General features: G+C 37.7%; 7 protein-coding genes and 1 long non-coding RNA gene across 11 annotated transcripts; 3 read left to right on the top strand and 5 right to left on the bottom strand.

Annotated features, from left to right (window-relative positions):
- Positions 1 to 3,019: 3,019 nt before the first annotated feature.
- hopx (HOP homeobox) lies at positions 3,020 to 11,648 on the top strand. The gene is made up of 2 exons (XM_038308366.1): positions 3,020 to 3,316; positions 11,306 to 11,648. Exons 1-2 carry the CDS (start codon positions 3,173 to 3,175, stop codon positions 11,381 to 11,383), a joined length of 222 nt encoding a protein of 73 aa, XP_038164294.1. The 5' UTR covers positions 3,020 to 3,172; the 3' UTR covers positions 11,384 to 11,648.
- A 10,679-nt stretch (positions 11,649 to 22,327) lies between these two features.
- LOC119798893 (testicular haploid expressed gene protein-like) lies at positions 22,328 to 30,930 on the bottom strand. The gene is made up of 7 exons (XM_038308559.1): positions 30,831 to 30,930; positions 30,726 to 30,756; positions 30,518 to 30,574; positions 30,120 to 30,254; positions 23,346 to 23,487; positions 23,002 to 23,136; positions 22,328 to 22,786 (listed from the first exon to the last, which is right to left on the bottom strand). Exons 1-7 carry the CDS (start codon positions 30,928 to 30,930, stop codon positions 22,655 to 22,657), a joined length of 732 nt encoding a protein of 243 aa, XP_038164487.1. The 3' UTR covers positions 22,328 to 22,654.
- Positions 30,931 to 34,162: 3,232 nt separating this feature from the next.
- arl9 (ADP-ribosylation factor-like 9) lies at positions 34,163 to 41,171 on the bottom strand. Of its 2 annotated transcripts, none has more exons than XM_038308386.1 (4): positions 40,606 to 41,171; positions 37,839 to 38,016; positions 34,835 to 35,010; positions 34,163 to 34,702 (listed from the first exon to the last, which is right to left on the bottom strand). In XM_038308386.1, the coding sequence occupies exons 2-4, from the start codon at positions 37,858 to 37,860 to the stop codon at positions 34,514 to 34,516; spliced, it is 387 nt and encodes a 128-aa protein (XP_038164314.1). In that variant the 5' UTR covers positions 37,861 to 38,016; positions 40,606 to 41,171; the 3' UTR covers positions 34,163 to 34,513. The 2 variants fall into 2 exon arrangements, with proteins under 2 accessions (XP_038164314.1, XP_038164305.1); XM_038308377.1 differs by lacking the exon at positions 40,606 to 41,171 and adding an exon at positions 39,499 to 39,994.
- A 5,415-nt stretch (positions 41,172 to 46,586) lies between these two features.
- Positions 46,587 to 48,619, bottom strand: LOC119798778 (snRNA-activating protein complex subunit 1-like). Its single transcript, XM_038308392.1, has one exon. It carries the CDS (start codon positions 47,719 to 47,721, stop codon positions 46,645 to 46,647), a length of 1,077 nt encoding a protein of 358 aa, XP_038164320.1. The 5' UTR covers positions 47,722 to 48,619; the 3' UTR covers positions 46,587 to 46,644.
- Positions 48,620 to 49,068: 449 nt separating this feature from the next.
- Positions 49,069 to 66,563, bottom strand: srp72 (signal recognition particle 72). The gene is given in 19 exon segments (XM_038308402.1): positions 49,069 to 49,656; positions 50,105 to 50,264; positions 50,349 to 50,386; positions 50,468 to 50,605; positions 51,076 to 51,153; positions 51,327 to 51,430; positions 52,703 to 52,798; positions 52,891 to 52,955; positions 53,089 to 53,161; positions 55,768 to 55,896; positions 55,975 to 56,106; positions 56,185 to 56,242; positions 56,355 to 56,479; positions 57,160 to 57,191; positions 57,275 to 57,386; positions 60,576 to 60,719; positions 63,304 to 63,424; positions 63,598 to 63,745; positions 66,444 to 66,563. Coding segments are annotated over 19 exon segments (2,037 nt in total). The 5' UTR covers positions 66,544 to 66,563; the 3' UTR covers positions 49,069 to 49,472.
- A 7,664-nt stretch (positions 66,564 to 74,227) lies between these two features.
- On the top strand, positions 74,228 to 82,325 carry leprotl1 (leptin receptor overlapping transcript like 1). The gene is made up of 4 exons (XM_038308411.1): positions 74,228 to 74,364; positions 74,809 to 74,887; positions 78,546 to 78,732; positions 78,850 to 82,325. Exons 1-4 carry the CDS (start codon positions 74,349 to 74,351, stop codon positions 78,964 to 78,966), a joined length of 399 nt encoding a protein of 132 aa, XP_038164339.1. The 5' UTR covers positions 74,228 to 74,348; the 3' UTR covers positions 78,967 to 82,325.
- A 4,011-nt stretch (positions 82,326 to 86,336) lies between these two features.
- On the top strand, positions 86,337 to 106,049 carry LOC119798803. Of its 3 annotated transcripts, none has more exons than XM_038308432.1 (9): positions 86,337 to 86,554; positions 86,626 to 86,768; positions 88,165 to 88,319; positions 90,160 to 90,362; positions 92,111 to 92,198; positions 93,065 to 93,177; positions 95,932 to 96,114; positions 96,220 to 96,301; positions 104,792 to 106,049. In XM_038308432.1, exons 2-9 carry the CDS (start codon positions 86,678 to 86,680, stop codon positions 104,828 to 104,830), a joined length of 954 nt encoding a protein of 317 aa, XP_038164360.1. In that variant the 5' UTR covers positions 86,337 to 86,554; positions 86,626 to 86,677; the 3' UTR covers positions 104,831 to 106,049. The 3 variants fall into 3 exon arrangements, with proteins under 3 accessions (XP_038164360.1, XP_038164351.1, XP_038164367.1); XM_038308423.1 differs by having other exon boundaries at positions 86,338 to 86,554; positions 88,162 to 88,319; XM_038308439.1 differs by having other exon boundaries at positions 86,342 to 86,554; positions 88,162 to 88,319; positions 95,962 to 96,114.
- Positions 106,050 to 120,689: 14,640 nt separating this feature from the next.
- Positions 120,690 to 121,893, bottom strand: LOC119798457. Its single transcript, XR_005282723.1, has 3 exons — positions 121,783 to 121,893; positions 121,033 to 121,071; positions 120,690 to 120,945 (listed from the first exon to the last, which is right to left on the bottom strand). It is a non-coding gene; the product is annotated as an uncharacterized LOC119798457 (long non-coding RNA).
- Between the last annotated feature and the right edge of the window lie 22,286 nt (positions 121,894 to 144,179).

Here is a 144,179-nt window from a genome sequence, read left to right on the forward strand (position 1 = left end):
ATGTGAATGGAAGCAAAAGAAACTTGGGTGCTTAACACAGTTCTTGCTGTTTTGAATGTTTTGATCCATACTGTGCCTGTAGATTTGAGATCAAATCCCCCAACAGCGATGTTTGCTTGTTAAAAAAACAACAACTAAGACAAAAATAGAAATAACTGAACTATATAAATAAGGACAAATATAAAAACTATATAAATTCGCTTTTTAAAACGTATTATCTTTCTGTGTTTCTTTTGCTAATGGTCTTACATATGAGGAGCCGCAGAACATCTGTGTTTTAGTGTGTTTTTATGCCATTGCTTGGTCTGCCATTCAGTTTAAAAACTGTGACTATGCAACATGCGGTAGAAAAATGGACCTGTGTGGTGGAAAAAGCACTGGAGATATTTTTTTTGGATTTCTCATCAGGCATTTACTGCAATTAATTAAACCTAGAGGCAAAAATATATCTTTATCTGCATTAGTAACAAACAACACTCCAAATATGACCATTTAGAAGCAGTCAGACTCAGTTTTCTCTCTTATCACCAATGGGGCCTGGATGCTCAGCAGCAGCCAAGCAACAGCAAAATTATCATGTAAGCTGCCGTTTCCAGAGAACTTTATACTTTATTTACAGACTATAAACCAGCAGCTTGTTATCTGCTCTCCTGAGCTTGAGCAGGATGTTATCCTGCATTGGGTTTTTCACTACAAAGTCATGCATTGAACATGTGATCGACATAAATCACATTTTATTTCTTTTCCTTTATTCCTTTATTCTTATTATGTTTTTTTTAGTTGCTTGTATCTTTCAGCCATTTCCTATTTAATTTCTCATCATGATTACTTTCAAGGTTTCCAAATTCTTTGCTGGCAGCTGTTTGACTTGGATAGAAGGAGGCTTCAATAATGAAGAAACAAATGTTTGTTAATTCTACAGAGAAGAAGACTTTTTAGCCATATACACACATTTTTAATAATGTTTGTACATTAAAAATTCTTGCAGCTTAATGTGTTCAGACCTGTTTTGGTTTGCAGTTTGAATCCAAATAAAGACAGCAATATGCATTAGGGTTGTTTTAAGTAGGAAATCAGACAGCATGGCTTTGCAGTTGCTTAAAGTCAACCCTGCAGTGAGGATACCCATAATTACAGGTCTAATCAAAATCCAAAGATAGTATGAGGAGAAGCAACACATGCATGGGCATTCATGGCTGTATTTACAGGGTTTATATTGTGAAACCTTGCACGCTCGCTGAACATGTTTCTGTAGCTGCGGAGATGTGATAGCATCCCATGTTTTTCTAATCGGCCTAAGACATATTTGAGCTGCATTACTGAAGTGCAAAAAATATAAAATCAGGAAAAAGCTTTTATTTTGTATATGGATGTAAAAATCCTCCTGTTTTTGTTGTCATGCTTCAACAGTATGACTATGTTTTTAAAAACTTGATTAGTTACTGCGCATCTATTATAAATATTCTGAATGTCTTAAAAATCCACATACATTGATGTGTAAATCAGTCTTTAAGCAGACCAAACTATACAGTTGTTCGAACATTAATAGAAGTTTGTCATACCTTGTGTCACCATGTGTTATAACATACAAAGCTGGGGTCTATTTTAAGTCTCTTGGCTTTTTTAATGAGCCTTATGACAAATTCATTTTGATCTGGAAGCATTTTATCAGCAGCACAAAGCCAGTAGTTTATTGGGAATTATTGGGAAGCCTAGTCGGTAGGTTCCTTTAAATTCCAGCTATAATCACTGATGCAAGGACCGCAATCATTACAAAGCACTATGGGCTAACAAGAAATAAGAAAACTTTATGTCTTCTATTTCTTGCCAAGGGTTTGCCACTCCAAATTGAAGAGTTGGATGATATTAAAATATATATATATTTATTTAATACAATCCTATTTTTGATTGTTGATTAATACAGAAATTAGCTATTTGTCAAATCATGTTCAATTATTTCAGAATTCAAAAATTATCTTTTTTTGAAGGTACAGTCACTTACTGTACTGTATAGTAATACTGGTGGAAAAAATACTTTTATTATATGAGGCAGCACATGGTACAGAAGAGGATTAGGGTAACTTAAAATCATAAAAAAAACGGCAAATAAAAAAAAAATATATTGATTTCTTATTCTCGGAATTCAGACTTTATTCTCAGAATTCTGACTTTAATCTCATATTTCTAACTTTGATCTCAGAATTCTGACTTTAATTTCAGAATTCTATTTCTGATTTTGATCTCAGACATATCTGACATTAATCTCAGAATTCTGACTAAGAATTACATTATCTCATTTATTTTCAGAATTCTGACTTTAAACTCAGACTTTTGACTTTGATCTCAAAATTCTAACTTTATTATTAAATTCTAAGTTTATTCTCAGTCATCTGACTTTAATCTCAGATTTCTAACTTTGATTTCAGAATTCTGACTTTAATTTCAGAATTCTATTTCTGATTTTGATCTCAGACATATCTGACATTGATCTCAGAATTTTAACTCAGAATTATTACATTATCTTATTTATTTTCAGACTTTTGACTTTAATCTCAGACTTTTGACTTTAATCTAATAATTTTGGCTTTCATTTCAGAATTTTGACTTTAATCTCAGAATTCTATTTCTGTTTTTGATCTCAGACATATTTGACGTTGATCTCAGAATTATTATATTATCTTATTTAGTTTCAGAATTCTGACTTAATATCAAAATTCTAACTTTAATCTCAGAATAAGATTTAATCTATGTTTTCTTTTTTCACTATGAAATTCATTTTTAATTTACATTTCCATAAATGAAATAGTGTATTTGATAAATTACTGAGATATTAAGATATTTATATTCTCTTTAGTGCTGATTCATCATATATAAATATTTTTCCATCTCCATCTCTCGGTTTTAAATCGCAGTGCCCTCCATAGTAGTGTAGCTGCATCCTCCTCCTCCCTCCAGTCCAGTGGGCGTATAGCTTGGTGGGTTTGGCTTCATAACTCTCCTCTGTTGTAAAAGCCTCCTCACATCATCCACTCCCTCATACACGCGCTGCTTCCCGCCTGGCTGTCACTGGAATCAGCGCTCCACGCCGCGCCATCCAGCTGTGCGCACATCTGATCCTTCAAAGCCGGCAGGACTGACCGGAAAGCAAGGACTGAGGAAATAAAAGACAAAGATGGCTTCTACTGTCAACGGGAAACTGTCCGAGGAGCAAATCAAAACGCTGGAGGAAAATTTCAACAAAGTCACCAAACATCCAGACAGCACAACGCTCATGCTGATCGCTGCAGAGTGCGGACTGTCAGAGGAGGAAACGATGGTGAGAAATGACCTGCTGCTGCTTTCCAATCCCACTACAGATCATTAACTATGTATTTACAATATGATTAGTTTATAAAACCAGTAAATGTTGATACTGCTTACATCCATTGATGAAAGGAAAGAGATTATGATTCTTATTCTTCATTTAAACATCTTTGACATGTTCATTGCGCTTAGAGTTTCCTGCTTGTTCGCGTAAAGTTGAAGTTTCCACTGAAGCAACAAGTCTGTGTAAATGGCTCTAACTTTATGCAAAAAACCTTTGAAAAAAAGCAAAGCAAATCTTTATATATATATATATATATATATATATATATATATATATATATATATATATATATATATATATATATATATATATATGTATATATGTATATGTATATATGTATATATTTGCTTTGCTTTTTTCAGAATTCTGAATTATTCTGATTTTGATCTCAAAAATCCGACGTTGATCTCAGAATCTTAACTAATTCTGACTGTAATCTCAGAATTCTAACTTTATTATCAAAATGCTAACTTTATTTTTACAAAAATAAATATATGAAATGTTTACATTGTTGGTGTGGACATCTTAGGCATTTGAGAAGTTGGTTTAAATACTTAAGGGAACAGAAACCAAATCCTGCCTCACATGGTCCAGAGAAAACAGAGATCTCTGATCATCTTCTACATGGTTCACACTTGCGGAACTGCTCTAAATTTCATTTCCTAAGATGGTTTGGTCTTTTTTAAATCAGTAGGAACATTTTCAAAGCTAATCTTTTACAGAGCCAGTGCAATAGTTTATGAATCGGTTCAATGCCTTCCTATTTTCTGCTGGTTTGTACAATGTTAGATGAGGTGAATTATTTCACAGTAGTAAGTACTTAATAGTTAGTAAATGTACTATTACAGTAATCAAATCTACTAAAAATATTATTTATTATTACTGAAAAATATTTTTCTCTGTTTTGAAAGAAAGTTATGGAAATCATGTACATTTGGGTTAGTCCAAAAATGATTCCCTGATGGGTTTATTTTAGACCAAAAACAATTAAGTCTGTCTTAGTTTTTTAGGCATTAAGCCACTGATAGTATTAACCATTAAGGGTAAAAATACATTCAGTTTGGCTTAACATCCAAGAACAGAATATACTAAAGACTAAAAATTTATGACATGTCATTTTACACTACTTTTGAAGGATGTTTTTTTGGTAAATTTATAGTAACTCGAAGCAATTTGAGACTAAAATAAAAACAACTTGGTATAAATCCTTCATAGAAGCAGACTACACTTATTGCTTAAGCATCAACCTGTGTCTTTCTTACACAAAATACAGCCACGAATGCGTACATTTAACTAGACCCAACCCATAAAAGTCCAGTTGAGCAAGGTCATGGTTATTATGTTGTCATTGGGTAACAGCAGAGATGAATTTCCGATATAGCTTATTAATTTTCAGCGCAGATTCATGTAAAAAAGAGCTTTTGGTGAGGGTGTGACTGTGTTGCATGCTTTAGATGACTTTGTCAGGACTTTCTGTCATAGGTTTCTGCTGTGCGAACATTAAGCAAACAACCAGGAATGTGAATGCGGCACATTACTTAATGCTCCCAGCCAGAAGATTCCATTCATGCTGGTATTTTTTCTGGCACTTCTTTAAAGGAGATTTCAAACAATAAGAATATGACAGAATATTTAATATTTTAGTAACTTGTAAGACACAAAGTAAAAAAAAAACACAAATACACATTTTATCTGCAGAACACTTACGTTATTGCAGCAGTATTTGGTCCCTATCACCTCTTTCTCTGACATGCAGACACTCCCACCAGACGTCTATCTGAAAAATGTGTATGTGGTTTCTGCATCTGTCACATCGACTGCCAGATGTGAAGCTTCAGACCTTCAATTAGAGCACTAAGAGAAGATAGAAACAAACCTAAAGGTTTTTTTTGTGTGATGGATTAATCATTGTGAATCTTACAATTAAGGCTGCTGACGCTGCTATTAGGGGATTCTCTAGTGGGAATATATACCAGCATCAGCATCAGATATCTTTTAGGCAAATGTACGCCTGTAGTTGATGAGGTGGGTGGATACCTGATGATTGTTGAACAGATACAACTCTCACATGACAACCAAACAAATGTCTCAGCAAACAATCCCTCGCATACGCCGGGCGTGCTGTTTCTCTACATCAGCCCAACAGACCAGTTACACCAGATTTCCCCAAGGTGAAGTTACATAAGCAGGAAGAACAGGAAACATATTTACAGACATATTTAGGCATGTCGTCTTTCTAATTATCTAAAAGTACAGAAAAGACTATAGATACTGCCTTTTTTTTCTTTCTTTTTCCACTCCTGGCTTGATTCACCACAGATCATATATAAGTTGTAAGTTTAGCCATCAGGTTAAAGGTGCATAGCCATTTTATCTGACCTGTTTTTATTCTATACGTCATTGCCAAAATCTGGTTCCATATAAAGTTTTTCTGAAATATTACCTCATCCTACTGGCGTATTATTGGTTATTGTGTTTTACTCTTTGTTTTTGCTTAGTTTCATATTAGATAAACCTTTTATGCATATTTACAATGACAATGTAGGTACATTGATGCACATGTTAGTAGAGGGTAAACAAGGAAGATCCAGTGTGAAAAAAATGCAACAAATATTTAATTCAAACATAGATAAGACTTGAAAAAGGCTTGGAATACAGTACATTCACTGAAGTGGAAGTTAAAGCTGCCCAGGTTTTCAGAGAAGTTAATGGATGTATGAGTAAATGTCTTTATTAATATGGATATTAATGATAGCAAGGCTTTTCTTAGTCCCTCTAGGTTCTAAATACAAACCCATAGATGGATGGATGAATGCTGTGTCCCCTGTTTGTGTTTGTTAGGAGGGGAAACATTTTCTTTCTCCTTGATATTTTGACAGGAGGCTCTGGGGAGGATTGACTAGGACTTAGAGTTGTTGTCAGTTTATTTAGTATTTAGAGGACAGTCAGGCTCTATTTAGTAGCATCCGTTTTTCTGATAATTTCTCTAGTACTGCCAGCAGATGGTGCCCCACCTGTTTATAACATGCTGGGTGCTGAAATTCTATTTAGGCTCAACAAAGTCTATCTAGACTCTATAGGAAAGGATGCTTGGTGTTTTTAACATTATTTTCCATCCATACTTCTTCTGCCGGTTATTAGGTCAGTTGGGCAGGTGTCTATCTCCAGCAGTCTATCGGCGAGCATTGCATAGCTTCAACTTGATGTATTTAGTCATCTGGACATTATGAAAATCACTTGTTGATGACTTCTCTTAAGGAGACCTAAAGTCAGAACTAAGCAGTAGGGAATGAGTGACTATTTCCTCCCTCAATAAGAATCATTTCTGAGAAATGAGCGTCATATAAAAGAAGCACTTCCTACCTGAATATCGTTACTTTCAATGTCCACCTCCTTAATGACCATCATTCTATTACTCCTATACAGTTATGTTAAGTATGAGGGAATTGCTGCAAAGTTAGCAACATCATGCAATTCACTGTTACTACAGGTTCATCTACGAGGAGTGAATATTGCAAGTAAACCACTTGATGCAAACAGCTGTGTGTGCTTTCTTAGGAAACTTTTAACCAATCTGACTGCATTGAATGTGTCAATTACAATTCTGCAGCAATGGAAATTAGGCCTGTTGTTATAAATAATTGATCAGTTAATCACATGATAAATTAAAATGAACTTTTTTTGTTCAGGGGAGTGGCGGCCTAGTGGTTAGGCATAGAGCTTGGAATCCTGAGGTTCTGAGTTTGAGCCGCACTCCCACGGACTGCCACTCTGGGTCTCTGAGAAAGACCCTTAACCCCTGATTGCTCCCAAGGCGCCACACGATGGCAGCCCACCGGTCTCCAATGAGAAGGGTTACATGCAGAGGTAGATTTCTCCAATGTGAGATCAATAAAGATCAATAATTATTATTTTTATCACCCACGAAAAAATGTTTTATGGAGACAGGCCAACTACAATTATAAACAAAATATGGGTGATAATCTCTAGGGAATGTTTCCACCTCATCAATGAATCTATGCCATAGAAAATCCACACACTCCTGACAAGGTTTATGTAATTTGGCTTTCAGTTTTTTTTTCTTATATTCAAATATGACAGGATAGAAAATGATAATGATGGACAGTAATTTGTTCTTTGCTCTGGTCTGTCCACAGGAAAGCCAAAGTTTTGGGTTAAATTGTTCTTTCTCTTTAATAAATACCTTTGGTTATAACATATATAGATTTAAAAAAAACAAGCTAGCGGTTAAAAATAATTAAATCACTACAAACACATTGCGAAGTTCTATTTATGAACCAGAAAAATAAACTATTATGAGATTTGAAAGTTTGCACAAAAAAGCCCATCTAATGCACCTTCGCTTAGTCTGTTTTTTGCATATTTCTCTTTTCTTTAATTCACTACTATGTTTTGGCAGAGAAGGGTATTTCTGTTGTTTACTGCCTGTAAAGGTTAGCAGGTACTTAGGGATATTAGAACTGCCATACTGTACAGATCCATGCAAACATATTTATGTTCTCTATATCTCCAATGCATTGAATACTAAAGTTTGGGCTCTAACAGCAGTTAAACCTAATAATAAAATTAAAACAATGAATATGTATACATTTGAATATATAAAAGCATAGTAAAAAACGGAAATAGGAAAAAAAATAATTGGTACTATTACTATTGTACCTATTGTTATTAGATAAAAATAAATATTTATATACTAACCAATTTTTTTGGTGTGGTTCTATTTTCTGAGTCGGAAACAAAAATGTTTTGGAATAGTTGCTTTCAAGGACTATGTATTGATGTAATAAAAGTGTTGCATTTCCATGACACATTACTCATTGAAGCCCATGGTTGTGTGTCTCGCTTCATTCTTCTAAAAAAGAACAGATATAGAGAAAGAAAGCTAAGACAATAAAGAAAGAAGAAAAAAACACTGAAAACTGCATAAATTCTAAAACCACCAATACTACGAGACCTAATCTTCAGCCGATTACATCAGAAACATTTAATTATGTGGCCACAGAGGCTTGTAATCCAACCCATTCTGTGTTTCCATTCACTCTACACAATGTGGGAGGGAGACATGACGGGGAAGCCCGACCCAGGCGGGATGAGGTAAAGGTCTGGCCCCTCATCAAAAGACCTGACTTAACTCCCCTTTTCCTCCTGTAGAAGGTTTTGTGTTTGCTAACAAGGCATACATTTGGGGAAGGTTTGACTAAAAGAACCCCACCCACTGCCACTCCCATTTCACAAGAAGGACATTTACGTGTACTTGCTTTTGTGGTGCATGTTTAAACTCTGGAACAAATTGTTTTGTTTTCAGTACAGCAGCTTTAGAGGCAAGATGAATGACCTACTTAGGTAATTCAGTGCAACACATATAGGAAAAAATATAAAAAGCAGTGCTATGAGGCTTATTATGGCTTTAGATTTGTTGAAAATGATAATACAAAGCTTCTGCAAAAGTCTGTGAAGTGTAAATACAACAATTTGCAGTTGCACGAATTAGATTGCAGCATGAACGTTTGGAGACGTTTCATGAATTGCTTCAGGGCTTGCATTAGTGTGGTCCCAACTGACTTCAGAAGAGAATCTCATGTGTTTTCTATGTAAAATGTGGAAAATATCCCGCCTGTGAGACACACAGCTCAAACAACCAGTCCTCTGTCAGAGTGTCGAATCCCTCCCTTTCCTCTTGGCGTTATCAGGATTGCGTCAGCGGTGTTGCAAATCGCTTGACAACGTGAACAGTGAAACAGCAATGTAGGAGGTCAAGTGTGTATGTCAAGGCTCTGCACAGTCATCTTGTGGTCAGAGTTTAATGGGGTACTTACTGGCTGAGTGGTCAGAGGGCAACATGAACCGATGGAGTAAAACTTACAATCTACTATAAATGTTACTGCATATTTAAAGCTGATGCATGGATCCCCATTTTTATGAGTTTATTGCAGTTGTACAGCAAATGTTTCTAATAAAACTATTATGTTGACTTAATGTACTCACTTTTCAAACTATTTAGGCCTAGGACTAAGTGTAAATGAAGTCAGAGGTCAAGTTACCAGGGATCGGTATATACAGAGTTATATACAGACATACAGAAATTTTCCTGCTAAAAAACAAATAAAAATGTAGGAAAAATTAACATATTCCATGTGAACATAAGATTAAATGTGTTAAAAATTCTACAAAAAATAAATACTAAAGCTACATTATTTTAACTATTGTGATAAAGCTGTGGCAATTGCTAAAGTTAGGAATTCTATAATGTTTTCCTATAAATACTAATGTTATACAGTGGCGGTGTCCGAACTTCTGCCCTAACGCTTAGATCCCTCAATCACTATGTAGAGCAGGGACTATATAGGGAACTTTATAGTAAACTCAGGTAACTAATGGTTGGGACAGATGATCGCTACTTTTTGCTCCCCGTTAGTCACGTAACTCTTTCTACACTGCCTGGTTTTTTCGCCATTTTGTTATTGGTCGCTGCTGTTGGCTAGTGAGAGCCTATGATGACAGCGGGCCACAATGACAGCAAATCCCATGATGCTTTGCGAGGAGAGCTTTCCACGCAAAGCATTTCGGGATAAATCTGCTGGTTTTGTGACCATGAATGATCACTACTTTTCAAGGTGCATTGTGGGAAATTTTGAGTCCACTACTTTTTGATCCACTAGATGTTCAGACACTCATTTAAAATGGCGTAACAAATATATAATGCCCTATATAGTGATTAGGGCGGACATTCAGACACAGCCACAGCCTTATAACTCTAATGTGTAATGGCTAATCCTGCTCCCCATAAACATGGCTGTTTCCAAATTCCTAGCATTTGAAAATGTAAATGTTAAAACAAATCACTGTGTTAATGATAACATTATAATGTCTGAGTTTCCCATTAATGTAGGATGCTAAAAGATGAATGCTACATATGAAGCAAACAGTATGCTAAGTAGCATTTTGCTACCTGTCATGTGAGCTATACTGTGCTAACATTAGGATGCTGGAATCTAGACATGTGACATTTTATGTAAATTTTCAACACATATTTTAAACCTAAGTTTAAAACAAATCACTGTGTTGATAATATTATAATGACTCAGTTTCCCATAAATGTAGGATGCTAAAAGATGAATGCTACATATAAACCTAACAGTATGCTATGTAGCATTTTGCTACCTGTCATGTAAGGTGTACTGAGCTAACATTAGCATGCTGAAATCTACACACTTGACATTTTATGTACATTTTCAAAGCATATTTTAAACCTAAGGTTAAACCTAAGTTTTAAACAAATCGCTGTGTTAATGATAACATTAGAATGTCTGTTTCCCATAAATGTAGGATGCTAAATGATGAATGCTACATATGAACCTAACAGTATGCTAAGTAGCATTATGCTACCTGTCATGTAAGGTGTACTGTGCTAACATTAGCATGCTGGAATTTTACATTTTATGTACATTTTCTTTGCACATTTTAAACCTAAGTTTAAACTTAAGTTTAAAATATATTGACTAAAATGTTGATAGGCAGTTTTTCCACCATGCTAACAAGATGAGTTCATTGTCAATATGAACTACGTTTTATGTCACATAAAGTCAGTTAAGCAAGGGTAATCATGATCAAACTTTTTTTCTTGATAATAGATAACATATTACCTTCCTCGGATAATTTGAACAAATGTTACGTTACGTTTCCTGTAGGTATCAGATTGTTTACGTTCATAAGAGGCCTTTGGATTAATCTCAATTTAGAAAAGCCTAATTTTATTTCCTGTCTAACTTCTCTGGAACAGTCATGTTGTTACTATACATTAGTGTGACAAGAGGCAGTTACATCACAGTTCTTGTGTTACAGAATTTGAAGCCTCGAAAAAAACAACTGCAACCTGTTTCAACGGTTTCCTCATTATGTTTTTTTCTCTCTACACAGAACTGGTTCAAGGAGCGTAATGCCAAGTGGAGGAAGGCAGAGGGTCTACCAGCAGAACTGGGATCAGTGTTGGACTAAGATTTCCTGACCTTTTGCACAAAGCCCTTTCCCAGCCTTATTCCTCAATTATGGACTTGATTTATCCTTTTTCTCCCCACTATATGTCCATGCCTCCTATTTTGTTTATGAAGCTCTTTTGTCTTGCAGAATATTATGTTTGTGTACCATTGTAACTGCCTTGTTTACATATAAATACATAATGTAACTGCAAATTTGTTTGTCTATTTGTGATTCAAATATGAAATGCAGGATGCAGCAGGATAATAAAACAGGGAGGAGCTTATTTTCTTTTGTATGTCTCTCAGTGGTATCCAGCAGAGCAGTGCTTCTGGTTGTTTCCAGCACCCATAGAAATAAAAGGGAAGCACTGTTTTGCAGAATGATGCTGCTGTAGGAAACAGAAATGATTTTATAATTAAAACAACTTAGAGAGAAAATAAAACTGCAGAATAATAAACACAGAGAGAAATTCTAAACACTAGTGATAAATTACATTATACACTTTCCTCCCTATAGACTGAACACACACACAAAAAATGTATGAATAATGAGGACCTACAAATACATACAAATGAAAATACACTTTTTTAGCTTTTGAATACTTTTATTGTGTACTTGGAGTCTAGAAGTCCAGTAACGTTAAATTGAGTCTCTCCAGATGCTGCATAAACATCTTACATACTGTCTGGGTCATATTTTTCTGTGTTTTTATTAGGTTTTTTTTTTTTTTTTAAAAAGTGTAACTCATTTGATATGGAAATGATTGAAGAGAATGAATGAATAAATTATATTTTAGAAGATTACCACCACAAAAAAGTGAACAACAAAAAAATTCCTACAAAAACCCCATCCATCCATCCATCCATCCATTTCCATCAGGTTCTCACTGGGACCAGCGCAGCGCCTATCTCCAGCTGTGTAAATGGGCAAAAGGCCGGGTACACCCTGGACAGATCGCCAGTCTGTCACAAGCAAAAAAACACAATACATACATATTAATTATAATTGAACATAAATAATCTAATTAATGTTATGATAATAATATATTCAATTAAAAACCCAGCTGAATAAAGTTATAGGTATTAATTAATGGTTAACATCTGAAAAGGGGTATGAAGAAGTAAAACTTATTATTCATACTCCCTCTCCCTCTTATTGTCCATTATGTAAATTGTAACTTCCTATTTCCTGTTTAATTTCTAAACCACTGATCCAAAATTACCAAAACAAACCAAGTTCCCATTCATATTTATACAGTATATGCATACATACACACACATTAATACAAAAAAAAAATTCTACATACACATCAGTTATATAGAGACACACTCATAAACAGATGCACATATATAACTGCTGTATCAGAGAGCGGCAACAGGATCAGTAGAAATAAACAGGACCAGGAGGAATTGCTAAAGAAAGTCATGACCTTTCACCTTACAGCATTTAAACAAGTAGCTGTCAGATTTAACTCCGGACAGAAATAAATGGATGCCTGAGTGATGGGAAATGGAAGGATTTAAAATCACAATCTAAAGGTCAATGTTTCATAACACAACTGATCTACTTTAAAAGTTTGGGTTGTTGTCTAGGAGGCCTGAAGCTAATATAATAAATGAGATGATGATGTTTCCAGCCAACAAGCCTGGAGTAAAACTACACACACTGATCGTGGGAAACTATTGAGCTTACATAAAACAGCCAACAAACAGGTAACTGAACTGCACTCAAAGCTGCTTTTTTAGATGTTATGAGCTTATTGGCAACAAGCCTTATTCATATGATTCCAACTTTTCACTCTGACTGAAGCCCCTCACTGCACATGCAGAACCCACACAGTGTGCTGTGTTTTCGGAGCCTGGGGGATTTTTCCTCTATTCGACCAAGTGTGAAAAAAGTCACACCCACTACAGAACAACAAGCACATTTTTATATTCCCTGATGTAAACACACATTATATCTTATAGAGGATTTATTGTTACAGTTTGGATTGCTTAACATCACTAAATGTTTCCAGAGTTAAATGAAGCATTTATTTAGGTTAACAGTTGCATCTGAAAAAGTTTGAAAATACTTGCTTTGCATTCAAAAGCCATTTCTTAACTGTTTGGTTTTAAACGTTCTTTCTGATGCAAATATTCAACTTTACTTTTTAAACTGTGAAGCACATAAATCTGCGTATCGAAAGGTAAACCAGGTAATTTAGTACTGCAATATATGATGTAATAAAAGCACTGAACACACATGGTTCTCTGCAGAAACCCTGCAGATCAAGAACTGCAGCTTCATTTTGCATTCTTAGCTAATGTCACTGCACTTCTGCACTTTTATGTATTTTGCTTGCTCTGTTACAGAATTAATTGCATTAATTTCATCCATACGGGATTCTGCTCTGTCAACCTAATTCTCATATCATTTTAGTTTCAACTTTCCATCCTCTCCACATGTACATCTGTCCAAACCATCTCAGCATTGCCTCTCTGTCCATTCAATCTAGGTGTCTGTCTGCCGTACTCATTTCTAATTCTGTATTTTATCATAGCAGGCCTCACTGGCTATTTTTTTTTTCACCTTTCCCCTTCACTCCTCCAGCTGCTCCTGTCAGGAAACACCTCCAATATGTCTCACCCACTTTACCTAGTCTACCTCTCTCATCTTCTCCATTGCCTCATTGCGTTTTTGGCTGTCTTTTAATCTTATTGAGATTTTATTCCACCAACGCAAAGTAGCAGAGGTATCAGGGTAACAGGGCTTTAAAACAAAAATCCAAAATCAGAAGTGCTGTGCATTCAGCCCCGTTTAATTGGACACTGCTGCATAAAATCCAGGACAACCAGAGGGCTTCAGGATTCATCTAATTGGCAACTGGAGTGCAGCAATGTTTAAATGAATCTCAGGATAATGCAGCTGAAGGCCTCAGAGATTTATTAGAAAATAATTAGTAAACAAACAGCCTCATCCAGACAAAATATCACAGAAGACAGGTGAAAGCTACAAAGCTCTATATTTTGAAGCTATATTCAGAGCCCTGAACATCATAAAGATCTCTGTTCAGATTATCATCTAAAGCTGATCAAGACATGACCCTCCAATTAAGGTGACAAGCTGTCAAAAGAGAGCATTTAGGAGAGAAGAGCCTGGTGGGAGACCACAGAGCAACTGTTACATAAATATGGCCCTCCAAGGACAAGTCACCAGGAAAAAGACTTTTTTGTGGACAAAAAAGGCATAAACCAGCAGAAAAGGTGTCTAACTTGCCTCTTAATACTTTTAATTTAGAAAGCAGGGATGTGCATATATATGTAAGCAGAAAATTCTAACTTTTTTCCTTTTTTTTTGGCCTTTAGTGGTTTTAGTCTTTAATCCTCCTTCAGAGGTGGAGTAATACAACAAAGTCATGAAATGACAGGCATTCCAGATGGGGAGAGACGGCTTCACTTTGTAGGCCACATTTTTTTCATTAACTTTATTAACTTTTTGTTAACTTGGAATACTTTGAATTGCTTAAGGTATTATGTTATGGTATATATGCAAATAGCTGACCTTGAAAGGCTGGAAAAACAAGAAAACTGTGGTGCTACATGGTTCTTTTGAAGGTTGTTGTACATAGATTATTCATTCAGTCAGCAAATGTCCCTACAGGAAGTTTATAATTCTGTTAGCAAACTGGATACAACATGAATCTAATTTCCTGGTTTACTCTAAAAGTTAAAGTTTTCTGAACTTGCCCTGATATTTGCTCCTTTCTGTTATGAAAGAAACCAAATCAAGCATCAGCAAACATAAGAGTTGGACCTAAGGGGTTGTTTTAAGAATTATTAGTCCTACATTATAATTAAATGTGTTATGAATACATAAAATTTAATGAAGTCATAAAGCTGTGATAGACTGAGAGATCTAGTCTGACACTTTTTTCAAAATGTCGTAACTTTGTGGGATTAAGATCTGACGAGATAAGCATGTGTACAGAATGTGAATGGAGATGGTTTCTATGTCTGCTGCTAAGAGACCTCTGCAGAGCAATGAGGAATCTACCAAATTCAGTCTGCATCACCCTCCTTCCGCTTGTCTTCATGCTTCACCGATGCAACTGTTTTACCCACACAAACTAAATTTGATCTGTGAATTTCCTGATTTCTCATTGAGTCATCTCCTGCAGCTGCTCAACTTTCAGCTCTTCACACATCTACTTTCCTCTGCAACTTCTGCTTTAACTAAGTGTTGATTATGACAGAGTAATCACTAACTCCACAAAGCCAAACATTAAACTCTGACATGATTAGGACATTTCTGTATATCTACATGTTCTAGATATTAATGCAAACATATTAGATCAGTACCTGTTTTTTATTTGTCATTCATCCCAGAATATCTTTGAACAACACGATTGACTACTTTGCTTTAACGGTAGCAAAACTTAGATAGATGAGCTATTAATAACAGTCCCTAGTTAGTGAGAAAAACCCACTCCTTTATTTTAGGAGCAGAACATTCAGGAATGTCACTATAATGATAGGAAACTTATATAATTCAAATCCTTCCTTCCTTCCTTCCTTCCTTCCTTCCTTCCTTCCTTCCTTCCTTCCTTCCTTCCTTCCTTCCTTCCTTCCTTCCTTCCTTCCTTCCTTCCTTCCTTCCTTCCTTCCTTCCTTCCTTCCTTCCTTCCTTCCTTCCTTCCTTCCTTCCTTCCTTCCTTCAATCCATTAATTTCAATGTGTCTTCTTTTCCTTTGAGCGAACTAATGAAAGTATGACCTCTCTCCAATTTCTCCTCCTTTTACAACACAAACAGTGTTTGATTTTAAAAAACAACGCTGAGTTTAGAAACTTAAGTCCAGCAGATGTATTATGCCAAACCCACAACATCATCATCAGTAGCAGCTGATGCCAGTTTCTCAGCACTCTGAGAAACTGAAGGCCTTTTGTTAAGAGAAACTTCCTGTTTCTCCACCCTGACAGGGCTGCCTTTAGAGTTATAATCCTTATAAGAAACATGCAAAGGCTTGCTCTCTACCCTACATCATTTAATTTTATATTAAACATAATCTTTCAATACAGAAACTTTGAAATAATTCAATATTAAGCTTTATACTAAAAGATGAGATTCACATAAAGAATGATAGGATGGTGAGAAAAGGTTCGTTTAACGGCTTCCTGTTTTTAGCCAAAGGTGTGAAATGGCTGCACACTTTCATCTTGTTTGATTTAGATTCATCTTGTTTGCCACTGCAACCTAGAAATGTTGTACAAAACAGCCAAAAACATATCTCAGACTAGAAATAATCTACTTCAGAAAAAAAAGCCTCAAATTAGGCTAAAAAAAAAAACAGCAACCAATGTGAGCCAGTGAACAGAACTGACAAAGACTCCTACATCGCTGTCGAAACACCTTCAGGAAAGAAAAAGTCAGGTTGCTGACCAAGTTAAGCCTGATATAAAGACACCATGACTCAGAGGTCTGAGAATTTACAGAGTTCCTGAAAATCCCCTTTCCATTTGAAAAGGCTGTTTTTTGCATTCTTCTAAAATTCTTAGTTGACATTCCAGAATCAAATTTCTCATTTAAACTTATTTTAGATGCATTTTACTGAAGTTTAAAACTTTCATGATCCTGGCACTTATGACTGGCTTAATTAATAATACCATTCACCTGTCCAACTCTTCCAGGTTTTTAATCACTGCTTATTTAATCCACCTGCTCCTGCCTTATTTAAGGTGCTTGCATCCAGTTATCAGAGCCAGATTATCGCCGTTCTCTCGTGCCAGTGGTGAGAGTGTTTTTAGAGTTTTTAGTGTTTTAGTGTTTCTGATTTCCTGATCCTGACCTGTTCTGCCTCTCAACCACTGAGCCTGTCTGTTTCTGTCTGAACAGTTTGCCTTAACTGTCTTTGGACTCCTGTACCACTAAGTCTGCCTGTTCTGATTTGTTTGCCTGACCTGGCTTCACACTCCTGCTTGTTCTCCAGGGCCGCAGCTTCAGGGACACTCTCGGCGGTGTCCACCGCATCATGTTGGCAGCCTACTGGCTGGATCCTACGTCTTCTGAGGACACGGGCTGAGCTGTTAATCCAGTGACTCTTGCGTTTGTATCACCCACTGTTAGATTTACGTTGTCACTAACCTGTAACCTTCTACAGAGTTTCCTGTTATAGACGCCCTAGCTGCTGCCACTCCAATCATCGATTGTTTTAATAAACGCTTTTGTGAATTATCCCACTGTCTCTCTTACCTTGAATACTGGGTCCTCTCTTCTGAATCATGACAAATACATTTATTTTGGTGAGTTTTGGTGTGGCCAGGGGCTGATTTTTACCTTATTGGATTGGTGGTGGAGCCTTTTGTTTGAGCTTTCTGTCCCCGTTTTTTGACTGTATTCTGTGGCAATGGGTTTTTGGTAAACATTTATGGATTTAACCTTCAAACCTGTTTTTCATCCTCAATCATATCAAATTCAACAATAACCTGCCATGTAAATCTGTACATTCCATAATTTTACCACTTCTGGACACACATCAAGCTAAAACTAAGAGAGTGAGTCGCATTTATTCATATTTGCCATCATACCATTTAAACACATTTCCTATATCTTGCTGAACATTGAATTTAAGGACTTTTCAGGATCAGTTTTCTCAAATTCATGACCCACAAGCTAAATCTTTTACCTTCTTCTATAAATGGATACATAATTTCCAAACTACTTTAATGCGAAGCACATTTAATAGAAACTGGCATAAAAATTGTTTGATCAGATTCAATAACGAAGGTGTATTGACTATATGCAGAGGTGTCAAAAGTATTAATGTTTATTACTCAAGTAGAAGAAGAAATCCCTTTCATAGAAGGTAAGAGTATCAACTTAAGCTTTTTACTCAAGTAAAAGTGTAAAAGTAATAGTTTTAAAACTACTTAAAGAGTAAAAGTAATGCAGAAGAAATTGTTAAGGACAAATACTTAACTGTACTATCCTATAAAAGGAAGAGTTTTCTAGAATTCTGGATGATAACTTCTTATACTTAACTTTTTTACGTTTTATAAACTGGAACAGTGTCAAATTTAACTTTGCAGCATATTAAAAACAATTTATTTTGCTATGTGGTGAAGAACAAGTGCAGCACCACAAAAAATAGTTTGGATAAAACAAATTATTTAGATGTTTTCTTATTATTTTAAATACAAACAAGCCATAACGAAAACGAGCTTAAAATCAAAAAGTCTATTTGTAAAATATAAGGAAATGAATGTAGACGAGAACGAGGTTGATTCCAGGCGGTCAGCTGTCAACAAGATACGGTGGGTGCCGCCTATAGAGTCCCAGACGCTCTAGTCCCAGAGGATGGAGAACAATTAGGCGACCAGATCCGAAGGAAGGCAGGATAATCCAGAGGGCAAAGCCAAAGCTGGCGTCGAGGACATGTTCAGGGATCAGAAACAAGAGATCAGAAGTCTGAAAAGGTTCCAGAGGGAAATCCAGGTTAGTGACAGGAAGCAGCTCCAAGTTAATTAAACAGACAAAATCCAGCAAGAGTCCAAAAACAGGTCAGGATCAGATTATCAGAAACACTAAGGTAACCCAGGCACACTCTGACTGCTGGCTCGAGAATAATCTACCGCTGATGACTGGTTAGATCTGGTTAAATAGAGGCATGACAGGTGGAGCAGATGAACGGTAATGAGAAAACAGGTGGAGCTAAGCAGGTGAATGTAATGAGTAATCTAGTCATTATTAATTTGTATTTTGTTACTTGACACCTCTGACTATATAACCTACCTTCAGATCCACAAGTCATGGACATGTGTAGTGATGGCCAGAAGACTCTTTGTTGAAAAAAATGTAAAAGCCTTATACAGGTGCTGGTCATAAAATTAGAATATCATGAAAAAGTAGATTAATTTCAGTAATTCCATTTAAAAAGTGAAACTTGTATATTATATTCATACATTACATACAAACTCATATATTTCAGATGTTTATTTTGTTTAATTTTGATGATTACAAATGACAACAAATGAAAATCTCAAATTCATCATATCAGAAAATTAGAATATTGTGAAAAGGTTCAAAATTGATGGCCCCTGGTGCCACACTCTAATCAGCTAATTAACTCAAACCACCTGCAAAAGCCTTTAAATGGTCTTTCAGTCTAGTTCTATAGGCTACACAATCATGGGGAAGACTGCTGACTTGACAGTTGTCCAAAAGACGACCATCGACACCTTGCACAAGGAGGGCAAGACACAAAAGGTCATCGCTAAAGAGGCTGGCTGTTCACAGAGCTCAGTGTCCAAGCACATTAATAGAGAGGCGAAGGGAAGGAAAAGATGTGGTCGAAAAAAGTGTACAAGCAAGAGAGATAACCGCACCCTGGAGAGGATTGTGAAACAAAACCCATTCAAAAATGTGGGGGAGATTCACAAAGAGTGGACTGCAGCTGGAGTGAGTGCTTCAAGAACCACCACACACAGACGTATGAAAGACATGGGTTTCTGCTGTCGCATTCCTTGTGTCAAGCCACTCTTGAACCACAGACAGCGTCAGAAGCGTCTTGCCTGGGCTAAAGAGAAACAGGACTGGACTGCTGGTGAGTGGTCCAAAGTCATGTTCTCTGATGAAAGTAAATTTTGCATTTCCTTTGGAAATCAAGGTCCCAGAGTCTGGAGGAAAAGAAGAGAGGCACTTCATCCACGTTGCTTGAAGTCCAGTGTAAAGTTTCCACAGTCAGTGATGGTTTGGGGTGCCATGTCATCTGCTGGTGTTGGTCCATTGTGTTTTCTGAGGTCCAGGGTCAACGCAGCCACATACCAGGAAGTTTTAGAGCACTTCATGCTTCCTGCAGCTGACCAACTTTTTGGAGATGCAGATTTCATTTTCCAACAGGACTTGGCACCTGCACACAGTGCCAAAGCTACCAGTACCTGGTTGAAGGACCATGGTATCCCTGTTCTTAATTGGCCAGCAAACTCTCCTGACCTTAACCCCATAGAAAATCTATGGGGTATTGTGAAGAAGAAGATGCAATACACCAGACCCAACAATTCAGAAGAGCTAAAAGCCACTATTAGAGCAACCTGGGCTATCATAACACCTGAGCAGTGCCACAGACTGATCGACTCCATGCCACGCCGCATTGCTGCAGTAATACAGGCCAAAGGAGGCCCAACTAAATACTGAGTGCTGTACATGCTCATACTTTTCATGTTCATACTTTTCAGTTGGCCAACATTTCTATAAATCCTTTGTTTTTATTGGTCTTCAGTAATATTCTAATTTTCTGATATGATGAATTTGAGATTTTCATTTGTTGTCATTTGTAATCATCAAAATTAAACAAAATAAACATCTGAAATATATGAGTTTGTATGTAATGTATGAATATAATATACAAGTTTCACTTTTTAAATGGAATTACTGAAATCAATCTACTTTTTCATGATATTCTAATTTTATGACCAGCACCTGTATAAGTTTAAATGCTCGCCGGGGCCACAAAGTAGTGCATAAAAATCTGCCAAGTATATAGCTACATCTTAATTTTATGAAATAATGGACTTTCATAGAATGATATCCTAAAATGCTTTAGTACACCTTTAAACACCTTAATCTGAACAAATTGCTCCGGAACAGGAGAAAACTTCCTCTTCTTGCTCCAGTTCATAGATAAATTCTCTACTTAAAAAAGACCACATTTATTTCTAGTGGGACAAAGTTAGATTTAGAATTATATGACACAAAAGTCCCCAACACAATCTGGTCATCACGATAAATGTCGTTGCTACATATAATAAGGATGTAATCTACATTTCTATTCATTGTGATTTTAGGTGAAATAATGTACATTCACAATAATATGTTAATTTCTTAATTCTTTACCAATTCATGAATTGTTAATTTGGTTAATAGATCAGGATGTAGATATCGGGCTAACTGAGCTATGTTCCATTCTTTAAGAATATTTCAACACCATTCAATTTCTATTGTAGGAAACAGTCAATAATACCTATTTCAAATTTAGGCAAAGGATAGAAACTATCATTACGGTAATAGAAGGTAAACATCTTTTTATAACTCTATTCTAAGCTACACAGTGACCCAATGACGTAAGAACCCCACATTGAGAATTTATTCATCATTTTAGAAAGTCATATTTAAATGTTAGGTTGTAAAATTCAGACCCACTTTCACTTTCAAAACCGTATTTTTGTGATGAACTCATGTAGCATGGTTCGACAATGTAGCTTTGCCCCTGCTCTGGAATTTGATCGATTTGCACCAAATGTAACGACTTTCATGGCAAGTTTCTTTTTATGTCTGTTTTTCACTTTCCAGGGCCTTGAATTTATTTCAAATTCACAAAGTTTCAAGGCTTCCAAGGACCAGTGGGAATCCTGTATATAAGAGTCTGTTTTCTGTCTGGACTGCACTTAATTTATGTTCTAAATTAAAACCCAAATAACCAGCCTACACAAAGCTTTAAGGAGTGAATAGCCAATGTCAAGTTTTTATGTTTTGTGGAGTTTAGAGAATAAAAATCTGGTTCCGTCTTTATTTAATTTTCTCATTTTTAATCATACCATTAAGGCTTGGGAGAACAAAACAAATGTTTTCAAATAAAGAAACGGGGAATAAGCTGCAATGTAAAAATGGCAGCCATTTCATTCATGTGCTAACTGGAGTGGGCCCTGATTCCTCTTAGAATAGTTTTTGTGTTTGAATATGTTTCTCCTGTCTGCCTGCTGGTCAGGTCAGGCTAAAACCTCATTTGCTGGATGAAGTTGTGTCTCTGTTAAGTCAGGCTAACGTCATGTTCAAGTCTAACAAATAAACAATGTCTGCAGAACCTAGTGAGCTCCATCTATTTAAAAAATCATTTCCTGAAAAAAGAATTAATTATCTGTATGAATTATTTTTATAAGTTTTATTTAGTAAATAATTCACCTTTTTTTCCCATTTTTAATGAACAGTAACACAGTCCATCCATGCACTGAAGTTAAAAATACTCAGGGAGAACCACATTTACATTGTGCAAAGTCTGAAACATGTGGTTGTGATAAAAAAAAATAATAATTTAGAATCCAGTTTAGCAGTGGAGGAAAAACCACATGTATTGATGTTTCCAGCTCGAGGAAACCAGGGTTTTAGAGGTTAAAAGCAGCAATATTTTCAGTATGACATAACAATTTAAAGATTCAACCACAGAACAAAAACAAATGGATGACAGGAGATATAGGGTCACCTTCAAGTTCAAGTTCAAAGTAGAAAAATAGTAAGTTTCTGAATTATTTCAGCAGAAGCTCAGTTGTTCTTTGCATTTTTCCGGCTCCACACTGGGTCTCGTGGAGGAATATAGTCCTTGTGAAGCTGCTTTGGAGCTGCCAGCTGCTGAACACGAACACTTGCTGAAGCCTTTCTTGCTGCTCTGGTGACCTGATTGAAATTAAAAGTGAGAAAAACAGAGAAAAGGTTGGATTTAATAAAAAAGCCAACTCTGCTGAGGAGTTATAAAACAAAAAATAAATTCATGACAGATCTGAAATAATGTCTGTTAAAGATGGTCAATAGTGAAGAGTTTGTATTTCATGTTTTATAAAATGCAATTCAATAAGTAACAGGTTGATTATTGTGGTAGGAGGTGTTCTTACGGTCCAGATTGTGTCCTCAAGGTGTCCCAGCTGGTAGCAGATGTTGCTCTGTTTCAGTTTAGGTAGCGACAGCTGGGCGACTCTCTGAGATATCTGAGCTGCTCTGGAAGCAAAGGAGACAACAGAAGCTGCGCTCTGTGGAAAAAGATGGAAATGCCTCATTCAAACAGTAAGAAATTAGTTTAAATTGCTTTTCCCTTTAGTTTCCATCCATCCATCCATCCATCCATCCATCCATCCATTGAAAGTATTTAAGCAAAAAAAACATGATAAAGCAGTTTTGTTTTTTAATGGAATGTAAAGTTTCTCTACAGGAACAACCAGGTAAAGCGGAAGTAACTTACCTCCCTATTGCTGCTGTAGTCTGGATGTGTCTGTTTGGGTTGTGAGAGCTGCAGCAATCGAGCAGTGATGACAACATTTCTCATTCTGGGATAAACGTGCCAAATAGGACAGTTATTTTCACACTGAGGTGTGTGCAGAGGCCTGAGGGACAAGCAGGAACACGTTCAATATCTTGCCTGGAAAAAAACCTGTATGTATATATATATATATATATATATATATATATATATATATATATATATATATATATATATATATATATATATATATATATATACGTATATATATATATATATATATATATATATATATATATATACCGTCCTTGTAGCTTTATTTGTTTCATAATCTTCACTCTAACAAAGTATAAAAATGTCAAAGTGAACTGAAATGAAAGGTCATGGCTACAACTTTTTAATCAAAATTCATTTTTCATAAATACTAAATATTCAGAAAATCCAGAATTGTGCAGATTAGTATTAGTTGTGCTATATACAGATACTGTATTTACTTAATGCCAACCTTTACACGACCTGCTAATCTGGAGAGCAATCATTAGACATTACATGCTGACTGTTTGGGATAAATGCCAGTAAAATGTATCACTATACCTACTATAAAAAAAATTTAGGCATGCAGTTTAATCTTTATTTTGATAAAACGAGATTAAAAGTAAGCACTTAGCTAACAAACATTTAAGGTGGATCTGGCTGAAAACAAGGTTTGAAGACGTCGAAGAAATATGTCACTTTAAAGCATGGTGGAGAATGAATGATGCTTTGGGGCTGATTCTAATTCAATGCTTAGGAGAGCTTTTTAAAGTGGTATCTGTTATAAATGCCAATCTAAATCTGAGCCAGGGGAATGAAACTGGGTCATTATTGGGTCTTTCAGTAGGATACTTACCCAAACATCAAATTAATCCAGAAATTATTCATCAGACATGAAGTCAAGTCTATGGATGTAAATCCAATAGAAATCATTGTAATTACTTCCTATTTACTTGTACATCCCAAGTAAATAGGAAGACTTCACAAACTGATATCAGTGGCACGTATCCCAGAAATATGTGGCCTTGGACTGTGGGAGGAAACCGGAGTACCCAGAGAGAAGCCAGGCATGCTCAGGGAGAACATGCAAACCCCCTGCATGGGTTCAAGGCATATTTCTGTACATAATAAAGCTTGTTGCTGTTCTTTACAGATCATTATTATGTTCAAACTTGAATGCGAACCTGTCTTCTAATTCAGAGAGTTTTACAGCATGGGTGGAAAGTAAAACATTTTTGGTAAGACTCTAAAGAAAATATCTTTGATATTATGGATTTCTCTTGCTGTTGGCTGTTTACTAAAACTCCACCTCTGATTGGTTGATCAGGCCCTCTGGATGGCTGCTGTTCTACTAACAGCTGATGTTATACTCAAAACGAATGATTAGCCTTTGAGACTTTGCTGCCAACAGTGTTTTGTTTGCTCTGCTATATTTGACTGTTACTGATTTTTTTGTTGTTGTTTTTTGGTATTTTCAATCTATGCTGCTCGCTAGGGTTAGGCTCCATCTGCTTAAACCAATTACTGGATCCTTTTACTCTAATATTATCTTGTTTGTTGTGAGGATCCAAATTGAGGAATCTTGTTTTAAAACATATTTACAACAGTTAATATGTTTTATAATATGTTTATATATATATATATATATATATATATATATAGACTTGACTATATATATAGACTTGACTATTTATATATATATATATATATATATATATATATATATATATATATATATATATATATATATATATATATATATATATATAAATATGCATTTTTCTGGTGATTAACTTTGTTGGGTGAAATTAAACACTGCTGTAAATAATCTGTGCAACAGTTAAACAGATTCTCTAAAATTAGTAATTCCTGTTAAGGAAATCTTACAGCTAAATAATTTGAAGGCTGTTAAAATTCTGATTTGTTTAAATAAAATTTCTGGTTTCAAGATTAAAGATTTTTTTATTACTCTTCTAATGTTTAGAGCTCTTTAAGTTGCTTCATGTGAGCTGGATCAGTGACAGTGATTCCTTTGACGTCTTTACCCCGGTTCCTGAGGACCACGGCTCCTGATTCTGGGCGCTGACAAGCGCAGAGTGTTTTCATATTGAGACGCCTTGGAGGAAGGATGCTTGGTTTTCCTGAAGGAACATGCCGCTTCCTCGTCCACCTGTTTCCTACAGGAAATTGAAAGTTTTTTTTAAATGTTGTGTGTCTCAAACAAAAAGGCCCTGAAGGAGGAAGATGGAAGCAGACAGAACAATGAACTGTAACTCCTCATTTAATGCTGGAGGTATAAGTGAGAAACCATCTGAGCCCATCAGGGAGGATTATATAAGGATACATTATATAGAAATACTAACCTATTGTTTTACTGAACATGAAAACCAAAGATTAATATAAATCCAAATAAAATGAATGGGCAGTCTATTTTACCTGTCACCAAACAAGACAAGCGCAAATGGGGAAAATTAATCTGCTAATAATTTAACAGATGGTTGATTCTCACTGACTCTTAAATATTTGTGACATTTTCTCCAAAAAAACAAGAAGAGCAAATTTTTTACCTGCCATTTACCAGACTAAAAGCTATAGAGCAAACATCTTATTTTCACTCAAATTCTTTTACCTTAACTTATTGGTATTTTTCTTATTTTATTACTATAATTATAGGGAAAAACTTTTTTCTTTAAACCTTTTTCACTTGATGGTCTGGTATTATTTTATTATTTGGTATTATCTTGGTAAATATGTTTTTTGTATTTTATCAGTGTAAATAAATGCAGTTTCTTATTTCTCTATAAACAACTTTAACATTAACGTTATTTTATTTTTCAATTATTTAAATTAGAAGAAAAAAATGCTTTTCACCAGGTCTCTTTTAAATCTCCCATCATTTCCGAAGGCCAAATTTATAGAAGCACTAGTTTCTGAAGATGTTAAGGTGTCTAATTTGGTCAAAAAAATCAGACCACAGACATGACAGTCTTTCTAAGTGGCAGCTTTTTGGCTTTTAGAAAAACTCAAATAAATTTAGAACAACATTGTGCTATTCTATAACGGTCACCTTTTAGCTCAAGCAGAGGGGAAAAATAAAATCAGAAAACAAAAACAACAACACACGACTAGTGCTTTGTTGCATCACCTCTGGCTTTTCTAACAGCTTGCCTTCTCAGAGGCATGGAGTTAATGAGTAACTAAGTCTTCAACAGTTTGACTCCAACTTTGTCTGATTGCTTTTGCCAGATCAGCTTTGCAGGTTGGAACTTTAAAGGAACCATTATCTTCAACTTTCATCCCAAATTATCAACTGAATTGAAATCCAAACTATTTACAGGGTGCATCCTTCTTCAAGGAATGTTCTCACAGTTGTCCCTCTATGAAAGGGTTCTTTGAATCCAGTCCTCCAGGTCCAGTGTCCTGCACCCTTTAGATGTGTCTCAGCTTGACCACAACTGAGTCAAATAATTTCTGCAGTCATCTTAATAAATCTGATTGAAATGGCCCCAAACAGAGGTTCCAGCATCCTCCAATACAGATTCATGATTCACAGCTCCTTATGGCTTTCATCCAGTTATCCACAGTCCATGATTGTTTTTCCTTAGCCTGACCCAAATAAGGTAAGGAAATCTGTGAATAAGGGAAGCTGTGAATCTCTGTCGCTCCTCCAGAGTTACTCTCAGCCTATTGGCTTTTTGTCAGATTGTTTTCTTCTGTTCTGGTGTTAATAACAGCTTACATTTAGCTTTTCTAGGTGCAAAATCTATTTCCTTTAGGCAGTTTCTAACAGGTCAGTCATAAACGTTTTCTCGAATTTGTTGTGCATGTTCTGTTTTTAAGGCATTTTACTCTGTTTTGCTGTTTTGATGTCTTCCATTGTCTATATTACCCATAAGCTTTTTTCTAACAACCTTCCCATGTTGTTTGTAATTGGTCCAAATTTCTGACGCAACCGAATGTACAGTCACGGCCAAAAGTATTGAGAATGACACAAATATTATATTTTCACATGATCTGCTGCCCTCTGGTTTTCATGTGTGTATGTCAGATGATCACATACAGAAATACAATTGCAACCATATTATGAATAACAAAAGCTTTTAATGACAGAAGGAGTTAATGCAGCAAGTCAGTATTTGCAGTGTTGACCCCTCTTCTTCGGGACCTCTGCAGTTCTCCCTGGCATTCTCTCAATCAACTTCTGGACCAAATCCTGACTGATAGCAGTCCATTCTTGCACAATCAATGCTTTCATTTTGTTAGAATTCCTATGTTTTCGTTTGTCCACCCGCCTCTTGATGATTGACTACAAGTTTTCAATGGGATTAAGATCAGGGGAGTTTCCAGGTAGCCCGATCCTGCGGCAGAAACACTTTTAAGATATGGTCCTGGCACTTGCTGGTCGTTTTTGGGCGCCCTGGAGCCTTTTTGGACACAATGGAACCTCTCTCCTTGAAGTTCTTGATGATGCGATAGATTGTTGACTGAGGTGCAATCTTTCTAGCTATGATTTTCTTTCCTGTTAGACCATTTTTGTGCAGTGCAATGATGACTGCACTTGTTCCTTTAGAGATAACCGTGGTTCACAGAAGAGAAACAATGATGCCAAGCACCAGCCTCTTTTTAAAGTGTCCAGTGGTGTCATTCTTACTTAATCATGACAGATTGATCTCCAGCCCTGTTCTCATCACCACCCACACCTGTGTTAATGGAGCAATCACTGAAACAATGTTAGCTGGTCATTTTAAGGCAGGGCTGCAATGACGTTAAAATGTGTTTTGGGGGATAAAGTTAATTTTCTAGGCAAATATTGACTTTGCAATTAATTGCTGTTACACTGATCACTCTTTATAACATTCTGGAGTATATGCATATTGCTGTTATAAAAACTGAAACAGCAGACTTTGTAAATATTAACATTTGAATGATTCTCAAAACTTTTGGCTATGACTGTACAAAAAACCCCCACAATCTTTTGGAACATTGTGTGATGATTTACTTTCTGCTATGTTGGTACAAACCGCTCTCCAAGGTTTGATCCCTTTGTTTTAATTGCAGAATAGCCAGCAGATCTAATCTGATGCAGATTCAGGGTGATTCCATATTTGTTTCTCTCTACATGAGCTGATAAAGTGGTTGTTACTCACAACCACAATATTTGTTTTGCTTGATTTCTTTAAGTGTTTCTTAAGACTGTTTTTTTTTTTTTTACATTGGGCTACTCACCTATATTAGTTTTGTGTCATCTGCAGCTGTTCCTAAGATATTTGGTTTTGTTATATCCAGTAACGTCTTCCTATGGGCAACGAGTTGAAGGCACAAACTAAACTGTTCATAATTTATCATTTATGGTACGCCAGCAGCATTCATAATATGTAGGCAAATCACTGTCGCATTTATATTTTTATATTTATATAAGAGTTTGGTGATTCCATGACTGTTTTTCCCAAAGGGTTGTAGAATGAGAGATATTAGTAAAAACTATTTATATTCCATTGGAGCTCCAAAGTATGACAATAATTTTGACCTTTTTAGCTGTAGGGGATACTAGCATTAAGAGTTTATTGTTTATTTTGTGGGTAATACTGGTTCATGGCACAAGATGGATTGAGGAATGAAGAAGGAAAACTATCATGATATTCTTCAGCTTTTACTTGCACTGCAAAAAACTAAGTAAGTTTACTTTTCTTAAAATAAGACCATTTTTTTTCTTGAATTAAGCAGCTAAGTGAAATTTAGAGAAAGTTAAAATAAGAAAAAACAAATGCAGCCTCTTATTTCAAGTGCATAATATCTAATTATCTTATTTTATACTTATTTTAAAAGTAAAAAGGGTCATTCCACTATTATTTACCTGCTCAAATTAAGGGTAAATACACTTAATTTAAGACATTTTTACAAATTTATAGATCGTTTTTGCAGTGTAAAGGTATAGTGGAGGATGTTCTTTTTCCGGGTAGATTATCAAAACAGGTGGTCCTCCTAATTGTTTCTCACATGCTTTTAATAGTCGTTCCCTTTAGGGAACAGAGTGGTGCAGGTGGATCTTTTCACTATACGTTTAAAAAAAAGCCTACAAAGAGATAAATACATCAAGCCTTTTTGAAAGACTGGTTTAGGAAAACATCTATTGGAAAAATAAATTTGGTAAAAAAAACATTTCAACAAATAATGGCAAGAGCTCATATGTGTATTTGAACTATATGAAGTTTTCTGAACCTGTGTGGATCAGAAAAAAATTCATTATAAATCTAGTCGAGTGGGTGTAAAACTATGTGCACTGTAGACCAGGCATAATTTCTAACATCCGTCTTTGAAACACAACCTTGAAAATAATTCTCATAAAATGAACAGAGGAGGAAAAAAACTGTCTGTTGGCTCCTTTTATCTCATGCTACAGTATAATTATGATTATCAGGGACCCTTCCTGTGAGGGCCGCTGATTGAATTACACTAAATACTGCTGAGGCGGACGGCTAACAACAAACTCTACCTACAATCCTCCTTTATCACCATCTGATTGATCCTGAGAGCTCTCAGGGGAGATCCCCTCAGATCTGGCGTCTGTCCTAAACAACACTTTGCAGCCTCTTATATCCACTTTATGAAAACTCCCACACAAATATGTTGATTCATCACTGCATTGAAAGCAAAACACAATCATTCTTCCCTCTCAAAGCCTTTTCAGCCACTCATCAATAATGTTGCAGGTGCTGCTCTTGCCTCCGGGGGTCCTCCCTTGCTGAGAAGTCTCTTTTGTGCTGGGCCAGGTATTGGATTCTTGAACTGGGAGTAGCTCTGAGTGCAGAAAAGGAGATAGGCCGTATCGGCTCCTGGTTGCCCCAGCTCAGCTTCTCACTGATCGAAAAGGGAAGAAAAAGTTTCCTAAGTAAAACAAAATACACCACAGAGGGAAGAGCACTGCCATTTAAGATGTAAAATTGTGGTTAGATAGTTTGCAGAAAACGTATTTTAGAGAGTATGTATCAAAAACCACAGTGACTTTAGCTTTTTCTTGGATGTGTTTTAAGGTTAGAACATTTTTAAGCTGTAAAGCAGATCAGCAGAAGTAACTGTGGGGCTTTCCACAGTCTCCAGAAAGAAAAGCCTCAGATGCTCACCAAGGAGTCGTCGCCCAGATTGTTTTTGAGGTTTTATGCTGTGCCAGCTCCAAGATTCTGCCAAATCACACAACATCCACAAGACATGAATCAACATTAATACGAGGCTCTATAGGTGACTTTAGGGTGAAGTTTAGCATCCAGTTACAACCTTAACCACATAAGTCATTAAAAACTTATAGATGCATGAACAATAACATAACAGCACCTCTTGGAGGGACCAAATCTTGGCCGGACACCTGCTGGTTCAAATACATTAGAGTTATTAAAATGCAAAAAATTTGAAGATGTAGGAGAGAAACCATAAACTCACCTTGTTTTCCAGACACCATCCTCATCGCCTTGGCTGGATGAGTCAGCCTGATGCCCGTTAAGGGTGTAACAGTAATCTGCTGCTGTTGCTGTGGAGTCATGAGTCCATAGCAACCATCTGATGAGTCCATGAAACAGGAGTCAGCTCAGTTAACACAACTACCTTATCGTCTCAAGGATGTTGAAAGTGATACAAACGGGTCAGCACAGAGGAGTGGTTTATTACCCGTTACTTTACGAAGATTTTCTTAAACATGAGTAAATATCTGGATCTACTGCACATTTTCTGACATTTATTTGACCAATAAACGATGAAACTCAATGGAAAACCAAAAAGTGATCCACCACTGAGGCTACATTAGTATGAACAACCTTGTCATGTTCTTCCGTCGATACGACGAGGGCCATCTATTCATCCTATGGTTGGGGAAGTTGGGGTCAAAGGGGATGGGATGGAAGGATGATATATGACTTGCCCCATGACTTTGTTTAAAGTGAGGAAGAGTTTCGCAAGTCGACATCACTCTCTCGTCTGAGACCATCTAGATCAAGTGGCAAGACAGGTCAAGATGACTGGAGACAGGAATGGATGCAGTGTCCTGTCACGCGTCTGGTCCTGCCACACCCTATGCGCTCCACGACGCATTGCTGGCAATCGCCTTTCACAAGAAGTACTTCCTGGGCGCTGTCCGCCAAATTCAGACTTCACAACAGTTGGAGGTCAAGGATGAGCAACTACCACATATCATTAGGTATGCTCACAGGGTGAAACAGGAGTCACACCTAGAAGCCAATTAACCTAACAGTCATGTTTTAGGACTGTGGGAGGAAGCCAGAACACCCGGAGAGAACTCCATGCAGAAAGACCCCAGGCCAGGAATCAAACCCAGAATCTTTTTGCTGCAAGGCAGCAGTGCTAACCACTGCAGCACTGAGCAGCCAAGTACAACTTTGTACAGCATAGGTACCTACAGAGAAGAAGTGTTTGCCTGTATGGACATTTTTTTCTTAGCTTTTAGTCAGACCTAAGTGGGTTTAAACAGTAGTTACAAAGGATTGCTCCTCCTTGGTTTACACAAAGGTTTTAATGCCACCACCAACCAACTGAATAATGAAAATGAATGTGCACAACAACCGTATTTTCCTAAAAAAAATCACTGCAGACATACTGGAGTTTCCTAAAGCCCTTACTCATAAACATACGCACACTTACACATACATCACGTTTTAATTAAAGGTATGTTTGATCTTTTGGCTTCAAGTTCTACATTGTTTGTCTCACATGCCAATCTTTGTGACACGCTTATCTTATGCCAATGCGAATGCTCTCGCTGTGTGTGTTTACTTCTAATATTTATGCATTCAGTTGGTTTCAGTTTCAGCCATCATTGTAGCCCCACTGCTTCTATTTATTCTTTGAAAATTGCACAGAATTGCAAGAAGTAGTAGTAAAGTTAGCTAGCGTAAATGATCTACATTTGGAAATAAAATAATTCATTATACTTTTAATCAATTATACTTTTATAAACAGATACATTAAGCAGGTTCAATTCAATTAAGTTTTTTTTATATAGTACCAGTTCACAACACGTCATCTCAAGGCACTTTACAAAGACAAAACAACCAGATCATACAGCCAAATTGATTTCAAGTTTTCTATCTAAGGAAAGCCAGCTAATTGCTTTGGCTCATTGACTCTTCAGCAATCCCTCACACCGAGCATGCTTGTAGTGACAGTGGGGAGGAAAACTCCCTTTTAACAGGAAGAAACCTCCAGCAGAACCAGGCTCAGTGTGAGCGGTCATCTGAAGGGGGTCGACTTGGGTTCAAGGTGACAGAAGCAAACATAGAAAAAGAAGCAGATATACAAAAGGCAACTGTCACCAAGCTCCAAAGGCGGTCCCATCCAGGAAATGCACAGCCGGACAGATGAGCTCCGAACCAGCTCCCATTTGAAAGGATGAAAGAGAGCACATCCAGACAGTCACAGAGAAACAGGACTGAAAAAAACAGGCCGAGCTCCAACATCTATAAACAAAAAGCATTGATGGCAGCAGCAGACAAGATGAAGCTACTTTGAGAAAAAGCAGAGAGAGGATAAAGTTAGAGATTGAACTAACAGATTTTGCAGAGTGGGAGAATAGAGATAGAATGATCAAAAGGTGTCCCTATGTCCTCCAGCAGTCTAAGCCTATAGCAGCATAACTAAAGAGATAGCTCTGGATAACCTGAGACACTATAAGCTTTATCAATAAGGATTCTTTTTTCCCCCAGCATTTTATTGTCATTACACCCGCACAAGTACAGAGCAACGGAATCTCTGTATTTAAGCCGTCCCCTTGGGGAGCGGTGGGCTGCCATGGTGCGGTGCCCGGGGAGCAGTTTGGGGTTAAGCTGATAAAGGTTCTCAGTCATCCAGGTCATAGTCATTCCGTAAAAATTCAAAAAATATCCACTGGACTTGGTTTTCAAGATTTGAAGACGTTTCGCCACCTCTCCAGGAAGCTTTCTCAATTCAAATGTTTGGATCCGCAGTGAGTTTGCCATATAAGACTCAAACTCACTGCGGATCCAGACATTTGAATTGAGAAAGCTTCCTGGAGAGGTGGCGAAACGTCTTCAAATCTTGAAAACCAAGTCCAGTGGATATTTTTTGAATTTTTACGGAGTGTGGGGTTAAGGGACCCAGAGTGGCAATCCATGAACGCAGAACCTCTGGATTCAAAGCATAATGCCCTAACCACTAGGCCTGCCTCACAGACTATAACTGGGTTTAGTTATTTATCACTAATTACTAAAGACTCACTTCACTATTCTAAAAAGAGCAGGAATGCATTGTCATTTTTAATGTTAGCATATTAATGTGGAAAAACTAATTACTGCTATTATTACATTTTAGTCAATAGTCAGACCACATTGGAGATTCCACTAGTATCACTGCTGCCACCCTCCGGTTTAGAAGGGAACTGCTTGTTCCAGAGCTGGTGAGGTATATCTGGCTACTCCTCACCACTTTTCAAAGCGACCGCTGACACACTTCCTCTTTGGCTCAAGAATCCAAATACAACACATCGGTATATTTAGACTTAGCCTCACTGTTGACAATTCTATGAATTCAAATGGAGCCCCAGGTACGCTGTGTTGAAGCCCTTTAATATAAGCTGGCCCTGTTTTACCACTGAGCCAACATTTTGAGGTCATTCTTTAAATGAGAAAAGAATTTCTAAATCCATAACATCATCTAAAGGAGTAAAGTCCAAAAACACACAAAAAGGTTTGTAGAAACAGTTAATTTTCAAGAGTAAAAAAAGATGCCTTTCACACATTTTTTTCCCTTTAGTGTAGCTCAGATTTTGAAACAGTAAATCACATGGGTAAATTACAAACAACATCCACCTTTCTCAAAATTTTAAAAACAAACTCCCTTAAAGCTTTGGTGAAAATAAACATTTCAACAGTATTTTTTACAATTTAGTCCCCTAGTAAAAAAAAAAAAACTCTTAAAGTATGTAACAATGATGCCATGAATAGATGAGATAAAGCAAAACCTTTTAATGTCCTCCCCGAACTATAAATAAGAAAGCTAACAGAGTCAACAGTTAAGACAAACAGTAAAACAGAAGGTTGGAGCTGTTTTACTCTGTAACGGATTTATTACAAGTGAGGATAAACGCTGGATGATTTCTAAACCGCCCTAAACCTGCTGCCAGAAACCATCTGAATGATCAGGTCCCGAGCATCCTGGACCCCTGAGCTGAGCTCTGAGTCTCCCTTTTTCACATGGGTACCGATGAGGAACAAAGCGCGCTCTCCTGCGTCAGACAGGGACAGTGCGTCATGCAGGTCAGTGATGGTGCAGGAACTTGGAAGATCCTGGAACCAAAAGTAAACCAGGAGGTCCAAATGAACTTCAACAAGACCATGAAGCAACTTTAACACTTTCTAACTTTAACAGTTAGTTAACTGAAGAAAAAAAAGTCTGGAGTGTCTCTGGTTATCTCTCACCTGTTTGTTGGCCAGTACCATTAAAGGCAGGATGGGGTCAAGCCTCAGCACCTCATGTAAATGTTCCTTGGCGACCGGAAACCGCTCAGGGTCTGAGGAGTCGACGGCGAACACCAGCAGCAGAGCTTTGGACAGATACTTCTGCCAATATGGCCGCAGATTCTCTTTACCTCCGACTGAAATACAAACAGATATTTAACTTCTAACTAATGTCTGGAGAGCAGCTTTATCTCCTAGTCACTTTCAGTTATTGTGCCACCTACAGGACACAAAAGGCAAAATATACAATTTAATGTAATTAAGAGGTCAGACATGAATGAGATTATTGCTGAAACAATCGAGTTAATTGATTATTGAAATAACCTTCAACTAATTAGTAATCGATTAATCGTTAAATGGAGAATAGAGACTCTTAAACATGCCTTTAGCTGACAGAGCGACCCACTTAGAGTAGTAATTATATTAAAATTGCAACAAAAAAAAAAAAAAATATATATATATATATATATATATATATATATATATATATATATATATATATATAAACATTTTAGATTTAAGATAAAAAAAAAAAATTCATCCGTCAATATGCTTTATCCAGAACTCCTCAAGTGGAAGAGTTAGATTGTGTGAAAAATCTTCTTTAAAGAACCTTTGGCAATCTGATTATTATTTATCAAAAAAATAATAAACAGATTAATCATGTGCACAAAAAGCAAGGATGTAGCAAGTGTGCAAATAAGCAAAACTAATTCTAATGGTGCTTTAATTATCCTTAGAACTGCAATTTAAGTTGTTGGTGGAACATCAGAGGTAAATGTGTCCAGTTTTCAGCTTGTGGACCCTGGTATTCCACTGTGACAATCATAACAATGATAAAGACACTGTTCCACATGATATTCTGAACAAACTGCAATAAAACATCCAAGTAGAGACATTTTACTACTGTTGAGAAGAGTAGTATCCATCTTGAATTGTACCATTCTGATGCACCAGCATTCTGACTTTTAGGGGCATTCTGGTTAAAATGTACAACTTGGAAGGTGAAGATTTCAACTGCCGATAATCAATGAATAGACCATTACATCTCTGGGATAACCTAATAGATGTCAGCAGCCATATTTCTGCAGTGATAAACTGTTGTGTTCTTCCTCCCAACATCGGTTTCTGAATTAGCATCATGCAAAGCATTAATGTCTGTGTCTTTTTTTTCAGCATCTATTAATGTCAATCTAAAGTTTAATTCAAATAAAAATAACAACTTTAATGTAATAATTGATATAAAAGTAATGTTGTATTTTTGATATGTATGCAAAAAGTGCGTTTTACTTGCTTTGCTAGGTGAGAGGCGGCACCTGCCGAGTTTGTAAAACAGCTTGTTTTCTAGATCGAACCATTTACTTATTGCCCCAAAATTTCTGGATTTCTTTACAATTTTTTGCAGGAATTCAACTATTTCTAAATGCAATAGGGACCCAAATGGATGTGAAAAAACTTGCAAAAAGTGAATGTTGTACATTGGTCCCCTGTAGTTATAGTTTAGCCACTGTGGGACCTGTTAGTGTGCTATAAATCATTGTCCTGCTGCGTTACTCCATGATGTCTGAGATTACGGTCATAAACCGGTGCCTGTTGCTCTTTCGAGAGTCCTCAGGCAGAATTCATGGTTCAATCTGAGCCATCCAGGTCCTGAAGGCACACTAACACCATCATTAATCACTGTTGACATGATCGTCTCTTTCAGAAATACATTAAGATTAAAAAAGCTTTTTTTCTTTTATCTTATAATTCCACAGAACATTTTCCAAAAAGTCGTACAGGTGAATATGACATTGGCCTTTTGGTTCAGTAGTTCTGGCGTTTGCTCTCTCCCATGGATCCTGTTTAGCCTCTCTAGTATTCTTACCTAAATTGCAGCCAGAGAGGTAATTTCTGAGGAATTGGTTTTATTTGGTATCTTCCTGAAAAAGTTCCCCACTCCTGAATGTAGGACTGAAACAATTAACCGGATTAATTGTCTGTTAATCAATTATTAAAATAATCGTAAACTGGAGTATAGAGACTTGAAAACATTGATTTAGCTGACAGAGCAACCCACTTAGAGCAGAAACTATAACAACATTGCGAAAAATTATACAAATATTTTTTTTATTTATGATTTAAAACACTTTTAATCTGCCAGTATGCCCTATTGAGGAAAAAGTTTTAGTTTTACTTGGTTTTGATTCTGTAAAAAAATCTTAAGGAACCTTTTGCTATCTGATTATTATTTGATTAATTGAGAAAATAATGGACAGATTAACTGAATAGTAAAATATCATAATTTGCAGCACTAGCTGCACGCTGTCTCCATCTGTGTGGACGGGTATCTCTCACAGTAGAGCGTTAGAGTACCAGTGCCAGTGTTTCTTTGAACCCATTCTGGATTGATAGATGTCAATGGATTTTATTTCTCATGTGTTCTTAGATTTCCTTATAATGATGTGTTTCTGTCTAAGATTTAACAATGCTCGTCTGGCTGTAATCAGGCCGTGGTGTGGCTTGTAAAAATGAAGTCAGCAATCCAAAGTATGTAACTAAACAGAGTTTACGATTTAGAAAGTGAGGCAGCTACTACACAGGACCAGTTTGGAAAGTATTTTCCCATCATGAATTATATTTGTTTTTAGCTTAGGTTTTAAAAGATAATTTCTACGATTTAAAAATAATTACATTTGAAAGGAAGCAGAAATGCTAAAAGGAAAAACTACTTTTTACAGTACTGCAAAATGTAATGACAGCCTCCAGTCTAGGCACCAATGTTATTATATTTGTTCCCAAAACACTAAACTAATAACACCAATAATAACTTCCACACTAAACGGATCAAACCTCCTCGCTTTCCTCTACAATCATAGAAACCCTCAATAGAGCCAAAGAAAGAGAAAAAAAATCCTGTGAGAACATCTTAGTACTATTTTAAATCTTTGCTGCGAGGCAGAGGAGGGAACAAGTTCAGACTTACTTTCTAAAAACTCGATATGCATGTCATCTCTGTTGACGGAGACGGCGTTAAAGCCCTGGGTTGGCTCCACCTCCTGCCCTAGACTGCTGCCAGAAAAACAGTGCAGCAGGCTAGTTTTCCCCGCTCCATCCAGACCCAGAACCAGAACCAGGGTTTTCTCTGACTCCAGAGGACTGGGCTGGAAAACACAACACAGCTGTAAGAAACACTTAGAATGGAAAATATTAACCATAAATTACACGTGACTGAGTAAACTGTGATCTTGTAAAAGTGGGGAGAGAAACAGGAATAAAAACTGAGCTGAATAATGCAAATTTTTTAGCACTGTGGTTTAATTTTTGGATATTGAACAAAAAAATGAAAAAAAAAACAACAACTGATCAATCAAAAGACTTTTAGACGACTGGTATGTCATACAGCCACCTCAGTCTGGGTATAATTTTGGATTTTCATCCTAATCCTCTCTCCAATATACCCACCATCATATCAAATAGTTACTCTCCACCAAGGAAGTTATGTTTTAGGAGAGTTATTGTGTTTGTCTGTCTGTGTACAGGATAACTTGAAAAGTTAGGAACGAGTTTTAATGACATTTTTACCAAAATGTCATCCACACCTTGCACCTCAGTCCAAGGAACAATCCATTCATTTTTTGTGATGATCCAGATCCACATCTGGATCCACATTCTTTGAAAACCGTTTTTAAGCTAAGGTGCAAATCACAATATGTTGGGGGAAATGAGCAACTAGGAGGAGGCCTGCACCCTCTCAGTTCTTTTATCAGTTTGGTAATATTAGTATGAAGCTTAATCCGCAGTTTTCAGCTCCAGCCAACATGAATTATGATCACAGGCATCAGATGGAAAAAAATAATATTTACAATTGCTATTAAAATATATAGCATGTCTATAGCTGTTAATGAGACTGATTCATTTGCACCCCTGGTGCTATGTTATTAAAAAGGTTGCATTTAATTAACTCAAATAGACAAAGAACTTTACAGTGTGTTTTAGTAATTAATCACAAACTAAACAAAGAAAGCAGAAAAGGGGAATGAGGGAAAGAAAAGAGATGGTTTTATACAATAAGATCAAAAAGACAGAAGAGATGTTAACTGGAGGAAGGAGAAACAAGTTAAAAAGATGAATTTTAAGACTTGGATTTAGAGATGAAGGGCTTAAATCCATACTATTCATATAATATGAATAGTATAGATTTAATATATAGACTTTATATACATATATAGACTTTATATACATATGTTAAAATGGTAAATACTTTGTGTAGAACTTTCCTATGCTTTGTTTTATTCATTCAACTACACAAGGACATTTATACATTTATAATACATTATGAGATCACACATTACCAAATTCAAAACAGTGGCATCTTAGCTTCTTTTTAAGAGGCGGAACTGGGTTTAAACAAGCCAAATTAATCTTAAACTGAGCAGTTATCCCTAGTTTGATCATTTCCTACATTTCCCAGAATGCAACGCACATTATCTGCCAAAGGACGTGCCACAACGAGTTAAATGTTGTTACAAATGTTTAAATAAAAAGTAATTTGAGATTATTAGGAGCGTTTTTGCACAATTGATATATCACTAGGTGATCTAATGTGAATATCTGCTACTTTTCACAGCAATAATCACTTTTACCGTTTCTGTTTTCGGAGCCGCGGTGGGAACAACAGCTTCTTCTACCGGAGCGTTTCTTTCCCTCTCCACCTCCTCCTCCTCCTTCGTGCTGCTTTTATCATCCTCTCCGTGTTGTGTTTCTGTTTTCTTCTGCTTGGAGGATGAAGCGCGGTTCCAGAGGAGATAAGCGACTCCGCCGCCAATAACTGCCGACGCACTCAGGACCGCTGCCCTCAAACCGACCATGGTGCTCAGACTGCGGGCTTAGCTGCTACATGCGCACCGGTTACACTGTGATTCAGACATAATCAGAGTTTTAACGAAACACGACGCTCTTCTATGCTACTCAATGCGACATTTCCCTCAACAAGTGGATTAAGTCACAGGAAGCTCCGGAGGAACTTCTCCATGCTACATATCCGGATGAAGTTCGCTTCTGGGGGGGTTCGGCAAGATGGCGGATTGAGCAGTCGCTTGCTTCGGAGCTCATTTAATTTAGTCCCAAATTTGAGTTTTGAAGTTGCTGAAAGTCCACTGTGAAACGACGTTATGGATGCACAAAGGCTAATTAAACCAGCCAAACTCATAAAGGGCCCTAAACAGAAGGATACTCCTTGGGAAGTTGGAAAGAAAGACGAAGTCCATGTTATGGAGCACGACTATGCTGGGGACACCGCTAATCTAACTAAGAGGGACCGCGCGGTCGACTCCGTACCAACCACGCCAGTTAAAAACCCTGCTGGGAAAAAGCCCAAGTCTGCGGATGGAGGTGAGAGTGCAGAAGTCTCCAACAACGCTATATTACAAGCAATACTGGGCCTTGAAAAACGTGTGGATAGTCAGCTAGCCGAGTTGAAGGAGCAGACCAAACAAAGTAGCGTCATGATTGCCAGCCTAGCTAAAGCCGTCCAGTTCAACGCGGAGGAGGTAAAAGACTGCAAAAAGAAAGTTGAAGATTTAGAGAAACAAAATGAACAGCTCTGTAAAGATATCAGTGAGCTCAAAGTCAGAGTGAGGGATCATGAGAGAGACAGGATGAGATGGTGTTTGCAGATTAAAGGTTTAGAAGAAAAAAAAAAGATGAAAATATCCGAGAGCAAGTCATTGAAATCCTACGGGAAATCGCACCTGATGTGGAGTCGAAGGTGGAGGATGCAGTCGACATTGTTCATAGGATGGGGAGAAAGATGGATAACAAGACCAGGCATGTCATCATTTTGTTTGCTAAGAGATGGATGAAAGAAGAAATCTGGCGCCGGACCCCGCGGCGGGAACAACAGCTTCTTCTACCGGAGCGTTTCTTTCCCTCTCCACCTCTTCCTCCTCCTTCGTGCTGCTTTTATCATCATCTCCGTGTTGTGTTTCTGTTTTCTTCTGCTTGGAGGATGAAGCGCGGTTCCAGAGGAGATAAGCGACTCCGCCGCCAATAACTGCCGACGCACTCAGGACCGCTGCCCTCAAACCGACCATGGTGCTCAGACTGCGGGCTTAGCTGCTACATGCGCACCGGTTACACTGTGATTCAGACATAATCAGAGTTTTAACGAAACACGACGCTCTTCTATGCTACTCAATGCGACATTTCCCTCAACAAGTGGATTAAGTCACAGGAAGCTCCGGAGGAACTACTCCATGCTACATATCCGGATGAAGTTCGCTTCTTCAGGCATGTCATAATTTTGTTTGCTAAGAGATGGATGAAAGAAGAAATCTGGCGCCGGACCAAGAGCTCACAAGTCTGCAAGGATAAAGGTATTCGGTTTGCTGAGATGCTGCCACGGGAGGACTGGGAGGAGAGAAGACGCATGTGGCCACAAATTGAACAAGCGAGGCGTGCTGGAAAACTGGCTTTCTTTCGAGGTCCACATGGATACATTGAAGGGCGTCGGATTGGAAATGAAAGGTGATGGAGTTAAACATGACTGTGATGCAGTGGAAACCTTTGTAAAGGGACATTATAACCCTATTAAGGCTTAGCTTTCAATCACTTTCTAAGTGAGCAGAGTTAACTTGGGTTACATTTACCGTTTGGTTTGCATTTGTTGTGTGTTTTTGTTTAGTGTTCATGGAAAATGTTGACATTTCTTTTGGTTCATTGAATGTTCGGGGCCTGGAAAATATTGTGAAAAGGAAAGCACTTTTTTTATTTTGTAAAGGGCAAAGATCTCAGTGTCTATTTCTGCAAGAGACTCATTCTGTTGAGGTGGATGAAGCCTTTTGGTCTAATCAATGGGGAGATAAAATTTTATTTAGTCATGGCTCCTACCGATCGGGAGGCGTAGCAATATGTTTTAACAAATGCCCTGGTGAAATCATAACTCATAGAGCTGATGGTGAAGGTCACTGGCTGAGTGTGGTACTGAAATTTGAAAGTTTGTTTCTAATTATAACCAATATTTATGGGTATAATAATGAGGGACAAAATAAAAAACTGTTGGAAAAAATAGCAAATGTGATATCAGAACTTAAAATGTTGTACCCCACAAACCATGTTTTAGTTGGAGGAGATTGGAACATGGCCCCGAATGAATGGGTGGATAGGATGCCTCCAAGATTAAGTAAACCACAATATAATGACATTGTTGAAAGTTTTTTGACAAATAATAATTTAATGGATGTATGGAGATGTCTCAACCCAGATGCTGAAAACTATTCATGGTTTAAGCCCAACGGGAGCAACAAATCCAGAATTGATTATTGGGTGGTGAGTGATGACATCTTAAATATTACCTTGCATACTAGAATCTCTAAAGCACCCCTATCGGACCATTGTTTCATAGATTTAGTTTTAGGACCCACAAACAGGGAAATTAGAAATAAAGGATATTGGAAATTTAATGCCAGTCTGCTACAAAAAGAAGATTTTTGTAAGAAGATTAGAGATTTGATTAAAGAAAATGAAAATAATGACACATTCAGGAACAATATGAGCAGATGGGAATTTACTAAATACAAGATAAGACAGTCCACTATTAAATTTAGTAAAGAACTTGGCAGAAAAAGTAAGGAATATGAAAGTAACCTACTTCGAGAAATTAATATGTGCGGTAGTAAAGCAGAACCAAACTCTCAAGAGAAGAATAAAATAATGGAGTTACAGACTAAACTAGACGATATTTATCTTGGGAAGGCTCAGGGAGCCTTCCCAAGATAAAGAGCTAAATGGATGGAAGCGGGTGAAAAACATTCCTCATATTTTAGCAATTTGGGAAAAAACAGACAACAGAAAAACTCAATCACAAGTTTAATAATTGATGGAATGGAAAACAAAGATGTTAGAATCTTAGAAAAAGAGTTTTCATTCTTTCAACTTTTCATTCTATTCTAAATTGTATTCTTCTAATTATTCTGCTGTTGATGCCGACATCTTGATTAATAAGATTGAAAATATACCTTGTATTGAAGACTCCTTTAAAGATTAATGCGAGTCTGATTTTACAATTGAAGAATTTGACTTGGTTATCTCTAAAATGGCCCTAAACAAATCCCCAGGCACAGATGGGCTTACTACAAATTTTTATAAATTTTTCTGGAAAGAAGTAAGAGGTTTGCTATTTAAAGCTTTAATGGAATGTATAGAAGAAAAGGAATTAATGTCAACCATGAAACAGGGATTAATTACATTGATTCCTAAACCTGGGAAAGACAAAAGGATACTGGATAACCTTAGACCAATCACTCTACTTAATACAGATTATAACATTCTTTCAGGAGCGATCGCTGCTAGACTGAAAGAAGGCATCTCTTCTATAATTAGTGAGACACAATCTGGCTTTCTGAAAGGAAGGTCAATTCATAATAATATTAGACTTGTATTAGATCTGCTTGATTATAGTGACATGGTTCAAGAATATGGGTTTATTTTATTTCTTGATTTTTATAAAGCATTTGATTCTGTTGAACACCCTTTCATTTTAAAAACTTTAGATCATTTTGGTTTTGGAAGAAAATGTATAGATATAATTGGAATGTTATATAATGGGATTAATAGCTCAGTAGCTTTAGGTCATGGCACCTGCTCTAGATTTGAGATTAGGAGGGGAATTCGTCAGGGCTGCAGCACATCACCATTATTGTTTATAATGGTTGCTGAAATTTTATCTATCCTAATCAAAACCAGCAACATTGAAGGGTTGAAAGTTATGGACAGACAAATTATAATAAGTCAGCTAGCAGATGACACAACTTTATTCCTAAAAAATGAAGATCAAATTCCCTTAGCATTACATTATATTAATCAATTCTCAAAAGCTTCTGGTCTGCAGATAAATTTGAATAAATGTGAAATCTTGACATTACATGATTATCATCTACATTCCCTATATAACATAAAGGTAAAAAAAGAAGTAAAATATTTGGGGATTATTATCTCTAAAGATAAAAATGCAATTGAAAATATGAATGTTTGCAACAATGTGGACAATTGTAAATCAATCTTAAATAGATGGCTCCAGAGAGATATCTCAATATTTGGAAGAATTCTGTTATCAAAAATGGATAGTCTGTCTAGACTAATTTACCCTGCCTTTTCCCTACCCATTTCAGCTAGGACAATTAAAAAGATAAATACTGTTAATTTCAAGTTCATATGGAGGAACAGATGTCAATATATAAGAAAGATAGATATGATAAAAAGTTATGAAGATGGTGGGTTGAATGCGATTGATTTTGATATTATGAATGGCGTTTTGAAACTGAAGTGGTTAAAATCTTACCTTGCAGATAGAAATTCTTTTTGGTTCATTGTCCCCAATATGATTTTAAAAAAAATGGGTGGTGTAGACTTTCTTTTGCGATGTGACTTTGAATGTAGCTCATTACCTGTCAAACTGTCTGCCTTCCATCAGCAAGTCCTCCTCTATTGGAAGTTACTTTTTTGTCATAACTTCACACCACACAATACACCAGTTTGGAATAACAGGTACATATTGCTCAATAAAAAATCTGTTTATTTAGAGGAATGGAGATCCAAAGGTGTATGGGCTGTTGCACATTTTATGGATGACTCTGGAAACTTGTTACAACATGAGGACTTCTGTGAAAAATTCCAACTTCACTTTAATGTTAAATATTATAAGAGAGTTTTAAAAGCCATACCAATTTCTGTGATATCGATGGTTAGAGAAGATACTCGATACTCTGCAGTCTCCCCTGAACTGAGACAGCTTTACATTGATGGATCAAACTTCTGTGATTTCAAATGCACCAATAAGGTTATTAGGAATGCTTTAATAAAAGAATATTATCCTAACCCAGTTAAAAGAATGTACATACTGAAGGAGTTTGAAATAGAAAACATTAAGAAAAAAAACTGTTACATTTCCTCTCCCACCTAAAGTGAAAGAGGTCAACTTCAAAATTTTGAATGAAATCTACCCAGTGAACGAATATCTGAGATTAAGATTTAATATTGATCGGAATAACTGCGTTTTTTGTGAAGAGAATGTGGAAACTTCAGAACATCTCTTTTTTTTTATTGTAATGCTGTACAGCTCTTTTGGAAAGAGATGCAAAGTTGGCTACTATCCAAAGAAATTATATTGCCTTTGTCTGTGAAGTCTATTTTGTTTGGTGTTTTTGTTGAAAATAAGAATGTAGACTTCATACTCAACACCGTTTTGTTATTTGGAAAGTTCTTCATTCACAAGTGCAGATATTTTAAGACCAAACCTTGTATGACTCATTGGAGAAATGAGCTGAATCTTTTCAGTAAATCTCTTAGACTTGTTGAAGAAAAGAAAGCCCTTAAATTATTTTCTTTACTCGAAGCATTTAATTTAATTTGAGATGGCCCCTGAAATTTATGTTTTTATTTTCATCTTATTTTAGTTTACAATCCTGTTGGATTAGTTTCATACTGTTGTTTATGTTGAACATGCTCAATCCATGTAAAAACAAAAAAAAATCATAAGTGTGAATTTATTGTATGCCTTGTATGTTTATATTTACATTCATAAAAAAAAAAAAAGTTCGCTTCTGTATCGATGCAGTTTGAGTAAATGGCCGCTAGGTGGAGTCAGTGCGATAGAAAGCAGTGTACAGATGAACGACGCTGTTAAAAAAGAAACCAGTAGGGGGAGCTGTTTATGTAAAGTATAAATGTAGCTAGAAAGCTGAAGCAGTGCTTTACTTTGGTCCTCAAAACTCACCTGAATACGCTGCTGACCTTTATGGAGATCCATTCCTGCTATAATTAAAAAGAAATAAATGCTCCAAAAATAAGCATACAATTGACATTTAAAAATTAATTACAAAGGCGAACAAATAATGAAACTAAAGATATATACATTTTCTCACTGTATAATCTACATGTGTTTATTGTATTTTTGGGCAATTAAGTGTGCTTATTTTTGGAGAATTTATTTCTGTATTTTTAATTATGCAGGATTGGTCCTCTGTAGGATTTAAACTAAAGGGAATATTCACATTTAATATGGCATTTCTTACAGGTTACATTTCACTGCGAGCAAATGTTCCTAAATTATAAGTGCTATGCATTATAATTTGGAGCCATATTACTTTAAGTTCCCTTTAAATTGATCTGATAAATTAATGTTCTACATGCATTAAAAGCATAGAGCCAAATTAGAAAACTGAATCTGTAAATAAGGATATTTACAACTTTACTCTTTCGTTTTACACAGATTCTCACCATCTTGACATATCAGGTTTTTTTTTTTTTTTTTTTTTTTTTTTTTATCTCCTTTTCAAATATCCCTGGGTCTTTGTCAGATTTTTCCCCAATTCAGTTCATGTCTTCACGGGAGTTCAAAAATTACTCTAGAAAGGTGCATATAAAAATAAATAAGTGACAGAGTGATCAAAATTCCCATGGACAGATTGAGTTGGGTTCTAATACATATATTCTGGAAATACTGTTTTCCCCCAGACTTGGACTGTGGTCTAAACAATCTCAGCTGCCTAGAAATTGGAAAAAAATACAAAATACACAAAGGATAAGTTTAACCCTGAAATATATATTTTAATTTTTTGGTTTTTAAAAACCACTTTCTACTCAGAGGAAGAAAAAAAAAACCCAGAGACAGACTGCATTCAGATTTTAATCAACTCTTATATTACTGACAAAAAAAAGAAAAAAAGTACTTCAACTTCAAACATCCAAGTGAAAATCATTAGGACACTTTATAACAAAAGCACAGTTCAGGTTTACCCTGCCTCCTTCTTCACTTTGTATTCCGCATATTGATGCTGGCTATGCCGCCGCAGTTGAGTTTCATCCAGGAACTCGGGGGTGCTCAACAGCCAGGCCAGAGTTTTTCTGCCATCCTTCTTTCCCAGGTTTTTCCATGTCCTGGCTCGCAAAGAGTCTTGCTTCTTGGTGCTGGAAGGCTGCTGGGACTGCTCCCCACCAGAGCTGGAGTGCTCCACCTTCTCCACCTCTCTGTGCCTCCTGGACTTAGAGGCCTTCTTGACATTACTGTAGCTCTTCTGCTTGATGGAAGACAGGAGCCTGGCTCTGCTGCTGCAGGCATCTCCAGGAGACTCCTTGATTTCATCTCTGGCATTTTCCTCTTTGGGTAAATCTTTCTGCTGCCATGCGATGAACTCAGACATGCATTTGTTTAAGCGGGAAGTGAAGTCTGAGTGAATTGTGTTGACTTCAACGGTGACCTCCATGGTGGCCATCTTAAGTTTCTCATATTGGCTCTGGATTTCCACCATCTCTTCCAGGAATTCTGTGGATTGAAGCTCCTGCAGGGCGGCCGGCTTGCTCAGGAACTCAATTAACAGACTCTGCTTTGGTTTCTGCTGCTTCTGGAAGAGGAGGAAATGAGGCATGGCCGTGTAGTGGAAAGCTTGGCTGACAGCAAGCTTGTGATAGATGTAAACCACATCATGGTGCAGCGCCTCTTTAGACTCATGGAGGAAGCTCTGAACATGAGCCCAGTCCTTCAGAGCCACTCTGATCTTCAGGGGCGTGCAGGCGCGCTGGGTGTGGTAGAAAGCGAACATCAGATACAAACCTCCCACTCTGATCTGGTAGCTGAACGGAGGTAAGAAGTACTTCACCGCTGTGGCCAGAGCCACATGGCAGAGTCGCTTCATTTCACAGCCACTGGTGATGCCGTTGAAGATGTCCGGAAACTTCATGTCCCTCCAGATGGCAGAGAAGACCTCATACCTGACGGAGTCTGTTCGCTGGAAGCGAGACAACAGTTCCTCCACGTCTTCAGTCAGAGGCTCAAAGAAGAAATCCGTGTAAAAAGAATCTTGGTACGGCATTGTGTCTACAGAAACCCCAAGGAGACACAAAGCTCTTCTCCTCTCCTGCTGTCGGCCTTAATAAGCTGAGAACAGGTGTGTCTTGTTAGTGACCAATTAGCACAGGCATGTCACATGCCTCAATTATCGAGTAACATCGCCACCTGCGGTCGGATTATGTGCATTCCATTTCAGACTCTATGGCAGGCCGTATTGATATTTATTAGCTTTGTGTATTTCTGTCATCTCAAACTTTCTATTTAAATATTTCATATATCTTTAATTCTCACGACCACAAATGACTTAATTTCCCCCATTCATGTTTATTGGGCTTTTACCGACTTTGTCTGAAATAAACATCCCGAATGTCTAAAACTGAATTCAGACGAGGATGAAGTTTAAAGTGTAATTGTCCTTTATTTAAGCAGGTAAATGAAATGATCTACCAATCGAATTAGTAATTTTGTTCTTAAAATAAGATTATGCCCTTGAAATAACAGTTTTAAAAAAACATATAAATCATATTCTAAGCGGACATCGTTTTAACTGCTCAAGCAGAAAACTATTAAGGGAAAATTTTAATAAAATTTAACATCATACAAATTTAGTAAATGAAAAGACTACACTGCTCCAGTCATATCAAGATAAAATACTGTTTTTAGATTAAGAACAATCCAAATGCACTCTGACAGCTCTCTGTTTGCTTCCATTTAATTAAAAAATATTTTTTACATACATAAGATGATTACTTTCTATTCTGACAGAATTGTCCTAATTGGAAAAAAAAAAAAACTGCTCAGGAAAACACAACTTATATTTCAATTTTTAAACTGTGGAAATATCTTAGTCTGCATCTTTGTGTTTGAGCGTATTAAAAAAAAAAAAATAAATAAATTACCTGGGTTTAAAAATCACTGAGGAAGCAAAGCCTGGCTTGACCAAAGTTACCTGATGGCGTTGGATTTTAAAGTTGTAGGATGCTTGTTTGCCAACAGAATAGAAAAAAAAAAAGTTAAATCCAACAAAAAAAGTAAAAAAAAAAAAAACTATATATCTGACAGGAAACAGGGCAGATTCATCTTTGAGATTTATTTATACTTAAAATGGGTAACCTGTGGCCAAAATAGTTTTGACAATTTTTATCCAGAATGACACTTCTTTTAAAACCAAAGCATGCTTCCCTGCAGCAGATTGATATGAAGATACATTAAGAAGAACCGAGGCGAGTGTTGATGATCAATTACCCTGGAATAAAAACTGCAGCTTATTGAGGGAAAATAAAGCAAGATTCTCTGAGTACCTGGACTGTGTCGGTCTGAAAAGGGATGTTATGAAGAGCCATAAAAAAACAGGTTCTAAACAGGTAACATGAGTAAAAAAACTTGATTTTAATGTGATTGATGGTTAAAGCCCATTTTAATTTATTTTCCTCAAGCTGTAAAATACAGAACAACTCTCATACAGGGTTAGAAAAATACACCTTTCACCATTTATTGCACATTTAATGCAAATATATAGTTCAGCTGTGTTTGACGTACTCTGGTTCTGAGATAAATGAAAACATAAACACTGTTTCCAAAAAAATAAAAATAAAAAGAAATAAATCCGACTGAGCGTCCTTCAGTTGTTGAATGTGATTTCATTAAAATAAGAGACAGCTGCAGGACAGCAGACAGTAGGCTTTTGTTCATCTGGATACACGACCAGAAGAGGGGAAATAATACAAACATTGAAATGAACCCTCCTGTCATCTCCGCTGCTTCAAAGCTGGTCTACCAGCTTCCTTTGCCTCCCTTCTTCTTCTTCTGTGGTGCCTTTTTGCGTGTAGCCCCTGATGATGAAGGTTTCTGCTGTCGTGGAGGGACCACGCCGCTGCCGCTGGGGGCCGCCGATGAGCCGGACGCAGAGCCTGGTCTTGGGGATGTTGGCGGGCTGCTGGCTGTTTTACTGGCATCCCTGAAAAAGACGACAGCAACGCTTTGGTTCGATCAGAACAGCTGATTACACTGAGGTTTTAAACCAGCAGAGGATCATCGGGGGAGGACAAACACAAAGGTTGGAACCTAGGAATCAAAATTCTCCTGCACTATTTTGGGGTTCATTTTTAATAAGGAGTGGACAATCAATCTTTTTTCTCTTAGCCTTTTTTTTGCATTTAATGTATCAGAATGTACATGTATGTACTTTTATGTACTTTTATCATAGCATCCATCTTCTTTTGGACAGTAATGCTTTCAAAGTTGCTTCTTAAAAACAGTGTGTGAAATGCAACTGCTTTTTAAGAAGTTCTACAGGTTTTATGGCGTGTAAAAACCCTTCTTGTCTATTTTGAGTTTCCTCAGTAGAGGAAACGGGCCTTTGAGGTTCCATAATGAAGGTGATGATCTCAGGTGGGTTCACTCACAGCTCGGCTGAAGCTCCTGCAGTCGCTCCCTGCGTGCCTTTTCCTATTTGCTCCTTCTTCTTTCCCTTCTTCTTGCCTCTGTAATAGGAGCGTTCCCTCATTGGAAGCCACCTCTCAGGGTCCGGCGTCGCTTTGGGGTCGTAGTTCTTCGGCAGTTTGCCTAAAGATGAAGATGATTTTAGGTGAGCAACATCGAGAGGAACATGAACGTCTAGGACGGGCTGCTAACAGAATGTCGACATACCTTTCTTTTTCTTCTTCTTCTTTTTGATCTCACCTTGGCTGCAGCAAAATACAACTTTATGAACTAATCAGTATTTAAGTTTTCCAGTTAAATATTAGGATATATGTTTGAGAACTTACCCTGACTCCTTGGGGATGTTTTCTCCGACCACTTTACCAGCTTTTTTCCTGATATAAGTGGCACCGTGAGAGTTCTCCAGCTCGTCCACGTCAACGTTGAAAGACATGGCGTCTGCAGACGGCAGGTGCTTGCTGAGACTGGAGAAAAACGCTAAGGACTCTGAACAGATTTGTGAGGCACTGCTCTTCTACTGAAGCTCAGAAATACTGAACCAGAGATAATTGCTGGAAAATACAACTTGTAACATGATTGTTTTTCTTCTTTGGCGAAACCTCTGCTAGAGGTTTCTGCCTGATAAAAGGGAGTTTTCCTCTCCACTGTCGCTACAAGCATGCTTGGTGAGAGGGATTGCCTTTGAGTCAATGATGCAATCGACTGGTTTTCCTTAGATGGTCAACTTTGAATCAATATGACTGTATGATCTGGTTGTAAAGTGCCTTGAGAGGACGTGTTGTGAACTGGCGCTATAAAAATAAACTTGATTGAATTGAATTCGTAAGAATAACAAATTATTATGGCAAGCAAGAAAAAACAACAAATCTTTATTTATTTGCAGCTTTAAGGGGAAAGTAGAACTGAGACCAGTAAGTTCCATGTCAAAGGATACGATTTGGCTTTATCCGTGTTCACCAGAGAATAAGCGGAGATCAGTTGAGCCAGTGTGTGAACATCGTTAGTGTTTTGTCTGTTAAAAAGCACAGAATAGAAGCCCTGTTTACTGCAAATAAAACAACAGATTGGAATCTAAATATTATCTTGGTTGTAATGCACAAAACAGATCATTAACACTTATATTACAGAAGTACTTTTAATTGTCAAGCTAAAAAAAACAACCCTAGTGTTTCTGCAGGGACTCACTTCCACAGCTGCTCCAGATCACTGATGGCTTCTTTTTTCCGTCCGTGCTTCAGTTTGAAGTTTGCAGCTTCGCGTACCAGAGCCAAATGTGCAGCAGATCCAGGCTGTGAAGGAAACAAAAAAATAAAAAAACATAAAAATGACTGCAAACCAAGACACCCTGAACTCAAACATCATCCCAGCAGTAACCATCTATAGTCTGTTATTAGCTGCACTGATAAAGCTGTAAAATAAACCCTCAAAAATGCCTATCCCACAGGAGCATAATCTAAAACACAAGGATCCACTTCACATAAGCCACTGCTCCCAGAATTATTGGTGCTTCTGTTGTTGTAACTCATTTAAATGCATTTTAATTATGTAAAGGGACAATTAATTTCATTGTGCACTTTGAATTGTAATATTTAAATCATGTATTAGATCGATAAATACATTTAAGACGCAAGCGGCGTTGGACGACCCTCGCAGCTCAGCCTATATCGCGACCACGTAAGCCAAGTTCCACACTTCACCACTTGACAAGCAGCGGAAAACCACAGCTTTGGCTAGGAAGGTTTAAAAATCTAAGCTATGGTTTGGTTTAAAATGGCCACCTTCCTGTGCGGCTTGGGCCATGGCTCTAAGAGACTTTTTTAGTAGGTCCTAGGGACTTATACATGTGTGCACAGTTTCATAATCCTCAGTGCAAGCATGGCTTGAGGCTGCTTGTTTTAGTGTTTCTAGGGGGCGCTGTAGATAAATTAAGCCATCCTCACAACATATTGGACTGGATTCCTGTGTGGGGTCGGACTAAGATCATTCCAAGAGATTTCCGTGCAGATCAGAATTTTAACGAGGAAATAAGAGCCAAATGTATGGTAATGGTGAAACACATCACTTTGCCATGACCATATGGCAAAACCATTTAACTAAAACTCTTTGCCTCAAAATAAGTTAGAACAACACCTTTTCTGTCAGCTGACACAGTTTTAAGTTGATTAGGTTAAGCAGAACAGAGAGGGACCAGGAGTGAAAATTGTGACTTCCTGTTCTGAGGGGGCGGGGCTTATTTCATACTACATTTAATTTTGGGGAATTCATATTTATCCATTTTCTTACCACAAATTTTGGCCCCCTATATTCATTAGGGATCACATTTCAATGATTGTGGATCAGTCGTCTGAAACCCCTGCATTATATAATTTTTTAATCCAGTAAGACAGAGCTTTCGTTCCTCTGAATGTCTGTGACAATATCAGCTGTTTGATGGGATTTTTCTTTTAGTCACATCTAATAGGATGAGCTAAAGGCAGAAGTCGGAGGCCCCATTAAGGCTAAAAAGATTGCTAAAGGATAATAGAAAATAATGTGATATGAAATTGATAGAGAAACCAAACCTGTTCAGCTTGATAATACTCTATAGCTTGTTTGAAAACGTCGATGGCGCTGTCGATATCTTCCTCATGGGAATACATGGTTACCAGAGCTGAAACCTAAAACACACATTTTAAGTAAAACAACAAAAATCTACCAGATTACTTTACCATGAGATTTGATGTTCATAAAGAAAATTAAATGTTCATACCATTCCTGCTTTGTGCTTGAATTCTTCAATGGATCTGAGGACGTCACATGCTTTTGTAACGTGACCTGCAGAGGAAGTTTCACTATAAGCATCTACAGAGCTACACATTGAAATACCATAAAGCCAAACAATTATATTGCCCATAAATGTTGAAAAAAGATGGAAAGTTTTTCTGGATGTGTGAGAGTGGGTCAGTACCTTGAACTAAATACAGTTGTGCCATTGTCAGTTTGATGCCAGATGCACTCTCTGGGTTCTGCTCTGAGAATTGCTGCAAAAAAAATACAAAATTCCACATACATATAAAATTAAATTCAGTAAATTGCATTAAGTGCAATCAGACATTTATTTGGTTTCATGGGCTCTAATCTAATGACACAAACTGGGGCTTCCTGTGAGGAGTAGATTTCACTTTTGACTTTGAATAGATATTATTCTTAGTTTGTTGCTTTCAGTAATTCAGTTCAAAACGAGAAAATCCACTGATGTAGAGACTTGATTCTTAAAGTGATATTTAATGCTTTAATTCTGATTATAATATAATACATCACCAGGTTAATAATAAGTTACTATGAACACACACGTGTTTCAGTGGAGACTTCTATCCATTCAAACTTTAACCAGATTTACTCGTCTACCGCTACTTTGTTCTCCAACTCTGCAGATAATCTGGTAAAATCCCAGACTAGGGTTGTCAAAAGTATCGATACTCAAAAAAGTATTGATACTGAAACGTTGTATCCGAATAAAATACTCATTTTCAAAAGTATCGATACCGCCATCTAAAGTGCAGGATAGAGGAAAATGCACTTTCTGAACACTGTGTGATTGAATAATTCTGTGCATTTTTCAGTTTCAGACTTTTTTTTGTAACAGGTGCAGCTGCTGAGAATTATTTTTGTTTAACTGGTTGGGCTAGTGTCATTGTTATGTCTGCAAAACATAGCCAAGGAAGGAACACTTAATTTTCATTTTGTACGTTTTTTATTTAGCTTGCTTAATATTGTGCACAGCATACAATATATCAAAATATTACTCTTATTGTTTTTTATTTATTTCTTGTATTTTTTTTAGTAATGAAAATATTTCTGTTGAATTTCAGAGTCTTTGTTTTTATTCTTGTGGTATCGAAAAGGGTATCGAGTATCGAATATTTTACTTAGTATCAGTATCGAGTTGAAAAGTTTAGTATCGTGACAACCCTATCCCAGACTCACTGATTTAATCACTCCAAGTAAAGGTTATTATTAAGAAGAAAAAGTCTCAGTGGAGAAGTGCTCCACCAGTCAGGAGTCAAAAGTCTAGACTCCAGATTTACTTAAGATGTAACTTGCAAGAGAGCCTTAAAACTAAAAACATTAACAATGCTTGTTCCCATTTGTCAGTCGACAGTTTATCAAATCCTCTTGTTATTGTAGCGTCTGAACTCCACTCAACCCAGACCTGTGAGAAATATTCTAATTCCTTCACTGAAAAACAAACTAAACGATTAAAGGGGCAGTCTGTATATCCATATCGAGTCCTGTGCCAAAGTTATCTCCAACTAAAACTAATCTTGACAATATTTCTCAATTTCACAGAAAAAAAAAACTCGATTACAGTTGTTCTGTCAACTACAGAACAGGATTAAGGACTAATGTCTCAGAAGGAGCTTGAAAAACTAATTCCTACTTTTTTCATTTTTAGTAGAATTGATCACTACAAAGGTTTCTTTACAGGTCTGCCTAAGCAATTGATTAGTCAGCTGCAGCTGATCCAGCATACTGCTGCATGTGTCCTCACTAAAACTAATAATGTAGAGGACATCAGCCCAGTTTTAAAGTCCTTCCACTAGCTACCCGTATCTTAGAGAACAGACTTTAAAATACTTATGTTTGCTCTATAAATCACTGAATGGTTTAGCTCCAAAATACATTACAGCCTTTTTCAGAGGATCAACCACCCAAACCTCTCAGATCTTCTTGCTCAAGTTTCAGACCCAGAACAAAATCTGAAAAGGCAGCTTTAAATTCTTACCTTCCATTAATCTGAAATAAACTCCCCCCAAAAATACAAAAACTGAAAAAGTGCTGAAACCGTCAGCAGTTTTAAGATGAGATTAAAAACATTTGGTCAGAGCTGCTACTGACTGTGCCATCCAAACCTTAGTAGCTTAAATCTGTATTACAACTTTCCTTTCTTAGTTGCTTTTTTTATTATTATTCTTATTTAATAATTATTGAATGAGCTCACTGTCATAATTAATCACCTTGCAATGTTTTTCTTATGTGCAACACTTTGCTGTGAACGGTAATAAACACTTAAAATGTATCCCTCTGTGTGCTGAATCTTTAACATATACCCTTTTTTTTTAAATTGAATTATCAACCTAAATCCACTTTTTAAGCATATTAATATTTAACGAGAGAGAGCTGAAATAATAATCATGATTATTCATTTATTTGAAAAATCAACCAATTTGGTAATCAATTCAGTGTTAACATGCCTTTAGCTGACAGAGGAACCCACTTAGATCAGTAATTATATCAAAATTGTAAAAAGTAAAGTAAACATTTTGCATTAAAGATTAAAAAACGTTTTTGTCTGTCAATAAGCTCTATCCCAAACTCCTTAAGTGGAAAAGTTTTAGTTTTCCCTGGTTTATATTCATAAAAAAAATTTTATTTAAGGACCCTTTGGCTATACCATTATTAATCGATTAATTGAAAAAATAATAGCAAAGAACTCTATTGATCTCACAATTGGGAAATTCACTAATCGACAGATTAATCGATTTTTTAGATAATCGAATAATAATAAATAATCCAATAAAACCAATGCTTCAACATTTCACAGAAGTGAAGGATGTGACTCTGCAGCAGAGAGTGGGGTGGGTACCTGCAGGAGCTCCACAGCCTTGCTGTGCTGCTTCTCTCTGCACAGCTGAGCGGCCTGGATTAGGACTGGTCGAGGGTGACTTGGATTCTGAGACTGAAGGTTTGATGAGAGTTTCCTGCACTGGTCGGCCTGTTGAAATCCAGACATCGAGCCCTCATTAATACAGAAATATTAACTGTAAATGTAATAACATTAGAGCACACATACCTGGTTAGTGTACATGGCCAGTAGGGCTTTGTTGAACTCGATGGTCTGCAGCTGCTTCTTTGCCAGCTTGTATTCGACCCCTTCTGCATTTGTCAATTTCACCTTTTTCTTTGAGTCAAACACATTTTGGTCCTAGGACAACAGGAAGAGTGTAAACAGGCGTTTATGGTTGTTCTAAGGAGTAACATTTTCAGCCAGCTTTAACCCTACCTTATTGATTGTGATGATGTTGTTGGCCGTCACAGCCAGAAGCCCAACATCAGAAGGCCTGAAGTCATATCAGATCATCATGGATCAGCTACTTGACATTTTATCAAAATGCTCATCAGAAAGAAGTTTCGAAGACATGGTTTTGGGCAGTTTGCGCTGCTTGAACTCACTTGAGCTTGATGACCTGGTTGTAGAGCTGCAAAGCCTCATCTGTTCTGCCCTGTAGCTGCATGATGTACGCCATCTGAGAATGGATGACTGCCAGCTCCGACTCGATGTCTTCTTCAGTCACATCCTAAAACAGACAAATGATAGTTATCTAGTGGGAAAAATCTAATTTGAGAATCAGTAATAAGCAGTAGTGATTTCCTGACCAGCTTTCAGCATCAATGCACACATTTTCTGAAGATAAAGCCCAAGAAGCTGCAGCCTGCAGGGCTGTGCGTGTTAGTTGTGATATGACATACACTGTTTTAGCAACAAATACATATCTAAAAATTTATTTTATTGAAGTTTGGAAGATCGGGGATGATGAACCAGGTCTGGGAACCCTTTAAGGCTTTGTTTTAAAAAAACAACAGGAAAAGGACTGTGTGTAAGGAGCATACTAAACAGCAGGCTTTACAGCTACTGAAGGAGAGAATCTAATTTATAATTAGATCAAACTATCAGAATCAAGACTGATAAAAAAAAAAAGATTGGTTTAAAATTAGCAGAATTTAAATAATAAAAAACTAGTAAAAAAGTGTAAAAAAAAAAAAAAATCTATATTTATTCCCCTTAATTAACGATTAGCCTAATACGACCTTTAAGGAAAAAAAAAGAAAAAGAAAAAACTTTCCCAAAGTTCTCATTATTTTCTTATCAATTTCAAAGATTACATATTTACGGGAATAACTGACATGTTTAACTTTCCATCATGTGGGAAATTATTTCCATTGTGTTATTAGGATAAATATAAAACCAAAGACTTACAGAATCATCTGCCAATGAAACTCTGCAAAGCTCTGTAAAACAAAACAAAACATTTTCCCGTTAATGTCAAACTCTGCTGACTTAAGCTGTCTGAACAATTAAAAGACATGCAGACCTTCTGCTTGCTGTAGTTTGTTAAAGGCCTCCGTCAGCTGTCCTTGACCAATCAGAGCGCAGGCAGTGTTGTAACAGAGCTCATATGTCGTCTCAGGAAGTCCCAGATCCTCCTACAAAGAAAGAAGAACGACTGCAGATAAATTTAAGAAACAAAGAAAATATAATCACTGTAATGCTCAGAGGACAGCAGCAGTTTAAGGAGGTGGCCTTATGCTACGTTCAGACCGCACGAGCTAGAGGCAGAAGAAGCAGCTAGTTCACATGCATAGTCAATGGTTGATGCGCATCAAGGCGCGGCAAAAGGTCCAGAAGCAGCGCGTCGGTGCAGATGTGGCAGCGTGTTAAACATTACGAATCAAGAAGCTGCTGGAGTTGGAAAAGTGAACTTTTGCTGCTGGACGCGCCACATCAACCAATCTGAGAAGCTGATCTGAGAGCTGGCAGGGAGACAGACACAGCACTGCTGATGCAGGTAGCTATGATCATTCCTCTGAAACAGTTTATTCACACCTAAATTGACTTAAAAAGTCGAAACCTGCCGCCTAAATATGTTGGATTTTATTATTCTGTTGCCTAAAGTTTGGATTATGTACATAAAAAACGCCCTCCAGCTGCTGCAAACAGTAGCAGAAAACTGTAAAGTGACTAGGCCAGAGGCTGCTGTTGAAGGTAATTTCCAAGGACAGAGCACCGCCAGGCAGCTCCGACACTAAAAAACTATTTGAAGGCAGCATCGTAACCTTGATAAACTGACCGCACAGATTAAGTTTTCAGGTGGACTTTCTCACTTAAAATCGTATTAAAACTTAGCCTAGTGAACTAGCCCCACCCGCCAGTGGCCAAAATCATATTTGCCTGTGAGTTTTCTAGCCTCGATCAATGCCCCAGGCCCAAGAACTGGCGGGCCAATCACAATGTGTTTTGAATTTCTGGATGCAAACGGACAGAGTTTGGAGGGCGTGACGACAAAGCTGCACGACGCTGGAGAAAGCACAACAAGGAGGATGGCGACAACTATTGAACAGTAGCATGCACTGCGGCAGCAGCAGCTTTCAATGGAGCGCTCCATTGAAAGTTAAAAGTTCTCTTTTCTGTTGCTGTTGTTCAATAAAAATACGTTTTGATTATTTGAGGCAAGAATATTATACTTTAAAGCACTACTGTATGGTCCATTTACAGATTTAATGCGTATTTAAAAAAACTATTTCTGAAGTTGAGAGGACAGCGGCAACCAGCGGAGCTCCGAGGCTAACGGCAGCCAGGGATAACCGCAGCCCGTCTGCAGCGGCCCTCTCTTGGCATGGTCGTGTGTGAAGGACCGCTGGTTATGACGGCGATTTTTGACTCAGCTTTGGAAGGATAAGACTTGGGGTTTTTCTTTCAAACGTGAGCAGGAAGAGGCTCTATGCTCATTGATTTCTAAGGAAATATTTGCAGTTTTACCGACAGGCTGTTTGTTTACACTCCCTCACCAGCTTTCTGTCATGCTTACTACGTCACAGTCAGTTGCGCTCATTGGTCAGAGCGTTGACCAATAGGCACAGACATGGTTTGAAAAACAACGGGTTGCTCTCATCAACAATCTTCCAATGTCTCATTCATCGGTGCCAGACTAAATTACACATTTAATCTCGCATTTATTCTGGTTTATCAGGCTAATTAAAACTACTTTTTACCCACTTATAACAGTAAACATAGCAAAGCTGCTCTCTACCATTGAACACAGGAGCAGCAGAAGGATCAGACGCATCTGGACGCACTTTACTGGATGCGCTTCAGGAGCGTCAAAGATGCACTTGAAGCGCGTCTTAACTTAATGTGAACAAGCATAAAAAAATGAAGCAGCAGAAGCTTTTTTGTTGCTTCCAGCGCTTGTGGTCTGAACGTAGCATTAAAGGCACACTATGCAACATTTTTCAGTTAATTAATGTGTTCCATAACGTTATAGATGATTAAATGATTCATTTCAGGTTGAACAAAGGTATTCTCGGCCGCCCTGGTGGTCTGTGGGGGAAATACCGCACTTGCAATTGCAGGAGCACCGACCCGCACCCACAGGCTCAGAAGTCTCGTGAGAGTCAGTCTTGCTTTACGGCGAGAACTGCTAGACGCCCCCAGTTAAAAGCATGCTCGTTGCTAGCACAGTGGCGATCTTTGTGCAGTTATGCTACGTTCACATCGGACGCAGCAAAATCGCGTCTGCTGCTTCATTTTTGCTGCTTGTACCAGTTAGTTCTGACGCGCGGCTGAAGCAGCTTTGCTGTGTGTCTGACGCGCGTTGGGCGGAGCTTCACTATCCTTTCTCTGCCTTCCAGCTATATTTGCTGTGATCAGTGGGAATAAAGTAGTTTTAATATGTGTTTAAGTGAGAAAATACACCTGAAAACGTAATCAGTGCAGTCAGTTCATTCAGATTATTATCCTGCCTTCAATATTTTTTCTGTCGGAGCCGCTCAGACCCCCACATACCAGCGGTGCGCCGACAGTAGGGATCCCTTCATCAGCAGCCTCTGGCCTGGGCGCCTCCTCGCGGTTCACCACAGCAGCTGGTAGGTGTTTTTCATCTAAATAATCCAAACTGCATATTCTGCCGGCAGATTTCTGCATTTTAAGTTAATTTAGGCGTCAATAAACTGTTTAAGAGGAGTGATCATCAGCGCTGTCTCTCTCCCTGCGTCAGATGCTTAAACGCGCCCGATGCGCTGCTTCAGCTGCTCAGACGTGCTGCGCCTGCTGCTCAAAACGCGCCGCGGGACCTTTTGCTGCGCCTTGACGTTACGTTGCATGTAAACTCGCTGCTTCTGTCGCGCCAGCTGCGGTGTGAACGCAGCATTAGTCATTCGTTCCATTCGCCTGTCTGCTAAGCTCAAAACAACCGCGCCTGGCTTGACGGAGAAACCAGGAGAACAGCTGTGCATATTTACGACAGTGCACTTTTACTTTCGCCCTCTGGGGGGAGCCTCGCTGGAAAATCAACACCGGTTGCATAGTGTACCTTTAAGTACTTTCACCCCTGTTCATGGTTTGGTGCATTTTGGGGTGTAGAATATGATTCAAACCACTGATGAACATCTTGTTCCCGGGTTTTCTAAAATGACATAAAACAGGGAAGGAGATCCAAGAGATGGATCCAAAGGCTGACGTACTGCGGCAGAAAACATTTGTTTTTAGAAATACTTATACTTCCTAAACTGTAATTGTTTAAGTTCTTTTCATTCATATTTGATTGGTAGAGAGAATGGGTTTCAAAGGAAAACCTTGAAAGAAGAAATTAGAGGGGGTGGATGTATGAGGATTACCATCGGCGCCTTCTCCCACTGACTCATCGCAGCCACCACCGCAGCGAGGTTGGTCTTCCTCTCCTCCTCATACTCATCCTGGGAGTTCCTGATCAGATCTGTGTAAACCGTCTTGCACTCATCGTAGCGCTCCAGTCTATACAGCTACACAAGGAGAGGAGCTCAGATCAGCTGACATACTGACAGCATTTAAACAGGAAAAATTAAACCACACTTTACCAGTAACAGTCATTATGCTGGACATTAAGAACATATTCTATGTCTGCATTATGCCACCATTAAGATTAAGTTGAAACTTCTGCGAGTAATTATGTGGTATTATAATGATGCATAATGGACAACAACACAGACTGCATGAACACTGACTCTACAGAAGGAAAATAGCCTAAAAGAAGAGTCGAATCAGAAAAGAAGGGTAAACAAATAGAGAAAAGACATGCATTTGATGTGCAAGAGGAACAATCAGGGAAGATGGGGAAAAAAAACACTTGCTACACAGACCATAAAGAGGGACATAGAAGAACACAAGTGGCAGACAAAGCAAGTGGTCTTTGGTGTCACTTTTGCTCATGTGGGAAGTCATGAAGAGCTGGATAAGTCTAGAAAGGCAGCTAGTAAGACAGAGACTTCTGTCTTGCTCTCACAAATAGTAGGTCTTTTTTGAATAGCAGTAACAAAAAAAAAATGCTTGACAATAGACATGTGTCATTACATTACATTTATTGTACATAATGTCAACAACAACTTCAGAAACTTTCAGACTTTTAGGTATAACAGTTACAGAGATAGGAGACTTTTAACTTCTGGTGTCAGCAGCATCTCCAAACCTCTCCAAATGTGCCGTATTATTCAAAATTGGGCATAATGCTTTTACATAACAATTTTACCCAGAAAAATCACAGTAAAGCATTTTGATGGCCACAAAACATTTTTGACGTAATTATTTTTTTATTTTTCTAAAATTCCATCTAATTATCTAAAAGTGTGCAACGAGCCAGAATAGGGGGTTTTCAGTGACGTCACTGGCCAGCTTCCGGTCCGCAGTCTTGGGTGGCATATTATCGTATCATGTCGCGAATGGATAAGTACGCCAGCACGAAAGAGCCACCAGATCATGGAACATATCTGAGGAAATGTTCCGTGATCGACCATATGGACCCCTATGCCCTCCACGGTGCCTTGTTTAGCACTAATCCAGATGATTGGCCAAATGTAGAGCACGGTGACATAGTTCATTACCCGGTGTTCAGTGAAAACCCTCTGCACACTCTTGAGGAAATGAGAGCGTACAAGGGTCTAGAGGCGCACAACCAGTTCACATCTGGTTGGGTACGAGATGTCGAACTGATGTACATGAAGGAAATCGCCATCATACGTGGACGGGTGAGTTTTAATAAGATGGTAAAAATGTAAACAATCCGACGCAGGGCTCGCTATGCTAGGTGGCTAACGGCCGGCGGTGCACCAACAAGTCCTTGGAGTCTCATGTGCAGTTTATGAATGGATGGGTTCAGGAGCTGCAGCTCATAAAGCCAGCAAACAGTGCTAACCGTTAGTGCTAACAACCACTCAGGCATGTAATGTACTTTTAACTAGCTGCTATGTGTTTCAAAGGTTTGGTTAGTAACGTTAACTGCCAAACCTCCCTAAACCCTCCGGGTTTCTCACATATTTGAGCCTTTTCCCGCTGGTTGAAATCAAGTTAAGGTGAAATTAATCAAATTAAAACACGGCTGAGAGAGGGAGTCCAGTACGTGGTAGTCATAGGCAGTAGTCTGAGTAGCGGCGGCGGAGGCAGTCAACATTGCGGCCACGGAAAGTAATGCGTCATGACGCCCAAGCCCTATTATTAATATATTCTTACATGTTTTAAATGCTTGACAGTTAATTACCTGTGACAAAGTGAGCACTGCAGACTCTGGCGTGTTCCAGCTTAAAACCGTCCAAATCTGACCTGGATATCCGTGTCAGCCATAGGTGACGGCGTTGTTCAGATAGCTGTTTTGTTTTTTCACATTGATTCACGATTACGGCTGGTATGCGATAGAAAGAGCATTGATCTCCACCTCCACGGGCCGTGCAACCAACAATTACACACGATTTCACCATTTTTCACTGTCAATACTGCCTAAGGCTGCCACCCAATATGGCGGACGCGCTGAGTAGTCACGTGAGCGTGACGTCACCTGAAAACCCCCTATTGGATCTGCCTGTGTGCCGTTTATGTCCAGTGATATATCTGGGATGCACTATTCAAATTAGCCATGGTTACCTTTGTTTTATAGGTAATTTCATTGGTTAGAAAACCACACATTGCATGTGAACTTAACCAACAGCAGCGAGACTTTATGAGGAATAATATGACCGGTCCCATGCGTAAAGGTGACGTTTTCAATGTGCTCGTTATACTTTGTGGGCTGTCCCACATTTCTGATGGTAAAAAACTGACTTAATGTGGTGATTTTCTTGTTCTTATTACAAATATAAGAACAAGAAATATTACAAATATTTCTTTTTTTTTTCTTTTTTTGGGCTTCTTTAAAGGTTTTTTTTTTTTTTTTTACCCAGTTCTGGACCATTAAATAATGGAAGATGAATGAAGATGACAGCTTAGTCTCTTCAGTGAAATTGGTTAAAATCTGCATAGATGCATCCATTCCTTTTAAGTGTCAAAACAGGACAAATTAAAGGGGAACTTGACAAAAAGACAAAAGTAGAATGGCCTTACCACTTGACCATAAAGTTCCTTCAGCTTGTCTGTCTGCTCAGTGGCACTTTCAATGGTCTTCAGTGCACTTTCCACTCTGTTCAGCCGATACTCGCAGTACGCCTTCTCAAATACAACCTCACTACAAAAAACAAAAAAAAACAAAAACAAACATCTTTTAACCAGTTTTATGAAATTCTGACAACACTGGATACAAACAGTCAAAATCACATCTTGCTTATCAGCAGAAAGTTCCTTGTCATCCTGTGTATCTGGTACAGGTTCATCATTGTTCTTTAAAAGATGTAACAGAACTTATTTAGCAGTGTAACAGTCCTTTACCTCGCAAGGACTTTGGAGTGGGTGTTCATGACATTCAGTGCCTCCTTGAAGCTCCCGTTCTGGACGAGGCAAACGGTCTTACAGTGAAGAGCCGTCACATCGTCCCTGTTCTCATGGAGAACTATGGCAGAGAGAGGGAGGTAACACATTACTAAACAGTAATAAAAAAAAAAATCAGATTGATATGAGATCACTGAGGATGTGTGTGAACCATCGGTGGTTTGAGATGTCATTTTTCTTGCTGATTTAGAGTCTGATGTTAGTCTTTTTTTAAGTTCTATACTAGAGATTAAACTACACTGATAACCAATATTTATTCCAATCTTGTTGCGTGTGTGATTGGTGAGGAGGCTGGCTGATTGGTATCTATTCAGTCATGTGACAGATTTACCAAAGCATTGCAAGATTGATGTTAAAATGAAGCAGAGAAGAAACATCAGAAGTGTAAGGGGTTTTTCTTTGTTTTGTTTTTCCAGTAGAGAATAGTAGCCTGAATAACCAGACTGACTGAGGCCATTTACATGCCGCATCAATCTGGAAAGGCTCCCGATTTCAAAGGTGGGACCAGGGAGGAACTAGCAGTCATCAGAAACAGATTAGAGCCAATCAGATCGATACAAATGTCATGCAAAAAAGCCCTTTCTTTTCAATTAAAGCTCTTAGCAGCCAGTTGTTGAAATATCAAAGATAAATCCAGCTCATTCAGAAAAGCTTTATTCAAGCATTCCTCCTTTGTGGCTACAGGCTTAACTGCTACGGTTACAGAAATGTGCTGATGCGTTATGGGTAATTGCACAAGCGTTAACTCCCAGCTGTAATTGGTCCAGTCTGTTTTAAATTGATATGGGCACCAAGAATCGACCATCTGCTTAGCTAGTTGCACCTAGTTACTTACTTGCAGCTAGTTCCTAGCACTGATAAAACAGCTTGCAAGTATGGAGAGGAGCACTTCCTTTTTAACAGCAAAAATAACCTAATTTTGACCAGGGGTCCATTTCACAAAGCAGATTTAACAAACTCAGACTCAAATCCTCAACTCTAAATTGATCAAGCCTAAGGTTTGAAACTCTGAAATTTTGCTTTCACAAAGGCTGCTGTGAGTTAGTTTAATCAACTCCAAGTACGTCCACTCAAAGTTCAAAGGTTAGTGCTTTAACAAGCATGAAAAGCCATTATCAGCCGATCCCCAATTTGACGAAACACCATAATAACAGGTAACAGGAGATCAAAAAATGTGATTGGCTGTAAGGAGAGTGGAGACAGAGGATACACAGTTTACTAAACAAAACCTGCTCCAGACTAGGTTAGCTCTGGGAAGAATGTTACTATGGTGACTGAAACAGAGGTAAAGGACTCTCTTTGTGAAAAGGAAAACTCACTCGGTTTCCCTGATTTTAGCTTTTATTTAAAACTTAGTTTTCAGTAAACCTGCTTTGTGAAATGGACCCCAGGATTTTACACTAATCTCGGAAGGAGATGTTTGTCAAGTTCTCAGATTTAAGTCTGGCGCCCAGTTTTTTGGGGCTCAGACACCCTGAAAATGTAAATCACAACCCACCAAATGCTAACTTTTTTTCATTACTATATGCATGTACCTCAGTGCAAAACTTAATTTGCAAAAACTTATTTGCACTTCAACAGCTACAGAACTTTGAGTCTCCAAAATAAGGGTATTCATGGGCTTTAGCCATTTCAATGCAGCGGGGACCCCTTAATTATATATTGTAGAAAATTATTGTGTTATATCAAACTGGTCCTATAGTCACTCTATTACAGATGGATTAATGTAACAAAAGTTATTTCGACCCTGAGATTATTAAAGTATTTCTGATTCTGATTCCTGGTTAATGGGACAGGTGTTGTGAATAAAATGGTGCCCAGCTTGAAAGAGCTCCTGTGTGTCGCTGAATGTGTGCATTGATGACTGAAAGATCATCTGCCTCCATTTCTCTGTTTACTACAGTGTGTTGAATTCATGTTATTCCAAACTTCATTTGATGAAGGGTATTGAAGGTTAAAGTGACTTTTAAACAAGCACTAGATGCAAATAATGTCTTTGGCCAGTTGATTAAACTTTCCCTGCTTTTGAAATCCATTCTTCATAAAGTTTTGAGAGGCCCAAACATTTAAGATCACAGTAAGCTGTGCAGAAAACACAATGTATGGCAATAAACCCATAACGGTCATTAAAATAGCAAACAACAAAAACTATACTAAATACCTAAACGGTATTTTCTTAAAATAAAAAAAAATATTATTTCTTTGCATTTCCAACAATTATTTTCTAATACTTAAAATTTATTTCACTGTCATTTCATTGCTGCTACTCTTTTCTCAAATTATGTTGAGTAATACTGGTGTGTTAAAAGTCCTAAAGCTACGTATGCTAAATAAGCTCTTGCATCAAAGGTGTTTTCCTGTTATCCATTATTTCAGTTTTAGCAAAATGACTTTAGACTGACAGTAACAAAAAGAAGTCCAAGAATATAAAGACAGTGGTCATCAGCCCCTCACAGCCCGAGCAGGTCAGGCTAGGGACACGTCATTCATAAGCGGTGCAGTTTAGTGACATTTCATTTAAAATTAGCCAAAAATTACACCCAAGACATTCAATTTATTATGATGATTAATCAAAACTATGGGCTAAAAAATAACAAGCGAGCCAAAGCCAGGTGTCTCTTTCCAGAGTTGACAGTTGCCTGTTTTAGCTTGTCAACATGCTAACATGTAGCTTATGCTAAGCTGGGAATCTCGCTAACCGCGGCTAACGGTTGATTTTAGGGGTTTTCATGAAGGCCCTGCCAAGCTTCTATGCTTACTCTTAGTGAGAGCTTTCAGAGCTCGGGTGTAGTCCCCATTCTGTCCGCAGCGGTTCACTTCGGTCCACAGCGAAGCCACGGCCACCCCTCCGCTCGCCATTTTGGCTGAATGAACCAATAGTTGGGCGGAAGTAGAATATCTCACTTCCGGTCTTACGACAAATAATTTATAATATCACCACTTTACATTCAAACATTAAATCAATAAAACAACACAAAAATTGATATATGATCAGTTTTAATAATAAGAAAAAACTTGCAAAAATGTATTTTTCTCTAATTTCAAATAGGGCTTGGTCGTCGTGACGTCACCACTTTGCGTGGTCGCCATGTTGACGGCGCACTTTACGGCTTCCTTAGATTATTACCTGTGACTAACGCGTACTGTACTCCTTCTCAGCCGTGTTTTATTTCGTTTAATTTCACCGTAACTTGATTTCAACCATGGTAAACCGTTGCAGTATTGTGGGCTGTAACAGCGCATCACATGATCGCCGAGGGAAAAACCTACAAAATGGGATAACTTTCCACGCTTTCCTGCCTGGAGGCGCAAACACGGAGACCAAGTTTCACAGATAACAAAGAGTCGTCGGCTAGCTTGGATCGCGGCTGTAAGACGACAGAACATAACTTTCCACAGTATCCCGATGTCAATGCGAGTGTGTTCCCTGCATTTTCATTCTGGTAAGTTAAAGATGCACGGTTTTATTTTATAGCCTACAGTATTTCCTTCCTTCATCCGTGGCACCACATACATGCATGAACGCGCGCCCAGAGACTGTTGATATAACATTTTCATCCTCGTTGGTTGATATAGCATTTGATATAGCATTTCATCCTCGTTGGTTGATGTAGCATTTGATATAGCATTTTATCCTCTTTGGTAGAACACACTGCCAGTTCCTACAAGGACAGGGACATCCCTCTCCATGTTAAAAAAAAACCCTGAGGTTGACAGCTGTCATAGCACCACTTACAAATTTTGCTGATCCTAGCGCTTACCAGCCGTCTTGTAATGTAATGTAATCATATAATACAATATAATAATGTGTATATTGAGGATCATTGATAACATTATTGTTCTATTTGTTTTCAACACTGCTGCTGTGGATAATAATTTTAAATTGTGTCACCAGGAAAACCAGCAAATGAAATGTACACCTCGCATCCGGATTGGGCACCATCACTACACTGGGATGGATGAGACAGCTATTGATGACCTTGTTCCGACCCGGTAAGCCTTACAGAGCCAGCAGATTCAACACCGTATGTTGCTTCTGTGGCTTTTTCAGCTGCATGATGCACATTTAGCTAAAAGATGTCCTTATTTTATCCATAGTGGAGACACCAGCTGAGGATGGAGCTGAGCAGACACCGCTGACAGAATGTGACTTCTGTCAGCGCCGGCGTGCTGAAATCAACCGGCTGCTGGAGGAGAACAAGACCCTGAAACGTGAGCTTGGCCAGAGAAAAATGGATGAAGATTTCCTGAAGGAAGACACCGTCAAAGTGAAATACTACACTGGACTTCCACACCTTAAAGTCAACCACTTTATTCTGGTGTTTATGAATTACTGTATTAAAGAAAAGATTGATGCTCAATATGGAATTGACAATTTCTTTGTATCAACAATACACTCTAAGCAAACATTTAACAAGTGGGTTGTTTTTTAGCCATAGGTGTGTTTTGCATCCATACCCAAAAGCAAGAGGTCTCAAACGATCAGATCCTTTTCAGTGTTTATTTGCAAGTAGTGAAACTTGAGAACACAGTGTAGTGCAGAACAGTGCAGTGCAGTTTGAATGCTTGTAGGTAAATGGTTACAAATAAAAAATGGACGCAATGAAAATGCAGTGCAATTACTTACAATAACATAGTATGTATTTATACAAAATGTTCAATCCTATTAATAAGTCGGTCTTAATGAAACATCAATGGAGAAATGGAAAGTGGAGGTATTGCAAATTATTATTATACAAATTGTAGTTATAGTAAACATTAACAGTTAAACACTGTTAGTGCAAATTCTTATATAAGTATTTATAATAATATGCATTACTTAAATTGTATAAATAAAGGCTGCGATGCAATATTTCATGATATACAATAATATAATCTATAATTGTATAATAATATAACAACGTGCAATAATATGCAAATATAACAATACAATGTAATAATAAAAAATACTATGCTTTTTATAAAAAATGTCTATGATGACCCATGGCTTCAGGGGAGTCTCATTAATGCGCTGAGAGTGCAAGACCTGAGGAGAAAAAAAATAGACATAAATTATGCAGGTAAGGACACCATTATATTTCATTCTATGCAGGAAAGCAAACGTTAACCTCAACCCCTCATGCATGTGTATACATATATAAATCACAGTTATACAACAGTAAAGTATAACAACCACGCTGTTATATTGTTATATCACTTAAAAGAAAAAGAAATGAAATGAGCACAGGACATTTAAACCTGCATAATACCTCTGACTGAATGATTTAAGCTCAAAGTTACCCGTTACAGTGTTTTATGAGGTCAGATTTAATAACCCGCAGTCAATACTGCACTCATTTTTCTAAATAGTTCACTTTGAAAGACTCTGATTCAAACTAGGAGTTAACTTGAATGGCCACAGCACTGCACTATTGTTTATTTTTTTTATATTTTGCGGATCTTTGACTATTTAATCTGTTCCTTAAAATTTTATTAATAACAATGTTCAATATATGATTTTCAACAAAATACAGATGTAACACCTATCCAGTTTCTGAATGATGGTAAAAAATCTTGTTTCTACCAGCAGCTGGGGGAGACTAGATTAGAAGATGGTTCAGAAAACCTGTCAGGACACATTTTTTTCTAACACTAAGAATCAAACAAATGCTGATTTCTATTTCAGCAAATTATTCTTAAATTTTTTTTTAAATAATTTGAATAAATGTTTTGATAAAGATTTGAGATTCCTTTCACTGAATGAATGGTCACAAAGCTAGTGTTAAGCTTGAAGTAAATCAAATGGAATGCCCCCCTCCCTTTAAGTTCTTTCTGCAGCCGGGTCTGGCTAACGTTCATGTTGATCCTACATCTGCAGCAGGAAAAGGCTCAGATACGCGAGGAACCCGGAGGGTTGGCAGTTACCGTTACAAACTACACCTTTGAAACACATAGCAGCTAGTTAAAAGAACATTACATGCGTCAGTGGTTGTCAGCACTAGCGGTTAGAAGTTGCTAAACTAGCAGTTGTCAGAGCTCGTCTGAACACAGCTTACCTTGGTGCGTATCACTGTGTTCCCAGTGTTTGCTGGCTTTATGAGCTGCAGCTCCTGAACCCATCCATTGGTGAACTGCACATGAGACTCCAAGGACTTGTAGCTTCTGTATTGTTCTGAGGTATATGCGCTTACTCCACAAACAAGGTAGCCGAAGACGTCCGAGAAGGAGAACAGTGGCAACAACTCGTCGTCGGTGCTCCACTCATTATTTGGAAGCTCTTACGGATCCAAATTATTTATGATGCTGATTTTGTCAACATACCGGTCCCTGGCTTCTCTATTAAGTGTATCCCGGTAAATTCCGGATCCTTTTTGGGACTTCAACATCGTTCTTCTCTTCTGCTTTTCCTCGTGCAAATACGTTATGTCGGCGCTATGAAATTGTTAGCGTAGCCGTCAACATGGCAACCACGTCCCAGAATGCAAAGCGGATCCCGAGCCCTATTGTCGCAGTCGTATGACGCCTTCAAGGCTGGAGATTAAAATTGGAATTCGTACTTAATCACTCAGCTTCCAATCTATATTCAGCAATCAACGTGAAGTGTAAAATGATTATTAAGGCAATGCTTCACCATTATTAGAACAAAGTTTGCAATTATTGTATCTGTTCATTTATTGTATTCTTCCTTTCATTCATCAAACTTTCAAAAATGACCATACCTCGTTTCTTTTCTCATGTTATCACATCACTTAAGTGTATCTTTTTCTTATTGTATAGAAAAACACAAATAACCTAATAGTTCTGCACTCAAAGGAGAAGAATGGTTTTCATTGTTTTGTTTTATAAATGCAAATCTGAAGGGTGCGGTGTACTGTAATTTGTAATACATTTTTCTTTGCTCCTTTGATAAACTATGCCGTGAAAACCATTAAAGTTTGTTGGACTAAAATTGCAAATACATCACTTAATGCATCATGAAGACTAATAATCTGAGAAGCAGCCAAAAGGCCCATCGGAAATAAAGAGGGGTCATCAGAAATACACAACTGAAATGAGAGAATCTGTTGAGAAATAATTAGTTTGTACTCCTGAAATCTGTCAGGAATAGCAGAGAGGAAAGAAGTAAGCATTAGGTGTAAACACCTATTAGAAGTTTCTTTTACAGTTTCCTACAAACCATGTTATAGGTGCATACATATATGTTCATACCTCTGGTGGATGGTGTAATTGTTAGAACTAACCGAAATTGGACTTCATGCTATGGGTACACAGCACATTATTCTCCAGGGAGAATTAATTTAGTTGGCAGAAATATGAAATATGATTAGAGTTGATGGGAAGACGGATTGAATAATTTCCCTTTGATAAAGCATTTTTAAATCTAATGGAAGGTTGTATTTAATCGGGCTAAATACAGGGTGAACTTAGAAGAAAACCTGTTACTGTATTTTTGTAAGCATTTTTTTATATTTTCCCATATTAATACACATTAAGATTGTAGATACAATCTAAAAAATAGCTATATAGCTACTTGTGCTGCAGCTTCACACCTGACAATGGTCAACTCCTTAAGATGACTGTACTGGGGGAACTGATCAGATGTACTTTTGTATAGGTAATCAAGGATTTTCTTTACAGTTGTCATGGTCGAATTCTCGACCCATTCTTCTTGCATTTATTCATAGACTTGTAATGTGATAATAGAATAGAATGGAAAATTCCTTTATTGTCCCACAATGGGAAAATTCTGGTGTTCATGTATAAGAATAACATAATAATATGGAGCTAGACACTTTGATGGTACTGCAATTTTTAGCTGCTGAAATGTTACTACAAAATTACAAAACAAAAAGCCTATAGGCTACTTAAAATGTATGAATTCATCAGTCTAATATTACCGTAATAATATTAAGTCTTTATTATTATCCTAAAATAAGATTGTAATTTCACAGAGACTCCCAATTTAAAATATCTGCATAATGCAAATGTAGTATTTACATAAAGTGCGCGTTGTCCCAGACCAATCTATGAAATGGACTGATGGTCTTTATGGTAGCCAGCACAGTGTTTGTGTTTAATGCAGTATAATACCTTTGAATAATGACTAACTCAAATGGGCTAGTTCATTTATGGGAGAAAAACAAAAACAAAAAAACATTACATTTTAATAAAAAAAAAAGTAAAAAAAAAAATATGTGGTTTTGCTTTACAGAAAAATTTGCAAACTTCAGTGTTCAGGTCAGGTTCAGGCCTGGATTGGCGAGGGCAGAACACTAATGGCAGTTTATTAAAAAGAACAAAAGCAGACAAAAAAACAAATAAACAAACAAGAAAATAAAATGATTTATTCTTCACCAGCTTCATAATAGGAGTCAATCACATAAAATCTTATATTGAAATTTGTTGTAAATTGAAAAGGAAAATCAGAACAATCTCAACTGGGACTTCTTTTTACTAAACACTGTAGTCAGAAGTCTTTAGCTGCACATTTTTGTACCTTTTAAACAGGATAATGAAATTATTGCCCACTTATTCATACCTTATTAAAACGTTCAGCTAACAACACCATTTTAACTCACAATTCCCAGAACTCAGTTATGAGTTCTGGGGGCGTAAATCAATTATCATTGTAATAACTACCTAGTTTTATCAATAAAAATTCTGCATAAAATGGATATTTACAAGCACTAATATCTACATAAATTAATTATTTGATAAGTTTTTAGTAAAATTGTTAGTTATCTCTGATTTCACTGAAGACTATAGATGACTTGCAGAGACGCATATTTTTCTCTTTACCCCATATAACACAAAATCCAGTTCTGAAAAGAGCATGAATTCTGTACTTTCATCTTAGATGTTACTATATTGATTTGTATAATTACCCACAAAAAAATTTAATGTTTTGAATATTCCACTTGAGAGCATTATTGCTGCCACCATCTGTATTAGAGGGAAAAAATGGTTGCCAATGGTGGCCAATGATTGGCTAAGGGTGGCCCCCCCTGGCCCCCCATCTAGCTCCGCCCCTAAAGCCAGGGTGTAACTTTGTGATGAAAGTTGTTGAGGACACTCTAAGAGTGGTGGCTGATGGACCTATAGGTACTCGACACAAACGCTTTCAATAGGGTTTGTATTTTCCAAAATTGAGCTCAAACATCTATTTATTGAATGCTTTCCTATTGTTGAGAACACAGTAGAACCAAAATAAACTGATATTTATATTTTGTTTAGTAGTTAGACGTTAATGTATATATAAAAAAAAGGATGACTAATAGCCGATTCTGATGCCAACAGCAATATATCATGCCTCCCTAGAATGCACACAATTTCAGTTTCATTCATCAATCCATCCAGAAAAATGTGGATTGGTTGATTGGATGTTTTCCCTTTCAGCTACTGCAGTAATTATCCTCCTTCAAAAGCAGCAAAATCTAATTTTCTAATTTTTCCCACATATTGCTGAGAGCCAAAATCTATTGAAATTATTGGTGGGGATATGTCCACACCAGTCATTCACAGGGGCGGATCTAGATGGGGGCTCAGGGGTGGCCATGGCCACCCTTAGCCAATCATTGCCCCCCCCAGTGGTCATCCATACCATTTTTCCCTTTAATACAGACGGTGGCAGCAGTAATACTCTGAAGGGGAATGTTCAAACTTATTTAGCATTTAAATTTTTCATATATTAACAACTACTTGGCAACAGAAACACTGTGATTAAATATGCACATCAATATACAAGCACCAAAGATGATAGTTACAGAATTCATGCTTTTTTCAGAACTATATTTTGAATTATTTGGGGTAAAGATAAAATTATGTTCCTCTGCAAGTCATCTAGGAGTCTTAAGTGAAATCATAGATACATAATTACTTTAATAATAACTTAAAAATGTTTAAATATATCCATTTGATAGAAAACATGGATGTTGTGGTAGTTCATGTTGAAACTGTGTAGATTGACCCTGAGGTTCTGGTGCCTATTAGGAAATTTATTTAACCAATGTACATTACACCAGGTACCATTACGGAACTGCATTAATTGCATTCACAGAAAGTACATAAAGCATATCTCAATACAGAAGAAAACCAAATATAAACAGAGAGGAAACAATAATAATAGTAAAAATAATAATAAAGGGGCAACATTATATTATACATAAATTCAAGAACAGGGAGTTAAACCAGCAGATTACATTTATTCATGAAAGAAATAAATTTACCAGCACTTTGTGTTCTTACTAATTCTAAAAATTTAACATAAGATTTTTTTCTCATTTTTACAATAGGATAAAACAGGTTTACATTTTAATTAACAGCATTTGTGTAAATACAATGTAGCTAATAAAATGAAAATATTAAAATTAAAAAATGAAAATATTTTTGCAACTATACCAAATAAAGCTATTCTTAGGGTATAATCAGGTAACTGAATTCCTTTAGATTGGATCCATATCAGAAAATCAACCTTTTCTTTGATTTCACTGTAGTCCTTCAGAAAGTTACACCTGTGATAAAAAGAACCACTTCCGTTTTAGATGTGAAACACTTTATTTCCGACTGTATCAGTGACACGTGAACGCCACAGCCTCGGAACTCTTCATTCGAGGAGGAGGAGAAGAAGAAGAGGGGGTTTTGTTGTCATCCGTCAGGGTAGTGTGTCGAGCTTTTGTCCAGGAGAAATGGCCGGAATTAAAGGTATAAAAAAAAAGGCTCCATCTTTTTTTAAACGCTCCCATAAATGCATTTTATATAACAGTGTTAAGATGCTGAGGAGAAAAGCGGTGTGTTTAAACACCCATCAGGCTAACGGGGGGTGGCTGGGTGGGGGGGTTATATTAGCAACGGTTCAGCCGTTAACCAAATCGAGCTGAAACCCCCGCAGTGTTTTAATCGTCCGTTTTTCCACCCTCCGTGTTTAATGGATAGTGTGTAACATCGTGGTTATTACCGTTAGTTCGCCTTTAACCTGAGCCGCTCTCGTTGCTAATTTCGCTGCTCGGATTAACGGCTGCTGTTAGCAGCGCAGCTTCTGGTGGCACGACAAGCGGTTCCACGTGAAACCAGCCGAACATGATAGAGCCTCGTTGTTCTCCTCTGGGGTGATAACTCAGTCTGGTCTCATCTTCTTCCCCCCTACAGCTCTGATCAGCCTCTCCTTCGGAGGGGCCATCGGCCTCATGTTCCTCATGCTTGGATGTGCCCTGCCTGTATATAATAAGTGAGTATAACATTACAAACTGCGTTGCAGAAGATTATAAAGGGTCATGGAGTTTGGAAAAATATGGAATTCTTAAATTTTTTTTTAACCAGGTTTTGGAACTGTATGGAAATAAAAATTGTGTTCCGTTGTTTAAATGTTTTGTCCCATCTTTTATTTTGTTTTCCCCCTTTTGTCCTGCCTTCTTCCCTTCCTTCATACATTTATTTTCTTCATTATGCCCTTATTTCTTCCCCATCTCCTTATGCCCTTACTTCTCTCCCTCTTTTTTCCATTTCTTCTCTCCTCTATCCCATTCTTTCTTCCTCTATTGTGATTGTCCTTGTTTCATATTCACCTTTCCCCATCCTCTCTATTTACCTTTTTTCCTTACCAAGGCCGATCAGTTTAACCAATTGCTGATATGGTCGCTGCCGATATTTTTCTAAGCTGATCCTGTAAACCAGAGGTCATGGTTTAGTGGACCGGACCCAACCTGATTCAATACATTTATAAATTACTGCATGTTGTCTGATGACAGTGTCTAAACATCACTTGTGCCACTTCTATTACCCCAAAATCCCTCATCCTCCGTCACCGTCCCACAGCGCTCCAGACCTCCTGCGTAAAGCAAAGCCTCCAGCCTCCCATCCTACTGCGCTCCGAGCATGCACCATATTATCAGTAAATTCGTAGGCACAAAACATGCAGAAATGAACACTTAATTTAATATGACATACTAAATAATCCCCATCAGGATCCAGCAAATCTGCTTCCTGGTCTGTTGAAGAACCAATAGTTTGCATCCAATCTTTTAAATAAATGGCAGTAGTTTATTGAACTATATAAGAATTATGCTCTAATTTGTGGTTATTACCGATCTGTAGTTACTATATTTAATTTAACAAACCAGATCTTCTCGCTGCGATTGCAATAGTGGATCTTGACCTTGCCGGACCGGAGCTGAGCCTGAACATTTAGGGTATGTTGGGCTCCACCTGCTGCTGTGAAGCAGGATTCTCTACCATGAACAGAATCAAAATAATAACAGATTATAATAAAAAAATGTCTCTGGACCTTTACTGGTTGATGATTTTCTTTATTTTCTTTATTCGGACCAATATTGCAATATTTTTTTATCTATTTACGTGACATTCACGTGGCATCTGTTTATAAATTAAAGATAACATTGACATTGAATTGCAGATGGAGGGAGCGGCGATACATGCGCTTCATGTGATATCAGAGTATGGCTGCTGAATGCACTAATGAATTTGCGAACCCTTATATGTATCGACTGATACAAATATAAGATGAAATGGCTTAAATTGGCAAAATTATCCAGCTGGTATATTTGTCTTTATCCATTTCCCTCTGTTCCTGCTGCTCTTTTTGTGTTCATCTGTCTGTCATTCATTGTGCCTCCTTTCTTTATTTCCATATTCCTCTCCTTTTTTTTCTTTTCGCTGCTCTTCCCTCCCATCCTTCTTTCCCTGCCTTTTTCATTTTCTTTCTCCTGGTTTCTCTAGTTTATGCCTTTACCACATAAAGGTGTGTGCTATAAAAAAAATGTGCTATAAATGAGTAGTAAATGCAGGTATTTTATTTTTCAAAGTCTTAAAAGTTATTAGTCATTTTTACCTTAAAATGTGTTGTGCCAGATCATAGTTTGATCAGCCTGAGCAGTAGATGTTACAGCCATAAAGCATTTACTGCTGATCTGTGCAACATTATTAAGAAAGGCGTAGACCAGTAATTCAATCTGTCTGCTGTTTGCTAGAGAATAACAATAAAAATCCACTCTCTGTTCAACTAATGGCCGTAGGAAAGTTGGACTGAAGGCTCAGAGGAGAAGCAGTACAGCAACGATGTTAAAGATCCTAACATGCTCCCTGATTGGATGGAAAACTTAAACTGACATAAGATTATAAGATCAGATAAGATCTACTTCTTCAGAATCTGGATTTTTAGTTTTTAAATTATTACTTTGTTGAAATTGTTGAAATTAAAATCTAAACAGAGTTTGTTTGTGTTCCATTTAATCTCAGTATAAAAACAACTAACCTGTGGAAGCCTCAGAGGTTTGGGAGGGAATAATAGTGATCAAACTGCATCATAAAGCACGCAGTAAACGGGTCAGGGAGACACCTCTGAGAATGTCTCACACGCTAATATTCAACCTGTCCAAGTCGGCCAAAACCAACTGATCAGAAAAGAAGAGCATTTTAATCTAGAGCGGAGGTCTTTAACAGGGGGTCCGCGACCCCTAGGGGGTTCTTGCAGGTACTGCATGGGGGTTGTGACAGTTTTAGATGATTAGACTTTAGAGGAAGCCAAGCAGCCTGTCTCAACACTAAATAGCTGGTTATACTCCCACAGCAGTGTGTCATAGTGAGCTTGTTGCAGCTATGACACAGATATTTTTGATTTATGCTCATATTGAAGCGTAGTTTGCGCTATGTTTATTCAACACCAAAGCGCAAAAGGGGAAAATCACGAACTAGCTGTGGGTCTAGATACGGCTGAGGCAGTGAGAAGGTGGGCGCAAGTTTGAGGAGTGACATGGGGGCGAAAAAGGGGCAGGATCCAGGTGGAAAAAGGGTCCCAGTGTTCTCGCGCTCCTAGCTCTTCTAGCTGGTCCAACTTCACGAGTCTTTTTCCACAATGGCTGTCATACAAACAAAACAAGCCGGTAAAGCCTGGTACCAAACAGGAGACGCAAAGTGTAGAGCAGATGTGGATTTGACCAATCAGAGGCCTCCTGTGTGCGGTCACCTACAATTTGGGAGAGAAGAAGTGATTTAAAAAAAGACACTCTAAATCTGCTTAAAACAAAAAGATATGAATACCCTATAATGGTGATGTAAACAAATAATCAACTTTAGACTAATTGTCAATAGACGATTTATTAGATCAAAGTCATCCTTTGTCTCTAGACGTACAAAAATGGTAGAGATGTTCTCCAAAGCTTTGAATGAACTGGGTTGAACTGACATCTCCAGACCTTTTTTTCCAGCTTTGTAAACTGCGTATTCCCTCCTTTTCACACTGTTCTGTCAGATGAAGTGATAATAAAATACGTAAAATTTTGTGGCTGTAATCTGAAAAATGGGGGAAACTTATAGTGCAAACGTAAATGAAGAACGAGATGCTAACTCCAAAGCACGCAATCACAGTAGCAAATGCAACAGGAAAATGCTGTTGGCAAAAAATGCTGCAACCACTGAAATAGCCAAAGCTTACATTTAACAGAACAAAGGCAAACAAAAAATGCTGCAAGAAAAAACAAAAGGCTCATTTCTTTTTATTTGCAGTTTTCTGTTGCGTTTGTGTTTTTCTTGTTTTTTTTTTTTTCTGTTGGATGAATACTTTTGTTTGACACAGCAGCTCTGGGAGACAAACTGTCGGAATAATAAAACGTGGACAAGATGATCATAAACTTATGTCAGACTCTTTAAACCAATCCTGTTTTTAACTGAGGAACTTAATAAATGGCTTGTTTCCTATATTTAATTGATGAAGTAATACGAATAGAGCAGTCAGTTCAACCCCGTCCTGCAAACACAAAAGTTTTATGCTGTTTTTATCCTTCAGTTCTCCTCTAAGCATCCTGTACCATCGCCACGGTGCCTCAGTATCCATGTCTCCTTCATTTGTCCCTCTTCCTGTTTCTCTGCAGCAAATATTGGCCTCTGTTCCTCCTCTTCTTCTACATCCTCTCCCCTATCCCTTACTGCATTTCGCGGCGGGTAGTTGATGACACAGACTCTGCCAGTAACGCCTGCAAAGAGCTGGCCATCTTCCTCACGACTGGCATCGTCATCTCTGCCTTCGGCCTGCCCATCGTCTTCGCGAGAGCTCAAGTGGTGAGTCATGGCTACTTGGTTCTTATTGTTTGTGTTGTTTCCGGCTAAATGTAAGTGCTAGCTGCTCCTGCAGGTTTGAACTCCTTTGACCTTAATTCTGGATGTACTGGTTTACAGATCGCCTGGGGGGCGTGTGCGCTCGTGCTAACAGGTAACGTAGTCATCTTCGGGACCATCCTCGGCTTCTTCCTGGTCTTCGGATCCAACGACGACTTCAGTTGGCAGCAGTGGTAAAACGTCCAAGTGAGGGTGGGGGGGGTGGGGGGGTGATCTTAGGCTGAACTGTTTTTATTAGCATTATTATTATTATTATTATAGTATTACTGTTTGGTTGTTGTTGTTATTTATATGATGACCACCCATCCATAGACTTACACCAAACCAGTGCAATACTTTTATTTTCTCGCCTGCTTTATGTTGAACTGACACAACAAAGATGGAAAATGCTAACTTATAGTTTTATTTTTTATTTTATATTAGTTTTCTTCGGTCTATTACTTTTGTACTGTGATTTTTCTTCATGTGTGCGTCGACACTGTCACCATTGGAGCTATGGTCTGAATAAGAAGGAGCAACATGGCAGGCTGTCATTGCTATTAAAGGGTTACTTTCTGCTGAAACAGTGCAGGTTTTCAACATCTTATGTAAATGTTAAGTGACTCACAATAAGCTTCAAAACTTGGTAAGAAAGAGTATAAATTGTCTTTTTCTTTTCAGTTTTGTTAAGACTTTTACCTTTACGATCAAATGTTCTCTACTTCATTTGGCTCAGACACCAGAGAAAAAAAAACATCAACACTTTAGCTTGTTATCATGGGACAATAAAAATTATTTAGTGACAGCAGGGGAAGCATGCTGCAAAAAGGCTGTTTTGTGTGAGAAACTGCTTTTTAAAAGGACCTATCGGCTAAGAAAATCATCAAAGAGATTGATTGTGATTTAATGTTTCATACTTTCAAGATTTTTAGCATTTGCTCTGGTTATACTCTATGAGATTGATCTCCACTAACATTAGAAGGTGTGAAAGCAGAAGCCGGCAGTAACAGTAGGATTAGCTGTATGATGGCCGCCCTGTCAGGGAGCCAAGGTACCACATAAACCTGCCTACTTAGAACCAGGCCCTGTTGGTCACTAATAACTTAACAGTGTGACTCCTTCATAGTAAATGAATCCACTCACTGAACCTGCCTTGGGGATTATTAAGAATACTTCCGTCTCACTTGGCACACACAATGCTTTAATTTAGGAGACAATCTCTGGGGATTGTTTGCTCCTGGATTCCCTGAATGAGAAGAGAATGGTCTAATCTGGATCTGGGGGCAGTTAAAAGTGCTTTAGGCCCCAAACAAAGAATTACACCACAGTCTCAGCTCAGCTCTGCTCCTGAGGGTGAGGTCCAGATCTAGATATAATTTGATTTCCTTTATTAGAAACTCTTTATTAATCATTTATTTACATTTTCACATTTATTGTTTTGGCCCAGATTCCAAGTTGGAATCTTATTTTTTCATTTGCTGTAAAGATATTTTCCGTCTGAAAATGTTACCATATTTTGTTACAGTGGGTCAAACCAACTGCTTTGTCTTGTTCGGATTAAACAATGTATTAACTGAAAGGCACTGATCTGAATGTTAGTAATGACTGCTAGCATGATAGAGTCCCAGCTCAGTAGATTGAATTTTACAAAATTCAAACTCCCTGTGAATTCAGCGGTATTTATACGATATATTTACCCTCAAATTGAAAAGAGCAACTCTTACTCTGGCCCAGGGGGGCAAACATGCTACATACATGAGCACCAAATACTGAAACTACAGCGAACATAATAATGAGGCGAACACACAAAAAACATGCGAAGGGAGAATGCTGCAATGACAGAAAACAGCAGCTAAAGGGAAAACGCACCGCAAACAAACTCTGTCGTAAACAGAGAAATGATGCAAACACACAAAACATGTTAAGGGAAAATGCTGCAAGTAGCAAACATTTCTGCAAGTTAAGAAAAGCTGCAGATCTGTTCCAGTCCATTAGGGGGAGACGGTCATCATGTGCATGGATCAGGGCTCACAGCAATAAACAGGATGCCTGCTCTGGTGCATTTGGAACAAAGAGAGAAACGTACATTTTCATGTGAAGCTCTATAAAAAATCTCCCTGAGCTTAAAGATTTGGTCCCCTATGAGTTAAGGAATGTCTCCCCCTAGTGGTCTGGGGCGCCTCAATTATCCATAGCTTGTTTGCAGCGCTTTTTAACATGCAGTTGTTTTTGCCACTTATAGTATTTTCTTTTTGCATGTGTTTTGTGTATTTGTACGCTATCATAATTTTTGTTTGCAGTGCATTTATCTTTTTTTTTTGCTGTAGGTTTACTGCCCTCTAATTTTTGTGTTGCAGCCTTTTTCCTTTGCTGGTGTTTTTTTGCTCATATAAATTGTTTGCAAGTCTTGAAAGGACTTTTTTTCTGTTCACATAGAGAACACATAGGAATTTAAATGACATCTTATTATGTTTACATAATAATCTTAGCTGAATCATTTCCACTGACTCTCTTTAGGGGTTTATTTGCTTACTAATAAAGACAGGGTAACAATTTTCCTCTTTTCATGAAAAAATTCTCAGCGTGTGAAGATAAATGTTTGATCATTCAGTTATGATAAACACTACCAGCAAAGCCACTTAGCTTATAATAATGGACAATAAAAGAACATTAGTTTCATTTATACTGTATTTGTTCCCGACCGGTTCCAACTTTCTTTGTTTAGGGTAACTGAACTGCCAGTTCTGATTTTCCAGCAAGAACTATACATAGTAAAATTTATATGTAAAGATGAACATTTATTAATAAAAGAAACTGATGCCAGAAGTAAAAAAAAAAAGTGTTGCAGGTGTATTGATATCCCTTTTTAATTAAACGTCCCAAACATCTGTGAGATATTTCTATTAAACTATGTGTTAAATGCATTTTAAAAAGCGACAGTTACCAGTTCTCATGCATTCATAACCAGGGTAATATTTCATGTTCCAACTGATGATCACAGGAACAATTTACCCGTTTCAGTCAATGGCCAATACAATTTTGCATGATGGATTTCAAATTCATGAAAAAAAAATTATTGAATAAAATATGAAGCTTCTCTTTTTAAGCCTTGCAGAAAAAAAAATGTTTTGATCTGTTCATATGTCTGAAGTTATTAAACATATTAAAGGCCTCACAGTGACACTTTGCTCTTTGGTTGAAACAAGTCTCTTTTGGGCAACCCTCCAGAGGTGGGAACATCTGGCATGGCTACTGTTTCAGTTTTAAGCTGAATAAGTGAAATGTTCTCAGATTTCGATGTTTCTGGGTCTGCTGTAATTCCCTTGGATGTGACAGAGGCTGATGTGTAACTATGGGATGGATTTCTCTCTATGTTTTTGTTTTTATTGTCTGTTTCTGTTGTTCATGATGAGAATATGCTGTATTAATTTATTTTGTTGGGTCTACGCTTGTTTCCATTTTTTTATGGACGTTTGTGTTGAAGGAACAGCAGTCGGCATGGTGGTTTCTTCTTTGATTTCTGTTTTATTTTTAATAAATGCCATTTTTGAACATTCTCTCTGTTGAATGACTCCTGATGCCTCCTGACTTCCCATTAGATAAGTACTGCTTTGTGTTGGTATATTACAGAGAATCAGAGGAAACTATGGGGTCCCCATAGGAAACAATCATTACAGAAACTTCAGATTAAGCTAATTAATATTAATGTTACTGTAAACAATAAGATAGCAAAATAACAAACAACTTTGGTCAATTGAAATAAAAACTTTAAAAAAACATCTCAATCAAAAAATACTTTGATAGAAACCTTGCTTCTTTCTCACATATAATTTTTTAACATTTCAAATGGAGGTTTATGAGTTTAGTTTTTTAATTGTTTTTTACAGATTGTGATCTTTTCTCTTCTTGGGCGGCCTTTTCTCTTTCCTTTCGGAGCCAAGATGCATTTTATCACTCTTAAAAGATTTTAGAAATTATTAGAAAAGAGCAAACAATTATCGGACTTGAAGCGAGGAGAAGGTGAACTGTAAAAAACGTAATTTTAGAGATTGTAATTTGTAAAATTCTGAAAAATAAAATGTGAAAAACAAGAATTTTGAAATATGGAATCTGTTACAAAAAAAAACAACTTTATTCTCAAAACCTTTTTTGATTTAAAAGTTTCATTTCTGGTTAGCAGTTTTTCAAACTTCTATTTCTATAAAATGTTCTTTGCTTGCAACAATAACCTAACAAATTCTACTCTATAATAACCAATCTGAAATGAAATGTGATTAGTTTGCTGACGTAGTTATAGATTTTGCCTTGCAGGAAGTGTTGATGTTCTGCTAAACGCTGATATAGTTACATTTTACATAATTAAAATGCATCGGGAAATAGATTTTAATGTTCTGCCGTTTCATTGAAGCAGATAATATTAACAAGTCTTTATTAGCAAGTGCAACTCGTTAAACAACACAACCATTTGCATTCACTATGTTGGAGCAGGAAACAAAGTGTTAGTCACCACTAAACCTCAGACTCTAAAACATGTAAAAGAAATATTATTTATATTTATGAAACAGGATTAGGTAAAGTAAGTTTTAAGAGTAAAGGGGCTCTTAATGCAAAGCTTATAAATACCCTAAAACAAGCCAAAGCGGGATTGCAAAAAGGTTATTCCAAAATTTGGAGGTATATGGAGGGCCGTAATATGTCATGAAATAAATAAATGTCCCATCAAATAATAATATACCATGAAAAATGAGGACTTATCATTCATTCATTTATTATCTAATACATTATTTAAACAATATATATTCTATTAGGTTGTAAAATGCACAATTAAATAATGAAAAGGCATTTAAACTTGGGAAATGAATGCCATTAAAATCGATTCAATAATGAATAGAATTATTTCACATTGTATGTATGAATAAACATAACGTCTGTTGCATTGTTTTTTTTTTTTTTTTGGATCACAAGCTAAAATGTTTGGGAATGCCTTCCCTAAGATGTTATTGAAATAAAACTGATAACTTAAATGTTTTCCTTTACATGAGCTTTGCCTCCATCTGCTGGTAGAAAGTAGGAAGTACAACAGGGATTCAAGAGTTTTTAATTCAGTATAATTGGCATTTTCCAGACACGTTTAATTTCTGTTATTCAAATTTCGTTAGTTGGTTAAAATTAATTGCAAAAAGATAAATCTTTTGTAAGGAACCAAAGCTTAAAACTGAAATAGTGAAATTTATGTGTTGGAAGATTTGACTTCAAAAAGCAGCTTTCGCTGTAGAATTCAGTCTGTCTGCAAAGATATAGATTTATGCAGTTTTATTTATAATTATAGATGCATAAATGATCTTATACAATTTGTTAAATTCATAAAAGCAAATAGGAAGGTTAAGTGATTGATATTTTATTGGTTATTTGGCACAGGAGTACCTGGAGAGAACCCAAGCGTGCATTGGGAGAACATGCAATGACCCAGCAGAAAGACCTGAGGGCCTTTTTACTGTAATGCAACAGTGCTACAAACTGCACCTTTGTTCAGCCACTCTTATTATACAATGTTTTAACATTTCAAAACAGAGCCAGGTCCATAAATATTGGGACATGAAGTCAGTTCCTTTCAGCTCTATAAGCCCCGATACATTTGAAATGAAATGACAAAGATATGCTTAAATACCAGACTTTGTTTTAATTTGAACATATTTACATCCAAATCAGGTAAACTGTAGAAATTACAACAGTTCGAATATTTGCTTAACACTCTAAAGGACGAACAGTAAATGGCTGCTTCCCCCGTTGTTCCAGTTATAAGCAGCAGATCAAATGTCCAGGCTTTATTTCAAGTGCGGTGTTTGTTGTTTGTTTAACACGAGAAGTGCTACAGTTCTAGTTTTTATTCCACTCCGTTAATGAACTCTGATTTGGTGTTGCTTCAATATCCTTTGAAAGCTGTTTCCTTCCTCTCAACTTTCCACTGATATGCTCGGGTTCATCGCTCTGAACATCCATATCATTAACCTCCATGAGAAATATATATCTGCTAGGGAAAGTTTTCCCATAATCGACTGGGATATATATGAGCCAAAAACACAACCTCTATTAAAAACATTTCCTTAATTGTTCTTGCACAGTATTCTATTTTCTAAGAATCTGAATTAGGTGTTTTTATCATAGTTATAAAAGGATAACTGCCGAATGCCGGGATGAGAATCAGCTCCTCCAAGTCAGAGGTCATGGTTCTCAACTGGAAAAAGGTGCCTCCTCCTCTTCAGGTTGGAGGAGAAGTCCTGCCTCGAAAGGAGTTCAGGTATCTGGGGGTCCCGCTCCTGAGTAAAGGGAGATCGACAGACAGATCAGTTTTTATGATAAGGATGCTGAAGTGGTCTGTTGTTGTGGAAGGAGAGCTTAGCTGTTGGTCTGTTTCTACCCTCACATATGGTCATGAAATCTGGAGCATAACTAATGGAATGAGATCCTGGATACAAGTGTCTGAAATGAGCTTCGTCTGCAGGGTAGCTTGGCTGACCCTTAGAGATAAGGTGAGGAGCTCAGTCACTGGGAGAGGCGCAGAGTAGAACTGATTCTCATTCACATTGACAGGAGTCAGTGGAAGAGGCTGGGACATCTGCTTGTGTTCAGACACATCCTACCGGGAGGAGGTCCAGGACACACCGGAGGGACTATGTAACTCATCCTGCCCTGGAACGCTTGAGACTTTCCTTAGCAGAGCTGGACAAGGTGTCTGGGGAGAGGGAAACCTAGGATTCTCTGTTGAGACTGCTGCAACCTGGTTCTGGAAAAGTTGAACACAAGAACAAATAAGATAATTTCCTGAAGAATAAATTTTTTGTCATGCCAGTTCTCATTACCGTTCATCTGATCCACCTGCTTCAGCCTCTATTTAACCAGCCTTCAACTACTATCACTGCCAGACTATTCAAGCCTTTGGTGAGAGTGTTTCGGATTGCCTGATCCCGACCCGTTCTGCCTCCGGACCTCTGGGCCTCCATGTCCTGTTCTGATCTGTTTGCCTGACCTGTCCTTGGACTCCTGCTGGATTCTACCTGTGTACCGAACCTGGAACTGATTCCTGACACAGTCCTGAATTTCTCTTTGGCACCTCTTCGGATCTTCGGTCCTAATTTATATATATATATATATATATATACATATCAAAATTTTCACTTCACTTACCAGACTTGTCTATGGAGGATCAACATTTCCCGCAAGTCTAATATATTACAAGAAGGGGATTAATGTGAATATGTCCCAGAACTTTTCTCCCTGACTTCTGTTAAAACACTGATTCACATAACAGACAGATTTCAGTGGCAGATGCGTTTTAATTTTATTCCCATCTGTGCTTAAATTTTAGCACATCTGCTAATTAGGCAAGATGCCTCATCAAAAAACCAACAAATTATTCCACCTTTTTTAGTATAAACCACGTAATTTCTTAATTATAAGTAGTCCTATAAAGTTACACATCATGAGGCTCTGACCTGAAGGCTTTAACTTTCACGCCTGCTGCTAGACTTGACTTGCCTGACTCTTTCAGGCCTCTCTCTGCCAGAGGCAACATTTTCTCCACCTCTTGTATCATCAGATCAGACCTATAATTTAGGAATGAAACAAGTAATCCTGTAGCTTTCTTATTATTCTAGCAGAAACAGAACATGCAAGCTTTGCTGCAATGCTCCTTGCATTCATGTTATGACAGCAGCAGTTTGGATTAATGCTTAAACCTGTCTGCTCCAGGTATGAGCTTTTGTTAAAGGCTGCACAAGTGAGGGAGGTAGGTTTTGTTGGAAAGGTGCACACCATGTCCTTCCTGACCACGCGGCACACCCATTCCTTGCCTTGCAGATACTGAGAAGAAGATTTGAGATTTGAACCAGAGGTTAACAGACAGGTGAGCATGAGGAGGTTTTTCAAAGCCCACAGAGTTGAGGATTACAGTCAGATCCAGTACCTGACCGCCAAATGCACCCGCCTGACTCATGAAAAGGGTAAGATATGCATATTAAGACTAAACTAAAAATGATCTACGGTACTCAGCTTATTGACCTACTTTACTTTCCATCTTCTTGTGCTTTTTTCATAATCTTGTGCATTATAAAACCTTTGTGAAACACAAGTAAGTGTTAAATGTGACAAAACCTTGAATAAGTACTACATTAGCAACTGTTGTTAGATCCTAAAAGCAAAAAGAAAATGGACAATTATTTATTTTTTATTTTAGAGTTTAAGAACTGGAAGTGAAAAGTAAAATAAGTTGAAAAAAAAAATTAAGTGTAATTAGCATTAAATTTGAAGTGAAGGATTTTTTTGCCTTGGAGGTAATGATGCAGCTAAATATTAATGCTTGGATCATTATCCTTTTTTGCTTTTAACTCTTTATTTGCTTTGACATCTTATATCTTGCAGAAATAATACATGTAATGTTAGTTATAACAAGATGACTGATTTTATCTGTTATATTTGAACAAAAGCGACGGACTTGTATGTGCTGTAAAGTATTTAAAATGTATTTAAAATAAGAGTCTGATTTATGTTTTATTTTTAACTAAAACTGAGATGTCATGTGAAAAAAAAACGTTTGGGTGACTTGTAGGGTGAAACTAAATAAAGAGTAAATTCTCTTACATAAAGAAAAAGTCTAGAATGAATACAAGGCAAACAATTTCTTTCTAAAATGTTTTTTTTTTTTTGTAGAAAAAATGTTCCTTGATCCTTTATGATGAAAAGTATTTTGTTAAGAATACTTTACGATAAGAAAGCTATCACTCTCTGAAGAGTTAGCTGTATTTTAGTTCTCTGTTAAGCTTTCCTAACTAAGTTTCACAATAGCGCTCCATCAACACCCTTTACAAGACCAGATCAGATTTATTTTTTTAAATTTATAAACAATTCACTCCACTCATGAAGAGAGATTTGAATTAATTAGATTTAAATTAAACTATTTTCCAATGCACCCTTCTTATTACCAGCCTGGGTTCTTGCCTATTGTTTTCAAAGAGCTAATTCATGGTCAAAAACACATACGGAAAATGAGCATTCACTCACTGCACATAACTTTCTTAACACTTCTACAGCCCTGAAATATGGTTAAATCCATTTGGCATTTAGATTGACCTTTGTTTAAAACCAATAAACCCACATTTAGTTTAATGCAAACTGTTTAAACAGGATCTGTTTGAAGAATCACACCTGACTGCTTTAAGTTGCTGACTTAGCAGGAACTTAAAGCAGCCTTGAAGCATTAAACAAGAATGTCTCTTCACATTTTAATCCCAGTCTTGCTTTTCATCACCTCTATCTTTAAGTTTTTAATTTGACTAAATCTACAGACCATCTGTAGGTGTTCGTCCTGACCGTGCTGTGGTCTATCTTTTGCTACAGCAGTGTTGGAAAGAGAATTTCTGGTTTCCAGAGAGAGGGAGAGGAAGCTGCAGAATGAGATGGAAGCCGTGACTGCTCGTCTCCTCCAGCAGGAGGCACTAAACTTGGAGCTTAGTATAAACCAGGACCAGCTCATCAACCGGATCCATCAGCAGCGGGTAGGTTTTCTATGATTGATCAGAGCAGGTTGATCATTCTGGATTTAGCAATGGATAAAGCAACCATAGTTAAATAGAGCAACAAACAACCTTAGGATTAAGTTTAGACCAAATTCAATTAATTTCATGAATAGAGCGCCAATTCACAACACGTCATCTCAAGGCACTTTAGAAAGAGAATACTGTCAGATTGGTTGGGGAGATCAGTTGATTGAATCCAGCCTGGATGAGTCTGCAGCGACGACCTTTGCTTGCATTTTGTTGTTGTCTCTACAGCAATCCCTTACACCAAGGGTGCTTTCAGCGACAGTGGAGAGGAAAACTCCCCTTTAATGGAAGAAACCTCCAGCAGAACTAGGCTCAGTGTGAGCAGCCATCCGCCGAGGCCGACTGGGGACATAAGCAGACATAGAAAAAGAGCAGAGATACAAAAGGCAAATGTTAACTAGCTCCATAGGTGGCAATGTCCTGGAAATACACAGTCAGGCAGATGAACTTCGAGCCATTTCTGTTGGTCACGGTAAAAGAAACAGGACTACACTGAAAAACAGGTCAGCTCCAACATCTACATATAAACAAAGGTGTTGATGGCAGCAGCACAACTGATATTTGTCTCCAGGATGGTGTCACAGCCAAACACGAACAGACCAGATGAAGCTACTATGATGAGAAAAAGCAGAGAGAGCATAAAGTTATTAGTGGAACTTGACAAATACTGCAGAATGGGAGAATAAAGATAGAATGAAGAAGAAAGAGGAAAAGTGAATCAGCAGAAGGCTTTTTACTACAGTTTGTCAACTTGCTGATAGTAAAGAATAACAATAGTCCGGCCTTGAGGTAACAAATGCATGGAGTAGTTTCTCAACATCACCCCTGTACAGGAGATTTCTAATTTTTTGCAATATTCACAGATGAGAAATATGAAGTCTTTGATACAGGATTTAAATGACAGGCTTAAATAACACCAATATTTTTTACTTTATCATCTGAGTCAATTTAGTCCGAACATAATGAAGGGACTTACTAATCATCTTCTTTTTCAGGGGTTTAGGTCCAAAGACAATTACTTCTGTTTTTTCTGCATTCAGAAGCAGAAAGTTAAGAGTCGTCCAGGTTTTTATGTCTTCAAGACATGCCTGTAGTCCATGTAATGGGTTAGTTCCATCTGGATTTAAAGACAGATATAGCTGAGTATCATCAGCATAGCAGTGGAAATTAATCCCAAGCTGTCTAATAATTGGGAGCATAAATATATAGTAAAGAGAATTGGTCCCACTGATCCCTGATCCCATAACAGACCTGTATTTGTGGACAAAGGTGTTTAGTTTGAAGAAGAACATTTGTGAAAAACTTATTAGGCAGCCTTTTGGAAAACATAAAATACTCATTTAGTGAGGAAATTGTTGCAATTAAAAATTATTCAAATTGTTTAGAGGTTTAATTTAAACACCTGCCTAAGCTGAACCCATGACTGGGTCTGTCATGTTGAAGAGGTTAATGCTATAAAATCTAGTTGTAGTTTGCACTGGATGAATAGATTACAGAGATCAATGTCTGAACCAAAGGCAGATAAATATTAATGGGTATTATTATCTGGATATTGAACCTGAAAATGCTTTACTAGAAAATTCCAGAATATTAACTCCATATTTCCCAGGAAATAAGACAACTTAAGATTCCTCTTACATAGTTTTATATCACTTCCTAAATTTGTTGAAACTCTATTTTCAATCAAACCTCTGTTGAATAAGAGATCTATGTGAACAATTCAAGAAGTGAATCTTTTAAGGAAGGTGCTGCAGTAACGATTGCTACTCATGTCCCTCTGTCTTCCTTGCAGAACGTGGTGGAGGCCCTGCAGCAACGTCTGGTCTTGCTGGCTGGGGAGAATCGTCGGGATATGGAGCTGCTGCAGCAGGTCAGCTCAGAGCTGCTGTGTCTGCAAAGCTCTGAGGTGAAGCTGGAGGGCCTGGTGGAGGAGCTGCATGCTGAGGCCCAGCATCGAGCCGCACTGGCAGACAGCCTGCATGCAGAGCTGCACAGGTAGACTCATTTCACCTTTTGTTATTTCTTTATCTTAAATGTGATCGATCATCGCTTCAAGGAAACAATCTAAAAAAATACAAATAACAAAAATGGTTATAAGTGGTTTTATTTCATGTTTTTGAGAAATAGTGTTACTTTTTCATATCCTTAGTTGCAGAACTTTATTATTTTATTGAGGTTTTCTAAACATTGATATTTTTCGGCATTGATTTTAGCAAATTTGTTTGTTACTTTTGCTGTTTAAAACAGCAGAGAGAAGCACTTCCACCAAGTGGAAACTGAAATTAAATAAAGCTGGAAATCAGCCGCTTCAAAATCTACAGTCTTTAAATTATCTTTATTTTTTCAAATTAGTACAATATTCAATTAAGACATAAAATAACATAACAAACAACTTATTAACCTATAACCTTATAACCTAATTCCTGCATGGACTCTAACTTTCATTTTGTGGTATTTTTTCATATAATGGTACCTTTAAGAATATAGATTGTAGAGACACTATTTCCATGTTGAATCTTTGATTCCCAGCTGGTGAGGATGAGGATGTTCTAAAAGCACAACTAAAATACGAATGACCAAGATGGATGTTAGACACTGTGTCTTAACATTTCCTCTGCTGCTAGCCTTTCTGATGCAAAGTATTTTTTCCAAGATCAGCGGAAAGAATTCAACTAAGATTAGATTAATCACACAAAACTTGATAATTTAAAAGCTTACCCTTAGCTGTCGAATGCCACAAGTTTCCATTGGTAGCAACACTGAGAAGGAATAGAGACACCATAACATTCAACGTCTGTTTTTTTTGTTCAGCTCATAGTTCCTTTTATTACAGGGTCCAAATAAGGACAGTCCCATTCCTCTCACTTGGCTCTTAGAACACTCCAGCAAGTTCCCTCCACAGTGAAGTCCATTCAATGAGCGAAGTGCAAGTCAACATTTTCTCCCTAAGAAATGGGACACCACTAGTTGCAAAATTACATGCCAGCCCAGTAGATGGCGGTAATACATTGCCTGTACACATCAGTGGCATGTTCATCTAAAACACGACGTGAGTCACAACCTTTGCTGAATGAGTTCTGGGAAGCTACTACATTCCAAGTCAGCACTTGACCACCCTTGGTCCAAAGGGGTCATTTTAAGGGTTGCTAACTTCCCCTAGTTCTTAAAATCATAGGGAAACACGTGAATGCGCAAAACCGGGTGCTAGGGCCCAAAACGATTGCAAGTTATAGAAATGAGACAGGACCAAAGTCTGTTTCCAATAACTATTTGGTTTTTTCTTCCATCTGATGGTCAGAGATGTGGTTAGAGCTTCTTAATCCGGGGCAAGAACCAGTTGGTTCCTGCCTACAGTTTTACTCACTTATGGAGCCGTGACCGAAAACCCCTTTAGAAAGACCGCTCTGATAATGGACGGCAGTCTGATTTAGCTCAGCCTATTATACTCTCTGTTATCCCTTCAAGTAAACAATAATAAACTTGTACATCAATTCTCTGACAGAATATCATTGTTAATATACTGCCATGGCAATAATTTTTATGTGTAACAAAACTAGAAAGCAACTTACTAATGAGAATTTTTCATTAAAAAAAAATAAAAATGCTTGGCTACCATAAGATATGTTGAAAGGCAAAAAAGGTAAATTCATCAAATGTGTCTAACAAATTGTGAAACAACTCTCTCCCCTTGCTAAGATTTTTGCAATCATATAGATCTGTGTGTTTGTGTCTTTTTATGACAGTAAAATAGTGCAGCTGAAGGAGCTGCAGGATGCCAACAGCAGTTTGACAGAGGAGCTGAGGAAACTTCACAGAACTCATCAGGCGGAGGTGAGATAAGAATAGTGAAAGTCTTTTTCATTGGAAGCAAAAAAAATAAGAGAAATTAATTTGGTTGTAAAATCCAGAACTTTGCTGTTCTTCACACTGAGTTTAAGTATACTTTATTACATGAATTATGACTTTTTTTGACAAAGGATGTTTAAGATTTGTGTAAAGGGGCTGTAATACCATTTTACTCCAACAGATGTCAGAATAGGGACACGTGTTGCAACAGTTCAGTTGGTCCTTTTCTCAATAAAACAACAAGAACAGATCTTACACGGTTTTACTGTTAATTTGGACTCTTTTTTTTCTCCACAAGCAGCTTTTAGATGTAAAATAATTACAATGAAACAAATATGATCTGAGTCAAATTTAAACCACAGACACATTCTTTAAACTGTCAAGACCTAACTGGTGTTAGGTTTTCTTTAGTTCATCTGTGTTATGGAAAACCATGTGGATTTATTGTCTTTATTACTTACTGTGAGCTTCAAAGTTTAACCGCCATGCTGGCCTCGGCTTTAACCAGTCCATCAAGCAGCTAAAATCAGGTTATACAATTAAATTTCCTCTGAGACGTCGGCATATGGCCAGAGGAAAGGCGGAGCAGACCACAACATCAGTGAAAACTTAATGAGACGATTTATTAGCAGGAGATCAAGCCAGGAAGTTATTGCAAAAGGCCTGGGAATTGAAGATTGTGTCACACTCCTCCGTTTTCCCACTCATCTTTCTACATGAAAAGTCTTTCCTGTAATCTATATTTGCATTCTACAATCACTGCTTCCTGAGTTTGTTGTCGCTGTCACATCCTGGTATTAGGGCAAATAAAGTGATGACACCTGTCTGTTTATTATTCATTTCTGTTTAAGGTGAAAGAACTGCAGCAGGAAAATAAGGGAAGCCTGAGTAAACTACAAGAGACAGCAGATCAATTTGAGTGGCTTTGTCAGCAACAGAAGTACTGGATGCGCTGTGTCAAAAGGTGGGATTGTATACAGGAACTACACAAGGACGTCCATACAGCCAAACCCTGGATTCACAGATTATTTTAATTCATATTTCTAAGACAAGATGCTAAAAATCTTATATCAGTTTATGAATATATCTATCTAAAGAAGTCAAATTTAAAAATAAACCATTATCAGATTACTTCAACTACAGTATAGAAAAAAAATGCTTCAGTGTTCATTTGTTTATAGAAACATTGTGAAAGTTAGCTCTAGCTTATACATGTTAATCACTTTTTTAGGTAAAATTCAGCACTTGCCTTGTATCAATGCCCGTTGTGGGCAAAAATGCTTTATGGAAGCCTGAGTTCCCCTCACACACAAAAGAAAACTAAGCTAAATACTGCTGTCATTTAACAAAACAGATAAGACCCTTACCTGATCAGATATATTTGCTACCCTGGTGTGGGATTTACTATAGAGGTATGAATGATTCCTTGTCCTTACAAGGAACTCTATGAGTTCTCAATCCTGGGTCTGCTATCAGATTGTAAGGATGTTTCCAAATCGTGCAAATCGGTAAGGACGGCTTATTTATAGATCACCATTTCACAACAGGTCATCTTAAGGCACAGAAGCAATACAGTGAAATTGGTTAAACGTTTCTATCAAGGAAAACCAGCTGAATGCATCGAGTCATCGACTTCCAGGGTGTCCCCGATCAATGCAGCGACCACAGAGAGCTGACAGGAGACTGATCCAGGTCAGAACAGGGCAGATCCAGGAGTCATCATCTTGAACAGGAGTTCCAATCCACACAGGAGCAAACAGAAAGGGGGTTCCAGGAATGCACTGAGTGTTCAGGCTGGTTCAGAGTTCTAGAGAGTCCAGTAATGTGTTCACACAGATATGCTGAGTTACAGACAGGCGGACCGAGATGCAGATAGGCAGGCACAGAGGTTAAGCGACAGAGACAAGACATGGTACCGGGATTTCAGCAGGAAATCTTTAAACTGGTCTCATCCTAGGATCCAGCCTTATGGGAATACAACTGAAGCTCTCTGCGTTTCGAGCCAAAACCCTGAGGGCTCCGCAGAAAAGGACCAGGTCACGATCAGGAGACAAGACAAACACAAAAACCCTCTCAATCCTCTGCCCGCCAGGAACCAGGACATGAACCATGGAATAAACTAAACTACCAAAACAGACAGACTAGCAGTCATAAACAAACAGACAGCAAACAAGCAATGATCTGCCTCGGGAGCTGGGCTGGACCGAATATAAAGGAACAGATGCAGGTGGATGAGATGGGTAATAATTAGAGACTAGGCACAGTTAGGCAGATGAGAGCACTGGCGTAACTTTCTAAAGGACTGGTGTGGACATGTCCCCACCAACTTAGGCATGAAGGGGACAGTCCCCACCAATAATTTCCGTTTTTGTTCCCCTTTCTGCTAATTTAATTTATCCAACAGTAACTGGGGTTGGGTGCTGCTGTCTGTGTTCAGAGCGTTTTCAGTCCATGTTTTTTCCTCGCTCTCCCGCTGCTCTCCAGTCCCACCTCTCAGTAAACTTCATCGGATTCGTCGCTTTGGGACATAATAATATTTTTGGTCGCTATTGACTGCGTACAGAGTAGGAAGAGGGGAGGGAGGAGGAGAGACACAGCAGCAGCACTCTGTGAACTTTAACTGGAATCTACTTCGATATATGTTGAAGTAAAATTTAGGAGATGGGTTGGTTAAAAAAAAATTAGAGATTCCATCGAAAAATTTGTTTGTTACACATACGGAGCTTTTTTAGCTAAAAATGGCAACAGAGTGTACATTTATATAAGTAAAAAATAAAAAGCTGGGCTTCTCAGACGAACATTACCCAGATTTACAGATTAAAATTAACACATGTCTATTGTTTTCTTATTGAACAGAGAATCAGACAGCAGAGCTTCTAGAAATCCTGAAAATGATTTTCTCTGGCATAATTATATTGGTAGACAGGTTCATAAATCTGATTTTAAACAGAGCAGACACACAATTAGCGACAGCTGCTGATTTAAAGGTGAAACAGATTTACTGGGATATGCAACATGCAATAAAATATATCTCCAAGTTTAAAAGAAAAAAATATGCTATACTATAATAAAATTCAACTGATCTTTTTATCTTTTGTAAGTCAGCAATATTTAGAAATAGCTGTGCCAGCCAACCCATTGACAGCCAGACTCACAGGACATAGACTTAATTAAAATATAAGAAACATACAAGAATTAAAGCACATATAATAAAAATCAGTGTATAAATGATTTTTGAAATATAAGGTTCAATATATAAGTATATATAAGTCTGGTGTGCTATTGCTTGGTTGGAAAGAAAACCTGCAGCAACACTGCCCTTTCTGGAACCAGTTTGACAACCCTGCCTTAGAGTGTCCCCACCAACTTTTATCATTAAGTTACACCCTTGAATGAGTGAAATAAAGAATTAAGGCCAGCTCATGACACCCATGCCAGACGGTGAAAGAGAGCACATAGTTAGTCACAGTCAGAGAAACAGGGCAACACTGAAAAACAGGCAGAGCTCAAACATCTATAAACAGTGATGTTGATAGCAGCAATTATTGTTTTCTGCTTAAACTTTCCATTAACATTTTCAAAAACCCAGTGAGTTTCTAATTTAAATCACAAAGCTAATCTCTTTATAGTTGATTTATTTTACTTTGTTGCATAATTTAACATTACTATAAGCGCATTTTAAATGGTCATTTATTCAAATGATTTCTTTCCACTGAAGATTGGTGGAATTTTGTTTCTTATGCTGCAGGTTCAAAGACTGTCTGATAGAAGAGAGACAGACTCTGCTGCATCAGGTCAGCATGTTGGAAAAGAAAATTGGGGAACAGAAGAAGAATTCGACTGATATCAGTCCAGAACAAAGCCTCTTGTGCCCTCTAGTGGATAAGGAGATGTACAACAGGTGGGTGACATAAAAACAACAACAATCAAAAAAAGAAACAAACAAAAAGGAAAGAAACACCAACCCAGATTCCTTATACCATGTGTAAACATTTTTTTTCTTCAGTATAACATCACTGGCTGCAGATGCAGTGACAGACCTTGGGTCTCAGGAAGAGAGGTCAGAAATGTTGCAACCCTTCGCACAGGTAAATTGTTCACATCTTTGAAAGTGAAATGCTCCTGCTGTCTTAACAATAATCTTCTTAATATGTGAAGAAAAGCTGATTTATCCTCTGTTTCCATTAATTTTGTCACATGGTATTATCTTAAAAACCCCAATATATGTTAAGGTTTTTCAATAAATATAGATTTTAATTACACATTTCACATTTGTAGGTAGTGAACTAGTGTTGTTGAGAAGCTAAATTGTTAACCTCAACTCTGATTTAACTTAAAATTATCATGTGGAGCGACCAACAATCATTTGGTGTGACCATTGCAGAGAGCTTTCCATGATAGATATAGGTCCTAAATATTTATAGTTATCATGTTATTTGATTTGTGATTTCTATAAATTACTACTACTTTAAGTTATTTTGGAATCATTGAATGTTTTGTTTGTTTTTGCCAAATTCCCTTTTTTCCCCAAATATTTTGTTTACAGATGGCATAATTTATTCACAATACCAGACAATATAAAAATAGATATTACTATGGGCATGTAATGGCATCAACTAATTGGTTATAGGTATTTATACATTTATCACATTTTAATAATGACCCACTTCTAGTTTTACAGGTTTGAGCAATTACAGGGTTTTCACATTTAGAAATTATCCTGGCAACCCTCAAAAGATCTTCACAGAGGCAAAGATAAAGAAAGAAATGACTGTATGACAGGGCTGCACACTGGGGCAGTGGGTAACACTGCTACTTTGCAGTGAGAAGGTTTGAAGTTTGATTCCCTGCCCGGGGTCTTTCAGCATGGAGATGGTATGTTCTCCCTGTGCATGAATTGGTTTCTCTGGCCTCTCTGGAGTCCCGTCCCACAGTCCAAAAATATGACTCATAGGTTATTTGGCATTTTTAAATTCTCCTGAGGTGTGAGTGTGGGCGTGAATGATTGTTTTGATGTATATATTCAACTTGTAACTCATGTAACTTTCCTGCAGAGGTGGATCATCATGGTCCAGAAAGTGAAATACCTGCCAATGAGCATCAAGCAGCCAAGGTTCACGACACCCCGGCCCAACCCTGCTCTATAGATCCTATGAAAGGCTAAGACTCACTAGAAGTGACGTCTTCTTGTGTGATATCCAATCTCTCACGTTGCTTCAAAGCACAGAGGCTATTTGGGATTTTGCATAGAGACTGACAGGAAGCGTCCTGCTGTTCCAGAGCATAGGGGAGATTGCGTCTGAGAGCAGAATAAACAGCTGATTAATATCTTAGCTCAAATTTAATGCCTTTTAATGTCTGCATTTCTGAGGTTTATGCATGTTGCATATTTATGCATAGTGCATATTGGAACAGTTATTTAATTAACTTTACAGGGAATGGTGTTAAAATATTTATTTTCATCACTGCATCTCCAGGATTTTGGGACACCAAAGCAAACCTTGGCTGTGTCCGGACGTCCGCCCTAACCCCTAAATTCTAGCCTGGGTGCCATTCCGAACTTAGTCCCGCCCACAACGTTTGAGGTCGGGAAGTTTGGTCTGGCATTGCTCAGTAGTAGTGTGAGTATGCTCGCACAATATCTGGCGGGCCAATCAAATTGTCAGGGCGGGCTTTATTCAATGATGGACAGATGATCAACAGTAACGTAATCAACCACGTCACCAAAGCGCCCTTGGGTGACAACAACAATGGCTGCCACTGGAGAGTTGAGGTGTGTAGATACTGCTATTAGGTCTGTTCTAGAAGATATCGACAGCAAATTCATTTTAAAAGAGGAACAGAGAAACGCGATCAAGGCTCATCTTATTATAGGCGTGCAACTGCACACTTTGATTTTTGTTGACAACAACTGTGCCTCGCTTAACATACGTCACGCACTCCGTTGCTCTTATTGGTTATAGGTCTATCCAATTGAGTGCAGAGGCATTTTTTTTCCTGGTTCGTTCGAAACACGCCCCATAATCACAGTTCTATGGAGCAGTATCAGACTCATATTCTGACTAGAATTGAGTCGGACTATGTCAGGCTACCTAAATTCCTCAATCACTATATAAAGTGGGGACTATTTGGTAGACTTTATAGTGAACCCAGATAACTTGTTGTTTGAACAGATCATCAATACTTTTTGCTCCCTGTAGCTGTAGGTCACTTAACTCCGCCTCCCTGCACGGTGGCTGCACCATCTTTATTTTTTGTTTCTGCTACAACAAATCACATGATGCTTTCTGAGGAGAACTCTTGCAAGCAATCTGGGATATATCTGCTGGTCTAGTAAGCATGGATGACCACTACTTTTCAAGATGCACTGTGGGAAATTTTGAGTCCCCTACTTTTTCATCCACTAGATGTTTGGACACTCATCTAATCATTACATAGTGCCCTATATAGTGATTAGGGCGGACTTTCATACACTGCCCTTGCTATTGTTTTGGCTCCTTGCTGGCCCCAGGGATCGGAGGTCAACTTATTATCTGTGCAAGTGAAACACATTTAAAGGAAAAAATAATTGCTTAAAAGTGATAGCTGCTAGTTTAACTCCTCCTGGCTAGTAGAATTGTCTCTTAGTTCCTTTGCATCCTTCATCTGGTTTTTGTTTTTGGCTTGAATCTGAAAAAATGGCAAGAATAGGCAATTTCTCTGCTTTCTCATGGAGCTTTTAGGATGTAGCAAGTCCTAATCCCCATTAAAAGTGACTTCAATCTGTTATTTCCATTGGTGCAGAATCGTTTTGTGTTGACATTGCACCATAACAAGAAGTAAATATTTGTATGTGTTTTGAAATCATCAAAATGTATGAAACAGATATTTATATACCGTACTTAATTTGTTTTCAGTAAAATTGCTGCACCATTCCAGATATTCTGTGGATGTATTAATATTAAGTAAATTGTATAAAGTAAATTGTAGCTATGATTTCTTTATGATTTCTTTTTTAGTGACTCGCTAGGTCATCCATATGGTAAATCTATAATAATAAGGTGATGAAAAAAATAAGACCCACAACTGAGAACATTTAAATAGTCGATTTCCTCTTATAAACGTTTTAGCCATTTTAGCCATCAACAAGCAGACTCTGAGGAAACTCATCTGACCTGTATGCACTCAAAAGAAAACTAAAGCAAAACAAACATTATTTCCACAGAATATGCAACTATCAATTTGTTTTTTATGAAGAACATGAAGCAGCTTTTCGTCATTACAAAAGAATACTTTCAGCGGTCAGCTTAATCTTTCCAGATCTTTCAGATTAGTTAAAATTTCAGAGTTGAACCATGAATTTATAACGTAATCTTTATCTGATGGTGACTTCCAGTCCCCTGTGGACTTGTAGTTCCGCCAGAACACTCTTAAAATGAAAACTTAATGGGCACCAGAGTCAAATGACTATTTTATAATTTTTTTTCCTGTTTGTCCAATGCTCGCTTTAAAATGTTTGAAGGCTGAGTTTAAAAGCTGTTTTGCAATCAAGCCGGAAACCCCACAAAGTCCCAAAACTCTTCCAGAAAGCTTCTACAGATCCTGAGAGGACCTCAAACACTTCATCCTACTGCAGAGTTTTATGTTGAAAGGTGTTTGCTGGCTGCTCTAGGGATTATATAATAAAAGCCACCCTGTCTCCTTATGACGTGTTCAGTGTTTTAAACATTTGGGATGAGAGGAAGCCTCTAAGAGTGAACAGAAGGCTAATACTCCTTTGTTGACTGCTGTCTGTCCCTTTGGAGGCTGTTGGGCTTCCAGAAATGTCAGAGACGGCTAATTCTCCCTTGGCATCGGAGTCTCGTTGTGCCTTCTCTCTGTCTGTCTGCTGCCTGCACAGGGCCTCCTACCAATCAGCTTCCAAGGCAGCACAGAGATGACTAATAATGACTGGAGGAGGTGCTCGCCAAAAGCCTCTGTGCTTCATTCCCCTCACCTCGCTCAGGCTCTGCACTGCATTTCTTGGGATAATTATTCTGATTGAGAGCAGATGATGCAGACTGTTTTTTTCCCCCTTCGATCCCTGCAGAGCTGAGAGAGGGCGGAAATTTCTCTGGAGGAGCAGGGACTGTCAGAAATATGGAGGAAACAGCCACGATAAAACACATTACCAGCTCTGACATGATTTATGGAAACCGCAGATTCACATTGTCTGGACACGACTGAAGCCCCGTTCAGACACTGGCTGCTTTACATTAACTTATTAACAGCTGAAGTTGTTGGGGTCGTGTTTGAATTACCCCCTGGAGCTTTTCCATAAAATCCAGGCCTGAGCCACATGCAAACACTCCAATTTCTGGTTCCTTAAAGTGAATATTGTTAAAAAAAATACAACCAGGCTGAAGAATGCTGTTAACTCCATCTTTGGCAGCTATGAAAGGACTGATGTTTTTGGTTAGTAGTGCCAGATTGTGTAATGCCATCTCTGAGGTTTGTTGTGACAATATTTGCTTGTCTGGCATGCATGGATCTCGACTGTGTCTGAGAACTGTTAGGGAGACAGATTTGTTTTGAAGGATAACCTGTTTTTTTCATATAAAATCCTTCTGAAATTGTATTTTATTCGTGTTTTATTATTTTTTGGGGACATTCTTACCCCTTTTCATTCCCCTTTATTGTGAGGATACCCATGGGAACTTGACTAGTGTGTATGTTCATTCATGTGGATGTAGTGTTAGCTACATTAGCAGTTTGCCATCATTTCCCGGTCTATTACATAATAGTTAATAATGGAAGCAGCAACACTCACCAACTATTTGCAGTTGAGTCATTGATTGCTGGAATTTCCCCGTTCGGTGGAATAAAAACGGGACTAAAGAAAGCATGGTGAGTTAAAGTTAGCATCCTATGAATGAGGTTAATCAAGGAGCAGGACCAAAATTATGCTTTGTTAAAAGCTTCACTCTTGTGGGCTTTTCTGGCTTGAACAAGAAGACCACACAAAAAAACCAAGCTACTTTCCTAGTGGATTGTCCGGTAAGTTTTAACTGAAGCCCAACACCAAACAGGACAGGTGTGATTAATCATATTTTATCTGGGTTTTCAATAATCATAAAAATTAAATGGTCAATTATCATTAGCCAAATTGTACACTAAAGTGCCCTCTTAGGAGCCAAACTATGCACTAGAGTATCCTCTTAGGAGCCAAAACACATGGAAATGTGCCCTCTTGGGAGCCAAACTTTGCACTAAAGTTTCATTTTAGGAGCCAAAATGTGTGCTAATGTGCCATATTGTGAGCTTAAATGTACTAAAGTGTCCTCTCAGGAGTCAAACTACTCATAAAAGTACTCTCTTAGGAGCCAAAATGTGTGTAAAAGTGCCCACTTGTGAGCTTAAATATGCTAAAGTGTCCTCTCAGGAACCAAACTGCTCATGAAAGTGAGCTAGTGAGTTAAAATGTACTAAAGTGCCCTCTTAGGATCCAAAATGGACGTCAAAGTGCGAGAGAAAGTGCCCTCTCAGGAACAAAAAGCTATGTCGTGCCCTCTACATTGATGATGATGCGCCATATATGCCTTTTTATTTTTTTTCCACCCCTAAAAAGTTTGTGCAGGTCCCTGGTCAAATGTGATCTGGCAGTGCTCATTCACACTGTTAACATGTTGGTCAGATGGCTCTAGTGGCTCACTACTTAACTAAGTAGTTATTTTTTAAATATAAACTATAATATCAAAGCAAATAATTACTAGTTAAACTAACTACACAGTCACATTTAATGATCTAGATAACTAAAGAGTTAGATAACCAAACTGTTACTGGAACTTAAAATACATCTAAAAGTTTAAAAATATAAGATTTTTTAAATTAAAAAAGCAATTAAGGGGACCACATCTCTTAAACATTGTATACTAATCTGAAACATTTTGGGTGTGTTGTTGGACAAGTGAGAAGCAATATATTTATGTAGATATGATCATGTTCTTTGTTTTGAATACAATTGTCATAAAGCAGAACAGAAGGAGCCAGTATTCAAGGCAAGACAGACAGTGGGATAAGTCAAAGCGAGTTGGCTGTGGATTTGCGGTATCAGCTGCTAGGGCATTTATCACTGAAGCTCTGATCGAAAGAAACACAGGTTGTGACCATGATAATCTGAAAAAGGATGAATATGCATTTGAGTCACTGACCTGGTTTACCAGTTCGTTCCATTGCCATAGAACGAGGTAGGATCCAGCTGACAGGATGCCATGGGTGTCGCCTAGAGTGTCCCAGATACTACAGCCCTGGAGAATATGCAGGAGCCCACAACGAGGTCAGGGAAACAGATCAGAACAGGAAGGCTCAGGGGTCAAGGAGTCCCACACCAGGTCAGAAGACAAACAGGCTGGTTTAGCAGGTCCAGGAGTCGAAAAATAGTTCAGGCAACCCGTTCAGAGGGGAAGAGACAGACTCAGTGAGTCAGAGGCAGAACAGGTCAGGATCAGGAAATCAGAAAAACAATGGTACACTAAAACCACTCTCTCCACTGAGATCAGACAGCAACAGCATGCTCAGTGGATGAGAGGCAGAACAGGTCAGGAGCATGAAATCAGAAACAATAAGGTACGCTAAAAACCCCTCTCATAACTGGTCAGCGAGAAGAAGAAGTAGAACAGTAATCTGGCGCTGATAGCTGGATAAAAGTACCTTGAATAGAGACAGGAGCAGGTGGATCAGATGAGTGGTAATGAGCAACCGGGCAGAGTTAGACAGGTGAATTGAATGAGCAATTAAGCCAGCCATCAGTGCCAAGATCAAAACAAAAATAGCACACATTTTTGCACATTGATAGCCTTCAGCTGACTTTAAAATAGGTATGAAGCTAAAAAATAAAGCTTTCTAGGAAACTTAAAGAAATAAAATATTCTCTACAATATAATTAAACAGGTTTTATGGTATTCCTGGGGGGAAAAAAGTGGTACTTTTTATTATGAGTGCTGTCATTGAATCCATAGCTCTACTCCATTGTCTCTCCTCCCAGTCTCTGTTCAAATCATGATGACCGCCTGCCCATTTCAGCCAATCAGCATCATGAATGAGCATCTAGCATCACTGCAGCACAGAGAGCAGCGCTTCCGAAAAGTCACGTTGATTGAGTTGTAGTAACATGCAGCATTAAACTGAGAGTAATGTAAGGGAGTTACCAATTTTTCAAAAGTAATTAATTAATGTCTTTTTTCAATAAAGGACTAACAAAGATGCTAAAACTGTTATTAAGTAACTCCAAATGCTGGTTGCCACACATCTTTAGACCCCCGCAGTGCTAAACAGCACACCTAATTCACACATTGCACTATTAAAGAAGGGTTAGGTTATGAAACAATATCCTGAGCTCTAACAATCCAGTGAAGTGTATTCAATTCATCATCTGAAAATAAAAAGACTTTGGCACAAATACAAATCTACCAACAGATGTTCATTGATTCTAAACTGGATTCATGTAATATTAGAAGTAATCAAAGAAGGACATGATCACTTTTGATCTGCAGTTAAAAGATCTTGCCCACATGAAAAAAAAGGCAAAAGAAAACTTTTTTTGAAAGAACACCAAGAAATCTGACAAGAAGTAAACTTGTGGAAGAAAGTGTCTGATCAGATGAAGCCAAAAAGTCACCCTGACCATTGCATCTCTGTGCTGCAGCTTCTTGCATTTCTTCAGCTCTTTTACAATCTGTTGCAAGACCTTGTTTTTAAAGATCCTCTGTCCAATCTATGTGACCTTAATACATTTTTCTAGATTTTCTTTTATTCTCTTTCTCTAGCAATAGTTGCAGCTACTGTAAGGGTAAAAGGTGATAATATGTATTCAATCAACACCTAATGACACTTTCCACATAATGACAGATGAAAACCATGTCTCAATTTTCCTGCCAATGTCTACTCATAAACAACAAAAAAGAGACACTCTCAAATTTAGTATCTTTGATTTCCCTTTGGGAATAAGATAATATTTTTGAATTTAATTTTAATAGTACATGTTCATGTTCATTTTGTTGGTCTGTTTTATAAAATGCCTATAATATTTATTGAAACTGGCAGTTTAAATGTCAAAATGTGACGGACTTCAAGGTGAATTAACTCTTTTGCAAGTTGTTGTTCCTTAATGGGATTTTAAGGCATAATTTTAATAAATAAACAAAAAGACAAAAAAAAAAACACAATCTGTTCTTATGTTGTTTTATAGTTCCTTGGATTTCTTTAACATCGGAAATCTGGTCTGAAGATTTGTAGTACTAAACCATGTTGATTTAACCCCTCCACCACTCCTATGAGTAGTTTATCACTGTTTTCTTTATTTCATAGATCTCATGGTCTCTTTTCTACATCCAGGTGGTCTGAAGCCTATCTTCTCTGTGAGATATCACTTTAAACGCCAGAATAGAAAGACCTGAATTAGTCTTAATTTCCAGTTTAAACAGTGACTCTACATTAATCATTTTATTTGAGTTTATCTGACCAGAACAGTTTTCCTGGAGGATCTTTATCAATAGAACTAACACATCTCCTGCTAATTGCCTTTTGTCATCCTAACTCAAAGTTTATTTTTCTGTCTGCAGGCAGGGAGCCCTATCAGCAGATATCAGAAACCTCCATGAGAACTTCAGTGAGACGGCCTCTGCACTTGTCTGATTGTTTCCCACCTTCAGCAAACCTGAAGTTTACCTACTAGAAGTTTGTGTGTCTGGCCTTGAGGGCTGCCTTCCAGCCTTTGTTTTGAAGAAACCAAACAAGGCATGGAAAAACATAACCTGCAAAACCACACATTCATTGTTTTCCCTCCACTATTGTTCAGTGATTTATGGTTGAGTAAAAGAACAAACAAACAAACAAAAAAAAAACATAAATAAAACCCATTTATTGAGCTCCTGCCCCCCCCCCCCTTTTTTTTTTTAACTTACTTTTGTCCCATATGCGCATCACATGTGCCTACATTTGTCTGGTCTCATTTTTCCAGTAATTGTCCATTTTTCAGAACCTTGTAATCAGCGCTGCTAATAAGTGCACCTGAGAATGTTCTCTTTTGTTGTTTGGCCCATAAATCCTCAGCTGGCGCACAGAGGAAACAAACAAACATGTTGTTTTCACCACAGTAAAGCTCCACCACTGTTTCATCACTGGTTTGGGACAGTTTTTCCTTCTCCCTGTCACTCGGGTTCCTCTTGTGGGCAATTATCAGAAACTCTGTAAAGTAATCTGGTGCAGAGCAGCAGCAACTCATGTGTGAACCATATGATGAGCAAATGATGTCAAAGAGAAAACCCTGTTCAAGAGAAAAAAAATGTTGTTTCTCATCTGCCTCTAAGAAAGTGATCAAGCTTTGCCATGTGTAGCGTTACTTGTATTTTTAACGGGTTTTTCATTTCTGTAAACATATGGACCTAAACATCCTCTGAATTGGACAAGTGTAAGAATAAAAACTCTATGAGCCCAAATGAAACAAATAAGATACTTCTCTTCTTTTGCTTTGTTTTACAGAAAAATGAAAACATGTTTACTTCCTACTTTTGCGTGCTTGATTACTGCAAGGTTCTCTGCAACTTTTCCATCATTGTTGGCATCCCTGGTCAAGAGGATGCAAAAAATATCAAATTAAATCAGCCATTTATATATATATATATATATATACATCAGTAGCATAATGTAACTTTTAAATTCATTAGAAATATTCCTAATCATTAAAATATAAATGAAGAAATAATTCCTCTATTTTTAAGGAAATTATCCCTGACATTCCTTTTAAAATAGATTAGGTCTGACCATTTTATATATTTACACTTTGCCTAAATTTTTACTTATTAGGACTGTCTATGAACTTTTAATTACTAACCAATAAATACTGTATGTGTCACCAAGGTTAATTTCTTTTTAAACATTCTCTAATATGGGACGGACAGGATAATGTGACATTCAAGTGATATCATCAACTGCAAAGTATGGTTTTCTCAAATTTGGGCAACAGTAAGCTTTTTGGCAATGGTTCTGGAAACAGTGACTCTTCATGCTCATTGTTAGGTATGGTTGAAGAACTGTGATGATGTGGGCCTGTTTCTCTTCCAAAAATGTTTAAAACATTTTCTCTCTGTGTGTTCTCTCAATTTTTCAATTCAAAGCAGTTTATTCTTATAGAGCAGCCCACTGATACCCAATTGGATGGGTTAAATGCAGACAAAAAATTATCCAGTGTGAGATCAATAAAGTTAAATTATTATTATTATATACTGGCAATTTACAAAATACGTTCTCTCAAGGCACCTTACAGAGACAATTTAAATCAATCCTACAGACAAATTGGTTAAATGTAATCTGGCATAAGCAAGATTTATATGTGTCGTTCAATTTTAATTCTACACAGTAGCCATCTGTAAAAGGTTCCTGTGGAAAAGGTTTGCAAAAGGGAGGGACATTTAGTACAATCTTCAAGCTGATTGGGTAAATTCCCAAGTGGCAGCCTCCCGACTTGTTGACGCTATGACGTCATGTACACCATTGCATTTTACTGGTCTGCAACATTTCTGTATTGAGGCTAAGGCATCTGTTGGCTTCTTGCAAGATGGATTTTCAGGAGTTTGGGAATCCACAAATGTTGTAACAGTTTATCTTGCTTGCAAGGTAAGGTTAAAAGTCTTCTATCAAACAAAACCCAGCTGACTGCATCCAGTCATTTAGTTAGCAATGACCTAGCAGGATAAGACATTGCATTTTGTCGTTGACTCTGCAAATCGCTTAAACCAAGCATGCATACATACATTGGAGAGGGAAAAACTACCTTTAAAAACCAATAAACCTCCAGCAGAACCCGGCTCAGTGTGACATAGCTGTTGACACAAACTAATATTCTTTACTCTTTCAGCTTATAACATATCATATAATTATTTGATATATGGTAAACAACAAAATGAATGTCAACAGAAAATGTATCTTTAATGTATTATCAAAAACTTAAAGTCCTCCCAGCCAGTAAGTGGCACACTTGTGCTCACCTGCTCTCCTTCTATACTGCTTACACGCCAGTTCTGCTAATGCTCATAGTTATTCCAAAAAAAAAAAAAAAACAATCCATTGGACTTTGTTTCCAAGTTTGGAGACGTTTTGCTTTCAAATTAAGGAAGCTTTCACAATTCATTCAATCCATATGTTGCTGTAGTCTCTGTAAAAGTCAACAGGATTTTCTCCAAACACAAAATCCCAGTACATTTCGAACCAAACAAGACCCTTAATCAGAGACTAGTGCGTCCTAAAGATAATATGGCCAGACCAAATAGGAGCGAAGTAGTGTATGCAGTTCATTGCAGTGAGAAATGCTCTGATCTTTATATTGGAGAAACGAAACAACCTCTCCACAGATGCATGGCCCAACACAGAAGAGCTACTGTACGTCCTCCAGACAAGACTCGGCAGTACATCTACACCTTATAGACAAAGGATATTCTTTTGAGGACCAAAATTTTCACATTTTCGACAAAGGAGTGGTGGTTTGAGAGGGGTGTGAAAGAAGCCATCTTTGTTAAGAAATAAAAAAACAACCTTAAACAGACGGACTCAGGTTTCAGCTTTCAAAAACCTACAATGCAGCGATAGAGCTGATTCCTTCCCGCTATAATTGCAACCCCAACACCCATACAGGGGACCAGAACATCTCGCTTGTTCAGCAGGGCCAACAATTCCCCCTAACGACGACCTTACAGAGGCATAGACCAGTATCGGGTCTTGCAGGCAGACAAAGAACCCAAACGATTCCCCATTCCTAAGGGGCGGACACGTTCAGTTCTATTCGATTCAACTATCATGTTTTATATGCAAAAACAAGACTTTGTTTAAGATCCACTGTATAAAGCCTCAAACTCAATGCTAATTCTCAAATTTGGAATTGAAAAGACTTCCTGGATGGGAAGCGAAACGTCTTCAAACTTGGAAACAAAGTCCAGTGGATTTTTTTGTTTTTTTTACTTTTTTGGAATAACCAAACTAAACAGTTAACTTACCCAATTAGAAAAAAAAAGCAGCAACCTCCACATGAAGGAGGTTTAAACTCAGCCCCTTTCTGTCATTAAGTCAGCACCAACAGTTAAAAGCTTGGCTGATGTTCACTCTTGTTTTGTTTCTTTTTGAAGAAGTCATTTCTCAGCTCTTTTACAGAGCTATTAGGATCTGGCAACGCCTGAGCTCTGTTCCACATGACTTTAATCTACTATTCGTATTTGAGCAGAATCGTTTTATGTTGAAGTTGACATCATAACCAGATGTCAACAATTCAAATGTCATAACCAGAATTAAATATTTATATTTTTTGGACCTGTTCATTTCTAAAATAATTCTTCATTAACAGTTTTTTTCAGTAAAGTAAATAATTTCAATGTGCACAATTCTAGATTTTCTGTTGATGTAATATTTTTGAAAAATGAATCTTTTTGATAAATAAGTTGTAGCTATGATTCTTAAGCTCATGCTGTGTTTTCAAACACTTGTGAATAGAATATCATCCTCTTGATCTTTCTGATTTCTTTTTTTCCCCTTTGATAAGAAAGCTGCATGTTTAATTGTATTTAATATGTGGCAGTATCTGTATTTGGTTTCCAAATAGCATAAATATGCCCTAAGAGTCTGATAACACTCATTGTGAGAAAACAGGAGTAAGCACACTACGGCTCAAGGTTTGCAGACTCTATAGCTTGTCTGGTCTGGAAGGTGTGCCCCCGGATCTTTGGTAGCACCCCCTGACCACAGGGGACATCGGTGGCACCGGCAGCAGCGCGCCCTCTGACTGCAAAGTGCTTAAACAGTCTGACCCAAATGGGCTGTGAAGGTCTGAGGTGTAGCAGGAGATTAACAACGTGTGCTGGCTGGAAACAGTTCGTGTTTGCACACAGTAAATACTATCGCTCCCTTTGCCACAGAACGAGACTCAGACATTATAGGTGTTATTAATAGAATGATTATGGTACTGCAAGAATAGCATGTTTATGTCCCGGCTTCGTCACAGCCAGGGAAAACACGTTACCGACATTTAACACCAGGATATACCCATAAAAAAGGGAGACTTGTTAAAGTGGTGACTAGCAGACACGTCTGTCCACTTGCTTGTATAAACATGGATTATGTGGTGCAACCTTAGGCACTCCAGATTTTACTGTATGTTGACTGTAAGAAAATCAAATGAGCTTGTCATGGGTTCAGTTACTGGGAATAGAAATAAAAAAAGGTATAAGTTTAATCACATTTAGAGAAAATGTTCTCCTCTACACCACAAGTTATTGGCTTGGATTTTGAATCAATAGACAAAATGTTTACAGAAGTGTATTTCAAATTAAATTCAATTAAATTAAAATTGTCATTATTAAAGGAAAAAAAATAGAAAGCTTCTCCAAATTCAGTGCAAACAGATCAAAGATTGCTACCATCTTGATTAGATGAATCTTCAGTTCAGCTAAGTTAAAACGTGTTCATTTCATGTCAATCCTGAGTACATCTGTTTGATCAGATTGATAACTCGGAGTAGTTTCCCTTAATCTCTGTAATTGAAAAATAAAATAAACTTCTTTGTTCCATAATTCAGAACAGAGGGAGAAGGTTCAGATTTCCGTTTGAGGCTGTTTGGATCGGTGTCTAAATGTTTAACAGTGTCCTGGGTAAACATACAAGTGTTAGGTGTTGAGGTTTATAAGGAGGGGGGGTCTGAACTGCACTCATAAAAGAAAACCTGAAAATATCCTAACAACATTAAACTCAATGCAATCTCACAAAGTTGAGTTAAGAAGTTTTAACTGATATACAAGTTTTAGCCCAGAATGTTCTTATTATCAAATTAAAGCAATGAATTTAATAATATCTGGCAAAAACTCCTTTATATTTGAAACTGTTGGCCAGTCCTCATTGAAACCTCTCCAGTAGGTCCAAAAGGAAATCAGGCTTCTAAAGCCAGGTATACACTATGCTATTTTTTTAAATCGTTGCTTGCAGCTAACACTGCACGACGAAACCACAGGGTTTCATTGTACAGGGAGTTCACAGCTCACAATGCATGTTCTCAAACTGTGCGACCCGATGCAGTGATGCGATCTACCTGCTCACACTCAACAGTATATCTAAAAAACACACGGTACTCTGTCCAGTAGTGAGATGGCGCTACTCTGACTCGTCTATCCAGAAGCCAAACGAGTAGAAGAGGAATATGAAGCTCACTAGTGAAACACACTGCCTTGGCAGTTTGTGCAATTTTGTGCTGAAAGCCCTAAAAAGAAAAGGTGACGACGTATTTGGACAAAGACATGGCTGAGCAAACGTGGCTACTACGGTCTGTCATTTTTATAGAAATAACTCCATTTCACCAAAAACCCAGCCATGCTTCTGTGTTTTCATCTGAGAGGAAGTAGAAAAGGAATCCTTGTTTGCGCATGCTCACTGAGCGATTTGCCCACAATGCCCGACTGAAAATCAAACATGTTAGATTTTCTCCCGACCTCACAATTCCTGATCGGGAGGTGGTCGTGAGAGGCTGGTCGCCCCTTGTTACCCCCTGTACACTACACGACTCACAATGAAAAATCCTCGCACGACTGGAATGTCGACCCGAAAAGGGCAAAATATCGCACCGTGTAAACTGGAGTTGATAAAAAGGAGCACATCACCTGTATGTGCTAACTTTGTTGTTCCAACTGACCTCTTTGAGCTGTTTCACTCTTACTCCATTACTCAATGAGCTCATACACTACTATTTATCAATTACATTTTTTTCTAACTACAGCTCCTAACTTGAAACGTTTTGAGAATCAGATATTTGGGTTTCATCAGGTGTCTCACATAATGACATTATTTTTTTTCACATCAGAAGGTGTAGGTGTGTTATGACCCTACAGGCGATGGCCCTGGGTGAAAGAAGGAGAATTTAGTCCTCCATGCAGCTGTTAAGGGTTTGGTTCCTGGCCTTGTTGACCTTTGCCACATCTTTCCTCGTATCTCTCATTCATATTTCCTGTTAACTGACTTTCAAAAAAGCCATTAGTACCTTGAAAATAAGAATGAGCAAATTAAAGGATGCTGAATATTCACTTTATATTATGGAGAGATAGAGGCGTTTATACCTTATAGTTGTGTAATGGAAGCTTATTCCAAAAAAGTAAAAAAAAAACATTCGCTGGACTTGGTTTCCAAGTTTAAAGACATTTCACTTTCCATCCAGGAAGTGAAAATGTCAGAATTAGTGTTGATTGAGAAGGTTTATATATTTGTTTTGGCTTAGAAAACATGCAAATTTGGTCCGTCCCTTAGGAATGGGGGCTGGTGGGTGTGCTTTGGTGGCACAGTGGTTAGCATGCACGACCCATGTATGGAGGGAGACCTTACTCCTTGACGCAGGTGACTGTGGTTTGAATCCGGCCTGTGGTCCTTTCCTGCATGTCTCTCCCCCTCTCTCGTACCCCCTTACCTGTCAGCCTTCTGTCTGTTAAAAAGAGGCACTAGTGCTGTAAAAAAAAAAAAAAAGGAATGGGGAGTTGTTTTGGGTTCTGTGTTAGCCTGCAATACCCGATACTGGTCTATGGCTCTGCAGGTGGTGTTGTTAGGGGCTATTGCTGGCTTGGGTGCCCAGCCAGGATGTTTTGTCACCTGCATGAGGGTGGGGGGTTGAAATGATAGCAGGAAGGAATCAACATCATTGTAGGTTTTTGAGAGCTGAAACCTGAGTCCTTAAATTCCGTTTAAGGTTGATTTTTTTTCTCTTAACATAAATGGCTTCCCTCACACCCTTCTCAAACCAAATGTCTTCTTTATTCTGGTCCTCAAATGAGTGTCCCTTGTCCTTAGGGTGCAAGTGGACAGCAGAGTCATGTCTGGAGGTGGTATCTTATGTCCCCTAAAGGCGCCTTTGCCTTGGAGCTTTTCCTGGTAGCAATTAGTATAAACACTATTAAACTTAATACTAACTTTAAAAAACTGGAAATGACAATAAAGGACATTAAAAAGTTTAACAGAATTTACCCTAATAAGATCAGTTCAGAACAGAGAAATTGCAGCGAAAAGAACAGCTATGGGCTAAGGTCATTAATGGTGGTCTTCAAAAAATGAGACCCGAAAAGGTCACCTCTTGGTTCTTATACCCCTTGAGTCTATGACACATAAAAAAAAATAAAAAAAAAAGGTTTCAAAATTTTATTTTAATGTGGTATTCATCTGACTTTGAAGTTGAACTTTCTGATATCAGAGAACACAGATTGAACTTCCAAACATGGACACAATTTTGATTTCAGCAGTGGGGGAGGATGCAAGTATTTTTTAAATTTAACTCTTATATATAAGTTCAGCATGTTACCTAGTAGATCCTCTGTGTTTGTTTCCTCCTCTTTCTCTCGCATCTCTGTTATCCCTCTCCTGACAAAATATATGGATGATGCATGACATGAACAATTGGATAAATTTGGTTACAACAATCCATGTAGATCAAAAACACAGTTTTACAATTATTATGAGCTTGGATATATAAAATAACATTCATATATTATATTGTTTTCCATTTTATCATGATAATATATAAGACTTTTATAAAACAAATATACTTTACAAGTTTATTGAGAGCTTTAAAATGTGCAGGAGGTGGATATGCTGCTTTATGGAGCCAGTGAAGGTGTTTTAGGAGGGGTGTTACATAGTTCTTTAAATGTAACTTCCACTTTAAATTTAAAGATCATTCAGTTCATTTCCAATGTAAAGCTCCAAAGTCAAATATGATAATTCCCTTTCTGTAATGCAACCATTGATGTTGAACGATTCATTAATATTTTCAAGCGACACATCTGCGTCCCAGGCTGCATTTGGTTGCCGACAGTGACTTTTTTCAAGTTTTAAACAACTTCTTGTTTTGTTTTATTTTGCAGGAAATCAGACAGATTTTTCCCTTTGTCTTTAAAATGGTGTTGAAAAGCAGTTCCTCTGGCTTTCTGAGTACTTTTGATGTTAGTCTTTGGATTGTTGATTCTCTTTTATAAACTAAGACTTTGTTTGTTGAGTAGAGAGGCTTAAATAATTCAACAGTAGTTTAACAGCTTTATAGAAGACAGCCATGACTAAAAAATATCTCAAGCTCCTTCTACAGCATTCAGTTTCTTTCAAAACCAACTTTGTGTCAATCCATATTTGCTGAACAGTTTAGATGTATTTTTTGTTCAAATTTGTTGTAGCTCTTATGAGGCTCATACTCACTGAACCTCCAGCCTCTCTTTGGCTTCAGGACCCTTTTACGATTCTGGACTTGAGCTTAATGTGCATTGCCTTGCAAAGGTATTCATTGAATTTGTCCATTCCCACCCCAAGCCTTTTCTGGTATACTGCAGGTTTTGTCTTGTTTATAGCTCCACAATCTGTATGTAAAGTCTTGCCACCATCTCCATCCCTTGTAAAATAAAACATCCCCACTCTGTCACCATGATGTAGAGTAGAGATTGTGAGTTCAGGTTATTTGCAATGGTATGTTTTTGTGTCATTCAGTTAGTTGTTATCCATGTAGCCTAAAGCGTTAACGTCTCTCCTGTGACCTTTACAATGCTGGTTGCTAACTAATGTTCCCTATCAAACTAGATTAGGGCTTCCCAAAGTAGAGGTCGGGACCCCCCAGGGTGTCAAGAAAATTGGGGGTGTGTTTGTGTGTGTACAGTATGAGTGAGTTGCGAGATGGTTTTAAAAATGATTGCTATGTGATTCCTGACATAGTATATGGAGTCCCAAATTATATCAAGAAATACATATATCTAAATACGTATTTTTTTTTTTAATTTATGAATATATACTGAAATAAGTAGTTGCAATATTTATTTATCGATCTACTACATGATTTAAATTTTATTTTATTTCTTACTAATAAAATTTACAATGACACATTTAAATATCTAATTAAAAAATAAAAAATACTTTTAAAGAGGATGCATTATTAATTAAACATTTTTTTGAAAAATGTAATAATTTTAAGAATTACTTCTCCTTACATGTATAAATCAATAAAGTGCAGGGTTTCAGCGGGTCAATAAAACTCATTAAAAAATTCTTTTTTAAATTAAGGTCTTAATTGGCATTAAAATTCATCAAATTTGATAACTGTGGCATTAAAATGCTTCGGAAAAGAAGCTTGATATATATATATATATATATATATATAAGTCATAGGTATTTGTTGATGCCATTATTTCTAAGAGCATTAAAAGAACATTAAAAAGCATTAAATAAGAGTTACTCATTCATGTATAAACCCTGAAGTGTAAAGTACTTATATCAATTTTTAGAGGGTCACCAGTTATTTTTGGGGTCACAGGCCGAAAGGTTTAGAATATCCACGGACTGATTCTTTTCATTAATTTGGTGGTTTTAAAAAATACTTTAGGCAGTATTTAATTATTAGCTATTATAGTAGAGGGCCAAACTAATAGAAATACATGCCATACTTAGTGTCATCATTTTGAGAAGTGTTTACCTTACCTGCACTGCGTGGTATAAGTTCACCCTGATGAAATATATTGTGAGGTTGTAACATGAAAAATTTAAAAAAAGTTCAAGGCATGTGAATTATTTAGCAAGGCACTGTAAAATATGTGGTTCAGCAATGACAAGCCATGGTTGAGAAATGCAAACAAGTGTGCATTTGAGTCCTGACGGAGGCAAGATGTTGACACAGGGCTGACCCCTGCCTGGCATGTGGTGGCAGCTTATTTTACAACCCGAGGGGGTCACTGAGGGGTGAGTCATGATGTGTGGTGGGAGGGATGAGCCCCAGACGTCTGCTGAAGCCGTTCGGACCATCGAGCACACAGGTGAAGCGCAGAGACAATGTTGTTTTTGCATCTGAAAACAGCCTGTCTTTATTGTAGCATGAAGGCTAACGCCAACAGGCTGCAAGACAGATGTATTTTATGCTGAGAAATATTCTTTCCACTTTGAATGTTTATGCTGGACGGGTATATTGAGTGACAATCAAGGTAGCCGTATCCCTGTTATTACATATGCAACATTGCCAGTTTCCCTACTAAATTGCGATAAATAGTTGACCTGGCAAATGGAGGGGAAAGCCATCGTTTGGTTTGAGCTTTTAAATGAACTCTTTGAGATTGGATTCTTGAATCCTTTTTTTTTAAGCACTCTATAAATCATGTGGATAAAGCTTCAAGTTTTCAGTCCTGCCAAAAATTGAAGGATTCCCATTAGATATCAACCCAGAGGAACTGAAATAGTATCAGATTTCTATTGTTCATGTTATGTTGTAAGTAACAATTTAGAAGCCAGATTATATTATTTTCCATTTAAAATGTCTTATTTTCAGTACAAATCCATAACATCTCCTTGTAGACAGCATATGTAGTCTATTCAGAAACATATTAGCCTTTACAATGTATTCGTTTGAATTGCAGATGTTTGTTAAATTTCAGTGAACAAGTATAAAAAGTATAATTTAAGGATGGATGGACTGATATACACGGAAGCATTGATATTTGTGGGATAGGAGTATGAGGTGCCCCCAGGGACATAAATCAGAATTAACTTGCATATACACATATTAAATTACACTCTTCCATATAATATACTGAAAACCTCACACAAACACTAGTAAAAAGCTCTCACATAAACTAGTGAAAACATTTACCTCTTATATAATCTACTCAAAAGCTCTCATACAAAGTAGTGAGAACTGTTCATATAAAGGTGAAAAGCTTTACCTTTCATACACACTACTAGAAAGCTTTCATATACACTATTAAAAAGCTCTCATATACACTACTAGAACGCTCTCATATACACTATTAGAAAGCTCTCATATACACTACTAGAAAGCTCTCATATACACTATTAGAATGCTCTCATATACACTATTAGAACGCTCTCATATACACTATAAGAACGCTCTCATATACACTATTAGAAAGCTCTCATATACACTACTAGAATGCTCTCATATACACTATTAGAATGCTCTCATATACACTATTAGAAAGCTCTCATATACACTATTAGAACGCTCTCATATACACTATTAGAAAGCTCTCATATACACTATTAGAACGCTCTCATATACACTATTAGAACGCTCTCATATACACTATTAGAAAGCTCTCATATACACTATTAGAACGCTCTCATATACACTATTAGAAAGCTCTCATATACACTATTAGAACGCTCTCATATACACTATTAGAAAGCTCTCATATACACTATTAGAAAGCTCTCATATACACTATTAGAACGCTCTCATATACACTATTAGAACGCTCTCATATACACTATTAGAACGCTCTCATATACTCTATTAGAAAGCTCTCATATACACTATTAGAACGCTCTCATATACACTATTAGAAAGCTCTCATATACACTATTAGAACGCTCTCATATACACTATTAGAAAGCTCTCATATACACTATTAGAACGCTCTCATATACACTATTAGAAAGCTCTCATATACACTACTAGAACGCTCTCATATACACTATTAGAAAGCTCTCATATACACTATTAGAACGCTCTCATATACACTATTAGAAAGCTCTCATATACACTATTAGAACGCTCTCATATACACTATTAGAAAGCTCTCATATACACTATTAGAACGCTCTCATACACACTATTAGAAAGCTAAAATATATGGTCCCCCTCCTTTAATTTAGGCAAACGTTGCTCAAATATCACCGAATCCAGATGGTTTGTTGTTGATGAAGAGAGGAATAAACACAGTTTAAGATTTGCAGCTAAATTAATTTGTTTCCATATTATGGAACTGCTATCAGGCACTTCCCATCATCTTATATCAGTAATAAAAAATTATCAATACAAATTTGGTATTTGGTGACTTGACTTTTATTTCTGTCAGGCTGAAGTGAAAAAACTTGGAAAGAGACTGATTCTCTTGGCGTTTAAAATAACAACACAAAACAGCATAAGAAAACCGCATTTATTTTTTTTATTTTACAATTTTGTACACAACAGCGGCTGATTAAACTAAATGTCTCAACCTTGTATAATTTTACGACTTTTTATTTAACCAAGAAATGATCCGAAAGGCCTGGGAAATGATCAGATCCGCTTATGTGGCTGCAATGCGCGGCGTGCACCCGACACAGGTGGAACAGATTTTCACATGGGAACAGAATTTCGCACAACACCGGAAAAGGATCTCTGTTGAAGCAAAAACATAAAAAATAAAGTCGAGTAATGCCCGTGCTTCTGTGAGTTGTTTAGCGGATAGCTGAGCATGAATCAATAATTTTATTTGATACAATTTCAGCCGGAGATAGCACAAAATGTACGGAGCTAGCCAGAATGACCTCCGTTTAAAACAACTTCCGGTGTAATGACGGTCCTTCCTGTTTCACTGAAACACCTTCCGTTTCAACTGAAATCCGCTAATAGCTTTTCAGTAGTGTGTATGAGAGCTTTCTAGTAGTGTATATGAGAGCTTTCTAATAGTGTATATGAGAGCGTTCTAATAGTGTATATGAGAGCTTTCTAATAGTGTATATGAGAGCGTTCTAATAGTGTATATGAGAGCGTTCTAATAGTGTATATGAGAGCGTTCTAATATTGTATATGAGAGCGTTCTAATAGTGCATATGAGAGCGTTCTAATAGTGTATATGAGAGCTTTCTAGTAGTGTATATGAGAGCTTTCTAATAGTGTATATGAGAGCGTTCTAATAGTGTATATGAGAGCTTTCTAGTAGTGTATATGAGAGCTTTCTAATAGTGTATATGAGAGCGTTCTAATAGTGTATATGAGAGCTTTCTAGTAGTGTATATGAGAGCTTTCTAATAGTGTATATGAGAGTGTTCTAATAGTGTATATGAGAGCTTTCTAGTAGTGTATATGAGAGCATTCTAGTAGTGTATATGAGAGCTTTCTAATAGTGTATATGAGAGCGTTCACCAGTTTATATGAACAGTTCTCACTACTTTGTATGAGAGCTTTTGAGTAGATTATATAAGAGGTAAATGTTTTCACTAGTTTATGTGAGAGCTTTTTACTAGTGTTTGTGTGAGGTTTTCAGTATATTATATGGAAGAGTGTAATTTAATATGTGTATATGCAAGTTAATTCTGATTTATGTCCCTGGGGGCACCTCATATAGGAGTTCCCCTATTAGGCACTATACTGTAGGCAGGGACATTCACACACAAGGGCTTTGTGCTTTCCATGCTGTCCTAATGGTTAAAATGAATGCCTCTGTTAGATTTTAACAGCTCAAGTATCCTAATTATGATTTTTGTATCATAGTTTGTTGGTATTCTACCTTGATGGTGAAATATCTATGCTATAGGCTAATAAAAGAAGAGTCATTTGACTCTGACCTTCTGAGAAAGGCTGGACGCAGGCGGCAGCAGGATATTTGCTGGTGTTGTCCTTGACCTGCCGGGCTAAATTATTAACAAGAGGTGGAACCAAAGGCTCCAATTCTAGACCTTTTAAAATTAGCAATCCATGAAGGGTTTCTGAAGCTTCCAGTCTGAAGATAGACACCCCCTTGCGTCCATCTTTGGGGGTGATACTATTTGTTCATAATAGAGCAGCTAAGACATAAACACTAGTTTCCAAAAATGCTGATTCCAGGATAAACTATATCCTGGGGATTATAAACTATTAAGTACGAATGTTGAATTCCTCGTAATATGACATTTTACTAAACGTCCATTAAACCACTTAATATAGTTTGTTTTATTACTTTAAACTCTACTACTTATCATGGGATACTAGTGTGTATAGTTTTACTTTTCCTCAAGTTTTCACATATAACAACTCATGTCAATTAGATATTACATTCAAGCCACCCCGTAGCAGTGATATAGCATTCTGCTCCTGTGTTTCACACATGATGTCCTATCCAATAATTTAGATCAAAGAATGGATGTATGGTTCAACGATCCCTGCTTTTAGACTTTTCCAATTTCTTAAGAACCTCTTGTTTCATTTAGGACTGACAGAATGATGTAAAAGTTCTGCTTATTGCATTTATTACTCTAGACTTCCTTAATGTTGTCAAATCAAAATCTTAGAGACACAAAGATTTAAAGCCTCTGAAGAGAAATGTCACTGCTTTATACCCACCACTCTCTTTTCACCATAAAAAACCCATAATATATGGCTTACCTTTGACAAATAAACAAATTTCCAAAGAGCCTGGCTATGCCGTCAGTAGTGACAGTGATGATTCAGATCTGATATAATGACAGCATCCTTTGTGTCTCATTATATTTGTCATGGTCAAAATTACATTTTCTCCAAACCTAAAGCCAACAAGATTTCAGGTCCTGCTGCTGGCAACAGCTGAGATATGCAGGGTGCACGGGGTTGTAAACATTTCCTCTTCAGGTTTTGGCTTCAGCAGCTGCAATCTATTTTCTCTCAGACCTAAAATGCCTTTTGTGTGCCAAGGCTTTTTTTTCTTCCTTTTTCCATCTCTGCTCTTTTTTTAATGATAACTTCCTCTCTGTCAGGAATCCAGATTTTTTATTGGGTAACTTTAAAGCTAAGAGATGGGAGATTACAGAGGATCCCAGAAATAGTTTTTGCTTTTTTCAGAAACTATCCCTTGGTTCCCTTTGTTTTTTCCCTGCTTACTTTTTAATGCAATAGCCGAACTGCTGCTGTTTTGAGGACATTTTGATGAAGCAGTTTTCCTTTTATTTACTTTAAAACTCAATGTAAAAAAACTTACTTGATAGGACATAAAACACATAACACACAGAGACAACAGCAACTGCACAATCATTTCCAAAAATAAGGTGAAATACTATAATTAATATTTTATAACTTGCTCAGTGATCTATTGATACATACTATGATTTTAACAAGACACTACCAATGCTAGTAGGATACTGTTAAAGTTCTAAATCTAACATTTCTAGACACTCAAATGTCTTTTTTTTTTCTTGTTCCTCCTCTTTTAACAGGCCTAAGGGGGAACCTAGCCACTGGAGGTCTCTCTTGCACCAGGATTGCAGGGTGAGTCAAAGCGTATTTGGCACCCATTGATACATCTTTCAAATATGTCTTCAATTAGTGTGCTGTAGTCAACACCATCTTCTGACTTGGAATGTCAGCTGAATGGGAGATAACCTCCTTGGTTTTCTTTTATCTTGCCATAAAACCCCAATGAGCGACAGTACAGGGTTGTATGTGTCCTGTGCACATTTGTTGAGCAGATTTAGAGTCAGAGTTAATAAAAAAAGCCACTTCTGAGAGATACTTTTAAGTTTTCTCTTTAGTCCGGATGTGAATCATTGGAGTTTGATTGAGCATTTTTGAATGGGAACTATTGCCTCCTTTAATGCAGTACAAATTTAAACCAAAAAGCTGGCTGGCTTGAAGGAAGGTGGACAAGTGAAGGGTCCTCAGCAGCAGGGAATAAAGGAAGAGTCATGGTTAGACTAGTTTTAATTTAAGCAGTTTTAATAAAATAGTAAATGGCCTGCACTTATACAGTGCTTTTTCAAGTCGAAGGACTTCACACTACATTCACCCATTCAAGCACACACTCACATACTGATGGTGGCAAGCTACATTGTAGCCACAACTGTCCTGGGGCTCACTGACAGAAATGAGGCTGCCGTCCACTGGTGCCACCAGGCTCTCTGACCACTATCAGTAGGCAGGTGAAGTGCGGGTTAAGTGTATTGCCCAACGACACCGGGGCTTAAACTGACAACCCTCTGGTTGCAGGGGAAATTCCTTCCTCCGACGATGCTGCTGCAACATTGAACCCATCATACAGCCATGCACCAATGTAATGTGCAGAAGTTTTTAAGGTAACACAATGACGCACAACATTACCTGATGCATTTTGTGAGGCTTTTTGCCTGATCACCAAATCTGCAAGAAAAAAAGACAAGCCAATTTTCTTTCCAAATCATGTTAGTGAGATTATCTCAAGGCAAGACTAATTTTTGGTTTTGGGGATAGAAAAAATGACTTCACGCATTCATTTAACCATTTACTGTATTTTTTAACAGAACTACCCATTTCTGCTATGCTTTCATAATGCAAAATCCCAAATAATGTTGTCTGGCTTCTGCTTATGCAGATAAGAAGTGTTTCTTTTAGAAACAAACCGCCATCGCTGATTGGACTGTTACTGATGAGGTTCCTAGATTATTTGACAGGTGGTGCAACAGCAAATATAAGGACAAAGTCAGAATATTCACAACTCTGCTGTGACGTTATTTCAAACTCAAACTTTTCAGGACAAAAAGAAAGTTGCATCAGCCTTTATATCTCCACAGCATATCTACTTGGATGGATCATACAGTATATTTTTGATAAACAGCCAAACAAATAAGCGCTGCAGAAGCAAGGTCTCCAGAAAACAAAACAACACTAAACTAAATGCTTACCTAGGGTTGTGCTTTTTAAAGGCCAAAAAAAAAAACATAAAAAAAAAATGAATATTATCAAAAATATTTGCTTAAAATAATCTAAGAAAAATCCCTGGAAAACAGACCAAGAGGCACAGCAACAAGAATAGACTATATCATAATCTATTAGTCTTTCTGCTCTTGCAGTGATAGTCCAAAATGTATTTACCTGTGATAAAATGGCATGCTCGCCCTGATTACTGGACCTTACTGATGCATAGATGGACGTCAAACAGGAACATCCGCTCTCCATCTTACACACCTCCTTCCTGAACTCCAGCGTGATGTTATTGTAAGGTTTCCTACCTGTCTACAGCTGTCAGCAGGGTGTTCTTGCTATGGACACCTCCCACTGCCGTGTGTCCTCTACTTAAGCACATGTACACACAGACACACATATAGAATCAGTAGTAGGGGCCTCTATGATCACGAGTCTGATGACCGAGTCACGCAGTGCAGAAAAGCAGCCAAACCTAACAGCTTTTAGCAAATAATAAAGGAATCTGTGAAAATGTGTGTGACATACATTTTCAGCCACATTAGAACTTTTTGTTGGTTCAACATATAAGATTAAAATAAGCTTTAACAGAAGTATTGCAGGCAAATGATGGTAAAAGGGGTAAAAATAATCAAAGGAATAAAATAGGGACTACTTAAAATAAAAATCTATTTTGATATAACTACAAGATACAAACTTCTGATGATTGAAAGAAATGTTATTAAAATTGTATGTCATCAAAAAATTAAATAAACATCTTAATAGCCAGAATCATTTATTTAGGGGGAAGTCCTCAACCCCCATTACTTAATTAAAAATCAGCTAAAATAAATGGATAAACACATTAAAAACCTCTTGGAAAAAGTCGCCTTATGCAATTAAGTGTAGGCTAACAAACAAATTGGCTGCCTCTGCCAGAAAGACAGAGTAGATTCTGGATTACACTGCCCTGTTTTTCTAATACATTATAACAGCAAAATATATTTCACTTTTATAGTGGATTAACTTACCCGCCCAACAGAAAACCTGCAAAATCCACATCCGCTTTGAAGCCGCACTCCATCATGAATTGTCTCCATATGGTAAAAGCTACACCGATGTAGACTTTTGGTTTTTTTATTGCTTATTTTTCTTTTCTAGGTTACCTTCTCTCCCGTCGCTTGATAGAATGGTTCTCCTTTTTTAAAATGGCAGGTTGAATTATTTACAGTCTTATTTGCTTTTTTTATATGTAATTCTCCATTGACAACATGAATTCATATACGGTTAAAAAGCTTAAGGCTAACAAGTTTATTGTCTTGTACTATTACAAAGATTGTGACACAATATAGTCTTCCACTTGATGCATTGCCACATATGTATTTATGTATCTACCGTATTTTCGCGACTGTAAGGCGCATATAAACGTTTTCTTTTTCCCCTCAAAAAAGAGGGGAAAAAGTGTGCGGTGCGCCCTATGTGTGTTGTTACTGCGGACGTTGTTGAGACCACCATGAGAACGTTAAAGGGGGAAGTGTGGGCGTGGATTGTGTATAAAAGAACAGGTATGTGCTTTATGCAGAACTCCTCATCTCCTCATTGAGGAGATGATGAAAGAGTGGCTGAGGGAGGTGTATGTAAGGAGACCAGGTGGTTTTTTTCCACGCATCACCATCGCTGTTAATCTGTGACTCCATGTGTGCCCATCTCACAGCCGATGTGAAAAACATGGTGAAAAAAATTAACGCTGTGCTTGCTGTTATTGCGGGAGGTCTGACAAAGGAACTTCAACCACTCGACATCGGTGTGAACCGGCCGTTCAAAGTAATGCTGCTTACACACCGGATGCAGCAAGAGCAGCAAAATCGCGTCTGCTGCTTCATTTTTGCTGCTTTTACCAGTTAGTGCAAAAGTGTGTCTGACGCGCGTTGGGCGGAGCTACTCTATCCTCTTTGCCTTGCAGCTATATTTGCTGTGATCAGTGGGAATAAAGTAGTTTTAATATGTTTTTAAGTGAGAAAGTCCACCTGAAAACTTAATCACTGCAGTCAGTTCATCCAGATTTCTATCCTGCCTTCCAATATTATTTCTGTCGGAGCCGCTCAGACCCCCACATACAGCGGTGCGCTGTCAGTAGGATCCCATTCAACAGCAGCCTCTGGCCGGGTCGCCTGCTCGCGGTTCACCGCGGCAGCTGGTAGGTGTTTTTCATCTAAATAATCTAAACTGCAGGCACCAGGATAATAAAAGCGAACATATTCTGCCGGCAGATTTCTGCATTTTAAGTTAATTTATGCCTCAATAAACTGTTTCAGAGGAGTGATCACAGCGCTCTGTGTCATCAGCGATGTGTCTGTCTCACGGCCAGCTCCCAGGTTTGATTAATACTTTGTAATAAATACATGAATAAAGCACAAAAATGCTCAGTTTTGCTCCCGCTCTATTTTTAAATACGCAGTAGAGGTATTTAAACGTAGTAGAGGATATTTACGGGTATATAAAACCCGCGCCCTATAATCCGGTGCGCCTTATGTGTGTGTTAAATACAGTAATGGCACACATAACCTTATGGTTGTGAAAATACGGTATGTCTTTATAAACTCTTTGTAAGCTATGCAAACACTTTCCTTTTTGATGTGATTTTATCAGACTTTGGTCGAATATATATTCTTGAAAGCAATACCACTGTCAGTCTCGCCTTGATTACTGGGTCCTTCTATCCTGTGTCTTGATGGTTTACCTACATATTACCTATATATTTTTATTTTTTAGTCCATGCATACAAAATAGCTTTTCATTGATTTAATTTCATATTCAGATTATTTTAAGATTTTGAAAGTTACTACCTGTTAGCCATAATAATGAACAGAAACAACCATTTGAAATATATATCTCTGTGTGCTATGGATATAATTTAGGAGTTTCAATATTTGAATGTAATTACTGTCATAAGTTAACTGTCTAATGATAGCTTGGTCCCTTCTTCCTAGACAGCTCCTTTTGGCGCCTCCCGCTGGGATTTCAAGGCAGACCCAGAACTCCCATTAGGGGTTATATTTTCTTTTCTGGTATTGGAATGCCTTGTGATCCCTCATAAGGAGCCGGGGAGTTATGTCTCTGTGTGCCTCCTGAACTTGCTGCCAAACTGACCAGGAGGAGTTGAAAACAATAAATGGAAATAGACTGGGAATATTCAAAGCCTCTTCCAATTACTTTCTAGCCTCAAAACAATGAAATATACAGAAATACATGTTTATTTTTGTGAGCTTATGCATGTTTTTTGTGAAAGATGATTATTGAAATATTCCTTTTACAGGGACCCGGGGCATATTTTTTTCCTTTTCTCATTTCGGTGGCCTGAACTTAGGCTTGTTTTCCTGCTTTACTCAGATTAAGTGTTTCTGGACAGGAGCGACAACTGAAAGCCTCCACTGTAAATGGAAAAAAATCTGTGTTGAAGCTTCCTGCGTTTATATGCGTGAGCACTGGATCCCAGTTGTGAGTGCATCTGTACATGCATGTATATACAATATATTTTCATTGTGTGCGAGTAAATCCTTTTCCACTTGCTCCCTGACATCTCTGCCAAGCAGACAGGGTGACATGGGAATTTAACCATCTGCTTCTTTTCCCCCACTGGACCGATCGCCAAGCAGTCAGTAACTCGCTCCAGCTGTCTGGGAATGGAAAAGACGATCCCGAGGCGTTCCAAAACGAATGGCAACCGCAGCACAAAGGAATGAAAGACCCTAACAAAAAAACAAGAGTGACATGAGACGAGGCAGATGCAAGACTTTCTTAGAAATGTCCATTTAACCTCCTTTCAGTGAATCACAAACTGGCAAGAGCTGACCAGAGAAAATGTAACTCCTCAAAGCACAGAGACGGTTGAATGACAGGTTTAACCTGTGTTCTCTGTGTCAGGACTGTCAGAAACACAGCAGGCTCTCTAAAAGTGGAAAACGTGGAGAGTGAGATGAGCTAAAGGCCATAAAATTGCACAAAACTCATGTCACTGTCTAAGCAGCAGAGATCTTCACACACTGAGCACCGAGTGTGACAGCAAGGATTTGGCAAAATTCAGAACAGTGTTTTTCTTCTGCAACAGAGAAGAAAAAGTTAATCAAATAGCCAAACCATGTTGACCCATTGATCTAGCTTTTTTCCAGGTAATAATCCAAGTGTCAATGCATTTACATACATGTGATAAAGAAATGAGGTCATAAGTCCTAGGTCAGGTCATAAGTTATTAATGTAATTCTCCCTTGATTATCATTGAAATAATCTCACAAAAGTATCCAACAGTTCAATGTGTTTTATACAAATGTAATGGGACACATGAGCAAATAGTAGTGCACAACATTGGAGTAATAATATCTAATTGTTTGTTAGCCTACACTTAATTGCAACAGGCGACTTTTTTTCCCAAGAGTATTTCAAGTTGTTTATCCATTTATTTCAGCTGGTTTTTCCAGAGTAGTGGGGGTTGAGGACTTCCCCCTAAAAAATTATTCTGGCTATTTAGCTGTTTATTAAATTTTTTATGACATACAATTTTAATTACAGTTCTTTCAATCATCAGAAGTTTGTATCTTTTAGTTGGATAAAAATAGATTTTTATTTTAAGTAGTCCTTATTTTATTCCTTCGATCATTTTTACACCTTTTACCATCCTTTGCCTGCAATACTTCTGTTAAAGCTCATTTTAAGTTCAATGTTCAATGTTTTTTTTATACAAATGTAATAGGACACATGAGCAAATAGTAGTGCACAACATTGGAGTGATAACATCTAAAAAGATATACCGTATTTTCACGACCATAAGGCGCACCGTACTAAAAGGCGCACTCTCAGTTATGTGTCCCATTTCTGTATTTAACACACACATAAGGCGCACCGGACTATAGGGCGCGTTTTTTATATACAGGTACATGTCCTCTACTACCTTTAAATACCTCTACTGCATATTTAAAAATACAGCGGGGGCAAAACTGAGTATGACTGTGCTTTATTCATGTATTTATTACAAAGTATTAATCAAACATGGGAGCTGGCAGTGAGACAGACACATCGCAGATGACAGTGCGCTGTGATCGCTCCTAAATTAACTTAAAATCCTGAAACCTGCCGACGGAATATGTTCGCTTTTATTACCGGTATCCTGGTGCCTGCAGTTTAAATTATTTAGATGAAAAACACCTGCCAGCCACCGCGTGAACCCGGAGGCTGCCCAGCCTAGAGGCTGCTGATGAAGGGATTTCTACTGTCGGTGCACCGCTGGTATGTGGGGGTCTGAGCGCCTCCGACAGAAATAGATAATCTGGATGAACTGACTGCAATTATGAAGTTTTCAGGTGGACTTTCTCACTTAAAAACATATTAAAACTACTTTATTCCCACTGATCACAGCAAATATAGCTGCAAGATTTAGATTATTTAGATGAAAAAACACCTGCCAGCCACTGCGGTATACGCGGAGGAGACCGGGCCCAGAGGCTGCTGTTGAATTAGGTTTTCAGGTAGAAAAATAGAGTGGGAGCAAAACTGAGTATGATTGTGCTTTATTCATGTATTTATTACAAAGTATTAGTCAAACCCATCAAAGTCATCATCCTCTGTTTCTGAATTAAACAGCTGCGCTAAATCAGACATGCCAATTTCCCCTTCTTCGCTGTCAGAGTCACTTTCCGTGCCGGGCGGCTCCTCAGAAATAATGCCGGCTTTTGCGAAAGCTTGAACAACAGAGCCAGCAGACACGTTAGTCCCAGCATCAACAATCCATCCGCTAAAGGTGGCGTAACTTGCCCGGCGCTGCCTTCCACTTATCGTGAAACTGTGGTCTCCGTCTGTCATCCATCGCTCCCACGCCGCTCACAGCCTTACTTTGAACGGCCGCTTCACACCGATGTCGAGCGGTTGAAGTTCCTTTGTCAGACCCCCCGGGATAACGGCGAGCACAGCGTTCATTTGATTCACCTTTTTTTTCACATCGGCTGTGAGATGGGCACGCAGCGATGGTGATGCGTGGAAAAAACCACCTGGTCTCCTCACATACAACTGCCTCAGCCACGCTTTCATCATCTCCTCATCCATCCAGCCTTTTTCATTTGCGTTAATGTCATATGTCATCAGAGCGCTGTGTCTGTCTCGCTGTCAGCTCCCAGATCAGCTTCTCTGATTGGTTGATGCGGCGCGTCCAGCAGCAAAACTTCAATTTTTCCATCTCGAGCAGCAGCAGCGCGTTGGCAGATGCTTAAACGCTCCCGATGCGCAGCGCCTGCTGCTCAAAACGCGCTGCGGGACCTTTTGCTGCACCTATACGCGTGTCAATCATTGACTTTGCATGTAAACTCGCTGCTTCTGCTGCACCTGCTGGGTCCGGTTCACACCGATGTCGAGCGGTTGAACAGCGAGCACAGCGTTAATTTGTTTCCCCATGTTTTTCACATCAGCTGTGAGATGGGCACGCAAGGAGTTACATATTAACAGCGATGGTGATGAGTGGAAAAAAACCACCTGGTCTCCTTACATTCAGCCACTCTTTCATCATCTCCTCAATGAGGTGGTCTCAAAAGTCACAGTTACAACACACATAGGGCGCACCGCACCAAAGGGCGCACCGCACATTTTGAGGAAAAAAAAAAGACGTTTAAGTGCGCCTTATAGTCGTGAAAATACGGTATATATACTCACATTGATTTGGTAACACCATATAAAATCTAGCTTAAATAATTTCTTAGGAAGTTATGTCATTTTTAAAAAGTCCTTCACTGCATAATTTAATCACTGGGAGCTGTTTTGTTATGGCCTTTAGAGGTTTGTTGAAAATAAATTGTCAACCTAGAGATAAATAAAGCCTGAAAAAGCAAAACAGCCTAGAGTCATTTTAAACCATGGTTAAAAGGCAATATCACGAGTCCTAAAAATCTAAACGAACTGTGTTTTATGAACTTATGAATCTTATGAATGAATCTTAAAATTAACAAACATGATCATCTGCATAAGCTGATAGGATGTGCATGGGCAGCATTAAACAAAGAGAACAAATCTGGTTGTATGGGAATCCACAGACAAGTGAAAGCTGTGTGGATTGTATGTGGGGGTATATACGTTAAAGGGATGGTCTCTTCCCTCCAATGAAAAGGGAAAGCAGTTGTTTATATGGCAAAAATAGTTACGCCGCATGTGAGTGGCTGTAGCTCTGTGGCAAAGGTTAACATACATAAAAATGTTTCCTTTTTAAAAAGAAAAATCTATATAGTCAAATACATTTATTTAAAAGAGGGCCTTCCATTTAGGGATTAATCATGTCTTTTTTCCGAACTTGTGATTCTCTGCCAGTCTGATGAAGATGCAGCAAACCAGTGGAACTTACATTTGACTGCCCGTGTTTCCACTAGTTGCCCGTTACACCCGCTGCCAAATTGCAGCGAGACTCTACTGCTGCAGACTTGCTACATAAAGGCTGAATGGTCCACTCGACCATTCAGCCTTTGAGATTGCAGTTAATGTGGCGGACCCTCAGCGGGAACGTGCAAACAGAGGGTTAGTGCTTAGGGTTAGTGTTTAGGGATCCAGTTGGGGATTCAGCGAAAAAAGGAATATAGCAGGACTTGTTCCAGAGCACTTTCTATGTTACATAAGAAAACGTACAGTAGTGCAAGTAGAACTAACACTGCAAGTTAAGGAAAGCTACACCACATAATGAGTGCTCCAGACAACCGTATATGGGACAAGATCCGCATAAATGGGATGCCCCAGTGTTCTTGTCAGTTGTCTCCCTCTACTGGTCTGGAGCATGTCCTTAATGTAGCGCTAATTTACAACTTTTCCTGACTTGCATTTGTTTTGTTGCTTGCAGTCTTTACTCTTTGCATGTGTTTTGTGTTTTAGTGTGTTTTTTTTGCTTTTATGTGTTTAAATTAGTGTTGCACTGATGCCATTGTTTTGGCCCCGATACCTGGCTGTGCAGTATCGACCGATACCGATACCATAATAATGTAAAATAATTGCCATCATGGCTTTGTCAAGCTGCTGCCTACCTTTGTGAAGCAGGAAAAAATCTAATACAAAGTGGATCCAGTAGAACTTTTTATTGCCTACCAGGAGTGGGTGACAGTAGTTGAATAAACTTATGGCTCTCAAAATGGTATCGGTGCCCTATTTGTTGGTACTCACCGATACCGATACCACCATTTTAGGGCAGTATCGGGGCCCCGTCTGATACTGGTATCGGTATCGGTGCAACACTAGTTTAAATCAATGAATGTATAATTTTATTTCAGACAATAAAGTAAAATTACACTTAACACATACAACCATTCGGTATAATGAATCATATATACATAGTTTTCTATATTGTCTATGTCTGAATAGGGATATGAAAATCTCTTTTTTAGGTCTTTTTGAATTTCTTGTGAAGTTACACTTTTGCACGGCAAAGCATAAATCTGCTTAAACTTTAACCATTTTGCAAAGACCAATGAGAAAAAACAAAGTTGGTAGATGTGCAAAACTGATCAACACATAGCAAAAAAACTGCAACTCCAGTGCCACACCCTGAATTCTTTTCCTTCCTCTTTACAAAATCTCCACAAAATTTTATTGGACTAGCACCTACACTATATTGCCAAAAGTATTTGCTCACCTGCCTTGACTCACATATGAGCTTAAGTGACATCCCGTTCCTAATCCATAGGGTTCAATATGACGTCGGTCCACCCTTTGCAGCTAGAACAGCTTCAACTCTTCTGGGAAGGCTGTCCACAAGGTTTAGGAGTGTGTTTATGGGAATTTTTGACCATTCTTCCAGAAGCGCATTTGTGAGGTCGCACACTGATGTTGGACGAGAAGGCCTGGCTCTCAGTCTCCGCTCTAATTCATCCCAAAGGTGTTCTATCGGGTTGAGGTCAGGACTCTGTGCAGGCCAGTCAAGTTCATCCACACCAGACTCTGTCATCCATGTCTTTATGGACCTTGCTTTGTGCACTGGTGCACAGTCATGTTGGAAGAGGAAGGGGCCAGCTCCAAACTGTTCCCACAAAGTTGGGAGCATGGAATTGTCCAAAATGTCTTGGTATGCTGAAGCATTCAGAGTTCCTTTCACTGGAACTAAGGGGCCAAGCCCAGCTCCTGAAAAACAACCCCACACCATAATCCCCCCTCCACCAAACTTTACACTTGGCACAATGCAGTCAGACAAGTACCGTTCTCCTGGCAACCGCCAAACCCAGACCCGTCCATCAGATTGCCAGATGGAGAAGCGCGATTCGTCACTCCAGAGAACGCGTCTCCACTGCTCTAGAGTCCAGTGGCGGCATGCTTTACACCACCGCATCCGACGCTTTGCATTGCACTTGGTGATGTATGGCTTGGATGCAGCTGCTCGACCATGGAAACCCATTCCATGAAGCTCTCTGCACACTGTTCTTGAGCTAATCTGAAGGCCACATGAAGTTTGGAGGTCTGTAGTGATTGACTCTGCAGAAAGTTGGCGACCTCTTCGCACTATGCGCTTCAGCATCCGCTGACCCCGCTCCGTCAGTTTACGTGGCCTACCACTTCGTGGCTGAGTTGCTGTCGTTCCCAAACACTTCCATTTTCTTATAATACAGCTGACAGTTGACTGTGGAATATTTAGGAGCGAGGAAATTTCACGACTGGATTTGTTGCACAGGTGGCATCCTATCACAGTTCCACGCTGGAATTCACTGAGCTCCTGAGAGCGACCCATTCTTTCACAAATGTTTGTAAAAACAGTCTGCATGCCTAGGTGCTTCAATTTATACACCTGTGGCCATGGAAGTGATTGGAACACCTGATTCCAATAATTTGGATGGGTGAGCAAATACTTTTGGCAATATAGTGTATAACCTCATTAGAAAAGAATGAAGTTTGTAAGGTGACAAAATAAAAAAGCAATGCTGGCAGTCCTAATTTTTTCTAGTTTTGAACACTTAAGTCTCTAAATATGCTGAACTTATCTTATTTTTGGCATGAGAAGACGAGAAACTTCTGAAAAATAAGACCCAGAAGCTGCTGCAGCTGGAGACGCAGAGCACAGGAAAAGAAAAGCAGGGCGGCTGAGGGGTTCAGTGAAGCTGCGATGCTGTCAAAACAGTTGACGCAAAGCTCTCAGAACAAGCAGCTGTGAGTAAACCCCTGATTATAGAGAGTGAAAGACTCATAGCTGAAGAATTGTTAAGGAAAGACAGGCTCGGATGGTGCTGGATGACTTCTCTTACCGTGATTAAATCTAAACCCTCTAGTGATTTTCAGTAATGGCGAAGTCATAGCTAAGCAGAGCTATTCAGCAAAAGTGTTTTGCAAAACTAACTGAAGAAAATAGCTACATTAAATGCTACATATCTCAAGCTATAATATGTCAAATGCAAGGTTAGATTTTATTAAGTCATCTGTTGGATGAGGATTTGTAATCTGGGGGTTTAGTGTGCGTTAAGGTCCCTTTGACACTTTGTAATAGATTTGTAAATATATTAAGCAAGATGAATCTTCAGTGTAGTAATGCTTGAGACAAGACTTTTAGGCAGGAATGAAGAACCGCATTTTCAGAATCGGGAAGCAATCACAGCTACATGGCAATAAATCTGCTCAAGCAAGTACAACTGCTTGGATACCATTGCTCCTCTCTGTGGCCAAAAAATGTCGACCCACATGTCCCAGTCATCGGCCCTGATGGCTGAAGCATGAATTTCCAAACATAAGGAACATATTTTAATATGTTTTAGCACGGCTGCTGTACACCCATTAAATTGCCTCTGAGCTGTGGACCAGAGCACTTCAGGACCGCAAGCACCTCAAAGAAAAACAGCCCTGAAATAAGGAATATCTATTCATCTGCGGGCCAAGACATTTTTTCTGTCTCACTGAAGTCTTTCTTTCCTTTTCATTAACCTACATGGTTTAGATCTCAGCTTTTAAAAGCAGGTATTTTTCCTCCAGGTGTTTCCATTGTCGATTAACCCATATGAATTGGTGTCAAGGAGTAGCAATTGACTCATGTACCCCAGACAAGGTGGGAAACGCCTGGCTGGAAAACAGAGGAAGAGGCGTCTGGGTGTGGGGGTGGTAGTTTGAAGGTTTGGAGTCTGGAGGTGTAGGTGTACCATACATGCATTTGCTTTTGCAGCAGACGATTATAGTTTAATAGGAAAAAGTAAGGAATTCTGCCCTCTTTATATAGTTCTGCAAACAATCTTGCCCACCTTTGTCCTAACTAGTTCTAATGTTGATGTTTTTAAGGGTTAAGCAGATCAATGAGATGCAAACATTAATGCATCTTCTATATCTTAAGTTCCTCAAAGTAATTAACAGGAAGAAAAGACAAATTTTAACCATGAAGTCAAACTGTACAGCAGTTGGACTGCTGTCAAGTAATTAAAGGAGGGTTAGGTTAGAATGCCTAACTTCAAAGGCTGAAATAACATTGAGCAAAAATCTAGCAGATAAACACGATCATCCCCTAATGAAATGAAAATTTTAGCCCTTAATATAAGATAAGATACTGTATTATGCACTTGAAGATGGGGTTATTTCAAACATAAATAATGTTAATGTTAATGTTTTTCCATTGGCAAATTGTCTTTTCTACTCATATCAAGAATTAAACTAGTGGAAATTGGACTCTGTCAATTTTTTTTTTTTGAAACCTATTTAGGATTCTTTATGAGTTCAGGTTGATAACACCAGAGCAGCCTTTTGTCAAGGCTCAGAACAGGGGACCCAGTATACAGGGTGGCGGCCTAGTGGTTAGGGCATAGGGCTTGAAAACCTGAAGTTCTGGGTTTGAGCCCCACTGCGACAGACTGCCACTCTGGATCCCTGAGCAAAGACCCTTAACCCCCCACTGCTACCCGGGATAATTCAACAAGTGTTTATTTGAAAATAGTTGATCTGCAGTAACACCAAAGATGTCTGAGGCAGGAACCTCCAGGAGGAAAACTGACCACGTTAATCTGACAGAGGACGATTATGAACATGTGAGTAACCATCCTGATAGTTTAGTTCGTGCCCAAAGAACAAGGTTGATTACAGCTGGTCAGCTGTGAACAAGATGCGGCAGGTGCTACCCAGAGAGACCCAGACACTGAAGTCCTGGAAATCGCAGGACAGGCAGCAGAACCGAGCAGACAAAGGAAGGCAGGATAATCCAGAGTTTGAAGCCAAAGGCAGTGTCAAGGGCATGTTCAGATCCGAAATCTGAAGAGGTTCAAGAAGGAAATCCAGGTCGGTAACAGGAAGCAGCTCCAAGTTCAGCAAACTGGCAGGATCTAGCAGGAGTCCCAAGACTAGTCAGGCAAACAGATCAGATGGGAACAGGCAGGCCCAGTGGTTAAGAGGCCGAACAGGTCAGGATCATGTAATCAGAAACACACAAAGGTAATGCCGGAACACTCTCGCTTTTCTCCTTAAACAAAAATCACCCCTCTTTCAAAGCCTCTGCCCTCTTGTTAAAGATCTGAAGAATTTCTTTTTATCGTCAAAGGTGTGTTTTTTGCTCTTGAGGTACAAGTGTACAGCCAAATCTTGTCCAGAGCTGCTGGCTTTTCTGTTTGTCTCCATGCGGTTGTGTAATTGTTCGGTTTCTTCAATGTAGGAGTCCGAGCAGTCTTTGCACCGGACCTCAAAAATCAGCGCCGCTCAACTTTGGTTTGGCTTTTTTCACTTTTGGATAAACCCGTTTTTGTGTTTGAGTGTGTTGTTGGGTTTAAAATTCTATGGTATGTTTTGTTATGTTTAGAGAAAATCCTCCTGTTTCTCAGAAACTCCAGACAAATGTGGAGTTACAATGCTTTTTCATGTTTTCTCCTCTGTGTTAGACGCAGAGTTGTTCTTCCTGCTATTTTTTTTTTGCTTAGCAAATACCCAGTTTGGATAACCACATGCTTGGAGTGATTTGCTGACATGTTTGTGTTCTTTCTTTTTCGCCTCTGTGACAGAGTATGTGAACCAGTGTTGGTGTTCTCCTGTATGTGCTGAGTCCTCTGCTCTGCACCTCCTCCCTGTAGATATTGGCCCCAATAGCTGAAACTGAGGAGCCCATGGCACACCCATGTTTTTTTTCAGTAATATTGTCCCTCCAATTTTAAAATATGCTGTCGAGAGATCCACATCCACAGGTCGGGTTGGAGAATCTGTCAAGGTGAGAGTTCTTCACTGCACTGTATGTGTGGCGGTGAACTATCACTACACATAATCCTGAAAACACTGTCTAATATAAAACATGGCAGAACAGGCATCATGCTACAATGTTGAAAGAGTGTCATTTTCACATCTTTTTCTCACCCCTCTCTGATCTCCAGTTGTATCTGAGGGGTATGCATTGCTGATTTAAGAAGAGTACAGTAAACAGAGTAATGTGCATAGATAACCATCTTTACTAAACCTGGGGGGTATAAAGAGAGGCTTGAATAAATGCCAGTTCTCGCTGTACACTGGTGAGGGGTAGAGGACACTGCTTTGAAGCATAGGTTGAAGTGGATTGAAGTGTGGCTGCATGCCCAAAATATGAAGTGACCTCTGCAATGCCCCATGCTGAATATAGGATGAGAAGCAGATTAAAAGGTAATCTTAGATCTATATTCCCAACAGAATTTGCCCATTGCTGGAAACATGCTTGGAAAGCTCTGTGGAACTCAAGTCAATATCTACATTAAGGGTAAATAAGATGCTTGAAAGTCACAAATTTATGTTAATTTGTTTCATTGGTTTGTATAACTGTCTTATAGGCAGGATCAATCTATAGGTCGGACTCACATAAACCAGCTAAAATATAGTGCAGCTACAAAGTGCCTTTTAAGACTGGCAGTTACATGTTTTGGTTACAGAGGGAGCTTTTCAATGCTGAAATATGATATAATCATCAAACTTTGGACCTTTAGATGTTTTTGTGTTTCTCCATTTGGATACATTTTCTAAAACCTTGGGCAGAAAATTTGAACAAAGTTAATAGGTCACTCCTTTAATAACATAGCAATTCTGTTGAAAAGAAGTTACAGTGCTACAAAACAATCTTTTTTTCAGGTATAGACCTAAGCAAGTACAATTAGAAAGTTTGATTGACATGCATGTTGGCTGGAAGTCCCCATAGAATTGGACCTTTAAGTGCTGGATTGGTTGAAACCAGGGTGTGGAGCTGCACAGAGGTGATTGGTGGGCAGGTAAGAGGTTTCCAGTTGAAAATTCACCTCGGCTTTATTACAAAAATGACCTTTGATTTGATCTGCCAATCCTATTTATGAGAAGTAAATATTAATATCTTGTTTTATATGACAGAGTTTGCTCAGTAGGGTGGTCAAGAAATCCCTATTTCTCAAAAATTATAAGTTGTTTCTGCTATATTATAGGTCTCAAAAATGATAAGATTATAATTAAAATATAAACAAAATCAATGATTGGTTAAATATCCTCACTCACACAAAGTAGGTAAAAAAGTGTGTCAAACTGCTTTTTTATTATTCTGAAGTCTGTAATGATCCTCTTCCTAAAAGGAAGCAAAGATAAAGACAACCAATGTAAACAGATGATAAATAAGGTGATAATCTGTAAAAAAAAAGTTTTATATATATATATATATATATATATATATATATATATATATATATATATATATATATATATATATATATATATATATATATATATATATATATATATATATATATATATATATATTCTCAGCTTCCTGATTTTAGCAGACAAATCTTTTCTGTAAAAAAGGAACTGAAATAAAAGCTCTTAAAGACTGGGACAGAGTGTGGAGTGTGTGGGATGTGTATGTTTAAGTATGGGAACACATGCAAAAGTAGATAGGGTTACAAGAGAAAGAAGGGAATTCCAGTCGAATGTTACACGCTAGTGACATTTTGAACTAAACAGATCTGCTTTTTGCTATCCTCTGTTCCTGAACGGTTTAACACAAACTGTGATTAAAGAAACAGGGACTTTATTTTCCAAACAGTTTTTTTTCAATAGAAAACGTACTGCCTGACATGCAGAGGTGAACAGTGATGAGATGCAAAACCAGCCTGAGTTCAAGTTCCTTATTAACAGAAGAGCTTATAAGCATCTGCCATCCAAAGTAAAAAATGGAAAAATATACAAGCTTTTCTAAGGGAAGGTAGTAGAAGCATAAAAATAAATCTGAAACAATTTCAACATGCACCAAATGCTCAGGCTTATTGAAAAAGTACAAATTTTTTAAATCAAAGCTAAACTTTAAGAAGTGAAGCTTCAAAAAGACTTTCTAAAGTATTTATATAGTAAAATTCAGCAAGTTGAATGGTTGGTTGTGTTCAGCTATAAACAGGTTAAGCAAAAGGTGTGCTGATGTTGCCACGCCACACTTCACCATGTGGACGGTGTGTTCAGGGTTGGTATTACAACAAACTTTTGACTGCTTGTCAAAAAAGGGAATATTTCATCTGACTTTCTCTGACCCACGTCTACAAAGACAGGTCAAGGAGGAAGACTCAAAGTATTGTAGTGGACATCCCTCACCCTTTGTCCTGTCAGTTTGAACCTCTGAAGACTGGGAAGTGCTACAAGGTTCCCCTGAATAGAGCTTCCCTAAAACGATACTTGTCCTAAACACCATCACTCAAAGAATTCAAAAAAGTAAAGCATCCCCACATGGTTTATGAATTTTACATGGTTTATGCTATAATTGTGACCTAGAGTCAGTATTCCCCCTAGGCTGCCACTTTCCTTACACTTTTTTTTTTTTTTTTTTTTTTTTTTTACATAAAATCTACTTTTTTATATCATGCATTTTGAAACAGGATTGCTGCACAATCAATCTAGTGCAACTGACAACCAGATGTTAGCAAGGATGAGCAGTTATGTGAATAACATGGCTTTTGAGAACAATGCTAGCATGGGCCAAGCTTGCAGAGGGTGTCAGAGATGAACCCAGTGATCTATACAAAAGCTTTGTTGAATACAGCAAGAAAGAAGCAGTATTAATGTGAAACAATAATTGGATAATGATTTTTTAGAAAGCTGTGGAGCTATGAAATGTGATTATAGAGTTTTGTTGTGGTTAAAACACATGATGGTGTTGTTCATGCAAGTAAGATGGAGAAAAAGAGAAAAAACAAGAGGAGAAAATCACAGGTATTGGTCCAAAGAGGAGGTCAAAGAGGTGGGAGCAGTTTTGAAAATTTCTTGGCCTACTGAGGTCATGACTTTGGTTAAACTAAAGTATTGTTGATTTCAATTGTGATCACAAGTTTACTCAATCAAACAGTATTTGTATATCTTAGAATTTTTAAGTGGAATAGGAAGCAGAAGTTTTAGTCATCAGGCTCCTCTCCTGTTGAATCAATGTAGCAGACACCCTGTACAGTTATGCTGCTATGGGCTAAGGCTGCTGGAGGACACAGGAACCACCTTTTTGCTCACCATAATCCTGATTCTACTTATTTTCTCAAATTTTGTAATATTTGTGAATCAAACTTCAAACTTTATGTTCTCTCTGTTTTTATTTTCTTATTGCAGCTTTATTTGAACTGATCCTTTCTTTAGCTGTGACACCATCCTGGAGGGAGGTGTGAGCTGGCCTGCTGCTGTTTGAAACTTAAATTAAAGATGATAGAGTTGAACCTGCATTTTTCTTTTCTTGACATAGCCATAGGCTCAGAAAGAGGTTCCCTCCTCTTAGATTCATAGTTTTCTTTTAGCAGTCTGTTCTAACTTTCATTATCATGAGAGCTTAAGACTCAACAAAATTAAAGATGCATCCAAATTTCAATTTCCATTTTTTTTCATAAAGTAGGATGACATTTTACTTTGAATGTATTCCAAAAGTTATCTATCGATTATTTCTCCAAAAATGTATTCAACATCTTGTTTTGTTCAAACCGAACTACAAACGATTGCTGCCAAACCTTTAACAAAATTAGAAACCTGTTAATGATGCTTGATGTTTCTGCAGAGGTGTGCAATTAAGAGGAAAGAAAAAGTGATGCAAATGCAAAACCACTTGTGGAACATTCCCTGGGCAAAAGGCCGGAGTCAGGAAACAATGAAGTGAACAGAGCCAGTAAGCCCTAATGAGAAAAGCAGTGCCATATCTAACTCCAGAACTCATTCAGCTGTGCTGTAAACCTGCTGGTGAGTGTAATTGCTGTGGTGGGGTTGAACATAACCTCTACTGTTTTTCTGGCAAAAAGTGACAAATTGTATGCAAGATAAAGCAAGCTAAGATATGCATTTAGGAGAAAGAGAGAGAGAATTCATCCCGGGTGGGCTTTTCTTCCCTCTTTAACAGAGACAATGTGTGAAACAAGTAGAACACTTTCCAAGCATTTTATATCCTTTGGAACTGAACAAGAAAGCCGATGAATTCCACAACTATTATAGAATAAATTGCTGTGTAAAAGCTTCCAAACCATAAAGAACTCATAGAGTAACGACTATAAAAAAAAAAGAACATAAAAAAAAAAAAAAAACGCAGCTTTCAAAAAGTTTGAATTTAAGAATAAAAAAACACCAATTGTTCATGGTTCTGTTTCCTGTTTTGTAAATTAGCTTTCTTAATGAATTTGGATTTAAATTCAACCCTAATCCCTATTGCTATTGGCCCGCTCAAACACTCTGATTAGGTGATTTATCCTTACCTACAAACAGATTAATCATATGTCACACCTCGGTGCGAGTGCTAAATTTACTTAGCTAGCACTATGAATTCATGTTAGCATTTTCCTTATTTCATAGGTAAGAAAATATTTGTAAGAGCTAATTGATATTATAAGGTACGCTGATTAGTTGCACAAAAAGAATTATCTGTAATATTTCTCCTTATTTTAACCTCACATCATATTTGTAATTTAATAATGTTGACAATGTCAAATTAAACTTAGGTTTATTAAAGTTTTGGAACACTCTCCTACTAAGTTGTCCAGAACATTCTAAATGTTCTACTATAATGTTTTATCTAATACATTAGAATGGTGTTAAAGGGTTCATTACACATCGATTGATGTCTTAGAACCTTTACTCCTGTTAATTATGATGGGTTTTTTTTTGCGTAGATTGTAAGGCCTTTCAAGGTATATAGTTGTTTTTTTTGGTTCTGTGTGTTTTTTTTTTTTTTTGCCAGTTGCAGTTTACCTTATTTGTTTTATTTGTTTAGATGTCTAGTTGTTTTGCCTTTTCTTTTCTGTGTTGTGTAGGATTTTAAATAGTTATGCCTTTTACTTTCCCTTTTCAATATTTCTGTATTATTGGTTCTTAGTTTCTTCTTTGTATTTTTTCCCATTTATACATTTCAGAGCCTTCAGGTAATTGATTGATTCCATGCATCTGTGTTTTCTCATTATCTCATTATTTTCTTACACCTGTCCTTATTCAAGCTCTTAGTCAGTTGCCAATATTCATTGGTTCCTTAGTTTATCCTCATCTCTCCACACGTGGTCCTTTGTTCATTTGCCCACATTATATTTAAATTGTTATACTCACGTCATAAGTGTCAGTCTGTATTTTAGTCCAGAATCACAGCACATGACATACAGCTAATGGAGATTTAACATTAAAATGTTACATCAGTACAATAAAAAATAGATTTTACTGCCACCTTCATGTGGTCTGGAAAAGATCTTTTCCACTTGTAAAGTGAAAATTACCAGCACACTGTGTTCAAGTGCTTTTGTTTTGGTAAAGAAGAAAATATGTTGGACGCAAAGATTATTCTCACCTGCAACTTGGTCAAGACACTAAAAGACTCCCTAGTTCATCTGCTCCAGGAAGAAGAGCATATATCAAATCAATCTACTGACTGCTAGCTAGCATCTTATAAAATCAAACACTAAAGGTCTTTTAAAAACAACACAAGTTTAAATGGTGATACATTTTAAAAAAATATGTCACAGCATTGTGTAGGTTACAATCACAACAGGAGAGAACACTTAACAATCCAGTATTCACCATGGAGACTAGTTTGTCTGCTCTCCGCCATTTTGAAAAGGTCAAAGCTGACCTCATCTCTGCAACTCAGGCTTCTACAATCGTTCCAGCTTTCCAGTGGAAATTACGATATGAGTGGGTGTTCATGTGCAATTTTCATGTCAGCTTACCATAATTATGAGACCACATGAAGGCACCATAATATTAACTTGGGCTTGATGAAAGCAAGTGTAATACCTTCTTAAAGGTTATTTCTAAAAACTACCTTTAAATTTACAATAAAACTTTATTCTGATAGTCTAAAATATTGCATATGATTGTAGTTGATGTGTAATTACTCTTCCTTTTTTTTTTTTTTTTAGGTACACTGATACCCTGTTAGACCCTTTGGTTTGCTTGAGCTCCTGTTACCTTTCTATTCAGCCTGCCTATTAGCCTTATGAACTCTGATACCAAAAGGTGTTTTTGTTTACATGGCTATTGCTTAATTTTCCCTTTTCAGACTTGCTCTATAGGGCTGTGGAAAATAATCCCATTAGATCAGAAATGTTTAAAAATTACCTTGACCACTCTACTTGGAACAACAAGAAGTTTGGTTTATCCCCTTTTTGCCCCTTACCATAATGCCTATTTTAAACTTTAGAAAGGTCTCCAAAAGCCTAATGATGAGTGGGTGTTTGTGTAACTGATTTGTTGTGATAAAAATCCCTTGAACGTTGCATCTAATAAAGAGTTAGACAGAAACATATTTGATACAAGTACTTCAGTGACAGAAGTCAGAAATCTTGAATTAGTTCGTTATTGTCTGTTTTATTTTTTTTTTAACAGAAGGTTAATACACTTAATCTGACTGATCCAGCCAGATTTGTGTTTATAGTAATGAAAAACACATTTTAGTGGTGCTACTGAGTCAGTCAGTTGTTAGTTTTAGACCACAAAGGAATAGATTTAATCAAATAATCAAGTTGTCAGCAATGGTATGTTTGTTTTGTCAAAGACTGGTAAAAATGTATTTTTTTAGCTTTTTTAGATCAGCATGATGTTTACATGCACCACATTTTTGTTTAAACATGATTTAAACCAAAAACAATAAGTTTTAACTGTCTACATTAAGGTTGGTAACTAAAAACAAGGCGTGACCCTTCCAGTAACAAAAAACAAAGCCGATCTTTGTGATTAAATTAGACCATTTTATTTTAATTTGCTTTAAAAATCTTCCTTTAGCAGAAGGTCCCACTGAGACCACTTTCAGATTTGGTTATGGTTTCCATCAGCTTTTACTCATGTGTTTCTGTCCAAACAACTGCCGTTGGTTACATATCCGTAACAAGACAGTGAATGCATCATGGAAAGAGAAGAAAGCTTAATGAGGGAAAAAATGAGCCATTACTCTAATTCCACACAGATTAGCTTTGAAGCACGGGAGTAGAACCCTGTGTCCAAAAAGTCACTTCCAATGAGGCAGAACATTCATAAAAGTGCAATACCGACTATTAGTTAAAAAAAAAAGGTAGCAGAAATCCCCTATGCTAAGGTTTTCATCAATGTCTGCCAATAAATAGTGATTTATCCTAAAAGGTCCAAAATCTACAAGTCTATTTTTAATCTGAAAACTAAAATAAGGCGATATTTCTTTTCTACAAAGCACCACCAGTCATCTTTTTCCTCTCTTATGATGCAGCTCCTTTATTTTGCATCTGCTTAGTTAAACTGGACCTTGTGGTTGCAAACCTGTGGTTCTGCGATACTTCCATTTGTGTCACAACTTCCGAAGCACAAAGACTCTTCCTATATTCCTCTATACATTTTGAGAGGAAAATGTTAGAAAGAGAAGCTGAAATCACCACAACCACTAAAGTATTCACATTGAGACAGGACTGAAATCTGTGTGATGCCTTGCGCTGCTCACTGACCAACGACGTTTGTGTGTTCAAGGCAAAGCTTGGCCAGACAAAGCAGACCAAACCAGATCCGGCTCTGAAGACGAATCAGGCTCAGAATCAACAAACAGACCTAAAGATCCAGAAGGAAGGCAAAATAATCAAGACACGCATAGCATTCACAGCCAGACACAGGAGGTTTGAATCATCCTCAGAGGTGATCTCAGGCTACTACTTCGGAAATTGATTGGCAAAGAAAAACAGGTCTGCAGTGGGTGAAGCGTTTGGATGATAGTTTATCTAAGAATCAGCTGTAAGCCGACATCATGATAATTGAATCAGTATGGTTCTGATCATTTCTAGGGAACAAGACACCATATATATTGGCCCCACAGGTGAAAAACACCAGATTAAAATCTCCCTCAAACAAGACAGGTACTAAAGGGTCAAGCTTTCCAAACCACTGCATTTAAATCTCTGGTGGCCTTTAAACCTCCAGAGTCAAATTACCACCATCAAATGGTCACCAAGGATTGGAAACCATTTTCCCCCTTTTAGAATTGGTTGTGTAGAATTGTAATTTTCTAAAGCAACAAAAAAGCCAACTGAGTCACGACTACTAAAACAGTAACATATAAAATCATTTAATGATATATCAGTGGTGGGACCATCCAATAGGTATTTATCTATGACTATGGGAAGAAAATAGTAAATCGCATCTATTTATAGTTCTTTATTAAATACCTCAATTAGCTACACAATACCTTCACCCATTTACGGTCATGGTAAGCTACAGCGCTGCCACAGCTTCCCTGTTTCACACTGACAGAAGCAAGGCTGTCACATGTTGGTGCTGCATGGACCCACAAAAACCCACAATGTAGGCCCACAAGAACCTTCTACACAGGGAAGAACAAATTAGGGCCATAAAGATATGGCAAGAACCCTGTTAGGTATAATACCCAATCCTATGGAAAATTAGAACTGTATAAAGTTTTAGCAATTATGTTTAAATGAAATGCATGAGTCTATCTTTATTGCTAGACTCCTGGTCTATTTTCGTCTGACTTTTCAACAATCTAATGGCAAGGTAATTCGTCTTGTTTAATAGTAGTCATTTCTGGGACATACTCTTCCTGACTTGATCTTGTCAAAGGCATGTTTTTTAGCAACTACAACTAAAAGCCATGCATGTGTTTGGACATAATGTTTTTTTTTTTAAAACTTTTTTTCTTGATGCACATGAAGATCACTTAATCCAGAGGATGCAGCACGTTGTGGACATTCCCCCATCATGTACAATTTGTCCCATGATGAAAGCTAATGCGCTGCTGCATGGTGGCACTGGTGGTCTAGCTTTCGGGGAGTTTATTACTGGTCCATAAAATAACAACCACGTACCATACATTTTTAGAATCCAGTGAATGTAATGTTAATGTAAGTCTATGCTTTATTATAGTAATTAATGAGCTACTGTGCCATGCAAAAAATCTAAAACAATAGTTCCAGCAAATATGGAACTATGGATCACATTTGTGAATCGCTCCACCATAAGACAATGTCTCAAAAGTCATACACATGGGAAAATTGATCCATACACTCGCGCTGACTGATCTGTCTCTAGCATGCATTTTGAGGATGCACTTCCGCCAGCTGTGGACAGAGTATATCATTGCTAGTACAATTTGAATAGTTCAAATTTTAGAAACTGTTTACACTTTTTTCAAAGCTGAGGAAACAGTTAGTGACACAAATTTGTGAATTTCATTATGCACAAATCTTGTG

The sequence above is a fragment of the Cyprinodon tularosa genome, unplaced genomic scaffold (assembly GCF_016077235.1).
Source record: "Cyprinodon tularosa strain WSP-4 unplaced genomic scaffold, ASM1607723v1 ctg117, whole genome shotgun sequence".
Lineage (NCBI taxonomy): Eukaryota > Metazoa > Chordata > Actinopteri > Cyprinodontiformes > Cyprinodontidae > Cyprinodon > Cyprinodon tularosa.

What these genes read in the sequence shown, in the direction of transcription:
- hopx (XM_038308366.1), top strand. Translation starts at nt 3,173, where the DNA reads ATGGCTTCTACTGTCAACGGGAAACTGTCCGAGGAGCAAATCAAAACG. An exon ending in TGTCAGAGGAGGAAACGATG is followed by an intron (nt 3,317 to 11,305) that starts GTGAGAAATGAC and finishes CTCTCTACACAG; the next exon opens with AACTGGTTCAAGGAGCGTAA.
- arl9 (XM_038308377.1), bottom strand. Translation starts at nt 39,723, where the DNA reads ATGGTCGGTTTGAGGGCAGCGGTCCTGAGTGCGTCGGCAGTTATTGGC. An exon ending in CGGCTCCGAAAACAGAAACG is followed by an intron (nt 38,017 to 39,498) that starts GTAAAAGTGATT and finishes TGTGTTTTCCAG; the next exon opens with CCCAGTCCTCTGGAGTCAGA. An exon ending in GCATATCGAGTTTTTAGAAA is followed by an intron (nt 35,011 to 37,838) that starts GTAAGTCTGAAC and finishes TTTGTATTTCAG; the next exon opens with TCGGAGGTAAAGAGAATCTG.
- leprotl1 (XM_038308411.1), top strand. An exon ending in GCCCTGCCTGTATATAATAA is followed by an intron (nt 74,888 to 78,545) that starts GTGAGTATAACA and finishes GTTTCTCTGCAG; the next exon opens with CAAATATTGGCCTCTGTTCC. An exon ending in TCTTCGCGAGAGCTCAAGTG is followed by an intron (nt 78,733 to 78,849) that starts GTGAGTCATGGC and finishes ACTGGTTTACAG; the next exon opens with ATCGCCTGGGGGGCGTGTGC.
- LOC119798803 (XM_038308423.1), top strand. Translation starts at nt 86,678, where the DNA reads ATGAGGAGGTTTTTCAAAGCCCACAGAGTTGAGGATTACAGTCAGATC. An exon ending in CTGCATGCAGAGCTGCACAG is followed by an intron (nt 90,363 to 92,110) that starts GTAGACTCATTT and finishes TTTTTATGACAG; the next exon opens with TAAAATAGTGCAGCTGAAGG. An exon ending in TGTTGCAACCCTTCGCACAG is followed by an intron (nt 96,302 to 104,791) that starts GTAAATTGTTCA and finishes TTCTGTCTGCAG; the next exon opens with GCAGGGAGCCCTATCAGCAG.
- LOC119798893 (XM_038308559.1), bottom strand. Translation starts at nt 30,930, where the DNA reads ATGACTCCACAGCAACAGCAGCAGATTACTGTTACACCCTTAACGGGC. An exon ending in ATCTGGGCGACGACTCCTTG is followed by an intron (nt 30,255 to 30,517) that starts GTGAGCATCTGA and finishes CTTTTCGATCAG; the next exon opens with TGAGAAGCTGAGCTGGGGCA. An exon ending in ACTACAGCAGCAATAGGGAG is followed by an intron (nt 23,137 to 23,345) that starts GTAAGTTACTTC and finishes CTTTTTCCACAG; the next exon opens with AGCGCAGCTTCTGTTGTCTC.
- LOC119798778 (XM_038308392.1), bottom strand. Translation starts at nt 47,721, where the DNA reads ATGCCGTACCAAGATTCTTTTTACACGGATTTCTTCTTTGAGCCTCTG.